Raw genomic sequence first — 111,732 nt, 5'->3', positions numbered from 1 at the left:
CTTAGTTATTTATGAGGACTTCTTGTTAAATTGTTGTTAAAGTAAAGTCATTATTCAAATTGTAATTACATGGGATGATGGAAAATGTGTTGAAATTCACTCATCTTATTATGCACTTTCATGCTATGTGCCATGCTTACTTGACTTGAGGAAACACCATTTAGGCATCCTCTATTGAGTGGTGGTGTTCACCCCTCTTATCTTAAACATTTTGAGGGTTTTAAGAGTGGCGGAGTGGATGAGATGCCTTCACACGCTTATACATAGTTATAAAGTTTATGATTTGAAGTCTATTTATCCATGTTCAATTTAATTGAATTTATCTTGATGTATAATGATGTAATTCAATCTCATTATGATATATGAATGTTATCTTATCAATGTGAGCTTGTTTGTGGATATTCTGAAACAGATTTTAACAATTTTAGAAGTCACAAGTGAAGCCATAGGGTTACTGTAATACCCCTAATTTTAAAAAGGATATTCCTAGTATTTAATTTATTATTTAAGTGCATTTTATTTGATTATGTGTCATTATTTTTTTTTATTAGGTGCTTAATTGTTTTCTTTTGTGGTGATTTAATTTATTTAAATGATATTTATTTTTAGTTATTTAATTGGAATTACTTGTTAGTGTTTTAATTATTTAATTGGCATTAATGGTTTAAGTGTAATTGATTTAATTATTCTATATGTGTCTTATTTTATGTGTGTCTTATTTGGTTTAATTGGGTTTACTAATTATTATTTTATTCAATTAGATTATTTGCTAAGTATTTAATGGTGAATAGGGTAATTAGGTAAATACATCTAACTAGGGTTTTAATTACAGTATAAATTAGGGTTTTATATTATAGCCGTCGTAGGTTTCTACGTTAATTGGATGGGCCAGTTAGGATTGTGAGTTGGACTTAAATGAACCTAGGGTTTAGGAAAATTTTATAAGTATAAGGTAGACGTCTGTGTAGGGTTTTTTTAAACAAAGCACACGTTTTGTGGAAGTGGAGAAGGAAAAACGCAGTTTTTCACATTCTGCCAAGGTTTGATCAAAGCTCCGATCCCACTTCTTCCGTGGTCTGATCGAGCTGAATTTTGGAAGAGAGGTTCGCGACTCAGTGATGCACAATCTGAACGGTGGAGATCAGAGTTTGACCTCGGGAACAGTGATTCGTACTCGTGAACAGTAACTGGGTCGCACAAGTTTTTTTTTCCATTCTGCCCAGATTTCATCAAACATCCGATCCTGCTTCGTCCGTGGTCTGATCGAGCTGAAATTTGGAGGATAGGTTCATGACTCAGTGTCACACAATCTGTACGGTGGAGATCAGATTTTGAGTTCGGGAATAGTGTTTCGTACCCGTGAACTGTAACCGGGTTTTGGAACTCGCCGGGATTTTTTAAGAAGACGACGTTGAAACTTTGAACAAAAGTTTCTGAGGCAAGATTCTATCCTTACTCTTTCCTTTAGGCTTCATACTCTTTGCACTCTTAAATGATTCCAGGATTAATGAAGATTAAACCAAACTAAAATGATATCTGTTTTGCTATGAAACTGGTAGTTACAGTAGTGTTGTATGCTTGTTCAACCTAGACTAAGCATGTTTGTGGATGCATTGTGATTCTGTGGTTCACGTTTTTCCTTACCACTGCTAGTATAAATTATTGGAAGGATGGGTCTAGATGATAGCTATCTTAACTTCTGTAATAGCAACTGTTGGAACTTAAATACTAAGAGGATTTGAGTTTAACACTAGATCGGTTTTGTGGAACACTATAATTTAAGCATGTCTACATGCATACTGTGAATATTGTTTTGATGCTTACATTATCACAATTAGTATCAACTGTGGAGGTTAGGATTTTGTGATACATACCCTACATATCTGTATGTCATTTGTAAGGTGTTAAATGGAAATTTTAATTAATTCTGTCTTTATATCAGACTAAAGGGAACAACTTAAATTGGGCATGTATATGTTGTTGTTGTGACCTTGTTTATCAATGCTTATTTTATCACTACTAACATTGAATGTTGGATGTTGGAATTTAGTTGATATATACTTGATTTATTGGTATTATTGACTACTGGAGGATTGGAAAGTAGGCACCGGTATGGGACGGTGACATACTAAGGATGGGTTTGGTTTTTAAAACAATATCATTACCCACCTACTTGGAATAAGGATGGGATTAACTAAAAGTTAAGTCCCGTGGATTTGTATTGTCATGGCAACTACTTGTTGAGCGGCAATACCAGGGATTTTGGATGGATTTTATATATGTACTGTTATGGTGCCTCGGTATGAGCTTGAGCCTCAGGACCGATGGCTAGGGAGCGTATATGCATCGGGATGTATAACTGGCTACGATGGTTGGAGGTGTATCCTGTTTAGGTATAGGTACATATGCCCACTTCGTGTGCGTTTTAGCATGTTACCTCTATTCAGGTTGAGACCGGCCTGTAGTCCAGTGAGAGTCCTTTAGTGTGACTATATATATATTTACGGACTATTAGCTATTGTTGAATTGTTTAGGATGTACATGCATATCGGGCCTCTGTTTGGATTGTAGTAGTATAGAACTTGCGCGTGGGCCTGACCCACTTCTATTTTTCAGGTACACGACAGTTCCAGGCTTAGACGTGTTCGTGCTGAGCAGAGGTCTCTATTCACTCTTCCGACGAAGTAGGGCTCTCTCTATAGTTTTATTTCTGGACGTTTATTGCAGTTGTTCTATCTTCCGTTTGGATGTTTAATAGGGGTCCACTAGAGATGGATTCCCAAGTTGTAAACTGATGAAGTTTTGGAGTTTGGGTTTGATGGATTTTAATAATTATAATATTTTGCGGATTCTATTTTTAGTTCCTTCCAGCTTTAATTTCATTTCTTAATTTATTTTGTATTCCGTGTTCATTATAAAATATTAATTGTTTGATATTCTCTCGGGTTTGGGCCTGGGCCTGATGAACCCATGTCTCAAATCCGAGGGGTATCACAGTTACTAAATTGTTTAGGCACTTAAACAGTGAGAAACTCGTATTTTTGGGCTATTTCGGTCAACCTGTATCATTTGGAATTGAAATTAATAGCCTCGGACAATCCAGAGCCACAACTGGATGACCGAAGTGTCATTTCAGTCGACCGGAATAGTAAGCAGTGTCCGCCGAAATGTAAATAGTGACAGCTTTGAGACCCTTACTTAAAACGATCATAACTCACTCATTTTAGCTCCAAATGGGGTCAAATTTGAGCCTAACTTTAAGGATTTTAAGCCAGCTTTCCAATGAAATTAATTTCACTCAAAAATTCCAATCGTAGAGAGAGTTATGATCTTTTTAATATGGACTGCTCCAAAATTCTTTGAAAATGAAGGAGGCAACTGTGTGAAATCCCCATATCCAGGACCTTGTGTCATGGGTTTAAATGACCCTTATGACTTATGTTAACCTATTTGGACTCATTTAGAGTTATATTATTTACTACCATACCTTAGTTGACCGTTTTACCCTTACTTGTTCTCGGGTCCGGGTAAGGATCTGGCTAGCGATTCGAACCCACAGGTTCAGGTAATTACACTGGCTCAGCCCATTTGCCACCCTAGTCTGTACATAGTCCATTTTTTTTTATTTATCATTGATCCCACTTTGGTTCGGATGGATGTCACACCAATATTATATCTCATAGACGTGATAATATGAAAAATCTCAAAACTTAAGGAACAACATTTGTATATTTAATACAACATCGTTGTTGGTAACAATAACATTAGGTAGAAAATATGTCATAATTGCATCATAAACTACTCCATAGTTTATTGCTTAGATTTTATTTTACATGCCACAGACTGGACTGAGTTACTAATGCCACCAACAAAGAAAAAATTACTCTAAATAAATAAATCTTCAGTACTTAATTTTTAGTTTTATCAAACGATACCCGAGCCTTTTTCTCTTACTATGTAGGATTGATCGTACGAATTTTATTTTATTATAAAGACTAGACTGAGTTACAAATGCCACCAACGAAGAAAAAATTATTCTAAATAAATAAATCTTCAATACTTAATTTTTAGTTTTATTAAACAATACCCGAGCCTTTTTCTCTTACTATGTAGTATTGATCATATGAATTTTATTTTATTATTTTGTTATATAGAAAGTAACAGACTCTAAGCACGTAGACTTTTGTCTTTCTCTTCCTTCATCATTATCATCGGTGTAAACCATCTTACTCTGTGCATTTTGCAAAAAATACCATATATTATTATATAAAAAACTAAGTTTTACTCATTTTAGGTACAATAGTATGAATGTAATAACTACTTTCTTCACAAATTAGGATAGTGGGTATTTGTTTTTGCGCTTTTTGTTATTTTTTTTATTTTTTGATAAGTAAATAATTCAATTAAAAAAAAAAGTTCAAAAGGGAACGCGTCCCTAACAAAACCACAAACACCTAGAACCCCTAAGGTCCCAGAAAGCCAAAAACTCAACAATCTCCTCAACAGAAAAGCATAATCCACCCGAGCTCCAAAAACAAAGAGAGCTATAATAATAGAAGATTTCAAAAACTAATGGAAGATTCCTCTCCTTCAAATAATCTTCTATTCCGCTCCCTCCAAAAGCACCACTAAAGACACAGAGGCACCTTCTTCCAGAACTCTCGAGCCTGTGCTCCCACCTAACCCCATCTCTAGGTGTCCATCAAGCCTCTAGTAAATCTAGGCATAACGTAACAAACTCTAAATACTTTATATTATTTTTGCTTTTTTAACTTTATATTATTTTTTTTAGGACAATACTTGCATCCAACCCAAGTTGGATGAAGTTTGTCTAACCTAGTACGTGGCCCAATCATATGGCGACACGTGTCCACAAAATAGTATGAAATTAAATTGGGCATTGCCCATCAATTTTTGGGTATAACCCACTTTTTTTTCTCTTATCTCTCCAAAATCTGCACTGGTCCGATGGCTATCAACAGCTTATCTTCTTCAACTTCAGCCAAACTCTTCTCCACTCTTTCAAAAGCCCTTCAGTCTCTCTCTCTCCCAATCACAACAAAACCTTCGATATATCATCTCTGATAAACGCCAATCAAACTGAAATCGTGAAAGACAAAACCCTAGCTCCAGTTTCCCCTGATTCGGATCCACAACAACTTCCTCAATCTCCACCGTTTCGGCTTCCTTTTCCGCTGCCGCCACCACCATCGGTGCAAAGATTTGGGGTTGTGGATGAGAATGGGACGAAGGTGGATGAGTTCGAGATGGGCGAATTTGATCAGGATGTGGTGGAAAATTGGGGGAATAGGTATGAGATGGAGGTTATGGAAAGTGATGGGGGGTCTAGGGTTAGGGTTAAGAAGTTTGGGATGTGTCAAAGCACTCTTCTCGGTTTGCAGCGGTGGAACATTTGGGGAACGGAGGAGAGAGAGTGTGTAATCGGTGATGGAGACGGGTTGGGTAGGCGGTGGGAGAAGGGCTGCAAATCAAAGAGAGAAAGGGAAGGGCTGCAGATCAGAGGAGAAAGAAGAAGGCGCAGGATAAGGAAAATAAAAAATAAAAAATAAAAAAGTAAAAAGTAAAAAGACGGGTTACACCCAAAAATTGATGGGCAATGCCCAATATAATTTAATATTAATTGTGGACACGTGTCTCCATATGATTGGGCCATATACCCAGGTTGGACAAACTTCATCCAACCTGGGTTGGATGCAAGTATTGTCCTTTTTTTTATGGGTATAAGCTACAGAATTGCATTAAAATCTCGTTTAAAAGAATTTATAAAATTGTCCTGAAAGTGTCGTAATTGTGTCCAACTGAGGAGAAAATGGTAAAAACCTGAGGAGACACTGAAATAGTGTTATACACGTGTCCAACCATACCTTTGCCTATCACGTTTCCATTTAGAGGAGCGTTATGCTTTCTAGGTAATGAATAAGATTACAACTTCTAAATTTCTGCTAGTGCTATAAATAAATAAAAATGATAATAATAAATAAAGCTCTAATGCTAGGTTTGGTATATAGGAATGTAATGCTTATTCCAACCATTCCTTTGTTTGGTATGCAATTTAAAGTGGGAATGACCATTCCGTTAGAATGAAAATCCATTTCACAACTAAACCTATAGAATGACCATTCCATTCCCAAGTAATTTTTTTTAAAAAAAATCAACTTCCCAAAAAACCCTCATATTCTAAGTCCAAAAATTGCCATTACCTTCCACCACAACCACCTTCGCCTTTCACCACCGCAACCACTACCACTACCACCGCCTTTCACCACCACCACCGCTACCTCCACCGTTTGCCGCAACCACCACTGCTGCCACCACCACCACCGCCACCATTGCCTTTCACCACCTTCCACTACTGCCGCCACCATCGCCTTTCACCACTGCCACTACCTTCAACCACCATCACCGCCACCACCACTGCCTTTCACCACCACTGCCATTGTCTTTCACCACCACCACTGCCTTTCACCACCACTGCCACTGTCTTTCACCACCACCGCCACCACCACCGCCACTGCCTTCCACCACCTCACCACTGCCCTATACCACCACCATCACCTTCCACCACCACCTTCCACTTCTGCCACCACCTTCTACCGCCACCGCCACCGCCTTCTGCCACCGCCTTCCACTACCACCATCGTTACCCACCTTCCACCACCACCACCACCTTCCACCACCATCGCTGCCGCCACTTTCCACCATTTCCACCACCACCGCTTTCCAACACCACACCTACATCACTACCGCTTTTCACCATCCACCACCGCCACTGCCACCATTTATTTTTAAAAAATTATTAGAGAATGTCATTTGGTAGTTTAATTTATTTGTTACTAAGAGGGATATTTTGAAGAATTCCATTAGAAATTTATTCCATTCTAAATTTTAAATTGGTTCAACCAAACAATAGAATGATTATTATTACTCCATTCCTACACATTTCATATATACAACCAAACAATAGAATGAGAATGGTCATTCCATTCTATTCATATTCTCATTCCATTCCCACTTGCATTTCATTCCATTCCTGCACACCAAATGTAACATAAGAGTAGAATACTCGAAAGATCGACCAATATGACTTGTGATGTTTCTGATTTTTAGCATTTTTTAATTTTCCATAAATTTCATTGCTGTGAGGGCATTTTTGTCTTTTCACATTTTTCGTACAGGATTTTAGTTGAGTCCATTTGCGTTTCATACATTTTGAATTATGTGAGCTATGTATCATTTGTATGATGGTGTGTTACATGTATTCATGTGGTGTAAATTAAAGCAAAGAGAAAAAAAAAAAAAAAAAAAAAAAAAAAAAAAAAAAAAAAGAAAGAAAAGAAAAGAAAAGAAAAAAGAAAAAGAAGAAAGTGGTGGCGGGACCCACCACTATCCCATTCATTTTCTAGAGACCACATTTTTGGTCTCTTATCTCTCTCTCTCGTAAGTTTCCTTCTCTCTCTCTCTCTTGTTCATTGCTTTTTCTTCTCTATTTTGTGTCAAGCTTTGATCTTTGATTCCTCTCTCTCTACTTGGAAGTTTTATGTGCCATTTGAAGCAAAACGGAGAGCACGACGAGCTCTACGCGTGAGTACCAACAATTTCAGCTTTGGGCCTCCATAGGGATTTCGAAATTTGGAACCCATTTTGAGGGTTTTGCACAAGCTTGAGGTAGGGGTCCTTAATCCATGAAATCTTGTGCTTTAGTGAGTTAATTCTTCATAAATGGTTATGAACATGCTTAATTTGTATAGAATCAAGCCAATTGCTTAGTTGATGTGTATATTTGCTAATTGAGTAATTGTGATATTAAATGATCTATGTGAAGAACATATCTATGTGTTGATTCTTTGTATGCCTATCATGCTAGATTTTATTGTATAAAAGTATGTTGAGGTTCATTACAAATTTTTATGAATTGTGCTTTGCTAATTAAATTTTGCGTGATTATAGAATGATGGGCGTAGATATGATATTGCTATATTCATGCATTGACATTGGGCATGAAAATGGGAAGAATTGTTTTGATACGAAAAAGGGGAATTTTGGGGAAAGTGTTTTGATGAAAAGTGTTTTGTGAAAAACCCGGTCGCCGCGGGAGTACCAAAGGGCTGGAGTGTTAATATAGCCTAGAGGGAACTAGGGAGATTACCCTAGCGTGGTTAAGCTAGCTGAGCCCCATAATGACGCCGCGGGGGTACTAAGGGTCAGGGACATTAGCCAATCCTTCTCTCGTGTCGCTGCGGGGTCACCAAAGGGCGAGTTATATTAACAGTTTGAAAGTGACAGTTTGAAAATGAAAATGGGGAGTGATATCTGCATGTATTGCATTCCATTGCACTACATTGTTTACACTTGAGATTGATTAGTATGTTGCAATATCCCGATATGGTATGATCCCCATTCGCATTGCTCTATTCTTTGTATAGATTCACGGGGACACAAGAGGCGTGTCTTAAGTGCCATCTACTGAGCAAATTGCTCACTCCTTCTTATTCAACATTTTTTCAGGACACGGAGAGGAATACAATCCACCCCAACCTTAGTTTGGAGTAGAAAAATGTCTCTTTGCTATTTTTGTATTTGGGCCTAATTTTGTAAAGATGTTGACTTAAAATGTATCACTTTTGCGACATGTAAAATATTTGAATTTATCATTTATATGGCCAGTGGGGTAATGTAATTAAGTTCTTACCAACACCGAATCCTTTAGTGTACTTTGATAACGTGTGGCAAATTACGTTATAACGTGGTCGTTGTCATTGTAATTAGATGTTAAAATGTATTTAGATCTGTACGTGAGTGTAGTGGCGTGGGTGGTTGGTTACCCACGTTGATGTATCTTGATTTTCTTTGGACAGTGAGTGAAGATGACCCAAACCAGTCGACGTGTAGCTTTCCACATGTCGACCGGTATCCTGACAGTAAGCGTTTTATGGTGCACATTCCAAACCAGTCGACGTGTAGCTTCCCACACGTCGACCGGTATCTTGGCAATGGGTTTTCACTGTTCATAACCCAAACCAGTTGACGTGTGAATTTCTACACGTCAATCGGTTCCTGTTCCACATATAATGTTTTTTATTTAGCTTTCCTAATTACTCTCTCGCACCAAATTAATGTTGCGAATAATTATTTTATGACCCAATAAAATGCATTAATTATATTTTAACCATCGAAAAGACTATTTTGTCCCGGACCTTATTTCATTTACTATGTGATACAAGTAAATGACTATTATACCCTTTGAGTCTCAAACTATTTGAATTGTAGCAAATTACTATCTTGCCCTTTTTGGACCTTGATAATTGAATTTAACGTGAAAGGACCGTATTACCCTTGAACGATTCTGGATCGGGTAAGAACCCGTTTAATGATCCGGATCCATGAGGATTTGGGTCGTTACATGACTTTTTTTTCTATGTGAATTTGTTGAATTCCTCCATCAAGGACTTGTTAGACAAATAAAATAGGACTTCTTTAAACAATATATAGCTTTAAATAAAAATCTAATAAAATTAGAAATTTGACACATAAATCCTGACTCTCATGGGACGTTTTAGGCCCACTGAGAATTTTACTTTGAAAGTTGTTGTTTGTGCTTTATCATATCATACATGTGATGAATTCCATTAGGTTTTGGCCGCTCCCAAAAACTCTTCCTTTCAAAGGTAGTGGCTAAAAAAAAAAGTAGACTGTATCACAATAATAGATAAGGAAAAAAAGAAAAAATAAAAAGTGCTTCTTGAATGGTCGTGTTTGTGTCGCTTACGGAATTTGGATGCAGTGCATCTTGACTAGTCCAAGACATGGCAACATCTCTTCGGCTATTAGTTTAGAAAATTCTTGTGTTAATAATGTTTGTATTGACTCTTGAATGGTCGTGTTTGTGATTCATAACATGACAACATGTTCAGGCAATACATATTTTACATCAAAACCTGGTAGCCAAGTCTTAGAGAGCTTTGACCTTCGACTTGGTATACCTCCTTGTGTTGAAAAAGTTTGTCTTGATATATTCTTGAATATTCAGTGTTTGTAATTAGGCTTGAACTTTCACGTTTATAGTACTTTGTTAAAACTAAATGATAATTTTTTTTTTTTGTTTTCATGAGTCAGAAAATTATTTGAGGGGCAGCCTTTGAACATCAGATTAAAAAAAAAAAAAGAACTTCAAACGTCTATAATAAACAAGAGTACTTTAACATCTATTTATATTTTAAACAAGAATTGGTTGTGCCAGTTTTTTTTAGAAGTTTTGAAATTTTATTATTCATGTTATGTTTGAAGTACCATAAGTTTTGAATGGTCGTGTTTGTGATTCATAACATAGCCCAATTTACTGAGACAGGAAATGTTCACGGTTGATCTCACTTTGATTCCTAATTTCCTATGGATGTCACACCAATATTATCTCTCATAAACATGATAACATGACAAATCTAAAAACTTAAGATACAACACCGTTATTTGTATATTTGCAACAACACTATTATTAGTAACAAAAAAAAGTAAAAAATATGTCACATTTGTACCATAAACATACTTTATTTTACATGACAAATACTGGACTAAGTTACAAATGCCACCAACAAAGAAAAAGTTACTCCATATAAATAAATAAATAAATTGAACAAACAAAAGCATGATCATTTATTCAAATAACACCGTTTTCATTTTCATGAATAGAGTTCACTGCTACTGATGACCATCTCCAAGTCCATCCACAAAAGCCTTGAGATTCATATCCAATGATCCACCATCCTTCATAGCTTCCCGTGCCTTTTCCTTCCATTTCTTCGCGTTTCCTCTCATTTCTCTTCCCCTCTCTCCTCCTCCCATCACCATTTCTATACACCTCCTAATCTCCTCCCTCTCCAATATTCCTTCTTCATTCGGCACAACTCTCACCCCCATCTTCCAAACATCTTCGATAAGCTTTGCGATCGTCATTTGATCCGTAAAGTGTGGAAACCCCACCATTGGAACTCCGGAAACCAAACTCTCCAACGAAGAATTCCAACCACAGTGAGTGAAAAAACATCCCAATGATGGGTGTGATAGAACCTCCGATTGAGAACACCATGGCACTATCAATCCTTCTTGTCTCAATTCTTCTAAGCAACTCAATTTATCTTCTTCTCTCTCGCCATTTCCTTTTTCCCTCACCACCCACATAAATGGTCTATGGCTTTCCAACAAACCGCGTGCAATCTCCTCCATTTGTTGCTTCGAAAACATGACTATGCTTCCAAATGCTACGTAAACAACAGATGATTTGGGCTTCGAATTCAACCACTCAACATAACCATGTGATTGTTGAAAGAGGTCTCCTCTAAAGGAAGCATCAGAGGGGATTATTAAAGGTCCTATTGGGATCAAATTGTGCTTTTCCGTAGCTCTTAAGGCCTCCAGCTCTATTGCATTGAATGTGTTCACCAGTATTTTTGGGTTGGTTTCGGCACTAAGCAAGTCTAGCTGCTCTTTAAATTCTGGAACTGCCCAACTGAATTTGTCGGAGTGTGGAGGGACCAGAAAGGAGGGAAGATCCCGGCTAGCAAGCAATGGCAAACCCGGTAACTGAATAGTGCTTGAAGGGTCATTGCCATTTTTTCTAATGGCATCACCATAGCCATTGAAGTAATAGTAGTAGATATCGAAAACCGTGGCTGGTTGAACCCATAGAACTGCGGATGGGATGTGATGGGCAAGAGCAACTTCAGCAGCCCACGGTTGATTCATATTGTAGACTAAACAAGTTATTGGGTAGCCTTCTTCCTCACTAGCCTTGATGAGTTCTGCCATGGCTTTGGAACCGCGAATTCTGAGCTCAGACCGGAAATGGTCGTGGTTATCGTCCAAACTAATCCCATCATCATAGCCATCGGAGAAGGCAGATAAGGATAAGCCTTTTGGGATTGTGCTGTTGGTTTTGGTAATGCGACGGTGAGCGGAGAGACTTGTGATAATGGTGACCTTAACACCCATTCGTATGAGGTTCTTGGCAAATTGGATTGACGGATTGATGGCACCTTGTGACGGAAAAGTTAGAAGGAGAATGTGGCAATCCACCATAGTGAAGGAAAGAGATATAATGGGATTATTACTCAAACGAAAAAGGTTGTGTTTGTGTTTCTTGGCGAATTAGGAAAAGCTGTATGGAAATGGTGGGATGGGCAATGCAAAAATAAAAATTGAGTTTCTGAGTAATAAGTGAAGAGAAAGCTGGCTGTGTTTGGAAATGGTGTGGGATGTGGTGGTTTATATATATATGTAAGAATAGGATCTGGACCTGCGAGAAGAAAAAAATATATATAAGTGCTTCTTGAATATTCGTCTCTGTGATGCAAAACATGGCAACATTTTGAGGTAATGCATCAAACTTGGTCGCCAAGTCCTAGGTAGCTTTGACCCTGACTTGGCATATTTACCTTGTTTGATAAGATTATGGCTAGGCTTGTATCTTTTGCTAAGTAAGTCCCAAAATACATGTTTTATTTAGGGAATTTAACTTTTTATGATAGCATTTTTTAATTGTATTGATAAGAGTGAAATTTTAAATATGTTCTTATAAGATAAAATAGTGTTCCTAATTGGTGCACTTTTTTAGTTAAAAGGATAGTTTAAAAGTGTTATAAAAAATAATACACAAATTTTAGAATATGACATGTCTTTTGGGATATTCCAAAATAAGAAATAAAAAATAGACAAGTATTTTGGGACGCATGAAGTAGCAAAGTAAACCCAATATTAAGAGTCTCAAAAGGCGAATCAATCATAAACTTTATTGTCATAAGTTCAATTCTTACTAGGCACAAAATGATCTTTGATGTCATTAGTTCAACTTTTACTAGGCACAAAATTACCTGAATTTAGTAAATAAGTGTAATTTGTGAATGATTGCACATATTAGTTTTACCTTACTTCCAGTGGCCGAAAGAATTTCTAGTTTCTAAACATAATAATAATAATTTAAAAAAAAAAAAAAAAACACACACAGATAAAGTGCTATGAGAGATTTTTTTTTTTACACAATTATTATATGGTTTCAGTAGACGGGTCAATCAATACTCTCACATCAACAAATATATCATGGTCCAAGTTTTATTCAATTTTTTATTAACATATCAAGTTATAGTTGATCGGGAATTCGGGACCCATGTAATACTTCCTCCAAGTATTAGAATTTTAAATAAGTTTTGTGGTCCAAAAATCACCACTCTCTTTATCCTCTTTTAAGTTTTTTATACCAACTTCTCTTTCTTTTGGTGCACTACTGTTAACCCTCGACTTGGTATACCTTGTTTGGTATAATTACTACTACTTTTTATGTAAGATCGTTTTATTAGATTTTAGTTATTTTTATTTTTATTTTTATTATTGCTACGTCATATCTTGTGTAGAACATGTAGTCTGAAGTGACTTTGGTATATGAATGCAGTACGTTGACAAGTCCCACCATGTCAACATTTTCAGTTATTAGTTTGTGTGTGGATGCATGACATGACAACATTTCGAGGTAAACTTCAAAACTTGGTAGCCGCCAACTCCTAGAGAACTTTGACCCTCAACTTGGTAGCCGCCAAATCTTAATTTTGTTGTGGATGCCAAATCAAATCAAAGAACCATACAAAGACCTATATTCATAAAAATTTCCAATTTTGTTAACACAGTTAATTCAAACAATCCTTAGGTAGTAATGAGATCGTGGTGACAAGACCAGCATATTGGCGGAACAAGTGAACAACCATAGTTGTTATGGCCGAAGTCTATGGAGGTTTGGGCTCTCAAGTAACATGGTTGATGCAGTCCATGTGCTTTCCATCTTTCTTTTTGAAAGCATTGATACATGTCCCGAATAAATTTTGACTTGTATATCTGGAATCTATGTGACGGTTGACACGGTGCTTAATTAATAAAAAAAATACACATCATTGTCTAAAACTCTAAAACCCTAATTATTTCACATTAGAGAGCCATTCTCCATTGTCTTCGTTTCCGGGTTATGAAATCAATTTCTTGTTTGCTGCAACAGCTCCAACGATTACATTTAGTTTTTCACATTCTTAGATGACTCGGACAACCGTACTACTTTCATAACTTTCATATAAGAGAAAAAATATCATGTATCTTTACTTTTAGTACAGGTTTTTATGATATAGTTGTATACGTAGGGGATACAATATATATATATGTAGACATTAAAATTTTAGTGGGCTTTAATTTTGACAAATGGACCCATTAAATATAGGCCTAATGTTTAATTAAGTTATTTAATTGGACCAGACTTGGTCCACTTAAATTATTTAATTAGCCCAGCTCAGATGATTAAATGGAAAGATAATTATTCCTAATAAAATATATTTGGAATAATTATTTTTAAGGATAATTATCATAATATAACCGGCCCGGCCCAGTTATGATATTTTCCTTATCAGAAAGGACACGTGTCATCATCCTATGGATCCAAGAAACTTATAAATAAAGGCCTGGAGGAAGGGAGAAGGAGGACAGAAATCCAGAGTCCAGAAATCCAAAAATTCAGAAATTCAAGGGACACAAATTCAGAGTCTAGAAATCCAGAGACTCAGAAATCCAGAAGGTCCTGAGGGCAAACCTGAAAGTGAAGAACATCAAGTACATCCAAAGTCGTGACGTTCTTCACCAAATTCAACAAATCCTATCTGAAGATGAAGAACAACAAGCACATCCAAAGACGTGCCGTTCTTCCTCAAATTCAACAAAAGACAGAAATTCAGGCACAAATTCAGAATTCAGAAGTCCAGAAATCCAGAGACTCAGAAGACACAAATTCAGAATCCAAACCCAAAAGCGAAGAACATCAAGCACATCCAACGACATATCGTTCTTCATCAAATTCCACGGTAATCAACAACAAGCACATCCAATGACGTGCTGTTCTTCATCAAATTCCACGGTAATTCAAGAATAAGCTCGTGCAGCCCTTGGATCCAACCAACTAAAGGAGATCGAATTAGAGGACTGTCTTATTTGTAAAGAATATTATTACAGAGGATTGTACTCAAATTTTTTAAATTAATAAGTTACAATTTGCTCCATATTTTGTTTTATTTACATACTTACAAAATTTGTGTGTACAAATTTCTGGCACGCTCGGTAAGACATCCTCTGCCTCTCATCTCTTTCTCCTACATCAAATTCTCAACAAATTCATCGTCAGATTCTATGACTTCCAATAAGATTTAGACAAATAGCAAAAATACCACTAAAGACTTCGCGGTCATTACAGACAACATCAATACCATCACAAAAGGTGGCAAGAAAGTTGCAACTTCGTCAAGTGGTACAAACACCTCTGCAATGATGTGGAGCATGGTCAAATCATCCATTCCTGCCAAAAGACAACACGATGCGATGGGAGTCAATTCTGCCAAATCTGTCAAAGTAACAACTCAAACTCATACCATCTTCACCTCGCTGGGGGCAAGAAGGAAGGTTTCTACAACCTCAAAGGTTGCTCCAATCACAAGTTCAAGTTCCACCTCACTAGGGGAAAGGAGAAAGGTTCCTACAACCTTAAAGGTTGCTCCAGTCACAAGTTCAAGTTCCACCCCGTTGGGGGCAAGGAAGAAGGTTCCTACAACCTCAAAGGTTACTCCAGTCACAAGTTCGAGTACAAGGATGGTCCACCCAAGGTCAAAGATTTTTTCTAACTCCATCACTGTGCCAATCATGATGACGAGTACTACCTCGTACGAAGAGCAATTGAGGACTATGGCCCATGCAATTGAAAGATTACAACACTCTCTCAAAGAGCAAGATCTGAAAATTGCCTTACTGACAGAAAAGTTAAAATTATGTGACGACAATACTGAGTCAAGCAAAGGCCGAATTCCTCATCTAATTCCATGCCAGAGGACACTCCAATTGATGATCAAAATGACGTGTCTGCCAATCCAATAATTAATATTGCCTCCTCTGTTACCTTACTTTCTGTCCAACAACTTCAAGTCATGATAGTGAATCGCATAAGAGAACAATACAGTAGCGTTTCTCAAAGTGCTCGCATGTACTCAAAGTCTTACACAGAAAAAATTGGCATCTTAAAAATGCCGGTTGGGTATCAACCTCCAAAACTTCAACAGTTTAACGGAAAAGGCAATCCCAAGTAACCTGTTACACACTTTGTAGAGACTTGCGGTAATGCTGATACCGACGAAGATCTCCTTGTTAAGCAATTTGTTCGTTCCTTCAAAGGGAATGCATTTGATTGGTACACAAACCTCAAAGTTGGAGGTATTGACAGTTGGGAGCAGATGGAACGAGAATTTCTCAACCGTTTCTATAGCACTCGTCATACTGTAAGTATGGTAGAGCTTACAAACACAAAATAGATGAAGGGTGAACCCATGGTTAACTACATCAACCGTTGGCGAGCACTAAGTCTTGACTGCAAGGATCGTTTATCTGAAATTTTTGCAGTTAAAGCATGTATGCAAGGCATGCGCTGGGAGCTTCTTTACATCCTACAAGAGATTAAGTCTCGCACATTTGAAGAGCTTGTTACTCGAACCCACGACATGAAGCTTAGCATGGAAAATTATGGTGCTAGGAAAGATGTTCTAGATATACCCGACAATCTTCAAGAAGATGAAGAAAGTGAATCAGAAGAAGAAGACAAAATACTTCTTAACTCGGACGACGAAATAGCTTCATCTTTCATTATAAACATCATCTCGAAAGACTTGCATCAAGAAACAATGACTTCAACCGAAAGTGCAAAATCATAGGGGGCATTAAGTCAAGGAAACCAAGAAGAAAATCCTCAAAGTGATGACGAGATAGTCCATACCCTTCAGCATAAGTTTGGATTGCCGTCTGATTCTTACAAAGTTGGAGAATAATAAAAATTGATGATGCTTCCAGATACGAGCCTAAACTGTCAATGATGCACCCAGATACGAGCCTAAACTGTCGACGATGCTCCAAAATACGAGCCTAAACTGTCAAGGATGCTCCCAGATACGAGCCTAAACTGTCGATGATGCTCCCAGATACGAGTCTAAACTATCGATGATACTCCCCGACACGAGAATAAACTGTCAACTGGAAAAAAAATGACACTCCTTGACACGAGTTTAAACTGTCTACCTAAAAAAAAATCAAGAACTCCTTGATACGAGTTTAAACTGTCTCCTAAAAAATAAAAAAAATTAAAAATTAAAAAATTAAAAAAAAAATGACACTCCTTGACACGAGTTTAAACTGTCTACCTAAAAAAAATTAAGAACTCCTTAATACGAGTTTAAACTGTCTCTCAAACAACAAAAAAGATGACACTCCTTGACATGAGTTTAAACTGTTTACCTGAAGAAAAAAAAATCAAGAATTCCTTGATACGAGGTTAAACTGTCTCCCAAAAAAAAAAAAAAAAAAAAATGACACTCCTTGACACGAGTTTAAACTATCTACTTGAAAAAAAATATCAAGAACTCCTTGATACGAGGTTAAACTGTCTCCAAAAAAAAAAAAAATGACACTCCTTGACCCGAGTTTAAACTGTCTACCTGAAAGAAAAAATATCAAGAACTCCTTGATACGAGGTTAAACTGTCTCCCAAAAAAAAACAACACTCCTTGGCATGAGTATAAATTGTCCGCCTGAAGAAAAAAAAAATCAAGAACTCTTAGACATGAGTATAAACTGTTTACCAAAAAAAAAAAAAAAAATTGTGAACTCACTTGATCCCTGTTTAGGGTATGTAGGCATCTTGGAAGTTTGTTCCAAGTTAAGTCAACCTAAAAAAAAAGGGCAAAGTGTGCTCATCGCGTGATATCAAAAATGATTCGTCACACCCTGTCAACTTGGCACGCCACCAAAGTGTAGCTGTAAAAAGAATTTTGGTCTGTCGTCGTAGTTGTAGCTACAAAAGAAATTTTGATTCGGCAAAGTGTAGTTGCGAAGAAATAACTTGGTTCGTCGTCAGACTGTAGCTACCTAAAAAAATTCTACTCACTGCCGAGGTATTGCTGAGAGAGAAATTTTGCTTGCTGCCAAGGCGTCACTGAAGAATTTGTTTCATCACCAAGGTGTTGTTGTAAAACTCACCACTGAAGTGTCGTTGAAAAAAAAAAAAAAAAAAAAAAATTCTGCTCGCCGCCGAGGTGTTGCTGAAAGAAAATTTTGGCTTTCCGTCAAGGTATTGCTAAAAAAATATTTGCTCGCTATCAAGGTGTTACTGAAAGAGAAATTTGGCTTTCCGTTGAGGTGTCATTGAAGAAATAATTCACGGTGTCACCAAGATATTGCTGAAGTAAAAATAAATCACCACACGGAGGCATAGGCATGCAAGCTTTGTCTGTCACATCCTTACAGCATCTGCAACAGATCTCTATCTTCAAGACAAATATGCACAGCACACTTGCGTAACTCGGTAACTCCATGTCAAGCGGCTAATGGTTGAGTCAGATCTTTTGGTGGAGCTTCAGCTTGAAATCATCATCAAATCTAGCGATGGCTAACAATGCTGGTGGCATGACCTGTCGGAGTATGGTTTTGCTCTATCAATAGCTGCTGGATGATCCATGGCTGATGAAAATACTCTGGCAGCGGGTGTTGACAACGTTGTCTAAGCTAGTGGTAAAACCTCTCTCCATCTACATCTATCGTTGCTCTCTGGGCTGATTCATGGCTGCTAACGACACTGCCTGTGCTGGTGGCATGACCTCTCGGAGTCTGGTCTCGCTCTATCAATGGCTGCTGGATGATCCATGGCTGATGAAGATGTTCTGGCGGTGGGTGTTGACAACGTTGTCTGAGCTAGTGGTAAAACCTCTTTCCATCTACAGCACAGACAATCTGGCGGCGGGTGTTGACGAAATCATCTACATCTGTCGTTGCTCTCTGGGCTGATTCATGGCTGCTATGACACTGTCTGTGCTGGTGGCATGACCTGTCAGAGTCTGTTCTCCTCCAAAACGGTGATAGTATGGGGCTTGAAACTCTTGAAATACACCACGATTTTTGTTCCAAATGAACAATGGGTCCTTACAGACTAGTTGCGTTCCAAAGGAACAAAGGGTCCTTGCGAACTAGTTGCGTTCCAAATGAACAAAGGGTCCTTGCAAAGTAGATGAGTTCCAAAAGAATAAAGGGTCCTTACGGATTAGTTGCGTTCCAAAGAAACAAAAGGGTCCTTACGGACTAGATGCGTTCCCAAAGGAATAAAGGGTCCTTACGAACTAGATGCGTTCACAAAGGGTCCTTATGGACTAGTGGCGTTCCAAAGGAACAAAGGGTCCTTACGGACTAGTTACATTCCAAAGAAACAAAAGGTCCTTGCGGACTAGGCGTTAAAAAAAAAAAAAAAAAAAATGCTTACAGTTTATATTCCAAAAAGTTTGGAGGACCAAAAAAAAAATAATAAAAAATAAAATAAAATAAAAAATTTCCTCAAGAAGCGTGAGAAGGAAAAAAAAAAAAAAATTCCTCTACGAAGCGTGGAAGAGAGAGGAAAAAAAAAAAAAAAGGAAGAAAAAATTCGTGAAAAAGAGGGGAAAAAAAAGTGAAAAGGAGAAAAATTGCGTGAAAAAAAAAATAAATAAAGAAAAAAAAGAAGAAGAAGAAAAAATTGTGTGAAAAAAAAAGGAGAGAAAAAGGAAAGAAAAAAAAAGAGAGAAGGAAATTTTTTTTGCGTGAAAAAAAAAAAAAAGAGAAAAAGGAAGGAAAAAAAAAAAGAGAAGGAAAAATTGTGTGAAAAAAAAAAAACAAAAAAGGAAAGAAAAAAATCGTGAAAAAAAAAAAGAAAAAAAAAAAGGAAAGGAAAAAAAATGTATTCTCTTCCAACAAGCGTGGAGAGAAAAAGAGAGAAAGAGAGAAAAAAAAAAAAGAAAAAAAAATCTCTTCCAACAAGCGTGGAGAGGAGGAAAAAAAAAAAAAAAAAACTCAACTTTCCAACAAGCGTGGAGAGAGAGGGAGGGAGAAAAAGAAAATAATAAAATAATAAATTTAGTTCTCCAGCAAGTGTGGAGAAGGGAAAAAAAAAAAAAAAAAAAAAAAAAAATTGGTGTTCTCTAGCGAGCGTGGAGAAAAAGAAAAATATATATATATATATATATTTTTTAGTGTTCTCCATCAAGCGTGAAAAAAAAAAAGATGCCGCAATCCAACACAATCTTCATAGGCTATAATCTTACAAGTCCTTCAGAGCCGATTGAAATTGATGTCAAACCCTATGACTTGGGTGGTATATATAGGTAAAGGATTTATATAAATTGGAAAGTAAAAAATTTAATAAAAATAAAAAATAAAAAAAAAAGGAAAGTTGGATACTTCAAGTCCCACTTGAAAAAGGAGACAAGTCCTATTAAGCGTGGGACTCGAAGTGAGGGCAATTTGTAGACATTAAAATTTTAGTGGGCTTTAATTTTGACAAATGGATCCATTAAATATGGGCCTAATGTTTAATTAAGTTATTTATTTTGGACCAAGCTTGATCCACTTAAATTATTTAATTAGTTCAGCCCAGATGATTAAATGGAAAGATAATTATTCCTAATAAAATATATTTGGAATAATTATTTTTAAGGATAATTATCAAAATATAACCGGCCCGGCCCAATTATGATATTTTCCTTATCAGAAAGGACAAGTTTCATCATCCTATGGATCCAAGAAGCCTATAAATAGAGGCCTAGAGGAAGGGAGAAGGGGGACAGAAATCCAGAGTTCAGAAATCCAGAAATTTAAGGGACACAAATTCAGAGTCTAGAAATCCAGAGACTCAGAAATCCAGAAGGTCCTGAGGGCAAACCTAAAAGCGAAGAATACCAAGCACATCCAAAGTCGTGCCGTTCTTCACTAAATTCAACAAATCCTCTCTGAAGACGAAGAACAATAAGCACATCCAAAGATGTGCCGTTCTTCCTCAAATTCAACAAAGTCCAGAAATTCAGACACAAAGTCAGAATTCAGAAGTCCAGAAATTTAGACACAAATTCAGAATTCAGAAGTCTTGAAATCCAGAGACTCAGAAGACACAAATTCAGAATCCAAACCCAAAAGCGAATAACATCAAGCACATCCAACAACGTGTCGTTCTTCATCAAATTCCACGGTGATCAACAACAAGTACATCCAACGACGTGCCATTCTTCATCAAATTCAACGGTGATTCAAGAATAAGCTCGTGCAGCCCTTGGATCCAACCAACTAAAGGAGATCGAATCAGAGGACTGTCTTATTTGTAAAGAATATTATTACAGAGGATTGTACTCAAATTTTTCAAATGAATAAATTCCTATTTGCTCCATATTTTGTTTTATTTGCATACTTACAAAATTTGTGTGTACAATATAACTCTAGAATTAAGCACACATACAATCCCCATAAACCCTAGATGTAGACACACACATATATATATAATCTCCAGAATATAGCCTGAGATTACACTGATGTACCGAGACCGTCATTGTTAAGGCATTTCTCGACCGCCATGGTTTAGTTGTTTTCCCATGGTTGGGGCTACTTCTCCGATCCATTATCATGTTCCTTGTAGACGCACACATTCTTTATAGAAGAAAAATTATATATTGAAAAAGAAAAAAAATATTGACAAAAAAGCTTTTAATTTTAATTAAGTTGGCAGTCACATCATTGGCCACCTCATTCAAGTTAATTTCATATTTTCATGATATATTATTGGTGATGTTTAGCATTTCTCTTTGGTTCTAATCAAACAAAAATATCTCTTTCTCTTGCATTTTTAATTAGGCAAAACATAATCTAATTTAATGATAGTAGATTTATTAATTAATTGCTAATGTTGGCCTAAAATTTTTTTCCACCAGGTTGCTGAGGAAATATAGAAAGCCAAATAAAATTAGGTTTATAGTTTTGTTTGTTTATTATTGTTATTATTATTATTATTATTATTATTATTATTATTATTATTATTTTCAGTGGTAGCACGTTTTGATACTTCAAAGGTTTATTTTGTGGAAATTATTATATATAAATATATATAGAGACAGAGAAAAATGTTAAAAGGGGACGTTCAAAGTGAACCCGCGTCCTCATATATTGGATCTAATCGATGAGGACGGAAGATCATGAAAATACCCTTTCATATGAGTCAAAGAAACACAAAGCTAATGTGGCTTTAGGTCATACGAAAAGAACTTTGGCTAAACAATAGCAAAAGAACAGAAAGTGATGTACGTTGGTAATTTATAAAATAAGTTGTCTTCATGCATCAAAGAGATGAGAAGAATGGTAGATGGAGATAGTTTGGTATGAATTTAAAATGACTCGGACAAGATTAGTGGTTGATTACGTAACATACAGAATGAAGAACTTTTTCTCTATGGTAAAGTGTTTACTCTATAAATCAATGAAAATATTCCTCCACATTTGAAATCTCTCTAAACATACAAAATATGAAAACATATCACATTATTTGCAAATGTAACAACATAGCAAAAAGAAAATCAAAAGTGAAAGAAAATGAAGATTCAATCAAGAATAAAGTTCATCCTACTAAACAACTCGTTAATTTCCGATCTCATTCACAAAAGCTTTAAAATTCATGTCCGAGGACCCACCTTCCTTCACAGCTTCCTTTGCTAGTTCCTTACATTTCTTGGCATTTCATCCCCTCATTTTTTTCCCTTCCTCTCCATCCCCCATTACCATTTCTATGCACCTCTTAAACTCCTCCCTCTCAACTATTCCTTCTTTATTTACTGTCACCATCACTGCCGTCTTTCAAACATCTATGATCAGCTTTGCATTAGTCCCCTAATCCGTCCACTGCAGAAAAGCCACCATTGGAACCTCAGAAACCAAACTCTCCAACGTAGAATTCCACCCGCAATGCATCACAAAACATCCTAATGATGGGTGTGACAGAACCTCCACTTGAGAACACCATGGCACTATCATCCCTTGCATTTCCAGTTCCTCCATCAAATTTGCGTCATTTTTTATATTCTTACCATTTTGATTAGTTTTTCTTCCCACCCACAAGAACGGCCTTTGGCTTTCCAACAACCCATGTGCCATCTCTTCCGTTTGTTTCTTTGAAAACACAGAAATGCTTCCGAATGACAAATAAACAATAGAGGACTGTGGCTTTGAGTTCAACCATTCTATATACTCTGCCGAGGACTTCTGAAACATATCACCTCTAAATGAAGTATCAGATGGATCTTTTCTGTCCAAAAATGCTGATGGGATTAATGGCCTAATTGGAATGACGTTGAGTTTTTTGATGGCTGATAGAGTATCGGATTCCAATGCCTCGAATGTATTTAATGGTACTTGTGGATTTGCTTGGGAATCAAGTCTGTTACCGTGCTTTTTGAATGCTATGATTCCAAAATTGAAGTAGTCTGTAGGGAGGAAGGAAGGTCGCGGTAAGTGAGTAATGGAAGTCCTGGGAGTTCAATGGGACAAAAGGGGTCACAACTATTTTTAGTAATAACATTGTGGGAGTCATTTATTAAAGGATGACATGGCATATTGACAAGTTAAAACGACGCTAACCAAATCTACCGTGGCAATTTGAAAAGTCAAAAGTCTCAAGGGACCAATCTTCGAGCACCCTAAGCCCTGGGCCCATCAAGCCTCGAGGAATCAATCTTCGAGCACCCTAAGTCCTAGTTTCGCTCCAGGCCCACCAAGCCTCGAAAGACCAACCTTCGAGTACCTTAAGCCCTGGCTTCGCTCCAAGCCTACCAAGCCTCGAAGGATCAAACTTCGAGCACCCTAAGCCTTGGCATCGCTCTAGGCCCACCAAGCCTCGAAAGATCAAACTTCGAGCACCCTAAGCCCGGCTTCGCTCTAGGCCCACCAAGCCTCAAAAGACCAACCTTCGAGAACCCTAAGCCCTGGCTTCGCTCCAGGCCCACAAAGCCTCGAAGGATCAAACTTCGAGCACCCTAAGCTCTGGCATTGCTCCAGGCCCATTAAGCCTCGAGGACCTAATTCTCGAGCACCCTAAACCCTGGCATCACTCCAGACCCATCAAGCCTCGAAGGATCAAACTTCGAGCACCCTGCATCGCTCCAGGCCCACCAAGTCTCGAAAGATCAAACTTCGAGCACCCTAAGCCCTGGCATCGCTCCAGGCTCACCAAGTCTCGAAAGATCAAACTTCGAGCATCCTAAGCCCTGGCATCGCTCCAAGCTCACCAAGTCTCGAAAGATCAAACTTCAAGCACCCTAAACCCTGGCATCGCTGCAGGCCCATCAAGCCTCGATAATCCAATCCTCGAGCACCATAAGCCCTGGCATTGCGCCAGGCAATATCACTTTGAAGGACTGGAGCTTATAAGATTGCGTATAGCACGAAACGGAGGTAGGGCCTTCACAGCTATAGGAGATCTATGTTTAGGAAACTTAGAAGGATCTTGGATTGGCGGATGAGAAATCAAGAGGTACATTCGCTCTCAGTAAGGCCCAATTAACAAGATGATGGGATTATACATGTTATGATGGCAAACCTTAAAATCACATTCAATGTTGTGTCAGGCTTGACCAACCGATGGCCAAGCAATATTTAATGCCCTTGATTTAGGGAGAAGTGATATGACAATATAGGATAAGGCTCAAGGAAAGGATTAGACCCCTCAGACTCCTAAATCTCCAAGATTACCTATGTAATCCAGATTGGGAGTAATGTATGCAAAGAGCCATGCACAGAGGGACCCATTGGGTAATAACCAATGGAATCCGGGCCTATAAATAGTACTATCTTATGAAGGAATAAACAACCCAAAAAAGAATAAGCTGTCATTATATTGTATAATCACCCTACCACCATCTTAATCTTGATAGTTGGTCTTCTTCTCCTCCTCCTACACTAAGCATTTCCTCTGTTTTCCTTCGTATTTGTATTTCTGATATCACCATTATATTATTATATTACTTGCTCAAAAACGAACCCCTACAAACATCAGTATACCCTTTGAAATAATAGTAGTAAATGTTCAAAACAGTTGCTGGTTGGATCCAAAGAAATGTGGAAGGGATGTGATGGTCATATGCCATTTTTGCTACCCATGGTATAAAATTGGTGTAGACCACACGTGAAAGGGATATTGGAACAGAAAAAGTAGGAAAGATATAATGTTTCCATTATAAACTTATAATTTTATTGTTTATACACAATCCGACATGCCAAATTCTAGACTGAGTTACAAATGCCACCAACAAATATATAGTAAATCCAAATAAATATATAAAAAGAATGAACCAATCAAAAGCATGATCTTTTATTCAAATACACCATTTTCATTTTCATTTTCATGAAAAAAGTCCACAGTTACTAATGACCATCTCCAAGTCCATCCACAAAAGCCTTAAGATTCATATCCAATGATCCACCATCTGTCATAGCTTCCCGTGCCATTTCCTTCCATTTTTTAGCATTTCCTCTCATTTCTCCCCCCCTCTCCCATCACCATTTCTTTATACCTCCTAATCTCCTCCCTTTCCAATATTCTTTCTTCATTTGGCACTACTCTCTCCCCCATCTTCCAAACATCTTGGAGAAGCTTTGCAATCGTCATTTGATCCGTAAACTGTGGAAAGCCCACCATTGGAACTCCGGAAACCAAACTTTCCATCGAAGAATTACATCCACAGTGAATGAAAAAGCATCCCAATGATGGGTGCGATAGAACCTCCAATTGAGAACACCATGGCACTATCAATCCTTCTTGTCTCAATTCTTCTAAGAAACTCAATTTATCTTCTTCTCTCACGCCATTTCCTTTTTCCCTCATCACCTACATAAATGGACTACGGCTTTCCAACAATCCGCGTGCAATGTCCTCCATTTGTTACTTCGACAACACAATTGTGCTTCTAAATGCTACGTAAACAATGGATGATTCTGGCTTCGAATTTAACCACTCAACATAACCATGTGATTGTTAAAAGAGGTATCCTCTAAAGGAAGCATCAAAATGTATTATTAAAGGTCCTATTGGGATCAAATTGTGTTTTTCCATAGCTCTTAAGGCATCTAGCTCTATTGCTTCAAATGTGTTCACTAGTATTTTTGGGTTGGTTTCGGCATTAAGCACTTCAAGCTGCTCTTTAAATTCTGGAATTGCCCAACTGTATTTGTCGGAATGTGGAGGGACCAGAAAGGAGGGAAGATCACAGTTAGCGAGCAATGGCAAACCTGGTAACTGAATAAAACTTAAAGGGTCATTGCCATTTTTTCTAATGGCATCACCGTAGCCATTGAAGTAATAGTGGTAGATATCAAAAACCATGACTGGTTTAATCCACAGAAGTGCGGATGGGATGTGATGGGCAAGAGCAACTTCAGCAGCCCACGGTTGATTCATATTGTAAGCCAAACAAAATATTGGGTAGCCTTCTTCGTCACCGGCCTTGATGAGTTCTGCCTTGTCTTTGGAACCGCGAATTCTAAGCTCAGACCAGAAATGGTCGTGGTTGTCTCCTTCTTTGAGCCCATCATCATAACCATCGGAGAAGGCAGATAAGGATAAGCCTTTTGGGATTATGCTGTTGGATTTGGTGATGCGACGGTGGGCAGAGAGACTTATGATAATGGTGACCTTAACACCCATTTGTACGAGGTTCTTGGCAAATTGGATTGACGGATTGATGTCACCTTGCGACAGAAAACTTAGAAGGAGAATGTGGCAAGCCACCATGGTAAAAGAAAGAGATATAATGGGATAAAGATGATTACTCAAACGCAAAAGGTTGTGTTTGTGTTTCAAAATGAATTAGGAAAAGCTTTGTATCTGAAAATACTGTGGGATGTGGTGGTTTATATGTCTGTAAGACCTGCGAGAAGAAAAGAAAAAATAAAGTAGTGCTTGAATAGTCGTGTTTGTGATGCATAACATGGCAACATTTTGAGATAAGACCATCTCCAATGCTAAAAGTCATTTTCACATGTCAAATCTATATTTTGACAGGTGTTACATTGTCAAAATACTACATTTTATCAATTCTGCTCCAATGGTGCATTTCATGCAAAATGCTATTTTTTTTACACAACCATCATTATTTTTCAACTACCATTCCCACCATTTATATTTACATCAGTAATATTAATATTAGGCACATTCTAAGTCAAGTTGTAGACATTAGAAGGAAACTAAAATTAAACCTAATTAAAAAGAAGCAAAAATCTAAAATATCTGGTAAAAAAAAAAAAAGAAATAAGCCCATGACCTATATAATTAACTATATAATTTATATATATATATATATATATATATATATATATATATATATATATATATATATATAACTATATAATTTATAGGCCCATGACCTAGGAAAAAATATAGTATATATTTAGGCAAATCATTTCAGCCTCCCTAATCGCCTCCATTTCTATTCTCGTTCTCATTGAACTTGCCCCCTCTCTCGGCCATATCATTTCAGATTGTTCAAAAAATCAAAACCCATATCTTTCAGTTTCCATCGCCCGCTGTTCCAGTTTGGGTTCGCCTTTCGCGCTTCAGTCGCTGTCTCTCAACTCTCAAGCTTGCCCCCCTCTCTCTCTGCAACTACTAACTTGTATGTATGGGTTCTGTTTTAATTTTTTTCCTGTAATTCTATTTTTATGATCAAGGTCTGTAATTCTATTTTTTTTTTTCTGTAATCATGGTCTGTAATTCTTGTTTTGTAAACTAAATCCTATTTGGTGAAATTTTTTATGATCTTTTTAAAATATATAGCTATTTCAGAGAGAGAGAGGGGGGGTTTCAGATCTCTCTCTCTGCTCTCTCTCTCTAGAGAGAGAGAGAGATCTGAAACCCCCCCTCTCTCTCTCTGAAATAGCTAGTGCTATTTCTTGAATTACAATTGGTATCAATTTTGACAAAGTTAAAATTTGGCGGACAATATATAGAGAGAGAGAGATCTGAAACCCCCCCTCTCTCTCTCTGAAATAGCTAGTGCTATTTCTTGAATTACAATTGGTATCAATTTTGACAAAGTTAAAATTTGGCTGACAATATAGCTTTGCATTAATAGCTCCTTTTCAAGCCTACTTGTTATATTTTAAAAATAGTATGCAATATAGTATTGCATTGGAGATACTCTAATACATCAACTTGGTCCCCAAGTCCAAGAGAGCTTTGACCCTGGACTTAGTATTTACCTTGTTTGATAAGATAATGGCTCAGCTTGTATCTTTTGCTAAGTAATGGCAAGTAAACTTTCACGGGTGGTTTAGTATTAAGAAGTCTCGAAAGGCGAGTCACAAACTCTTACGTCGTGAGTTTAATTCTTACTAGGTACAAAAACACTGAGTTTAAATGATACATATAATTTGAAAATAACTGCACATATTCGAGTTTTACATTGGTTTGATCCCGTGGTTAAAAGGATTTTCATTTCTAAAAATAATAATAATAATAATAATAATAAATACAAAGTTATCGTGGTATGAGAATTTCTTATTTTGGACTCAATTATTTTATGGTCTCAGTACCATTAATCCCGGGCGGATCAAGACTAAACGCCATCAGAAAATGCATGGTGAAACTTTGTTTGGAATGATTACGTTCTACTTATCTTGTATAGAACTTGTAGTCTGAAGTGACTTTGGTTGATGAATGCAGTACTGCGTGTTGACGAGTCCTCTACCATGGCAACATTTTCAGTTATTACTATGTGTGTGGTGCATAACATGACAGCATTTCGAGGTAAACATCAAAACTTGGTAGCCGCCAAATCCTAAAGCTTGGACCCTCAACTTGGTGGACCTACGTTTGGTTAGATTATAGACATCAATAGACGTGTATTAATAATTATATACTTATTAAAAACATAATATATATATATATATATATAATTATTATATGATTACGATTCCGGTTTCAATTCCAATTTTAAAAATAGTTGAGAATGATTTCAGTTCCTAATAATTTTACCGGTTCTTTGTACACCCTTACAAATCATAGTCTAATTTAATGATAGTAGATTGATTAATTGCTAATGTTTTCAATGCCTACAATTGTTTCCACTTTTGTTTATATGTTTCTGAGAAACTATATATATAGAAAGCAGCAGAAAATTGGGTTTATAGTCTTGTTTTTTATTTATTATTATTATTTTTTAATATTTTTTCAGTGGCCAGCATGTTTTGGAAACTCTAAAGGTTTATTTTGTGGAAATTATTATATATAAATAAATATATAAATATATAGAAAAATGTTAAGAGGAGAAATTCAAAGTGAACTCACGTGTTCGTCTACTGAATTCAGTGAATGAGGATATCCTCTTATATAAGCTCATCCACTCATTCATACATATATATATATATATATATGAAAAGCTAACGTGATTTTAGGTCAGAGGAAAAGGACTTTGGCTAAACATTAGCAAAAAGACAGAAAGTGATGATGGTAATTTATAAAATAAGTTGTCTTCATACGTCAAAGACATGAGAGGAATGGTAGAAGGTTTGTTATTATTATTATTATTATTATTATTATTATTTCAGTGCATGGCCAGCACATTCTCGATACTTAATTCAGGTTTATTTTGTGGAAATTATTAAACATAAATATATATATATAGGGAGAGAAAAATGTTAAGAGGGGACGTTCAAAGTGAACCCGCATCTTCATTATTTATTGGATCTAATGAATGAGGACGAAAAATTATGAGAATACCCTTTCATATAAGTGCGCGCGCACGCGCGTGTGTATATATATAAAACAAAGAAACACAAAGCTAATGTGACTTTAGGTGATACGAAAAGGACTTTGGCTAAACATTAGCAAAAGAACAGAAAGTGATGTTGTCATACATCAAAGAGATGAGAGGAATGGTAGATGGAGATAGTTTGGTATGAATTTAAAATGACTCAGACAGGACTTGTGGTTGATTACATAACATACATTGAATAAAGAACTTTTTCTCTATGGCAAAGTGTTTACTCTATAAATCACTGAAAATTTTCCTTGCTTAATTGTTAGGATATGACCTCTTTGTAAACTTACTGTCATTAATTTTAGTTTTCTGCAGTTTATGCTCATCATCTAACAGAAGAATTGTGCACATCATCAACTGGTCTACATAACAAGGTTCTCTTTACCTCCACATTTGAAATCTCTCTATACATACAAAATATGAAAAATGAAGCCAATTCGTATTACAAACACACCCTGATGATTTAATTGATTTTAAAAAGCATACCAAATACATCACCTTTTATAGGCACGTATCACATTATTTCTGTAAATGTAACAACATAGCAAAACGAAAATCAAAAGTGAAAGAAAATGAAGATTCAATCAAGAACAAAGTTCATCCTACTAATTAACAACTTGTTAATTTCCGATCTCACCGACAAAAGCTTTAAGATTTATGTCCGAGGACCCACCTTCCTTCACAGCTTCCTTTGCCAGTTCCTTCCATTTCTTGGCATTTCCCCTCATTTCTTTCCCTTCCTCTCCATCCCCCATCACCATTTCTATGCACCTCTTAAACTCCTCCCTCTCAACTATTCCTTCTTCATTTACTGTCACCCTCACTGCCGTCTTCCAAACATCTGTGATCAGCTTTGCGTTAGTCCCCTGATCTGTCCACTGCGGAAAAGCCACCACTGGAACCCCAGAAACCAAACTCTCCAGCGTAGAATTCCACCCGCAATGCGTCACAAAACATCCCAATGATGGGTGTGACAGAACCTCCACTTGAGAACACCATGGCACTATCATCCCTTGCTTTTCTAATTCCTCCATGAAACTTACTTCGTTTTCTATATTCTTACCATTTTGATCAGTTTCTCTTATCACCCACAAGAACGGCCTTTGGCTTTCCAACAACCCATGCGCCATCTCTTCCATTTGTTTCTTCGAGAGCACTGAAAGGCTTCCGAATGATGCATAAACAACAGAGGACTCTGGCTTCGAGTTCAACCATTCTACATATTCGGTCGAGTTCTGAAACATATCACCTCCAAATGAAGTATCAGATGGATCTTTTCCATCCAAAAAAGCTGATGGGATTAATGGCCCAATTGGAATCATGTTGAGCTTCTTGATAGCTCGTAGAGCATCGGATTCCAATGCGTCGAATGTATTTACTAATACTTGTGGATTTTTTTGGGCATCAAGCATGTCTAGGTGCTTTTCACATGCTATGATCCAAAAATTGTAGTAGTCTGTAGGGAGTAGAAAGGAAGGAAGGTCACGGCGAGTGAGCAATGGAAGTCCCGGGAGTTCAATGGGACAAAAGGGGTCACAGCTATTTTTAGTAATAACATCACCGTAGCCATTGAAATAATAGTAGTAAATGTCTAAAACAGTTGCTGGTTGGATCCAAAGAAGTGTGGAAGGGATGTGATGGTCATGTGCCACTTCTGCTACCCATGGCATAAAAGTGGTGTACACCACGCGTGAGACGGCGTGGCCTCCGTCTGCGCTCGCATTGATTAGATTCGCGACGGCTTGACAACTGTGAATTCGAAATGCAGACGAGAAGCTCTCTATTTCATGAATATCTTCAAAGCCGTTGTCGTAGCCATCAGAGAAGGGGGCGAGGGTTAAAGCTTGTGGGATTGTGGTGGTTTTGTTCATGCGGCGGATGGCGGAGAGGCTAGTGGTAAAGGTAACTTTGACACCCATTGCCACTAGGTTCTTGGCGAATTGGAGGCACGGATTGATGAGGCCTTGTCCTGGGACAGTTACCAGAAGAATGTGACTGTTGTCCATACCGGTGGTGGTGGTGGTGGTGGTGGTGTATTAGTCAATGCAAATTGCAGGATTTGAAGTGCGGTATGTGGTTGTGGTTTGAAGTCTTGGGGTTTGTCCGTGCATTTTCTTAAACTTGCCAAGTTTTGTCTACACGTCATTCCATGCAAAATCAACCAATTTTTCAATTGAGCCGGCTTCAGTTTTGGAGTTTTGTCCTTTTGTTGATGCCACACATAAAACTGTTTTGTCACTATAGTCTTGTTTTATCCCTGACTCATATTCTTATTGTGGTCATTTTTCAAACTATTGAGACATTTGTTCGGAATTTTTTATTAATAAATTTAATTATTCGATCCAAATATTATAACTTTAATAAATAAACTTAGATGTGAATATCATAAATCTTTCAATTATATGAATAACAAGATTATAGCTCGTAAATTTTTGTCTTTCAATAATTTATCTAATGCCATGAATTAATACTTTGGAGGACTGCATTGATATTATAATATCTTTAAGCTTGGCACCAACACATATTCAAAGCAGTACCTAGCTGAACACAGATCTCCTCTCATTAGCAAACATGACTTTCCTATGTAAATTTATTGAGTTAGACAAAAAAAAAAAATAATAAATAAATAAATCTAATGTTATTTAATATGTGCATATAAAATTCTTAACATTTGAAAGTATGTGCAAATTACTTCCCAATAGTGTTAATTTTGATTAAATATATATATATAAGCCCCAAAATATTCTTAATATATCCTTAAAAACTGAAATTACTGGTTTTTTTAATTTTTGTCTTAAAGATATTTTAGGTATTTCAATCTTCCAATTAACAAAATGTCTTTATTTGCTCAATTTGACAAATGTAATAATTTGTTGAACAGCAAGAGAATATTTGCACATTTAAGAATTTTTTTTGCACTTTACCTAATAAAATATAACTTTAAAGTAAAAATCTAATTAAGATAGGAAAACGGAGTTTTTATTTTTCTTTCTTTTTGTGAAAAAAAAAAACGACCCTCCCGGAATGTTTTAGCTCCACTGAAGATTTTACATTGAAACTTTCTGCAATTGATAAAAAAAATTTGTTATTAGTCGTTAACAAAATTTAATTTTTAGGATCTCTCCCTACGATGAACAGTCCTCTGCATAAATAATTGTCCCAAGTATGTCATTGGCAAACGCCTTTGTAGCCAAATGGTAGGTTTTTTCAGAGTTCGGTTTCGAGCCTTCGCACTCTCCTCCCTACTAGGGATGACAAAAATCTCTACCTCAGCGGATCCCGTCCTGCCTCGCCCCACCCTGTTTGGAATAATTTTGGAGAACCGATTATGCAAATGGAGACGAAAATAGGGGGATGCTTTGAAGAACCCAGTGGGTTTTGGGGTGTTTTTGGGGAAGCCCCACCCCGCCCCACCCCGCCCCGAATATACCACAAATTTACTAAATTACTATAGTATATTATTAAAATAAGTTAAGCATATGCAAAAAAATTGTTTCATGTCTTAACTTTTGTGGCAATATAGATAGGAAGAAACCCTAGGCCTCATTTCGTTTCATGTCTTAAGCTTTGTGGAAAAACAAGAGCTACAAGTAGGGATGGCAAAAATTCCCACCCCAATGGGGCCTCGCCTCGTTTGTAAATGGGGAAGTGGGTGGTGGTGAATTTTGGGACGGTTATGAGGGTGAAAAAATTATATAGGAATGGAGATGGGGAATGAGATCCCTGTCCCAAATTACCTCATTGTCGTTGCTACTTCCCATTGACCGTTGACATTATGCCAGGTAAACGAAAAAAAAACAAAAAAAGGAAACTGCTACAATCCCAAAAAACATCCCACTGTAACTAAGTTTGGTTGTTATGCCATGTAAACAAAAAACAAAAAAAGGAAACTGCTACAATCCCAAAATAACATCCCACTGTAACAAAGTTTGATTGTTCATGCTAGCTAAGAGATAACACAAATCTGAAACCGAACGACAATCCCATGTATTTTAGGAATTTTTAAACTGAAATTGGTGACAACAATATAAAGAAGGTAACAGATTTATATTAACAATAATTTATTCTATAAAGCAGCTTAATTTATTTTATAATTATTTAGACCGAAATTAACCCGTATTAGTCCAATGTTTTGCTGATGATAAAGTAGTAGCAGTAAAAATAAATAAATAAATAAATAAAAAAGGTGAATGGGAATTGCTAGATTTAATTATACCAAGTTTATCAAATCATGGAGCATATAGTTTGAAGAAAGAAATGATCAAAGGAAACACTTTTACATTTCGCAAAATCTAATGATCAGTTTGTAGCTTCTGCATTTTTTTTTTCTGTAAAAATTTTTAAAAGATTTTAATAACATTTCAGTGGTTTATATAAAACACGAATTGATTATTTTAAAATAAAAGAGTGAACTGGGATGCATATAAATATTATAAGATAATTTATGGTGAAAGTCTAACAAATCTAACATAAGTTTTTGTTGCTTCAAATGATAGGAAGGTAAAATTCGCAAGTCCGTACACAAAGCAAATAATAATGAGTGTGCCTTGTGGGAGGCTATGGCAATGTAACTCTAAAATTTATCCACTAATCATTGGATTATCAAGTCACATGATAACTTGTTGATTTCGAAACTGACTTATAAAAATATTAGGTTATCAAGTCATGCAATACATAGTTTTCGAAACCGATATTTAAAATGAGATAATTGTGAGACACAATTCTCGAAATTGACATTTAAAATAGAACAATTGTGGGTCACACTTTCTGAAACCCATATTTAAAATAGGACCGAAACCGATTTTTAAAATCGGACGAGGGAGGGAGTAATAAGTGTAATCTTCATTTTCTTCAATAAATTTTTATTTTTTTTTAATAATACTAATAATTTTCTATTCCCGCCAAAGCTTATTATTGGCGCCACGAATTCCCTTCTACATTCCTTCCCGCGAAACTCTCTCTCCGATGCACACACGCACTCTCCACCCCCACCAAAGCCCTAATCTCAGAGATCCAAAGCAGAAGAAAGCCATGGAAGCAACTATTCTCTCAAAGAAGCGGAAGCATTTTTGGCCGTCTCGGATAGTCCTTGTAGCAAACTCAGAGCGTTGAACCAACAAGAAGCCTCCCAACATGTCTTGCATCTCGATCAAAGATCTCCGCGCCAGGAGGGTCCTCTCCGGCCTCGAATATCGATGACTGTTGCTCAAAGTTTTTCGAAAATTGAATTCACTGGAAAGTTCGATTACATAAACCTGTCTGATAGTACTGGAGAAGTGGAGAAATTCGATCTAGGGTTTTCTTGTATGGATCAGAATTGAATCAATCACAATCCTAATTTGCAACCAATGGTGAATGGTGAAAATAGGAAGCCGGTGGATATTGAAGAAATTGACGAATTCGAAGAGGGATTTACTTGCAAATCCTCAAGAAATTGATGATTTTGAAGAGGGTTTAATTGCAAATCTGAGGATCTAAATGTGCTAGACCTTAAATTGCCTAGAACAGAGATGGGAATCGCATCGTGTGATGAGAAACAGAGAAGTGATGAAGAAGGCATTGAATTATGTGCTCAGATGGGATCAGAGGTGAATGAAAATGGGGAGTAAGAGCAGAAAAGGGCAAGACTTCAAATTGAAGTGTTGCCAGAAACAAGCGAAAGATCGACAGGAGAAATGACTCCATTCCTAAGATTAAGCTGGTAATGAAATCCCAATCTCTCAATTTGTTAATTCTTGTTATTTCTATGAAGAGCAAAACACTGACATGTTTATTAGGTCTTCGCATGTGTATATGCATCTTGTATGATAAGGCAGACAACGGTCTCCAAGTCCATAATTTTATTAGGTCTTTGCATGTGTCATATTTCCATTATAAACTACTCCATAATTTTACAAATGCTAGACTGAGTTAGCAATGTCACCAACAAAGAAAAAGTAAATCGAAATAAATTAGTAAAAAGAATGAACCAATCAAAAGCATGATCATTTATTCCATTTACACCATTTTCAATTTCATGAATAATGTTCACTTCTACTGACGACAATCTCCAAGTCCATCCGCAAAAGCCTTAAGATTCATATCCAATGATCCATCATCCTTCGTAGCTTCCCATGCCAATTCCTTCCATTTCTTTGTGTTTCCTCTCATTTCTCTTTCCCTCTCTCTTCCTCCCATCACCATTTTCTGTCCACAATTCCTTCTTCATTTGCCACTACTCTTACCCCCATCTTCCAAACATATTCGATAAGCTTTGCAATTGCCATCTGATCTGTAATTTGTGGAAATCCCACCATTGGAACACCAGAAGCCAAACTCTCCAGTGAAGAATTCCACCCACAGTGAGTGAAAAAACATCCCAATGATGGGTGTGATAGAACTTCCACTTGAGAACACCATGGCACTATTAATCCTTCTTGTCCCAATTCTTCTAAGAAACTCAATTTATCTTCTTCTCCCTCACCATTTTCTTTTGCATCACCCACATAAATGGCCTATGGCTTTCCAACAACCCGCGTGCAATCTCCTCCATTTGTTGCTTTGACAACACAAATACGCTTCCAAATGATACGTAAACAACAGATGATTTGGGCTTTTGAGTTTAACCACTCAACATAACCATGTGATTGTTGAAAAAGGTCTCCTCTAAAGGAATCATTCGAGGGGATTATTAAAGGTCCTATTGGGATCAAATTGTGCTTTTTCATAGCTCTTAAGCCCTCCAGCTCTACTGCATCGAATGTGTTCACCAATATTTTTGGGTTGGTTTCGGCAATAAACATGTCTAATTGATCTTTAAATGCCAAAATTGCCCAACTGTATTTATCAGAGTGTGGAGGGACTAGAAAGGAGGGAAGATCACGGCTAGCGAGCAATGGCAAGCCCGGTAACTGAATATAGAGCTCGAAGGGTCATTGCCATTTTTTCTATTGGTATCACCATAGCCATTGAGGTAATAGTAGTAGATGTTGAAAACTGTTACTGGTTGAATCCATAGAAGTGCGCATGTGCGGATGGGATGTGATTGGCATGAGCAACTTCAGAAGCCCGTGGTTGAAGCATATTGTAGGCCAAACAAGTTATTGGGTAGCCTTCTTCATCATATTGGCCAAACAAGCATATTGTAGGCCACCATTCCTTCTTCATTTACATGTGTGAGGATTTGAGCTAGACCTTTGAGAAGAAAAGAAAAAAAAAATGTATCTTGAATAGTCATTTTTATTATCCATAACATGGCTTCATTTTGAGGTAATACATCAAAACTTGATCGCCAAGTCCTAAAGAACTTTGACCTTCTCGACTTATACAACTCGAGATGTTAGAGGGCATCTGTTTCAAGATCCTCGCCTCTTTTTTCCAGTGGATAATGAAAGACAGCGAGATCTTTAGAAAGATAAAGCAACTTTTTCTTTTGATGCACTTAGTCTTTACCCTTCTTTGGCCCTCGACTTGGTATACCCTGTTTGGTAAGATTATGACTTATCTAGTATAAAACTTGTGGTCTGAAGTGACTTTGGAATTTGGATGCAGTGCATATTGACCAAGTCCAAGACATGGCAACATTTTCAGTTATTAATTTAGCAAATTCTTGTGCTGATAAAGTGTCTTGAATAGTCGTGTTTGCCATGCATAACATGACAAACATTTTAAGGTAACACATCAAAACTTGGTTGGCAAGTCTTAGAAAGGTTTGATCCTCGACTTGGTATACCTTGTTTGGTAAGATTATGACTTAAATTGTATAAAACTTGTGGTCTGGAGTGACTTTGGAATTTGGATGCAGTTTTATTACTATTGGCATTAAACTATTTATTTCTTTGACAATACTCAAATCACCTTCAGTTACTTCTTGAGAGGCACTAAGGTTTTGCGTGAGAATCCTTTTGCTAATATTCTGATAAGTCTATATTATTGTAATATTGTGTGGACGTATTCCTGTTGTTGAGTAAATCATGTTAGAACTTGTTGTTGAGTGAATTAGGTTAGAACTTTCATGTGTTTTGGGGTTAATAGTACAATCATTACTTTTCATGGTGAGGCTCCGGGGCCGAAGCCTTTTCCACTAGGCCAACCCCTTGGCGTTATCTTGATTGCAAAATTTTGAACCATAATTAATAAAGAAATGAATTTTTTATTTTGAAATTATTATATATATACATTTATATATATATATATATTTATATATTAGATGGTGAGAATATCCGAGAGGTGAAGGCTTAGATGAGGCCAGTGAAAACTATAGTTCTTGGTAGAACTAATTGATCTTCATAAGAGTGAGTGTGTGTGTGTGTGTGGTAGAGAGAGAAGGGGATGACAAATGGGGGAATGAGCGAGAAAACCAAAGAAGGGAGTTAGAGAAAGTCGATTAGGGCCCAAAATCCAGTGGGGACAGATATATGTACTGGGGTTTTGTCAAATTTTAAGGGGAATTTTTTTAGCATTTTAATAAAATTTTGTGTATGTTATATAATTAAAAATAAATAAAAAATCAGTGGGGACGGAAGACTCCACTCAGCACGTGCTTGGTTGGAACCACAAAATTATACAAATTTACGTAAATCAATCATTTCTCAGAGAATGAGTAAATTATGTTTTATACGCATATTTATTTATCTTTTAAAAAATAAGAAAACAATTAGCTTTAGTTATCAACAATGGTAATAAGATTACTTGTAGTAACAAATCATTGAATTTATTCTTTTCTGTGAGTTCATTCCATTATTGTCAAATGAGCTATGTCCAAATCTATTTTGCATATTTCAGTAATTCTCAGTCATTTTTCAAATACAGTGAGTATCAGCAATAACTATGATGTTTTGTTGAATTTTTGGTTTTATTTCAAATAACTTATATTCTTAAGTTTCATAACATAATTATGAAAAAAAAAAAAAAAAGTTTCATAGACAAAAAATAGTGGACAATATATGTCAATTCTATGTAGTTTGAGGATATTTCAATTCTATCTGTGTCTATATAAAGACACATGTAACTCATGAATGAGAATCTTCACATCTTCTATATATATAGAGAGAGTATACATCTCTTTCTCAACTGTAAGCAATAAACCTTTCTCCATGCCAAGCATGCTAGCAATCATATCCAACAGTCTCAGAGCAAGAAATCATTTATGATATATATATATATATATATATATATATATATAATATTTTGCTCTGAAATTTGTTATATTGAGTTTTAGAAATTGGATATGGAAATATTGTGTTTTGGAAATGTTTATGGATTGATGATAGTTCCAGAGGACCTTGAAGTTGAAAAGGACAACAGTTTCGAACTTTGATTTCAAGTGCATAGAGGCCATGAAAGTGAGTATCTTTTTTCCTCTTTTTTTCCTTCAATTCTAATGAAATAAAATATCTCTTTCTCTTGCTTTTTTATAGGCAAATCATAGTCTAATTTGATGGTAGTCGATTAATTAATTGCTAATGTTGCCGATGCTTACAATTTTTACCCACTTGTGTTTGTCTGGTAGCTGAGAAAACATCCAAGGCGGCAGAAAATTGGGTTTATAGTCTTTTTTTTCTTTTTTTTTTTCTTCTTTTTCTTATGTTCTTTCAGTGGCCACTGGCCAGCGAGAAGTTATTCATTGCAACCGTTGCAACGATGACGCAGTGCAACGGACGGCTACAAACACTTCACCAAAGCAAAGTGGACCTACAATACAACCAAAAAGCTGATATCTATGCTTTGGTGGAGTGTTTATAGTCGTCCGTTGCAACGGTTGCAATGAATAATTTCTCCTGGCTAGCTTGTCTTGGGGACTCCAAAGGTTTAATTTGTGGAAATTATTACATATAAAGATATATAGAGAGAGGAAAATGTTAGGAGTGCAAGAGCTCATTGTGAGAACACCCTCATCGTATGAGCCCATCCACTCACACACACACACACACACACACACACACACACATGACACATATATATATCACACAGAAACACAAAATTAATGTGGCTTTAGGTCATACGAAAACGACTTTGGCTAAACATTAACAAAGCTGAAAGTGACGTTGGTAATGTATAAAATAAGCTATCTTCATATGTCAAAAATATGAGAAGAATGGTAGATGGGATAGACAGTTTGTTATGAATTTTAAAATGATTTGGACAGGATTTGTGGTTGAGTAGATAAGATATGCTGAATTGGGAACTTTTTGTCTATGAAAAAGTGTTTACTGTCAGTCACTGAAAATTTTTCTTGCTTAATTGTTAGGATGACCTCTTTGTAAACTTTCTATCATTACTTTTAATTTTCTGTTTATGCTTATCTAATCTCTTGTGCAGATCATCTAATAGAAGAATTGTCCATATCATTATCTGGTCTACACAAAAGGTTCTCTTTACCTCCACATTTGAAATCTCTCTAAATTTATACATGCAAAATATGAAAAATGAAGCCAATTCATATTACAAACACAACCTATTGTTTTAATTGATTTTTAAACTGCATACCAGATTCATGACCTTTTAGACATGTATCACATGAATTGTCAATGTGACAACAAAACGAAAAGTAACTCAAAAGTAAACAAAGATGAAGATTTAATCAAGAACAAAGATCATCATACTAAACAGCTTGTTAATTTCCTAGCTCACTCACAAGAGCTTTAAGATTCATGTCCGAGGTTCCACCTTCCTTGACAGCTTCCCTTGCCAGTTCCTTCCATTTCTTGGCATTTCCCCTCATTTCTTTCCCTTCCTCTCCACCCCCCATCACCATTTCTATGCACCTCTTAAACTCTTCCCTCTCAACTATTCCTTCTTCATTTAATATCACCCTCACTGCCGTCTTCCAGACATCTGTGATCAGCTTTGCATTAGACCCCTGATCCGTCCACTGCGGAAATGCCACCATTGGAACCCCAGAAACCAAACTCTCCAGCGTAGAATTCCACCCGCAATGCGTCACAAAACATCCCAATGATGGGTGTGACAGGACCTCCACTTGAGAACACCATGGCACTATCATCCCTTGTTTTTCCAATTCCTCCATGCAACTTACTTCGTTTTCTATATTCTTACCATTTTGATCAGTTTTTCTTACAATCCACAAGAACGGCCTTTGGCTTTCCAACAACCCATGTGCCATCTCTTCCATTTGTTTCTTTGATAACACTGAAAAGCTTCCGAATGATAAATAAATGACAGAGGACTCTGGCTTTGAGTTCAACCATTCTACATACTCTGTTGACTTCTCAAACAAATCACCTCCAAATGAAGTATCAGATGGATCTTTTCCATCCAAAAATGCTGATGGGATTAAAGGCCCAATTGGAATCATGTTGAGCTTCTTGATGGCACGTAGGGCATCAGATTCCAATGTGTGGAATGTATTTACTAGTACTTGTGGATTTGTTTGGGCATCAAGTATCTCTATGTGCTTTTTGAATGTTGGGATTGCAAAATTGTAGGAGTCTGTAGGGAGTAGAAAGGAAGGAAGGTCACGGCGAGTGAGCAATGGAAGTCCTGGTAATTCAATGGGACAAAAGGGGTCACAGCTATTTCTGGTAATAACATCACCATACCCATTGAAGTAATAGTAGTAAATGTCCATAACAGTTGCTGGTTGGACCCAAAGAAGTGTGGATGGGATGTGAAAGTCATGTGCCACTTCTGCTACCCATGGGATAAATGTGGTGTAGACCACACGTGTGAAGGCGTGGCCTTCATCTGCTCTAGCATTGATGAGATTCACAACAGCTCGACAACTGTGAATACGGAATGCAGATGTGAAGTTCTCAATTGAATCATCTTCCAAGCCGTTGTCGTAGCCATCAGAGAAGGGGACGAGGGTTAAGGCTTGTGGGATTGCGGTGGTTTTGTTCATGCGCCGGATGGCAGAGAGGCTAGTGGCAAAGGTAACTTTGACACCCATTGCCACTAGGTTCTTGGCGAATTGGAGGGAAGGATTGATGAGGCCTTGTCCCGGGACAGTTACTAGAAGAATGTGGCCGCTGTCCATTCCGGTGGTGGTGGTGATGCAGGGGTTTTAATCAATGCAAACTGCAAAATGCTGTGTTTTTGAGTTGGCACGTCTTAGAAGTGACTTTATTTGCATATCTTGAGTTGCATGGCGATAGGGGTTTTATATAAGAATTTGAGATGGAATTTGGAGTTGTCTTTGCATTTTCAAGTGAATGGACATATACTTGCTAGGTTTTGTCTACAAGGCATGCACATATAAACCAACAAATTTTTAATGTTGGCCGGCTTGTGTTTTAGAGTTTTTTCTTTGCTGATGCTGATACGTAATCTGTTCTGTTTCCATATTGTTGGCTGAACGGTCAATAAAGTATAGACACAATGATAGGACAATTTTTTTTTTTTTAAATAAAGTAAGATACGAGCATGATAATTATATACTCATATATTTTACTAAACCCAATAAAACCTTTTTTTCTTAGTAATTGAGATCGAATTTATGAATCCTATTTTTGTTCCATTCAAAACCATAACTCTCTTAACGAGTGTTATTGAATCATTCATTACTAATTCTAACCGCCTTAACTTTGATATTTTTCTTCTAGTGTCTATACTTTGCGAGTAACAAGATTATCACTAGTAGATTTTATCTTTTAGTAATTTTACTAATGCCATGAATTAATTATTTTGCAGGGGCTTAAAGCAGAACAACACATCTCTCTTTTTTGTGAGCTGATGAAAACTATATAGATGTATAATCACAAGCAATATCCAACTCAAGGGTACACATATCTACTTTCTCATGAGGCTACATGACTCTCCTAGGTAAATTTATTGGGTTTCTACCTCCAAGTACTTGTTAGACAAAAAATATAAGATTTTTAAAAATAAAATATAACTCTAAAATAAAATTCTACTAAAGATAGGAAAATGATACATAATTCGCGACTCTCTAATATTTTTGTTCCACTAAAGCATTTAACATTGAAACTTTCTGCAACAATAAGAAATTTGTCATTACTCACCATTTGAGGCAAATATATTTCATTAACAAATTTCTTATCTTATGATTAGAAAGCAAGAAAGATGCACATTTCCATTATAAATTAATAAAAAGTGTCTATGCCCAGAAAGAATTTTTGCAAAATCAAGTCAATAAACCATAAAATAAAAAGGATAAAGAAGATAAGAGAGAGGAACTAGACTAGGACAAGAAAATCAATGGAATTGAATGATAATAGGTAACTTATGGTTAAAAATGACATCTCATTTTAGAAAGTTGTATACTAAAAGTTTCTTTTTTTTTTTTTAATAAGAATATAATATGATAGTGGAGTGAGAAAGTAAAACAAACAATATAAATAAAAGAATGAATTTGTAAAAATAAAAATTAACAAAATTGCAAAATTCAAGTGCTCGCAACTCTTGCCTCTCATTCAATTTAGAGATTCGTTCTCAGTATCTTCATTTTCTAATTACGTGGGTCTGTGTGAATGTTGGGGTTTGGGGTTTAGGATTTAGGGTTTTAGTTTAGGGTTTAGGGTTGACGATCCCAGAAACAAACACGCCTCCAAATGTTCTCTCTACGTCTACCCAATCCTTATTATATATATATATTATATAAATGAATATTATTATATTTTTGTCTAACATTTAAATAAATTATAACATATCTTTAAAATTTGGAATTAGGGTCAATCCCAATTAGGGAGACAATGTTTAGTTTATCTCATGGTAAAGATTGAATTGTGTTGGCATATATTGGATTGTGTTAGGATCCTGACCCAAAAAACTAAATAAGTGAGATAGTTGAAAATTTAATAAAATTTATTTCATATTAGTTGAGAACAGAACATATGCTAACTATTTGGTTAAGAATTTGTTTGAGAGTGTTTGCAGACAAAATAACACACACACACGCGCGCTAAAAAAATGACAATATTAATAATCCTAATTCATTTCTATTTATTGAATAAAAATTTCCCATTCCAGCCAAAATATTTCTCTCTTCATTATTTTCCCCGCCAAAGATTATTGGCGCCACGCCGCCACACATTCCCTTCTACAATCCTTCCTGCTAAAACACACACTCTCTCTCTATCAAAGAGACACACACCCACCCCCACTAAAACCCTAGTCTAAGAGCTCCAAAGCAGAAGAAAGCCAGGGAAGCAACCTTCACCATCCAATCCCTTCGTAGGCATATTCACTCGCAGCAAATCTCAGATATATCTATATCCGATGACACAAAGCTGTCTGATAGGACTGGAGAAGTGGAGAAATTTGATCTAGGGTTTTATTGTATGTATCAGAATTGGAACAATCAGAACCCTAATTTGCGACCAATGATGAATCATGAAGATAGGAAGCCGATGGAGATTGAAGAGAGACGGATTGGAAGAGGGGTTTACTTGCAAATCTAAGGAATTGCATCATGTAATGCAAAACAGGGAAGTGATGAATAAGGCATTGAATTATGTGTTCAGATGGCACCAGATGTGAATGAAAATGGGGAGTTAAGAGGAGAAAATGGGGAGATTTCATATCGAAGCGTTGCCAGAAACAAGCAAACGATTGATAGGAGAAATGACTCAATTTCTAAGAGTAAGTTGGTAATGAAACTCCACTCTCTCGAATTGTGAAATTTTCTTATTTCCATGAAGAACTTAATACAAATCGAAGTGATATGTACATTGCATCTTAGTGCTTAACTTTATTAGATCTTCGCATGTGTATATGCATTTTGTATCATAAGGCAGAAGACGGTCTCTATTATGTTTGACCATTTATGCTAGAAGAAAATACAAATCTGAATTGACTGTTATTAGTCTTTGTTAGTGTTGTAGAGAAATCAAATGAGGGAGTGGTCAAGTGGTATGGCAATAGGTTTTGGTCCCTTTCAAAAGAGCAGGTTAGAGTTATTGCTGGTCAGTGGAATAAAATCACAAACCAAAGATAATAGATGTTGGTATTTAATTTCTATAAAGTTGATAATATATATATATATATATATATATATATTAATAATAGTAGAAAATAGTAGATCAGGAAAGAAAGGAATATTAGGAACAAGAATAGTAGGAAAGATGTTGTATGACCATTATAAAGTTATAAACTAATAATTTCATTGCTCATCTTTATTTGACATGCGGCACATGCCAAATGCTAGATGCCACCAACAAAGAAAAAGTAAATCCAAATAAATAAATAAAAAGAGTGAAACAATCAAAAGCATGATCATTTCTTTCAGATACACCCTGCCATTTTCATTTTCACGAATAATGTTCACTTCTACCAACTAACAATGACCTCCAAGTCCGTCCACAAAAGCCTTCAGATTCATATCCAAGGATCCACCATTCTTCATAGCGTCCCGTGCCAATTCCCTCCATTTCTTTGCATTTCCTCTCATTTCTCTTCCCCTCTCTCCTCCTCCCACCACCACTTCTATACACCTCCTAACCTCTTTCCTGTCCACTATTCCTTCTTCATTTGCCACCACTCTCACCCCCATCTTCCAAACATCTTCAATAAGCTTTGAATTCGTCATTTGATCAGAAAACTGTGGAAACCCCACCATTGGAACTCCGAAAACCAAACTCTCCAACGAAGAATTCCACCCACAATGAGTCAAAAAACATCCCGATGATGGGTGTGATAGAACCTCCGCTTGAGAACACCATGGCACTATAAGTCCTTCTTGTTCCAATTCTTCTAAGCAACTCAATTTATCTTCTTCTCTCTCACCATTTTCTTTTTCTCTTATCACCCACATAAATGGCCTATGACTTTCCAACAAACCGCATGCAATCTCCTGCATTTGTTCCTTTGACAACGTGGCCATGCTTCCAAATGATACATAAACAACTGATGATTCGGGCTTTGAATTTAACCACTCAACATAACCATTTGATTGTTGAAAGAGGTCTCCTCTAAAGGAAGCATTAGAGGGGACTATCAATGGTCCTATTGGGATCAAATTGAGCTTCTCAATTGCTCTCAAGGCCTCTGGTTCTATTGCATCGAATGTGTTCACGAGTATTTTTGGGTTGGTTTCTGAACTAAGCATGTCTAGCAGCTCTTTATACAATGGGAGTCCCCAAATGTATTTGTCTTTGTGTGGAGGGACTAGAAAGGAAGGAAGGTCATGGCTAGCAAGCAATGGCAAACCTGGTAACTGAATAGAGCTTGAAGGGTCGTTGCCAATTTTTATAATGGCATCACCATAGCCGTTGAGGTAATGGTAGTGGATGTTGAAAACTGTGGCTGGTTGAATCCATAGAAGTGCAGATGGGATGTGATGGGCATTAGCAACTTCAGCAGCCCATGGTTGAACCATAGTGTAGACCAAACACGTTATTGGGGAGCCTTCTTCATCACTGGCCTTGATGAGTTCTACCATGGCTTTGGAACCGCGAATTCTGAGCTCAGACCGGAAATGTTCGTGGTTGTCCCCATCTTTGAACCCATCATCATAGCCATCGGAGAAGGCAGATAAGGATAAACCTTTTGGTATTGAGTTGTTGGATTTGGTCATGTGACGGTGAGCAGAGAGACTTGTGATAATGGTGACCTTAACACCCATTCGCGTTAGGTTCTTGGCGAATTGGATTGACGGATTGATGTGGCCTTGCGCCGGAAAAGTTAGAAGGAGAATGTGGCAATCCACCATAGTGAAGGAGAGAGAGATTTGATTAGATTACTCAATGCAAAAGGTTGTGAAAGACAGCAAGATCTTTAGAAAGATAAAGCGATTTTTTCTTTTGATGCACCTACTCTTTACCCTGCTTTGGCCATCAACTTGGTATACCTTGTTTGATAAGGTTATGACTTATTTTGCATAAAACTTGTGGTCTGAAGTCACTTTGGAATTTGGATGCAGTGCATATTGACTAGTCTGAGACATGGCACATTTTCTATTAAAACTTGGTTGCCAAGTCCTAGAGAACTTTGACCCTCAACCTGGTATACCCTGTTTGGTAAGATTATGACTTGGCTTGTTCAAGACTTGTGGTCTGAAGTGGCTTTGGAATTTGGATGTTGTTTTTGTTAGTATTGGCATTAAACTATTTAATTTATGACAGTAGTCAAATCACCTTCGGTTACTTGAGAGTAATCTCTAAAAAAATTAAGAAAAACAAATTAGATTTAGTTATCAACTATGGTAATAAGATTACTCGTAGTAACAAATCATTGAATTTCGTCTTTTCTGCGAGTTCATTCCATTATTGTCAAATCATCTAATTCCAAATCTATTTTGCATTTTTTGGTAATTCTGAGTCATTTTTTACGTACTTCGAGTTTCAGCAATGACTATAACATTTTGTTGAATTTTCAGTTTTATTAAAATAACTTATGTTCTTAAGTTTAATAACATAATTATGAAAGAAAAAAAAGTTTCACTAGCAAAAAATAGTGGACGACATATTTTGCTCTGAAATTTGGTATATTGAGTTTTAGAGATTGGTTATGGAATCTGATACGCAGAAGAAGAAATATTGTGTTTTGCAGATGTTTATGAAGTGATGATGGTTCCAAAGTGGCTTGAGGTTGAAAAGGACAACAGTTTCGAGCTTCGATTCCAGGTACGGAGAAGCCATGAAAGTGAGTAACTTTTTTTTTTTATCTTTTTTTCTTTGGTTCTAATAAAACAAAACATCTCTCTCTTGCCTTTTTATAGTGAAATCATATTCTAATTCGATGATAGTCGATTGATTTATTTTTAATGTTGCCAAATGCTTAAAAATATTTCCCACGTATTTGTCTTGTTGCTGAGGAAATATAGAAGGCGGCAGAAAATTGGGTTTATCATATTGTTTTTGTTTCCTCCTTTTTCTTATGTTTTCTCAGTGGCAAGCATGTCCCGAGGACTTCAAAGGTTTAATTTGTGGAAATTATTTTATATAAATATATATATATATAGGAAAATGTTTGGAGGGCTTGCTCAAAGTGAGCTCGCTTTATCATCCTTTGGATCCAGTGAATATGGGCACTAGCTCATTATGAGAACACCCTCATCATATGAGCTCATATATATATATATATATATATATATATATATATATATAAAAGAAACACAAAGTTAATGTGGCTTTAGGTCATATGAAAAGGACTTTGGCTAAACATTAGCAAAGTAGCAGAAAGTGATGTTGGTAATGTATAAAATAAGCTGTCTTCATATAGCAAAAAGATGAAAAGAATGGTAGATGGCATAGACAGTTTGGTATGAATTTTAAAATGATTCAGACAGGATTTGTGGTTGAGTAGATAACATACGGGGAACTTTTTCTCTATGGCAAAGTGTTTACTATAAATCACTGAATTTCCCTTGCTTTATTGTTAAGATGACCTCTTTGTAAACTTTCTATCATTAACTTTAATCTTCTGTTTATGCTTATCCAATCTCTTGTGCATCATCTGGTCTAACCAACATGGTTCTCTTTACCTCCTCGTTTGAAATCTCTCTATATTTATACATACAAAATATGAATAATGAAGCCAAATTCATATTACAAACACACCCTGGTGTTTTAATTTATTTAAAAGAAGCATACCATATACGTGACCTTTTAGACACGTATGACATGAACTGCATCTATGAAAGCAAAGCAAAAAGTAAATCAAAAGTGAACCAAATTGAAGATTTAATCAAGAACAAAGTTCATCCTACTAAAGAACTTGTTAATTTCCGAGCTCACTCACAAAAGCTTTAAGATTCATGTCCGAGGACCCACCTTCCTTGACAGCTTCCCTTGCCAGTTCCCTCCATTTCTTGGCATTTCCCCTCATTTCTTTCCCTTCCTCCCCCCCCCCCCCCCCCCCCCCTCCCCATTTCTATGCACCTCTTAAACTCCTCCCCCTCAACAATTCCTTCTTCATTTAATGTCACCCTCACTGCCGTCTTCCAAACATCTGTGAGCAGCTTTGCGTTGGTCCCCTGATCCGTCCAATGCAGAAGTGCCATTATTGGAACCCCAGAAACCAAACTCTCCAACGTAGAATTCCACCCGCAATGCATCAAAAAACATCCCAATGATGGGTGTGACAAAACGTCCACTTCAGAACACCATGGCACTATCATCCCTTGCTTTTTCCAATTCCTCCATGCAACTTGCTTCGTTTTCTATATTCTTACCATCTCTTATCAGTTTTTCATACCACCCACAAGAACTGCCTGTGTCTTTCCATCAACCCATGTTCCATCTCTTCCATTTGTTTCTTTGAGAACATCGAAATACTTCTGAAAATGACAGAGGACTCTGGCTTTGAGTTCAACCACTCTATATAGTTCGTCGACTTCTGAAACAGATCACCTCCAAATGAAGTATCAGATGGATCTTTTCCATCCAAAAATGCTGATGGGATTAAAGGCCCAATTGGAATCATGTTGAGCTTCTTGATAGCGTCAGATTCCAATGCGTGGAATGTTTTTACTAGTACTTGTGAATTTCTTTTGGGCATCAAGTATCTCCAAGAACTTTTCGAGTGAGCAATGGAAGTCACAGCTATTTTTTGTAATATCACCACCATACCCTTTGAAGTAATAGTAGTAAATGTCCATAACAGTTGCTGCTTGGACCAAAAAGTGGATGCGATGTGAAGGTCATGTGCCACGTAGACCACACGTGTAAAGGTGCCCTGCGCTCGCATTGATGTGAATACGGAGCGCAGACACAGCCATCAGAGAAGGGGGCGATGGTTTAGCCTTGTGGGGTTGGGTTTGGTTTTGTTCAACATTGTGGATGCTTTCTAATAACAAGATTATATCTTGTAATTTTTTTTTCTTTTATTAGCTTTACTAATGCTATGAATTAATTATTTTGCAGGACTACATTTCAAGGGCTTAAAGCAGAATAACACTCTCTCTTTTGTGATATATATATATACACAAGCAATATTGGAACACCCAGCTTTCCTATGTAAATTTATAGACTTTCATTGTGACTAAGTTTGACCATTCATGTTAAACGATGACAAATCTGAAATTGAACAACAATCCCATGTATTCAAAGGATAATTTTAACTGAAATTGATGAAAATTTAATAACAATATGAAGAAGGTGAATTTTTTCTACAGAACAATTTAATTAATTTTATAATTATTTAGAGTGAAATTGACCGCTATTAGTCTTTCTTACTGTCGAATAGGAATCAAAATGGGCGAGTGGTTAAGTGGTAGGGCAATAGACTTGTCACTATGTAAAGATGAAATGGCACAATGATAAAAGCATGTTGGTATTTGATTTCCAGAGAGATAAATAAAACAAGATAAAATAAATATTAATAGAGAGTAACAAATCAAAAAAGAAAGAAATAATATGAACAAGAAAAGTAGGAGAGATGTCACATTAATATTATAAAGTAATAGTTTTATTGCTTATGATTATAGAAATTGTATTAGATGTGTTAGTGATAAATTTAATAAGTGCTTTCTTTACATGAATTTGATTTTTTTTTTTTTAGAAAGCAATGAGGTATCACTTGGTTATAATTAGGGATGGCAAAAATTTTATATCCGGCGGGTTATCGTCTCATCCCGTCCTGTTTATGGCGGGTTTGGGACCCATTTATGTAAATGGGGAGGGGATGGAGATTATATCTGAAACCCCAGGGATGGGATGGGGGAGGGTAACCTCGCCCCGTTTATAATGCATTTTTACAAAATTGTTTTTACATGTTATAAAATATTACTGAATTACATGATTATATATATATAATATATTCACTTCTAAAAGTGAAATCCTAGATCTATTCCCTCGCAGCATAAAGAAAAAATATAATCGTTGTGCATCAAATATCTGATAATGTTTTAAATTGTTATAATTGTATTGAAACTTTATTAAATTATTAGGTTAAAAAATATTATGATTGTGTTAATTTTGTTGAAGGTGAATTGAAATTTAAAAAATGTTATGTGGGGCGGGGATGGGGGCTAATGTGGTGTGGCGGGGTGGGACGGCGATGGTGGAGGGGTTGAAAATTAAATGGGTATAGGGGCAAAGATGGGAGTAAAAAATTTGACCGAAAATGAGAAGGAGGAATGAGATTTCCGTCCCACCACCATTACCTCCCTTCGTTATAACTTAATGGTGAAGGCTTTCAGTATAAGAAATCTAAAAGGAATGGCCTAATAGTGAAGGCTTTCAATCCACATCGTGGAGTTCAAAAAATTCTGTTAGGGTATATTTGGCAAAAGTTTAATATACAAACATATGTTATGACTTGTCAATACTATAAGATAATATTTGACTTGAGTTTAATGTATCAAACATATCTTATTAATATTTTGCTTGTCAATCAAAAGATTTAGAAGCCAAAAAAAAAAACACACACAAAGAGATCAACATACAATTAAATAAAATAAATTAAGAGATAAAAGTGTGACATTTAGAGAGAAACTCAAATAACCTATGGTAAAAAATGGCAGCTCAAATTAGAAAGGTAAAAAATAGGGACGGGTGTTTAATTCGTGAATTTGTGAATTCAATTTAATTCGATTCGCACAAATTTATAATATTATATACACTATTTTTATTTTTTATTATTATTTCTAACCTTAAAGTCTTAAACACCTACTTTTACTCGTCATTTCAATTAACTATCTTTTATTTATTTATTTAAGTGGTGGGAGTGCTTTCAGCCTTATTGCTGCTTGCTCCGGATCAAACATGTATATCGTAAACCGTTAAACAGCCTCATTATGGCTTGTTGTCTATCAACTATTATTGGCTGTTCATGGAGTCATTGTTATTGTTTGTTATATTAATTAGATTGTTAAAATTTATCTATTAAGTCATGGTTGTGAACCTTTCTTAACGTTTCCTTAAGAGTCCGATTTTAAATTTTTAGTTTAAAAAAATTTAATTCGTAAAGTAGACCTGATCCAATCCCATTGGTGCCCGTCGCAAAGACTTGAGGAACTCAAAAAAAAAAAAAAAATCCCATAATTCTGAGGGACTCAAATTTATCAATGATGTCTAAGTGGTAGGGAAGCAAGAAAGTTAAACAAATAATATAAGATATAAATAAAAAAGAATTTTTTTAATAGTGATGTAATAACAAAATAGTGGAGTGAGAATGTGATGTTTCCTAATTTTTATTTATTTATTTAGTTATTTATTTATTTTATTGTATTGTCTTGTTGCTGTAATATATATAATGATGTGGGGATAGGATAGTCTTTTGGCATTGGAATGGCATAGAGGTGATTTAGGATAGTTTGGGAAGGCATTTAAGTCCAATTGCATGGTCACACATTTGACCACTTCTACACTTAGACACATGCACCACACTTGGCAGCTCTTTCTCATGCAAAGGACACCTATACACTAGATGGCAGCATTCCACTAACTCTTACGGACTCCTCCTGGGCAGCTAATCTCAATTTCTTCTTCTCTCTTTTTTCTCTCTTCTTCTCTTATTCTTTCCTCCATAAGAGCTTATTTTTGAAGCTTAATTTTGATAGCTTTCTAGAAAGATTTTAGGATTGCCATAAGAACATAAAATGTTCCTTGGAGAGAGGATTTTCCATTGATGTAAAAAAATCCACACCATTCCTTCATAGCTGAATTTTAAAATTACCTTGGAAGTGGGCCGTTGGTTGGTGCTTCAAAGAGGAAGTTACTCCTCTTTCTTTCTCCTTTCCATTGATGGTTCTAGTTAATCAATTAGAGGCTATTTTGTGGGTCTTAGCTTGAATTGAGGTAGGAGTTGTTCTAACTCTCACAACCTTTGTTTCTAGAGAATTAATCTCTCTAAATTGAACCTCCTTTCAAGCACGTTAAGTGTGATTCACAAATTGAAATTTCTAGCTCTTGTCATGGTGTGTAGTATGCACTATAAATTGAATTTTTGTTTCTCTAATGTTTGATATATCATATGTGTTGAAACTGAAAAATTAAAAGTGAAAAGCAGTACTCATAATTGTTGTAATGTACTTACTACAAAAACTGAAAATTTCATGCCTAGTGTACCTCAAATTTTGGGATTGTTTTACATGTTTAATAGTATATATATGCAAGTGCATGAATGTTTTTGAATTGCTATATGTATACTATGTTCACTTGTCTTGTGCGTGGTTGAGTTACTAGACCCCAAATGATGCTAAGGGGTTACCTTAGGTCAGGAATAGTGACCAATCCTCCTCTCGTGGCGCTGGGAAGTTACCTCGGGCCGGGTTACATTAACGGTTTGACGATTAAGGCGTTGGATGGAATTGTGGAACTGGGGAGTAGCATTGACATTTCATTCGCATTGCATTTCATTTCATTCATAGAATTGCATTGTAGAATAATTGTATCTCCCGGCAAACATGATCCCTCTTACTTATAGCTAGTCTTTGTGTGGATTCGCGGAAGTATTAAAGAGTGCGTTTTAGGCAACTTCTACTGAGCCATTGCGCTCACTTCATCATTATTATATTTTTTTTGGGTCATGGAAAGGAGGTTGTTGAAGACATCCCTCCGCAAGCTTAAATGGATTTGAACTATCACATATGACTTTTCTTTTGTATTACTATATATGTTATATCTATGTGGAATCTTGTATAGTTTGATCATGTAAGAGCAGTAGTACTTGTTTTAAAGGCCTGTAATTAATGTACTTTAAGGACTTATGTTTTGGGATGTATATATTCGAGGAAAATTATGAATGTTCATTTATAGCTTTTCAGTTTCATTTTCCATTCTATTGTGTGTACATTGAAATGTACACTTGGGACAAGTTTGGGGTGTTACAGAGAAAGTAGAACAATTAATACTTTTGCGGTAAAAAAAAAAAAAAAGAAAAAGAAAAAGAAAGTAAAACAAATACTAATATAAAAGCAAAATAAAAAATAATAATAAAAAAAAAAGCCCCACACCCTGGCTTCTCATTCATTTTCTAGTTATTCCAATAAAATTTTCCTTTCCCGCCGAAATATTTATAACTCCAGAACTTTTCCCGCCAAAACCCATTGGCGCCACGCATTCCCTTATACAAACCTTCCCGCGAAATCTCTCTCTCTATCAGACACACACCCCGCCGCTATCCCACTCAACCCCCCAGCGAAACCCTAGTTTCAGAGCTCCAAAGCAGAAGAAAGCCATGGAAGCAACTCTTCGCCCGAAGAAGCGGAAGCAACCTTCGCCCTCCGATCCCTTTGTAGGCATATTCACTCGCAGCAAATCTCAGATATACCTCCATTGCAATCGATCCGGCCAAGCTCGATCCGACTGCATCCTGAGACCGAACCATTTTACCGACTCCGAGAAGCCTCGTAGAAAACTCAGATCGTTCAACCAACAAGAAACCTCCCAAATCGATGACGACATGTCTCACATCGCGATCAAAGATCTGCGCTCCAGGAGGGTCTTCTCTCCGGCCTCGCTGATCGATGACTGTTGCGAGAAGCCATTCGAAAAACAAGTCGTTGGAAAGTTCGATTATACAAATCCTAATGACACAAAGCTGTCTGATAGCATGGGAGAAGTGGAGAAATTTGATCTAGCGTTTTCTGGTATGGATCAAAATTTGAACGATCAGAACCCTAATTTACATTCAACGGTGAATCGTGAAGATGGGAAGGTGATGGAGATTGGAGGAATAGACGAACTCGAAAAGGGGTTTACTTGCAAATCTGAGGATTTAGATGTGGCAAGCATTAAATTGCCTAGAACAGAGAGAGGAATTGAATCGTGTAATGTGAAACAGAGAATTGATGAAGAAGGCACTGAATTATGTGCTCAAACAGCATCGGCGGTGAATGAAAATGGGGGAGTTAGAGGAGAAAATGGTGAGATTTCAAATGGAAGTGTTGCCAGAAACAAGCGAAAGATCAATAGGAGAAATGACGCCATTTCTAAGAGTAAGCTGGTAATGAAATATCAATCTCTCAAATTGTGATTTTTAATTATTTCGATGAAGAACAATACACTGATATGTATTTCGCATTTTAGTGCTTTTTATAATTAAGGGTTGTATATGCATTTTTTAATGAGAAGACAGAAAATGGTCTATACTTATGTTAGTTAGCCTTTCAATTCTGTGATAGGTGTCACCTTCTGGGGAGATGGTATTCAAAACTCCAAGTTCATTCAGCTATAAAAGATTGCTACCGGTTCTTATGGATATTGCAAAAGAGAATTCTTGTAAGTCCTTTTGAATTTTTTATCTACCTCTTAATATTTTTTAACAAATTCTGAAATTGAATATTATTGTGCTACTAAATTGATGATGAGAGTAACTGAAAGCTAGTTGTTACTATAATGTATGTTTTTTTTTTCCTCTTAGGTGGTTCAAAAAATGTGAAATCTCTTTCAAGTAATTCAAAAGATAAGTACCCTAATTTGTCTTCAAAAGTGGATGATTGCATTTCCGGTAAGGAGGAGGATCTTGGTCGATATTGTGATGATGGAAAGACAGAAGACAGTGGCAAAATTAAGAAATTTTGTAGGGAATCGCCTTGTAAAGTTCGGGATTCAAATGTTACAAGTCCTAATATAATTCAAACTAAAGGGAATGTTATATTGCATAAGGTGGAGCAAAGAAGTTGGGAGGATGGTGAGAATTCAAATGGAGTTGAATTGATAGAAGAACGAATTGAGATGACGCCGCCAGATGCTGATATCTTCTGTAAACCTGAGGTGAATGATAACTTGGAAGACACAGAGGAAAATTATTTGCAAACAGAGGATGGTAATTTAGCGAAGCCAGCGAATGAGAGAGTCAGCATAAACGGTTTCTGTGTTGATCAGAGTTTGCATGCAGATGTTTATAGGAGGAACTACTCTACTTTGAAGAGTCAATTGGTGAGTAGATCAATCATTGAATCTTTTACATGAAGCATACTGTGGTTCATGAGATCAATTTATTTTCCATTAATTTTGGAAATGTTCCCTTTACGTTCTATGAGAAGACTGAAAATTATCTAGTACTAAAGTAAGTTGGCCATGTATTTCTGTTATAGGTTCTTAATCCTTGTTCAAGACTGAAGGTATTCAAAACTCCAGCCTCATTCAGCTACAGAAGATTGCTTCCATTTCTGATGGATGTCACAAAAGAAGATTCTTGTAATTCTTTTGATATACCTTATATATGTTCTAGTTCCTTAATTTATTGTATTTAAGGACTGTTGATTACTCCCTGGATGGGCACCCAAAATGTTCAGGAGCTAACCTTTACTAATTCCTTTCTTGTAGGTACCTCGAAAGGTAGTCAATGCCCAAAAGTTGACATTGTTGAGGAAAAGCCACACCTATGTCAAGAAACCCCCATAGATGCATGTAAAACAGACAGTTTTTCCATGGGGAATCAAACCTGTGATAAGGGGCCAAACCTGTCACCTACCATATTGGCTCCCACTGTAGGTTCATCTAATAATGAGCTAAACTTATTACTTGCTAAAAGGACTACTGAGATGCAGAATCCTGATTTTCAGAAGGAACGGATATTGCAAGTTGAACAGGTTAAATCAGATGCGCCCGAGAAATTGGAGCCTAACCATGATAAAGTGAGTTCAATTCATGAAACAACATCAACATCTATGTCGTTATGCTCTCCTTTCAGTCCTGTAACTTTGCCACGTGATGGTGTAGCAGAAGTCTCTCATTGTTTATCAATTATTACTAAAGAAAATGGCAAAGTATCACAGGTGGATTTTTCTAAAGATGCAATGCCAATTGAAGCAGTCAGATTGGATCAAAATTCTTCCCGAGCATTTGTTCCTTCTGGAGGTCTGGTCAATTGTCCTCCAAGGGGGATTCTTAAGAGGAATCCACGAGGATGCAGAGGGCTCTGCAACTGTCTGAACTGTGCTTCATTTCGTCTCCATGCTGACAGAGCATTTGAGTTCTCCAGAAATCAGATGCAAGATACTGAAGAGGTAGTTTTGGAGTTGATCAAGGAATTATCATACCTTCGGAATATTTTGGAGAAATCTGATGTTGATGGCAATGATCATGTTGTACACGTCAATCAGGTGAGTAATGAATGAACTGAATATGCATTTTTTTAGTATTTATTACTCTAGCTGTTTCATTGTATGATGTAATTGTTACTATTGCCTGTTCACCCTCTGCAAACTGAATTTGATATTTATGTACTTCTATTGCTTTATGTTCTGCAATTTAGGCATTTACTTTATCTCATGGCATGCTAATGACAACTTTTGATATGTATTGTGAAATAAGAACTAGAAATGTTAGTTAAGGAGAGGGCAATATTATGGTTTTCTCGTGATGATATTCTTATTTGTTTCTGTTCTTTCAATCCTTGAGTTACTTGTCAAAATCTACAGCCATCTTGTTCCAATTATTCTATATTTTCAATAGTGATTGGAATATGCCCTTCAAGCTTGTATAACTTCTGTATATCTCAGATGATATACATATTTGCATTAGTTATATTATGCAGCTTAATTTTTCAAACAGGCACTACAAACATACTGTAATCTAAATTCTACAATTGTAAAACTTTTTGAAGAAAATGTACTGTATTATAGTGGCAGATGAATTACTGAATGTAGAAGAACTAAAAGATGTCTTGATGGCAAGACAAGTTAGTTGAATGCTCTAGTTGTCACTAAATTTGGCTAATAGGCGCACATCCCTGTGGTGAGCCTAGGCCTTCAAGTTCATAATAAGATGAGTACTAAGATTCAAAGTTGGTAGGGACGGACCTAATGAATTGCCCCCCACTGAATTTTTTTTTATTTATAGTATTAATACTAGTGAATCTTTTTCTGAATTATATATGAAATTTTCATATCGCCCCCATGAAATTACAAAAAAAGTTCTGTTATTGCCCCCAACACAAATTCCTGGGTCTGTCCCTCAAAGTTGGCTTGCAGAGAGTGGGCCAATGTTGATATTTTTTTGTTCTGCATACATCATTTATGGTAATCCTAGCCATACATTAGTTTGTCATCTGTTTTATATCTATTTTCGAAAGTTTAGTTGGTTATTTGTTTGTTGCTCCATCAAATTGAGCAATTGATTGCAATTCTGGGTATGAGTGGACAAATTACCATCAGGATCATCAAAATATATTCTTAATTTATGACGGTGAAATTCTGGACTTTTCAGAAGGCTAGACCCTAGAGGCCAAGGGTTTGTCAGAAAGGAACAATTTCTTTCTATTAGGATGGGAATGAATGTCAGCGGTATCAAAACTCGTTTGAGAACTGCAATTGGATTATTGGAAGATGATAAGCATTGCATTATTTATAGTTTCCATCTTTTTTTTTTTTTTTTTTTTTTTGGCAAAGAACAATGAAATAATGTGTTAAATTAAAACTAATATTAGCCTTCTGGAAGGGCAAAAGTTCCTCTTATCTTTTTAGGGCAAAAAATCTCTTTTCTAATTGATCGGATTTGCACAAAAGTTCATCCCATGTTCAAGACAAAAATAAATATATTGATAAAAGAAGCATAGTAAGAGTAATTTATCTATTTATTTTATTTCAATTCATTTTTTTATTTGTTATTTTGAACTTCAGTCAAAGGAAGCTTGCATTAAAGCTTTGAAAGCAGAACAATTGGCAAAAGGTCGGCTTAGCGAAATGAACAGTGATCTGACTATACACTGCAGAAGCATGGTAAGTTATATTATATCCTCTATGCCATAGCAAGTTTTGTTAGCATAGATTTGTTCTTTCCATTTTAAGTTTTTCCGAGGCATTTAATATTATAATCCTACAAAAAGCATACACTACAATGTTCATATTATCTCCCAACAGTGTTTGCAGCGGCCAAAGGTCAGGTTTGCCGATTCTACTGAAGAAATAGTCATTCCAAAAGTAGATTTTCAAACCAGATAGTCTCAAAGGTAGTTATTGATGATTATAGTAAATATGTATATGTTCATGTCCACACCATGTTCTGACTGGTTCAAGATAAAAATTTGTTTTGGTTGCAGGATTGAAATCTGCTTCGAAATGAGACTCACCACACATGTAGCAGCACATGTGAATTATGAAGCTGCATTTCAAGCTATTTATATCCTACTCATGCTATTTATATCCTACTCATGAGAACAGGTGTAGCGGGAAATAACAAGATTTTAGACAGCTTTCCAATGTTGTTGAAGGATATGATAGTCCAAAACTAGGAGGGAAAATAATTTTTACAATGCTGCCATATTTACCAATTTTTATAGAATTGTTTATTTGTGTGCATATTTATGTTTTCATGGTGTGATTATATGTGGAATTCCTGCATCTGTTGAATTTGCTCTACTTTTTAATATGAATTCATAATTAAAGACGTGGAATATATTCATAATATTGAGCAATTTGAAAGAGAATTTTTGAAATAGTTTACAGGAGGTATGATCATTGATAAATTTGAGTAATTGTAACTAAAAGACTAATGAGTCAAACGAAAAGAAAATAAAATCATCATAATTACATGACCAGACGTTACGGTACATCACCATACTAAACCAATTGTCTTTATTGCTTTCATTATTGTTCTTCAGGGTGAGAGCTGTTGTGAATACTTGTTTCTTCAAAAGCCTTTTTTCTCTTTAATTCAATTATCCGAATTTCACCATCGGCATCATCATCAAAATCTTGATCATCATGAATTCTTTTTTGGACATAATTTGGTGATACTCCCAATATTTTTTTTAGGAGTGCTATCGCTCGCTCCTCATGCTCTTCCAACTTCTTTTCCTCTTCCCTTTCCTTTTTTTTCTCTTGGGGAAACTTCTGGACGACGCTCTGCGTATAGACCAGGAATTTGGATGGTTATGGGTAACAATTTCGACAATGAAACTACGTCAATGAAACAGAGGTGCAATCAATCAAATATAAAGAATGATACGAACCTTATTTGTAATCCTTGCGAGCTCTGATAATTGTCTACCAAGAAAAGTTCCAAAATTTAACTAACAAGAAATTACCATATATAGAAAATACCCAAACCTAATTATAACGGGAATTTGAGACTGCCGACCTACTAAGTAAGGAATAATTAGTATTCAATGCAAGAAAGTTGAAAAAGTACAACAAATTATTTGTTATATTTTGATGGTTAGTTATAGCAAATTTATAAAGAGAATGAATTTTTTACAATGAATTAGTTTCTCTTCCTCTCAAGTTTTTCAGATCTTGATTCATAATTTTTAGTAGACATATTTAATAGTAATACAAATAAAGATGGAGCAAGATGCTTGAAAGATATTGTTGAATGCCTCCAACAAATTATTCAATCCTTTTTCTTCATATTTTGTAGTTTTCTTTTAGCTTAAAAACAAAATACTTCTCCCAAAATATTATACTATGCCAAAATTATCAATGAACCTAGCGATTTTATATAATTTGACGCCTAAAATAAAAAGTATAAAATTAATCTTTTAATAATTAATATATTAATATCATAAAACAGTTAATAATTTTTCTTTAAAAATAACCTTTCTTGCTTTTAGATCACTAGGTGGGAAAGGAAATGAAAAAAGAAGTCACCCATCAGTTATGCTAAAGATGGATAATAAAAAAAGTCAAAATTCACCGAATCATGGTTATATTGGTAAAACCGTACAAATCCACGTGACTAGTGTATGTACCAATGTACATGATAAGCAAAACTTATCATAGCATGCAATTCTTCGCAATGAGAAATTATATGTGAAGAGTAAGATCACGAGCCTGCCTCACCAATTAATTAGATAAAATTACTACTAATTAAATTTAATCAAGGTATGGATAAAAATCTCAACGGAAGATAATCCATCACTACAAATCCATATAAATAAATAGTCTACTTTTCTTATATAATTTTTAAATAAAACACTTCACCAGTCCAATTTGAACTTAAAAAGATTGAAAAATAAAGAGAGAGATACAATGCTAGAGAGAAAAAAAAAATACTAAATGTTAGAGATATATAAAAATAAATAAAAAAAATTGTTGTTAGAGATATATATAAAAAATAAAAATAAAAAAAATTATTTTTTTAAAAAAATATAAGCTAATGTGCACATAAGACTCTATGAGATTAGTAATATATATATCCCTTTACCAGGTAGTTTAATCCACTACATACATACACACACACATATATATATATATATGGTATACAGTCCCATTCACTTACTCCCTAGTGTGCAGGGAGTAATATACGCGATTTCTATCTTAATTGTTAGATTTCATCCAATGACTGAAATTAAAAACTACTATATTATGTGTTTCTGGTTTTTTAAGACTTCAAAAACCACTCAATTTCAGTGTTCTAAATAAAATAAAATACCTTAATTGAGCTATTTAGATTGTATATATATGCAGGTTCAAAAAATATTAGTATCCTATTTTAGTGGGTATTAAGTCTTTTAATATGAGAGTGGGTTCATGGGAGTACACTCTACCCAAACTTAATTAAAATTATTATTATTTTATATATATATATACATATTTGTAATTTCTTATATTTAGTTTGTGGGACTTTTACTCACTGTGATAAGAGGTCCATCGCCATTGCTTACACGAGTGCAAAGTAGAAAACGCATGCTCAGTGAATGTAATTTTTCTTAGTGTTTACCATGTGTCAATTCAAAAATAAAACAATTAGATCTGATCAGACTAAAAAGAAAATCAAATGAAAACATTTGAAAAATTCCCAATTTGAAAACAAAAATAAAAAATATATATATGGAAAGAAGATATGAAAATCCCATTAAATACAATATGAAAATGAAGAAAATACTGTGCAAAAATTTGAGGTAAAGTAAGAATTTTATGCAAACAATTACTTTATATAAGGTTTATAAAGTAATAAACCTTACCACTTTCAACTTGTATAACCGAAGAATCACCAATCCTTTCGAAGTGAACGAAATAATAGAACTATCTGTTTATATTCAACAACTCCAGGACAAATGATCGCATATCGAACGATACGGCAAATCACGTGAATGAAACAAGCTATATATATATATATATATATATATATATATATATAAAAGGGTATAATTGTCTGCTATTAAAAGTTTTTTATTTGGACACTTTCGAAATTTCACGTGATACATGAGCATTACAAACAAATTTAAAAAATGTAGAACATGAATACATTAAAATATATAGGGTTAAGTGCAAAAAACACCCCTCAAATATGCATATAGTGCATATCACACCCCTCTGGTGCAAAAAACACCCCGCAAGTTTCAATTTGGTGCAATCAAGTCCCTCTGGCACATTTAAAACCAAACTTGACTAAAGTGCCCTTAGTTAACAATTTTATAAAATATATAAAAAAAAAAAACAAAATTTTGTGCAAAAGACCAAAAAGGACCCGGACTCGTTTTGTTCACCCAGAAACGGCATTGGTATATATTGGGTCAACCACCCCTCTTTTAAGGAGATTTGGTGATCATCTTTTGGATCTTTCTATTCATCTAGTTTGGACTGGGTTTGGAGGTTGGATTGGATTCTCTCTCTCTCTATTCATCCAGTTTTTTTGGGAAGGTAACAGTGACTTGTTTTGCTCACCCAGAAACCCCATGCGTCGCGGCCCCGGCGGGCAAGGAGAAGCTCGGCTGTGAGCGACGGCGAGTTCGGCTTTGATGATGGAGGCGGCAGCGAGCTCGGCTTTGATGGAGCGAGGGCAGAGAGGACGGACGGTGGTGAGAAGATGGGCTCAGCTGTGGAGAGCTCGGCCGTGGATGACTCGGCGGCGAGCTTGGCCGGTGGAATCGACGGCCGGCGAGCAAGGGAGGGCTCGGCGTCAAAATTTACCCGGGCATGACCAAGATTGTGGTCAGAGGCGGTGGCAATGGGGTTGAATTGTTATTGGATGAGCTGGTGGTGGATGCGTGGAGGTATTGACGTTGGCGAGGCCAGAGTTGGCCAGCGCTGTCAGTACTAACGGCGAGCTCGTCGTGACGGTGCCCAAGGATGGAAGGGAAATTGGAGACGGAGGAGAGCGCTGTCAGTGCTAACTTCCTTTTTTGTTGCCTGAAATGTGGGGTTTTTTTAATTTATTTTTTATTTTTTATTTTTATATATATTTTGCATTTTTTTGTTTTTGAACTGTGTTTTTATGGACAACTCCATGATTGTTCTTGAAACCTCAACTGGGAATGGTTTATCATTGCTAGTCGACTTCAGCTGGGTAGGCTCTGAAACAACATAAACTGAACATGTCAGAGGTTGTACCAAAGATTTGCGAAATGGGTATGGCTTTGAAAGGTTGAATTGGGTTGTGATGGTGGGTTTAGAGAGAGAAAGTGATGGTCTGGAGAAGTGGGCAGTGGGGAGGACTGAAGGTAGAAGATGGGTTGTGAGAGATTGGGTTTGTGGTGGAGAAGAAGAAGACGGTGGTGGGAGGAGCTGGCGGTGAGGGAAGAAAAAGTTGGTGGTGGGGTATTTTTGGAAGATTAAAAGGGCAAAATGGGTATTATATCAATAATTTATGTCAAATTTCTGACATAGGGATAATTTTGCACAATTTCAAAACATTAGGGGTGTTTATTACACACTTTTTCAATTAGACGTAAAAGCGCTACTAAAAATATACTTGAGGGGTGTTTACTGCACTTACTCCAAATATATATATATATATATATATATATATATATGTAATATAATAAAAATAATTATAATTTTTACTCATTTTATTCACACAAATCATGAATAAAATAACTAATTTAATTTAAAGATTAGGGTAGATATTTGTTATTTTTTTGTTTTCTTAAATTATTATTCTTCTAATTAATTCATAATATATTTTAAATCGTATTGAATCTCATCCTTTTAAAAAAAATATATATATATAGTTATAAGACTATTATGTTGTGTTTTGAATGTCCTTTTTATGTGTCTCAACTGTTTTAGTCGTGTCTAAGTAAAAATAAAATATAATTTTAGAATATTTATAGTTGTGGTTTGAAGTGTATGTGCATTTTAGATCTTCACAAATAAAAAGGGTAAAATGACATGTATAATTATTCTACATCTTAATTTATTATGTAATATCACTGAGTAGATGATAGGACGACTCTTCTTAAATAATAACAATTGAAGCTAATCTCTCAAAAAAAAATATAAATAAATACCAATTGGATTTCAAATTCTTTCCCTACTCGATCTTTGAAACTTAGAATTTTACCTATCAGGCATTTGGGAGTCCCTCTCATCTCTCTAAAGGGCTAAAAGGCTAAAATAAGATGATGGTCAAGTTTTGGTGCCAAAAAAAAAATTTGGTGAACAAGATTTCTTTAAGAATAAATCACTGAACCTCCATTTTGATACAATGAAAAATTAAGTACTAAAATTTTTATGTACTAAATTTAAAGCACTGAATGTATTAATTTAAAAACTTGTTTGGTAAGTGTTAATTTTAAGCGCTGAATTAATTAAGATTATTAAGATTGTTTAATAAGAACACTTTATTTTCTTTTTTATTTTATTATAATTTATGATAAATATTGATCATATGCTAATTTCTTTCACTCATGAATGTCCGGTCTATTTTCCAAGTGTTATGATTTAGGATTTTCTTTCTTTTTTCCTCCTCCTCCTCCTCCTCCTCCTCCTTTTTTTTTTTTTTTTTTTAAGTGTATTATGAATATCCACGCACTGCTTGATGAATGCTATAATACCCCGTATTTTATTAAAGAGTTTAGTTTATTTAAATTCATTTATGTGTGGATTTCTTTACCTATTATTGTGCATGCTACATTGTTATATTAAGTTCATTTAATGGTGCATGTAAATTAATTGTATATGTTAAAATAGTAAATTTATTCATTTAATTGTGCATGTATTATTATTAATAATTTTATTTGTTGATTATGTTTAATTAAGCATTATTAGTTAATTAAAGTATTATATTTATGTTATAAAGTATTATGATGATATAATGTATTCTTATGTAATAATAATAATAATTATAATAGTTATTAATAATAATAATAATATAATAATATTAATTATAATTGTTTATTAATAATAATAATAATAATAATAGTTATAAATCATAAGTCATGATGAAATTAGAGATTAGGATAGGATTTCATTAATATTTATAGGTAAGACTTGAAGCCATATGGTTGGGAATGTGGTGAGTTTAATATAAATTTAGATATTTGTAATATTTATATTATTTTAATTTGTATAAATATTAGTTAGTTTGCTGAGAAGGTAAGTTAGAAACCAATTTAAAATAGTAGAGAGTTGTGGTTAGAGGAAAGAAAAAGAAGAAAGGTGAGAGAGAAAGAAAGGAGTTTGGACCGGTGTAGGAGAAATTTACCCGACTACGCGCAACCGGCGGATTTATTTTAAATCCAAAAAAGGCAAGTTATTATCTACTTTTCCCCTTTGAATTAATAAATTAATTGTTTAGTTTATTTGTATGCATAGAGCCAAGGTTAGTAGATTAATAAATTATAAATTTTATCTTATTAAATTAATGAAATTTTAATTATATAGGATGGTATATATTTATTTAATATCCTATGAAATTAATAATGGCCGAAAATAATTAAATAAAGCTTTAGGGATTTTTCTAGAATTTTCTAGATTTTTCCGGGGCTTTTCTGCAATTTCCGGCGACCTTCCGGCGAGTTTTCCGGTCGCCGGCAATGGGGGAGATGACCGGAGTGATCCGGTGTGATGCGGCGCACCATAGGAGGGTATGCGCGCGCATCTGGACCATCAAACAGCAGCGATTGATCCGGTGCACCGCGGTCCATGTTACCGCAGTACACCCGGATCCGTGAGCGTTGGATGGAGGGAAGGTAGGTGGATTGATCCGGTGTGGCGCGCATGTAGGAAAGCTGATGCAGCCAACCAACCGGAGGACGCCACGTCAGCAGGAAGCCATCAACGCGCGCGTGGGAGCGCGTGCGCGCGCGTGGCTGATGCCAGACGCACGTGGGAGAGTGGGGAAGGTTGGGCTGCGCGTGGGGAAGCTTAGGGCGGCGCGTGGGGGCGCGTGAGGGGCCTTGTCAGCTGTTGAAAATTACCAGAATACCCCTAGGGCTTGTTTTGTAAATTCCAGAACCTTAAACTTGGATTTTTAGGTACTGCGTTGGTATTTACGGGTTTAACGGGCCACGAAATTATTATTTTAATACCCGTTAAGTATTATTATGGCCGATTAATATTTCTAAACCTTAATTGGCCCGTTTACCGTACGGATATGAATGTGATTCATTTGAACAACATTACTATAGGTGGTGTTATTATTTTATTAAATGGTATTCATTAGTACTGTTAATAATGTCACGGTTATCGTCATATAAGTTATCCATTAGATGTTATGGGATATTTATACTGTTAATCATATATCAACCATGATTATTATGCTGTGTGCATTTCAGGGAATAAATGAACTGTTTATTATGTCGCATTTATATTATATGGATGTGTTGCCATATAGAACCATGTGAGCTGGCTAATAAGTTTAGACTCATTTATACCTTATGCATTCGTTGCTATAGACAGATGTGTGGCTGTCGGGGTATGTGGTTTAATATTATTGGCATGTGTTGCCTAATTGACATGCTCAGTATGTTTAGTAATATTATTGGCATGTGTTGCCTAATTTATATGCTCAGTATATTCATCAGTACTTTGAGAGGTGTTATCACTGTGTAGTTCGTTATAGTCTGTGTTGTCAGTCTCGTGCACCATGTATAATAGCTTATTTCCCGGGTTGGGAAAGGCGACACTTAACCACCTAGTGTGAGTCTAAGTGATCACCGTCTATTCTGGTCGAGGTCATGTTATACATTGGATGGTTCCCTTAGGATGTATACAGATATAGTACTCATCCGGATATAAATGATTAATTTATTTGATTCTCTGATTTGGGTCATAGTAGAGAGGACTTGCTCGTGGGGTTGACCCACCATTGTTGTTATTTCAGGATACGGTCAGTACCCGTTCCAAGGTTGAGGTTAGCAGTGAGGGACCACCATCCGAACTCATCTACTCTTACGATCCAGTTCAGGGTAGAAGTTTTATGTATTACTTCAGTTTCAGTTTTTATTTACTTTTGACGTTGAACTCTCAGGGTTATATTTAGGGATCCTTGACATAGGATTTCCAAGTTGTAATGAAGTACTGTATTAAATAAAGGATGGATGGATGTTATATTATTTAGTGTTCCTTTCCTGTCTAAATTCTTTTATTATCATCATTTTGTATTCCATGCTTGTATATTGCCAATTGTTTTTGATATTCCTCGTTTTTCGTGTATAAGCCTAATCAACTTATGCGTGAAAAATGTGGGGGTGTTACAAATGCCTCAGCCAAAAATGGAACTATTTTTCGATATGTTTTGTGCGTCTTGTGTTTCCATAAATACGGATTTGTAAATTATTTAATATTGGTTGTCCTTTCTATTGTTTCTCATCACTATCATATTGCTGAATCTTTTAATACCTGTTAAATCAGTCCTAAATATTTAGATTGCTCACTCTTTCATGAGTAGTAATTCAGTTTTTAGAAGTTTCTTTTTTTTTGCTCCTGTAAATTACTTTGAAGACGGCTTAAATGGTCCAATTAGTCATTGCACTTGTGTAATTGTAGTCACAATTTAACTTACAGAATGTTTGCAGTAGTTGAATATTGCACTCGATTAATTGGATGCATAGGTTGAGGGCAAAATGGGCAAATGAATGCATTTCGATTAGGGTCGTATTTTATAATTACGATCCTACCATATGTCTTTTTTATTCCGTTAAAAATCAATTTTACGGTACATATGTGTATAACCTCCTCTTTATATTATGCGGTAATGATTTTTTTTGTATTACGATATTTAACGAAACGATGTTGTCCATAAATCAAATTATTTCATAGATTAGATTTCACTTGACTGTCTGCATCTCCATTTCGTATGCTCGGAGACTAATCGGAGCAGAAGTTTTGTATACATATATCTATTTAGATTTCATCACAATAGATTACTGTATTTCTTGAATATTTTACTCTATATTATTACATAATAAAATACATCCTGCAATAGTAATATGAATGGACTGTATTTTCAATTTAATTGATGCTAAAGTTATAGTATTATACTTCTAACAACAGTGATTGTGTTTGTAGGCTAATAGGCTTTGTACAGCACGTTTTTGAAAGAGCTAAGGTGTCCCACATTGGTTAAAGAAGCTAATTAATTGCGCTAATATATGTTTTGTTCGCGATCTACCATTGATCCTTTGGGACGTACGCTAAAATCGGAGCTTAACAGAGAAGATTAGCATAGCCCCGCGCAAGGATGACACGCACAAATCGAGAAAGTGGTCCAATTTTTTTATTGCCCATTTTGCCCTCAACCTATGCAACCGCTTTTACCAAAGCACATCATAATTCTTCGGTTTCCCACAGTACCCCTCCTTTCTTCCACGTGTCTTTTCATTCGCTTTGAGTGTCACCAGAAGCTTACCGTGGACCTCCCTCTAAAACTCCAACTTTTACTCTTTCATGTCTGCGTTCTCCAACCAATTTGTATAGAGTCTCTCACAATTTCACCCTCTTTCTCTCTCTATAAATACCACTATATCGACATATATATATATATATTATACAGGAGAGTAGATGGAGAGAGTGAGGAGAATGAAGTCTGACTCCGACATGATCGCCCTCATCCAACACCCCCATTAACTCCGGCGTCACCTTCCTCGACACCTACGACGTCCACCGTCGTTTCATCAACGAATTCCTCATCGCCAACGTACATTTAACACTTTTCACATTCATACGCTCAACTTACTGCAATTAACCCTAATTTTTCACCTAATTGATGAAATTAATTTGTGTTCGGTTGCAGCTTTTCCGATGACAAGATTCAAATTATCGGTGATTCGGTGCATGCCCGTCCGGACCACCAGCGAGGCTAGCTTGAAGCGGCTCGGCACTAGCATCCCTATCGAAGATCACGGTACAAAACACTTGGCTTTCTCTTTTGTATTATTAATGCAATTTATGATAAAGATTGATCATTTTTCATTTCTTTCACTGATACATATATGGGAATATGCAAATGAAAGTTAGCAAATTGTCTGTTTTCTGAATGTATTATTAGTGTCCACGCACTGCTTGATGAATGTCTCAGCCAAAAATTGCAAAGTTCATCAAAACACAACAAATAGGAAGGAAAAGTGCTACAAATTATTTTGAAACAAACAGAGTAAAGTTTGGCGGACTTTTTTACACTATTAAAAAGCACATCACACTTCGTAGAAGCATCAAAATATACAGCTTGCAAAGTCACAAAGCTGATTTGTTGACATTTGTCTCTGCTGTATTCTGTAGTTTTTCTGCAATATGTATTCATACATTTATATACAAATATGTGCATATACATGAATAACCACATATGACAAATATGTACATATATATTCTATTTATTCTATTCTTGTTCACAAGCCAGGCACTTGTGGAAAATACACCTTTTCTGAAAACCATGAAATATAGAACCCAACAAGTTTTAAAACACTACAAAATCATTACAGCATACATTGGTCTAGAGGAGGCAGAGTCATGCCCTTATTCACCTTTCCATGAAGACAATGGGGGTTTGTTCATTCGCCTTTCCACGAGGACATTGGGGGAGTGTTTGATTCCTTCCAAGTGATTGAAATGCCCCCAAATCTATCACCTTTAACAGCATCAACTGAAGCAATGGCTTCGAGTTCAGCCATTTCTTCCTTCGCTAGCTTCACGGATAGAGCACCAATGTTTTGGTTAAAGTTTTCAATCTTAGTGGTGCCGGATATGGGGCACACATCATTTCCTTGGTGATGGACCCAGGCCACTGTATATTTGAAATGAAAATTGTACCCATTATATATTTATGGTCCCATTTACCATTATAACATATGGAGAAAAATGTAAGGATAAAATTTAAATTTAAGTAAATTTTAAGCATAACATCAGGAAGCAATATTGAAGGATTTAAAATAAAATAAGGTAGAAGACGAATATGGTAGGAATACATAAATATATACTACGTATATATATAATATTATATAAAAATAATAATAATTTTCATTCATTTTATTCACACAAATCATGAATGAAATAACTAATTTGGAGATTAGGGTAGATATTTGTTTTTTTTTTGTTCTCTTAAATTATTATTATTCTTCTAATTAATCCATAATATATTTTTAAAATTGTATTGAAGCCCATTCTTCTAAAAAAAATTAAGTTACAAAACCACCTTGCTATGTCTTGAAACTGTCCAAAACATATTTTTTCGTATCCATGCCGTGTCTCAGCTGTCTTGGCCACGTACAAGGAAAAAATATATATTTAAAATGTCAAGACACTTCTAATATTTCCAAGTCTTCACAAAGAAAAAGTTAAATAGATAATTTCACAATTACACTTCATTTATGACACCTACAATTATTTTATATGTTAATTTATTATGTGTATCACTGGAGTCGTTAGCTTAGATGATATGTCTCTTCTTAAATAATAACTATTGGAGTTAAGCAAATTATAAGTGGAGTAATAATTTACAAGGGAGCTAGAGCCAAACAAGAAATTGGCACAAGCTAACCAAGCCGAAAGACAAACAAAGAGAAACCCATTACAACCAGCCCAAAACTAGGCAGCCCAGCCCATTTAACAAGACAGTATCAAATAGCCATTGCTAACACATGTCTATTTTCTAAGTGTGTTGTGAATGTCCATGTACTGTTTGATGAATGATGTCTCAGCCAAAAATGCAACTGTTTTCAATATGTTCATGAAAAGACAAGAAATAGGAAGGAAAAATACTAGATCATTTTGAAACAAACAGAGTTTAAGTTTAGCCGTTGTTGAGCTACGTGCTAGTTATCTGTCTTAATGTTCTCAATCTCTTATGTTTCCATAAATACGAATTTGTAAATTATTTACTATTGGCTTTTCCTTCTATTGTTTCTTATCAGTCCTAAGTCACATAAAATGGGAGCGGAAGCGACAATTTAAGTCAAACAAAGTGAGACTAGAAGCGAGAGCGCGTGTGAAACATGAGAGTGGGAGCGTGCTGGAAGCGTGAGACCGACACCCATTGAGAAGAATTCTTTGACTTAGGTTATCACTATCATATTGCGTTGATTTTTTTAATACCTTATAAATCAGTTCTATATATTTAGATTACTCTTTCATGAATAATTCATTTCTTAGAAGGTTTTTTATTTTACATCTGTAAATTACTTAGAAGGCGTCTTAAATGGTCTAATTTAGTCATTGTACTTGTGTAATTATAGTCACAGTTTTGTGCGATCACACTAAAAATATGCTGTTTTTGTATGGTATGACCATATGATCATCTTGTGTCCATGACTCTACCCGTGGTCGCAAGTGAAAAACCCCATAGATTCATGTAAAACAGAATGTTTTTCCGTGGAGAATCAAACCTGTGATAAGGGGCCAAATCTGTCACCTGCCATATTGGCTCCCACCGTTGGTTCATCTAGTAATGAGCTAAACTTATTACTTGCTAAAAGGACTACTGAGATGCAGAGTCCTGATTTTCAGAAGGAACGGATATTAGTTGAACAGGTTAAATCAGATGCACTCGAGAAATTGGAGCCTAACCATGATAAAATGAGTTCGATTCATGAAACAACATCAACATCTATGTCGTTATGCTCTCCTTTCAATCCTGTAACTTTGCCATGAGATGGTGTATCAGAAGCCTCTCATTGTTTATCAATTATTACTAAAGAAAATGACAAAGTATCACAGGCAGATTTTTCTAAGGATGCAATGCCAATTGAAGCAGTCAGATTGGATCAAAATTCTTCCCAAGCATTTGTTCCTTCCAGAGTTCTGGTCAATTGTCCTCCAAAGGGGATTCTTAAGAGGAATCCACGTGGATGCAGAGGACTCTGCAACTGTCTGAACTGTGCTTCGATTCGTCTGCATGCTGACAGAGCATTTGAGTTCTCCTGAAATCAGATGCAAGATACTGAAGAGGTAGTTTTGCAGTTGATTGAGGAATTATCACACCTTCAGAATATTTTTGAAGAAATCTGATATTGATGGCAATGATCATATTGTACACATCAATCAGGTTAGTAATGAATGAACTGAATATACATTTTTTAGTATTTATTGCTCTACCTGTTTCATTTGTATGATGTAATTATTACTATTGCCTGTTCACCCTCTGCAAACTCAATTTGATATTTATGTACATCTGTTGCTTTTTGTTCTGCAATTTAGGAATTTACACTATCTTATGACATGCTACTGACAACTTTTGATATGTATTGTGAAATAAGAACTAGAAATGTTAGTTAAGGAGAGGGCGATTTTATGGTTTTCTGATGATAATATTCTCATGTGTTTCTGTTCTTTCAATCCTTGAGATACTTGTCAGAATCTACAGCCATCTTGTTCCAATTATTCTGTATTTTCAATAGTGATTGGAATATGCCCTTCAAGCTTGCATAACTTCTATTTATCTCAGATGATGTACATATTTGCATTAGTTATATTATGCAGCTTAATTTTTCAAACAGGCACTACAAACATACTGTAATCTGAATTCTACAATTGTAAAACTTTCTGAAGAAAGTGTGCTGTATTATAGTGGCAGATGAATTACTGAATGTAAAAGAACTAAAAGATGTCTTGATGGCAAGACAAGTTAGTTGAATGCTATGGTTGTCACTAAATTTGGCTAACAGGCGCACATCACTGTGGTGAGCCTAGGCCTTCAAGTTCATAATAAGATGAGTATTAAGATTCAAAGTTGGTAGGGACGGACCTAATGAATTGCCCCCACTGAATTTTTTTTATTTATAGTATTAATACTAGTGAATTTTCTTTTTCTGAATTATATATGAAATTTTCATTTTGCCCCCATGAAATTACAAAAAAAAAAAAAAAAAAAAAAAAAAAAAAAAAAATCTGTTATTGCTCCCAACACAAATTCCTGGGTCTGTCCCTCAAAGTTGGCTTGCAGAGAGTGGGCCAATGTTGATATTTTTTTTGTTCTGCATACATCATTTATGGTAGTCCTGACCACACATTTGTTTGTCATCTATTTTATATCTATTTTCGAAAGTTTAGTTGGTTATTTGTTTGTTGCTCCATCAAATTGAGCAATTGATTGCAGTTCTGGGTATGAAGTGGACCAATTTCCATCAGGGGTCATCAAAATATATTCTTAATTTATGATGGTGAAATTCTGGAATTTTCAGAAGGCTAGTCCCTGGAGGCCAAGGATCTATCAGAAAGGAACAATTTCTTTCTATTAGGACGGGAATGAATGTCAGCGGTAACAAACTCATTTGAGAACTGCAATTGGATTATTGGAATTACATTCTTTATAGTTTCCATCGTATCTTTCTAGGGCAAAAATTCTCTTTTCTAATTGATCTGATTTGCAGAAAAATCCATCCCATGTTCAAGACAAAAATAAATATATTGATAAAGAACCACAGTAAAAGTAATTTATCTATTTATTTTATTTCATTTCTATTTTTTTTTTTTTTTGGTTATTTTGAACTTCAATCAAACGAAGCTTGCATTAAATCTTTCAAAGCAGAACAATTGGCAAAAGGTCGGCTCAGCGAAATAAACAGTGATCTGACTATACACTGCAGAAGTATGGTAAGTTATATTACATACACTATGCTATAGCAAGTTTTGTTAGCATAGATTTGTTCTTTTCATTTTAAGTTTTTCCAGAGGCATTTAATATTATAATCCTGCAAAAAGCATACACTACAATGTTCATATGATCTCCTAACAGTGTTTGCAGCGGCCAAAGGTCAGGTTTGCCGACTCTACTGAAGAAATAATCACGTTCCAAAAGTGGATTTTCAAACCAGATAGTCTGAAAGAATGATAAGAAGCTAGCAGGCAAAGGTAGTTATTGATGATTATAGCAAATATGTAAATGTTCATGTTCTGTGTGGATGTAGATCTTAGATAAAAATCTATTTTGGCTGCAGGGTGAGTTGCAGTATTGAAATCTGCCTCGAAAATGGACTTACCACACATGTAGCAGCACATATGAATTATGAAGCTGCATTTCAAGCTATTTATATCATTTCAAGCTATTTATATCCTACTGAGAATAGGTGTAGCCGAAAATAACAAGATTTTAGAGAGCTATTCAATGTTGTTGAAGGATATGATAGTCCAAAACTAGGAGAGAAAATAATTTTTACAATGCCAGCCATATTTACCAATTTTTATGGAATTGTTTATTTGTGTGAATATTTATGTTTTCATGGTGATTATTTATGGAATTCCTCCATCTGTTGAATCTGCTCTACTTTTTTAACATGTATTTTTTTTTTTTTTTTCCTACTTGGTACTCACACACACATGCCTCCACCGAGATTTGGATTCCTTACCTCCCTTTGGAAAGTAGAGCCTGGTACCATTACGCCACTGATTTGTTAGTAAAGACATTGAATATATAGTATTGAGCATTTGAAAGAGAAAATTTTAGTGAGACTGATTTGAAATAGTTTGTAGGAGGTATGATCATTGATAAATTTGTGTAGTTGTAGCTAAAAGATTGATGACTCAAACAAAAAGAAGATAAAATCATCATAATTACGTGACCAGACACTGCAATTACATAACCAAATGTTGCAATGCAGCACCAAACTAAACTAATCTAATCGTCTTCATTGCTTTCATTCTTTTCTTGCCCTTAAAGAGTAAACTTTTCTAGGAAACCTAACTGATGAAGATCGAGTTCGTCTTCGTCCTAATTTTTCTTCGGGGTGAGAGTTGTTGTGAATACCTGTTTCTTCAGAAACTTTTTTCCTCTTTAAATCAATGATCCAAATTTCACCATGGGCATCATCATCAAGATCTTGACCATCATGGATTCTTTTTTAGGCATAATTTGGTAATGCTGCAAATATTATTTTTAGGAGAGCTATCGTTTGCTCCTCCTGCTCTTCCAACTTCTTTTCCTCTTCCCTTTCCTTTTCTCTTTCCTTCTCATAATGATCTGAAAGCTAAGGGTTCGGGTCCAAGTTCTGCGCCTGACTGTATTACGGTGGCTGAAGTTCTAGGGTTTCTCGCCAACACAATCTCAACAGAGCATTTGCTGCATTTGAAGGAGAACCTATATGTTTTGATATTGTCGTCAAGCACAACTTCATTGTGGGAATTCAACTTGGTGCCTCTGTTGATGTAGTTGCCGCAGGTCCTGCAATGAACGCTAGCTAATGGGCATCATCATCGTCATCGGTGAAGAATCTAATTCCATGAAACTAATTCAAATTTATTCTCTCTCATAACATCATTCTGCTGCGACAATGAAACTAAGTCTCAATCAAATATAAAGAATGATGTGAGCTCTGATACTTGTCTAACAATAAATCCTTATCTGTTGGGAAGGAATTAGGATTCAAAATCCTTGCGAGCTCTGATAATTGTCTAACGAGAAATCCTTTTGTTCCAAAACTTAACTAACAAGAAATCACCATATATATAAAATACCCAAACCTAATTATAATAGGAATTTAACACTGATCTACTAAATAAGGGATAATTAAAAGACTAAACTACCCATTTACAAATATTTCTGACACAACCGAATGTCTTTCTCCACTATTGCATTTTGTTCAAATACTTGATTAATAATGCTATGGTTGTCACAAAAAATTGGCATGCAGTGAGTGGGGCAATGTTTATTTTTTATTTTTTTATTTTTTATTTTTTTTAAAAAAAATTTGCATACTTGATCTATGGTATTCCTAACGGAACATCATGTTTAAGACAGATGGAAAAGTTCATCTTGTATCTTATCTGCACAAAAAGTTCATCTTATGTTTAACATAAGTTCAGGTGGAGTGTTATTTTTACTTACTACTAATTCTAAGTTTATAGTAGGATTTTCTTAGGCTGATTGTAGAGACTACCATAAGGAACCAAGAAAATGTGGTGATTTTTTGAGAATATAGGGTTGACAAAGAGGCTACCTCAAATGCAGTTTTTGCTAATAAACAAAAACACCAAAGTGGAATATCTCTTATACACAAATTATTACATGGTCACGGATAAAAAATTACCAATCAACACACAAGCAAGTGTGTAAGTTTTATGTCAGCTTTATTTCACTTTTTTGTTTACATGTCAATTGATGATTGACCGGGACCATTACCATGTAATAACTGGATGGGTACTTATGCATATTTGATGAAATGTTCAAGGTGAAAATTTGGATAGCAGTATTAAATCTTTTGACCACATTTACTCTTAAAATACTTGAGATGAGATTTTTTTTTTTTTAAACGCACACACGAACACTCAACCTCCTTGAAGAGATGAGTAATGCCCATTGGTTGAATGTGTTATGTGTAATAAATAAATAAATAAATAAGTGTCATGGTTTTAAGATTAAATAAACATTTGACAATATCCATGTCCAAGAAGCCTTAGGCCCAACAATTAGGCAAGTAGATATGAAGACAATGGATTTATTTGTAGATTGTAGATATGAAAGACAAAGGAGAGAATTAAAACAGAGTCTAGATTGTGAATGTAACAAGACATTTGATTATTTTGACAAGGAAATTAACACCACCAAGCTCACAAGTTGAGTAAACAGATTTGGTACATTACTCAAAAAAACTAACAAGATGAAAATAATTTAATTTATTTTATTTGACATCAACTACCAGGCCAACCGAAGCTTGAATGCAAAGAGAAAAATAAAGAATCTTCACCCATTCACTATATTATACAAACACCACTTGAAATTGTGTCTTCTAGAGAAACCTTGGTCGCTTACACTCTGGAGGAACACCTTGAGGGAAGCGTTTTAAATCACTGCAGTAATTGTAGATCATGAAATTCTTCTGAACCCATCTCAATCTTCTCCGGCCGTAGTCATCGAGTTCTTGCGTCTGCCACCCTCCATTTGAGAGTGCTGAACTAGAAGAGGTGCCATGAGTGCAAGATCCAGCACAGGTTTGGGCGTTGAAGTTCCGGTAGTACGCTGTGAAAGGTGCTTTCGACCAGTCAGTTTTCACTAACCCGCCTCTCGTGGCCCAATCATCAGCATTCCACAAGCTAGAGTAAATCCTCATAGGTTGGTTCTTGGGGAAGGGAACACCAATTGATTCAGCATTCTTGAATAGTCTTATGGGAGTGTTGTCAACCAAGAAACTGAACACAGAAAGCAAGTTGCAATATATTAGTTATTGTTTAAGACATGACTAGAGGGGAGTCCCCAGGTACACTCTCCGAGTGAGATTAATCTCCTCTGGTGAGACTAATCCCTTCTGATACGTAAAAAGCCTCAATGTCACGTACCAAAGGGAATCGAACTCGAGCATTTAATGTAAATATATATTGATACTAGCATTCCCCCATTCAAATTTTGGTTTATTTAGGTTATAGTAAGAATAGAAAGTGATGTGCGTGTGTGTGTGTATATATATATTGTCTTACATGATGTGTTGGGGTTTCCAGATGACGGAGTAGGTGTGGAAGTTTCTTGTGGGGTCAAACCAGAGATAGAATTGTTGCTCCCTGCCCCCTTTCCCTTGAGTGAACACATTGGTGTGGAGGATATAAGGATCTCCACTAAGGTTGCCCAAGAACTCAAAGTCAATCTCATCATGAGTAGGTCCTTGAGAGGACAACTGCAACACAAACAATACCAATTGTTTTATAAGAAAAAATAATTCTATTATTTTTAATGTCAATGATATATTGAAAGAAGTTTCAACCAAGAATCAATTCAAGTCAATTTCAAAATAAACTCTATTTAAATGTTAACGGTCCATGTTAAGGGACTTTTAAATATGATTTCATGGTAAACTTTTATGCTAAGATAAAAAGTAAGTCTACTTTATGGTGAACGAGTCATAAATAGAAAGTAACAGAACTAGTATGTGAAAGTTGGCACAAACCCTGTACTTATTCGTGTACGTTAGTCTAATATATACGCAAATGGTCATTGCTTAGTACTCCAACGATAAAAAAAAATTTAAATGTACCGACACGCGTGATATGTTAGGCGCAAATCAATGATACGTATATATTATGTAATTTTTTTTTTTTTTGGTTGGCACCGCATACATATTACTCCGTATGTAACTTAGTAACTCTTTGTCACATCAAAAATAGGTCATGTATTAGATTTACTTAGGGACAAATTTTTCTGAGTAGAAATTAATTATATCTCGTTACATAAATAAAAAAGTATATTTATATATTTTAGTAAGTCATAATACGTGTCATTATTTAGTTGATAAGTAATTCCGTGTATTCATTATTCTCGACGAGTTAAAGTTTTATTCCTTATTCCCTTATAAAAATGCAAAAGCTTCCGCACTTCATGCATGAATATAGTAGTATAAATTTTTTTTTTCATAATGTCACTTTCACTTTTTTTTTTCACCCATAAAAAGATGTCTAGAGTAGGCCACGAGGAATAATGCTAGTGCATAATAAAGACTTAATATTTCCCAATAAAGTTGATATTCAAACACATATTCTTAGTTGATCAAATACAATAATTTGAATTAATAAGTAAAGGCTAAAGATGAGAGAGTTGGAAATAAACATACGTAGTAGGCAGTAACAGTGCCAGCAGAGTTTCCAGCAACAAGCTTGAGCTGCATATCAATCCTCCCAAACAGATACTCTCTCTTGGACTTGAATCCAGAGCCAGAGGTCTGGTCTAGAGAGAGAGACAGAAGCTGCCCTCCATTGAAAATTTTGGCGCGATGGTCACCCCATGTCAAGTCAAAATCTTGATAGAAGTTACCAGCACCAGAGACAACCATCAAAGAGCTCACTGCCAGAGCAACAAACAAAACCATTGAAAATGCCATTTTAGAGAGAGAGAGAGAGAAAGAGAGATTGCTTGAGGTGAGTGGGTTATGGGTTTTAGAGAGGTATATGAGTATATATATATATATAGAGGGACAGAGGTGGGGGAGATGGGTGGTATTAAAGAAAGAGGAAAATGCTTGTGAAGGAGAGAGAGAGAGAGAGAGTGTGTGTGTGTGTGTGTGTGTGAGAGAGAGAGAGAGAGAGAGTTGTGAGTGAGAGGCAAGGTAAAGGCTGGTGACAGCTGATCAATAGATGAAAGCTGTAAAGTTTTGTTTGGGCACTGGATGGTTTGGAATTTTTGGTTTTTTGTTTGCAATGATGATTGTGTGTCCTAAAGGATTGAAGGGTATGGCCTTCCTTGGGGGAGGGTATGATTGATTGGGCCATATCAGTGAATGACAGCCAGCTCATTTACGGACAAAATATATTTAAGTGGGTTTGGTTCATGGGATCAACGGATATGGATGGTGTTGCTTTCAAGATGTGCCATCTGGCAACATTCATAGTCCAGGTCATCACCACTCCTTCACTTGCTCACTTTTTTTAGCTTCATAATTTAGTACTATATATGTTCTTCATTTTTTATTATTATTATTTTTTTAATATTTGAAGGTAAGTTAGATACTTATTATTTTCTCTTTTGCACTCAAATATTTGAATTTTCACACGAAAGTAAGGTTATATACATTTAACATTCTTAGTATTCTAGAATGACAGAAATTTTGGGTATTGATGTAACTCTTATACATTCTTCAAAGAGTAAAACTTTCAAGAAAGCTAGAATAAAAAAAAAGTATATCCAGACAATCTTTAATGAGTCATGATATGTTTTAATTAATCATTGAATTGATATAATTTTTTTAATCTTTTAATAAATTTCTAAATCTAATAATTAACAAGGATTAACCATACCAATGAGAGAGTCTCTTGATAGTATTACCTTATCGATGTTTTAAAAATATTCTGGAAACTAGTTTTTTATAGACTTTATTGAGTGAGTGTTGTTTATCATTTTTGGTTTCTTTTTTCAAAGCTTAATTTTTAAAATTGATATAAAATATGCCTTTGAAATGAATTGTCAGAGTTCACATTCTCATAAAAAGTGTATGAGTTTCTTATCAATAAAAAAAAATAAAAAATTCATAAGATTACCAATGACCAACTAGTCCTGTGATTTTTTTTTTTTTTTTGACAATAGTCCAAAGTATAACCTCTCTTCCTTCTGTATGAATAATATGTATGTGAATAATATGTATGTGAGTACACTTACTTAAACCAAAATAAATAAATAAATCACACAATTGATATTAACTCTCTTTTCTTTTTTTCTTTTGGAAAAGTACTAATATTTTCTAGTTTGAATATCTTTGAAATTCAAGATACTTCTTCTATCTGATTTTTATTTATTTTATTTTGATTTGTCTTATGCTCCATAATTTATGGTTAAATTTTTGTACTAATAAGAAGTGACTAAGGCAATGGAAGTAGGAAAAGGAGGGGCCCACAAAGGCATATTAAGTGGGTGAGAATGGGCCGAGCTACCAACCCAAAGTTGGGAGCGCGGTGCCATAACTTTTTATTTAAGTGGGCCTACTACTCGATTCATGAATGTGTGTTTTAAAGATTCCCTTTATCAATTGGGCTCACTTAGGACGCGTGACATCAATCATTACATACTATAACACCTCCAATAATGCCATCGTCCTACACACACAAATACACACATATGTGTGTTTTTATGTCTACTACCATAAAAAATCTGTATTAGCACTTCAAAACAAAACTGCCATACACTGCACGTAATAGTAAAAGACTATAAGGTCAGGGCCTAGTATGAGTAGTTTGTTTGGAAGGCAATAAAACATCTATTTCGGTGCCATCCTGTATCCCTCTTTATGTCCTTTTATTTTATTTTTATCTTCAGAGAGTATTCAGGGCTTTGCCCCTACTTAGTGCCAGAACACCGTGCGAAGCAAATTACGAGAAAAACTTTTTTTTGCCCCCGTTGCACTGTTTCTCATCGCACGGATACGTATATTACACTAATAATTCGAATGCGCCCGTTACACAATGCAACGGGCATAAAAACGGATAAAAAAAAGTTCACGGTATGTGTGTGTTTCTATGCAATGTCATAATGCTCTGAACAGTATAATAAAAGGTGAGGGTCACAGGGTGTACTACAAGTTTGTGTTTGTAGCGGCAAGAAAAACATCTCTTTCGGTGCCATTCTTTGCCCTGTGTCATTTCATATTTTGTTTGTTTCTATTCAATTCCCTGGTTTGTTTCTATTCAATTCCCTGGTGTAGAGGGTTTTCATCTACTATTATTGGACTTAAGAATTTTTTTCCCCCAATTCCTGACCAAATAACGTACTCACTTCAGAAAAAAGTCACAATCCGGATCCGGATAAGCTACAAGGTGGTGTAGAGAAACTACGTCTATCACTGCACAATATATCTTCCAATCCGTGATAGAAATTTTGAATATCGGAGTATATCCAGCTGGCACTCTTCTATTATAAGAATGTTTCGCAAGTTTGAAATGTAAAAGAGATACCACACACTATAGTCAAAAAAAGATTATATATTGAGACTCCAAAACTGACAATCTTTTTACTACTTACAATCGAATTTTTCTAGAGTACAAAACTACGAATGATTGGGCAATTCAAGCTAAAACCAATTTTAAAACATTAACTCAAATAAAAAAGCTAAATAAATTATTCACATTCAATTTGTTATTCAATTTGTGTAGTGCATAGATAAATTTAGTTTGTGATCAGAACTAATTGCTGAACCAATGCATGTAACATGAAAAAACACAACACACGAAATGAAAAAACACGAAAAATGAAAACATGAAAAACCAAATAAACAAATGAGACCATATGAAACATCCAAAAAGCGGGAAAAAATAACAAGTAACAAGAAATAAAATTCATGTACCAAACCTTAAATTCGAAGAGATTGAATTGAATACAAGTAACATGCAAAACATGATTGGATGCCCTAAATGCCAGGTAACAAATACCTCTGTCCCATCTTCAACAAAACCTGTCCTGAGCTATTCATGAAGGTCACATGAAATCATGTCTTGCCATTATGCTCTATTCAGGTACACAAACACAAGTTATGCAGGTACATTTCAGGTTTTTAAATTTTCGCTTCGGTGCGAAATGAAGACAAAAACCGAACAGAAAAACAAAAACAAAATGTTGCAAATCCGATTTTTGGCTACCCAAGGTTCATGGTCATAATACAACTAAGCTCTTCGATGACTATTTCTTCCAAACAATAAACACATACAAAATGCAGTTCAAAATCACACAGTTGTGTTCCTACAAATTTTCTCCTCCACTTCCTGAGCAAAATTATAAATTGATAAGGTTCTGTTTGTTGGAAGCAAAACATTTCTTATCCAAGTATATAATTACATATTAAACTACAATGACTATGTACTGTAATTGTAAAAATATATTTAGTTTTCATGCTAAAACAAAAGAACAAGAAAAAATATCAAGCCTTCCTTTTAGGAATCTTTCCTATATAATGGCAGTAGAAATGACATCAATTGATAAACAGTTCAGAAAACAACTCTTCAATGTCATATCTTTGACAATAATCAGAAAAACAGGTTAACAAACAAACAAACAAAAAATGGGTATGAGTGCAAAAAAAATCTCTTTTGGTGCCATTCTGAAGCTTCCTTTATGTCCTTTCATGTTTGTTTCTTTTTCTTCAATTCCCTGCTATATAAGGTGTTTATCTACCATTATTGAAGGTTTGAAAAAAAATTTCCCCCATTCTTTCTTCGACTCCTGACAAATAACATACTACACTTTACCCCTACGAAAACTTGCACCGTCAACCTTTCATCTTGGAAGTTAGAAAACCACACACTCTTAAGGAAGATTTTTTATAACACCACCGATCTACTTTTGTATTGCTGACTTTGAGTTTTAACTCCCAAACCCTAAGTCAAAGTTTCGAGACGGATAGAAAGAAGAAAAAAATACTATATCTAAGTCCAAGTCTACCACACAAAAAATAACTAAATCTTTCTAATTCTTAAACAAATATGATTTTTCTTCTTGAATTGAAACTAATTCTTAAACGTTAACTCAAATAGAAACTAAGAAACACAAAACGAAAGAGATTATTCACACTCAATTTGTGTAGTGCATTGATAAATTAGTTTGTGATAAGAAATCATTCCTTGGCAAAACAAGGTTAGACAAAAATATAAATATATTAAAAGACTTTCGGGAAGTTTATGTTTCACTATCTAATGCTTCAATGTAGGATTTGTCGGAGAACAGTATATACAAACACAAAATGGACTCATCAGATACTCAAACTTGTCACAAGTTTGTATCAAGTCCAGTATTCATTACAATCAACACATATTTCTGCAATGCATAAATACACATATACATTACAATATGAAAAGAATTGAGAAGACTTATTACACGTATTCTCGTTCTACAATAATTATTGCTTTACAAGAATCCAACAAAAAAAGAAAAGGCTTCCACCGAAAATACAAGAATTCAACACAAAAAGAAAAGGCTTCTACCAAAAATACAAGATTACAAAAAAGGTAAAAATATTTCGAATATTGTAACACGTTAACACATTAAAATCTTAATTTGAGCTAATTTTTCTTACACATTCTACTTGTTTTTTTTACTGTAGTCATATTATTAACACTTGAGTTTACTTTGGTGAATGTACTTGGTAGATTGGGAACAGAGTCATTCATTGCTATTTGTGTTCCTTTGGTATGTGCAAGTCATGGTACAAAGCTACTCTAAATCCTCTTTGCTGGCATCACATTGAATTTCCGGAATTCTCAGGCTCTTTCTCAGCAAGATTTTTGCCTCGAAATTGTTGGCGGATGTTTCATTGTCTTCGTTACCTTTTCTTTATAATACCCTTAGGGGCAGGTCCAAGCAATCGCGGGCCCTTTTAGGGCATCCATTTTAGCCTTTTAGGGGATACATAGTGCCCCTAAATGTATTATATATCTTATATATAGAAAATGAGAAACAAATGAGCAAGGGTACTCACCTAAGAAGAAGAAAAGAAAAAAGAAAAAAAAAATTATGAAATAAATATATAGAAGTGGGCGTTTAAAATTGTAATATCAAATGGTAGTCGACAATTTTTCTTAGGTCCAAATATGGTCACACCTTTGGTTTTTACCTGATCTTACCGATTAAATTTTTCATTTTAGGCTTTGTTTCCTTGTATAAATCATTGTTCTGAGGAAAATCTTTAAAATTTGCTTTAGAGTTTTTCTTTTCCGGGTATCTGCTTTCTTGATTTCGGATTTTACAAGAAGAATGTGGAAATTTGCATTGCAACGACAATAGCGGAAGCTAGAAAACTTGTTTCCATTAGTAACCCTAATTTCACTATTCATCAAAGTAATATAACGAATTAAAATTAAAAAACGGAAAAGAACAAAAACCATCCATTAATATATGGAATATCTACTGTGCTGGGAAAACACACCACAATGTGTGTTGGGAAAAACGCACCTACAACAGTATTTACCTACAATGGCAAAATCCTAGGGCCGTCGCCCACATCGGTCTGTCTTGCCGGGGTTCGGATCGCTGAGGATGATCGAGAACAATAGGAAGCTTTGCTTTCTTTCCTGTGCCAGATTGTTCATCCTGTTTCTTTTTTTCCTGAATAAACCTCCCTGACGAAGTCGAAGCTAATCGATTGAAATGGGGAGGACAACGACCTACCTTTTCGGTCTTTCCTTCCGGTGCACGCATTTACCCCTGTGACAAACGCCATGATACTTTTCCCATTGCGCTGGCCTTTAGCCAAAATAGCGGTTCAACAGTGCCAATTCGGCAGCCCATAGGCCGACTTTAAGTAAGTGCATCTGGGAGAAATATCATGGCGTTCCACAAGGGCAAGAAGCACAAAGGGCACAGGTGCAAGAATTTCATAGTTGTTGTCGGCGAGAAAGAGGGTTTGGTGTAGGGGTGCACACGGTTCGATTCGGTTCCGTTCCATACCTATACGGTTCGGTTCCGGTTCGGTACTGTTTGCTTCACAGGCTTGGTGGGTGTAGATCGGAGATGGTGTGTGGGTGTAGGATGTAGATCGGAGAAGCCGTGTGACCGTGTCGCATTTTTTTGTCGCTGATTGACGAGAAGATGAGAGGATGAGATGGTGTGTGGGTCATTGGGTGTAGATCGGATCATCGGAGAAGCCGAGTGACTCGAGTGAGGAATGAAGATGAGGAAGCTTTGAGCCTTTGAGATGGGGGCGGCGATGACGAAGCCTTTGAGATGGGGGCGGCGATGACGAAGCCTTTGAGCCTTTGAGATGGGGGGCGGCGATGAGAATGAGTGAAATTGTGATTCCGATGAAATTGGAAATGAGGTTTAGGTTTGTTTTGTGGTCTAGTGTGGACCACGTGGCTGCCTTTGCCTCACCTGTATAACTGTATTAGTCACTTTAGTCTTCACTCTTCAGTTACTTTAGAAGTTTATTAGTTATATGACAAAAGTAATTGATAATATATTTTTATAAAGATATATATATACGGTTCTGTTCTTACCGATTCTCACGGACTGGAATCGAAACCGTATGTCCACGATTCCTAAATTTGGAATCGGGATCGGAACCGGAACCGAAACCGTGAGAACGGGAAAAAACGGTTCCGATTCTCACGGTTCCAATTCCAATTCCACGGTTTCAATTCTTTTGTGCATCCCTAGTTTGGTGAGAAAGATCGAAGACGGGTTAATAGGGGTTTGAGAATTAGGGTTAGGTTTTACTCATTAAATATGTGGCGAGGAGGAGTTCTTGGGTTGGTCAGTTTGAAATTCTGCGGGCTGGGCTGGGTCGGGCAAGCCCAAGTTGCACCTCCATATCTTTATCTTTGTTTTGATGGGTTGCATTCTTAATCTTGATGAACCAGAAAAAAAAATATAAAAGAATAAAAAAAAAGTCTTTTTTAAAATATTATTTAAATTAATTTTATCAATTAATTGATAATTATTATTTAAAAGTTTTTTTTTTTTTTTTAATATCAACCTTCATTGATGCTTCGTTGCTTCCCTATAATTTTTTTTCTATCAATGGGTAGTGGCCTAACAGTATCAGCTTCTTATTTCTCAAAGAAATGATAGGGACAAGTGTAAGTACCAAATAGAAGAAAAAAAATATATTATTTTTTCTTAAATTTGGATTGAGAATGTCGACTGACTTCAGCCTCGTGCTCACTTGATTAAAAGTAAAATATGAAAATCATTTACTTTTTCTTTTATTGATTGAAAAATAAAGGAAAAGGCCAAAACAAAAAAACGAGATATATTAAAATTAAGATCTAAGTTAGTCTAACCAGTTTTCCTGCTATTCTAATTACCATTACACAAATTATAAAAGAAAAAATATAAGTTACATACATGCATAACCTATAAGAGATTGAATCAGATCGTTACTGATAGTAGTTAAAGATTGTGTTTAAAATTATAGAAATGTATTCAATCAACCATCTTCCACTAAACATATTAAGTTAAACTCTCGTATTAAGAATATTTTCCAATTTTAAATCCAATGACCAAAACTCAAAATATAGCTCAAAATATGCCAGTAATCAAAACAAAAGCTCATTAAACAATGTCCTATCACACCAGGTTATGAGGATGTATCAATTCACAGATCACAAAGGAATCCAAATTCATTTCCAGAATCTAAATCTTATACTAAATGCATTAAACTTTTCACAACACACCAACCATCCATCATTTGACTTGTCATTGGAATTATTATTATTTATTTTTTTCCGTAAATGTCATTGGAATTATTTAATTTGTTTAAAATAGAAGAAAAGCAAAATTAAAAGAGATATGTACTTTTATATTCATGTAACCAAACATAAATATTAAATAATGAAAAATTAACAGATACCATCCTTATATTCCTCCCAAATTCATGGACCTTAAGTCGTAGCTGATCACACAATTCAAACACACTTGTAGATCATTCTATTTACATTCATTTATATCTATTTTTTATTTTATTTTATTTTATTTTTCTAAGTTTGTTGAATTTTCTCCTACGCGTTATTCTTAGTATAGTAGTCCTAAATTTCTGTCGGTTGCTGGCCATTTTCAGCACATATATATCTATATATATATATATATATATAATTATATCAATTGAAAACTCTCCTTTGAGTCGGTGGAAATTCCAAATTCTCTGTATAGTAAATAAGAATCAATACTTTTCTTTTTATATAGGTAGAAAATTGCTAGGATGACTTGTGAAGTTGACAAAAATGATTTAAATAAATAAAGGTTAAAAATTCATGCCTAATAAGCTATGCCAAATACATTCTAAATGAGCAAAAAAAAAAAAAAAATCATTCTAAATGATAAGTTCTAAATGTCTTATCAGTTTGGTCATGGCGATAATAATAATCTACCATTTTTTTCCCAAATCAAATTTGATTTGACCCTACATAGTCAAATCATTCATGTGCTCCAACTTATTAAAGTCGTTAATTAGTGATTAGATAGATTAGAATACCTAAATCAAATCTCTTCAGGTTAAACCTTTAAATCATTCATTCTCTTGTCACATTATTACAAGTTGCATTTCTCCTTCATTATTTTTAATTTAATAATTAATTTGGGTTTCTCACTGTTTGTGGTTTTATTTATTTATTTATGTTCTCAATTTGATCTCGTGATTCAATAGTATCTAAAACATATAGTATTTAACTATTTTCTTCATAATTTTGTTTATAAATAAATAGGTTTACAAATTTATGAAATTACAAAAAAGAGTTAGCAAGTTCTTGATTACAAGTTGTTTGAACTCAAACTAATTTACATAGTAAACAAGTTTATAACTGATATTTAAATCCGGTATTTTTATTTAAAGAACACATAAGTTGATTTTTTAAAATCTTTATTGAGTGGGTGTCATGTATCATTTTTGGCAAAAAAAAAAATCTCTTACAGTGCCATTCTGTAGCCCTTTCCATGTCCTTTCATCTTCTTTTCATCTTTTTCTTTAATTCCCTTCTGCATATGGTGTTATCTACAGTGTTTATCAGGAGTATTCAGGGCTTTGCCCCGGCCAAGTGCCAGAACACCGTGCAAAGTACGAGAAAAACTTTTTTGTATCCGTTGCACTGATACGTGTATTACACGAATGATTTAAATGCACTCATTACACGGTGCAACGAGCACCTTCTTTGATCAAAAAAAGTTCACGGTATGTCATCATGGTCAGAACATTATAAGTAAAGGTCGGTCACAGGGTGTACCATAAGTTGTTTGTGTTTGTAGTGCAAGAAAAACATCTCTTTGGGTGCCATTCTATAGCCCTTTTTGTCATTTCATATTTTGTTTGTTTCTATTCAATTCCTTGGTTCAGAAAGGGTTTTCATTTACTATTATTGGATTAAGATTTTTTTTTTTCCCCCCAATTCCTGACAAATAACATACTTACTTTAGAAGAAAGTCACAATCCAGATAAGCTACAAGGTGGTGTAGATAAACGACAACTATTACTTGTACACAACTTGAACATCGGAGTATACCCGGCTGGCATCATGCCGGTGCCAGCCTCGGTCATCTCTTCTATTGCAACAATGATTTTGCATCATCTTGAAAGTTTGAAAGTTAAAAGTGATACCACACACTCTTAGTCAACAAAAGATTATATATTGAGACTTCAAAACTGACTAAATCTTTCTACTACTACAATCGAATTTTTCTAGAGTACGAAACTATGAATGATTTCGCGATTCGAACTAAAACCAATTTTAAAACATTAATTCAAATAAAAAAGCTAAATAGATTGTTCACACTCAATTTGTGTAGTGCATAGATAAATTAGTTTGTGATCATAAATAATTGTTGAACCAATGGATATAACGTGAAAAAACACAAAACACAAAATGAAAAACCATGAAACATGAAAAAACAAATAAACAAATGAGACCATATGAAACATCCAAAAAGAGGGGAAAAAATAACAAGTAACAAGAAATAAAATTCATGTAGCAAACCTCAAATTCGAAGAGATTGAATTGAATACAAGTAACATGCAAAACATGATTGGATAACCTAAATGTCAGGTAACAAATACCTTTGTTCCATCTTCAACAAAACCTGTCCTGAGCTATTCATGAAGCTCACATGAAATCATGTCTTGCCATTATGCTCTATTCAGGTACACAAACAGGTACATTTCACGTTTTCAAATTTTCGCTTCGATGCGAAATGAAGACAAAAACAGAACAGGAAAACAAAAACAAAATGTTGCAAATCCGATTTTTGGCTACCCAAGGTTCGTGGTCATAATACAACTAAGCTCTTCGGTGAATATTTCTTCCAAACAATAAACACATACAAAAAAATCACACAATTGTGTTCCAACAAATTTTCTCCTCCACTTCCTGAGCAAAATTATAAATTGATAAAGTTCTGTTTGTTGGAAGCAAAATATTTCTTATCCAAGGTAAGGATATAATTACATATTAAACTACAATGACTATGTAATGTAATTCTAAAAATACATATATTTTTCTTGCTAAAACAAAACAAGAAGAAAAAACATCAAGCCTTCCTTTTAGGAATATTTCCTCTATAATGGTAGTAGAAATGACATAAATTGATAAACAGTTCAGATAAACAGTTCAGAAAACAACTCTTCAACGTTATATCTTTGACAATAATCATCAAGTAGGTTACACAAACAAAAAAAAAAAAAAATTTGGGTATGAGTGCAAAAAATATCTCTTTCGGTTCCATTCTGAAGCTTCCTTTATGTCCATTCATGTTTTGTTTCTTTTTCTTCAATTCCCTGCTATATAAAGTGTTTATCTACCATTATTGGAGGTTTTTTTAAAAAAAAAAATCCCCTTCTTTCTTCGACTCTTGACAAATAACGTACTACACTTTACTCCTACGAAAACTTGCACCATCAACCTTTCACCTTGGAAGTTAGAACACCACACACTCTTAAGTAAGAAACACAAAAATAACTAAATCTTTCTAATTCTTAAACAAATATGATTTTTCTTCTTGAATTGAAACTAATTCTTAAACGTTAACTCAAATAGAAACTAAGAAACACAAAATGAAAGAGATTATTCACTCTCAATTTGTGTAGTGCATTGACGATAAGAAATCATTCCTTGGTAAAACAAGGTTAAACAAAAATATAATATATTGAGAGACTTTCAGGAAGTTTAATGTTTCACTATCTAATGCTTCAATGTAGATCCCTATAGAGCCCAAACCTCCATTTCTCCTACCCGCTGTCCCCCTTGCTTGGCCCTTCCTTGAAGGGGTTGTTGTGTAACAAGTGCATAATGGCCACTGGAACGTCCATGGATTTTATCATCAACTTGATGAATTAATTTTAAGATATAAGGCTTTCCTAATAGAACAGGTTGTTCAAAAGGATCCCCATTCTTCCATCAAATATTCTATTTTTTCCTAGATACTCGGGTTCAAATACCGATGGATTCGCTGTTTGATTCTTCTGATAAAAAACGAGCAGTTCTAGTAAGATTTGTAATATGAATATCTTTACCCTTGACAAAAATATAAGGTGTCATTCCGACTCCATCATCTCTTCCAAATTGATGTTCCAATATCTTCTTTCATTTTTCCTCACACTTCCTCCTTTTTTTTTTTTCTGAAAATGGACTCATCAAATACTCAAACTTGTCACAAGTTTGTATTTATTACAATCAACACATATTTCAACAATGTATAAATACACATATACATTACAATATGAAAACAATTGAGAAGACTTATTACATGTATTCTCGTTCTTCAATAATGATTGCTTTACAAGAAAGCACAAAAAGAAAAGGCTTCTACCGAAAATACAAGATTACAAAAAAGTAAAAATATTTCAAATGTGGTAACATGTTAACATATTAAAATCTTAATTCGAGCTAATTTTTCTTACACATTAAAATCTTAAACTTGTTTTGACAATTATTTTTTTATTCTATTTTTTTTTACTGTAGTCGTATTATTAACACTTGTTTACTTTACTTTCTGTTCGTATAAATGGAAAGGCTAAACATAGATTGAATTTCCGGAATTCTCAGGCTCTTTCTCAGCAAGATTTTTGAGTCCAAGCCATCACGGGCCCTTTTAGGGCCTCCATTTTAGCCTTTTAGGGGATGCATCGTGCCCTAAGGCTCAGTTTGGTAAAGTGGGTTTGAAGGGAAAGGAAAGGGAAGGTGATGGAGGGTTATAAAAAAATTGTATTTGGGTAAAGTGAGTGGAGGGAAAGGGAAGGAGAGGGAAGGGTTAACTTGTGCCTTGAATAGTGAATTTCTTAACCTCCCAAAATTGGAAGGAAATGAAGGGAAAGGGAAGGAGAGGCTTGGTGTGTGATTTCAGATGCCAATTTTGCCCTTAGTTGATGTAGCAGTTGCAGAGAAAGGGAGGCAAGCTTGAACCGCGAAGCTTGACGGCGAACAGCGAACCCGAATTAGAACAGCAGGCGATGGAAACTGATATGGGTTTTGATTTTTTGAACAATCTGATATGGGTGTTGATCAATATGGGTTTTGATTTTTTGAACAATCTGAAATTGGGTTTTGATTTTTGGAACAATCTGAAATGATGCCGATATGGGTTTTGAAGTTTTGATTCTTATAGTAGTTTGTAGTTGCAGAGAAAAAGAGAGAGAGAGAGAGAAGTTCGACGTTGAGAACGAGAACACAGAGATCTTGTAAAGAGCGATCGACCAAAGGAAGCCCAAATCAACGATTAACCAAATGAAGCCCAATATGTCTGTTTGTAGTTGCAGAGAGAGAGAGAGGGGGTCAGTTTGTAGTTGCAAAGAGAGAGAGAGAGAAGGTCGGCGTTGAGCAGAGAGATGGAGTTGAGAACGAATATATATATATATATATATATATATATATATATATTTTAAAATAAAAAGGGCATAATAGTAAATTTATTAAAATAATTCTCCTTCCTATCCTCCCATTTCTTTCCCCAAACATAATTATTATCCTCCCTTTCTTTTCCTTCCTTAATCAACTAAACACAATACCAAATTAAAATTATCATTCCCTTCCCTTCCCTTTCCTTTCCTTTATAACTAATATTATCCTTCTCCTTCAAACCCACCCTACCAAACATAGCCTAAATGTATTATATATGAAAAATGAGAAACAAATGTGCAAAGGTACTTACCGAAGAAGAAGAAAAAAAAAAAAAAAATGAAATAATCAGGAAAATTGCAACAGAGAACTCCCTTAGTAACAAAAACGGCTCCGTTAATAATTTCATATATATCCACTAATAGAAACCTACAACCTAATGTGTTGGAAACACACCTACCTAAAAATCTGTGTTACACTAATAGAAAAAACACAGATTCACCCATCAAAATGTGTTAATATTAGAGAAGAAACACAGATTCACCTAAGGAAGCTTTACACACCTAAAGTATTACTTATCAAAATCTGTGTTACACTATAGAAAAAACACAGATTCAACATCAAAATGTGTTATATTAGAGAAGAAACACAGATTCACCTCGGGAAGCTTTCAATCCGATGAGGGTCTCCTCCCTGGAGGCCGGGTACTTTCTGGAACTTGAGGACCGTATTTCTCCCACATGTGCCGGCCGAACTCAACGAGAAAAGTCGAGACGGCCTTCTGCAACTACACGACAACATTTTTCCCAAATTGGTTGCACACAGGCCTAGCTTGATCAAAGGGTCCTAGGGCCTCCTTTCATCCGCCCTCATCAGATAAGGGTCAAGTCATTCTGGAGGCTGTGCCCGTAACTCCATGATATTTCTCCCAGATGTGCTAATCTGCCCTATGGGCCGACCTTAATCAACCGTTGCTTCATTGGTGAGGGTCAGTTTGTTGCAATGGAAAAGGGAGGAAAGGAAAGGGAAGGCTAGGGTTGATGTATTAGCTCTGATGCCAAAGTTACTCTTACACAAAATCAAGATTACACTGGATTTTAGGATTTAGTTTGCAAAATAAAAATTACAAACCTTGATTAGTTGATTTAGGAAAAAAAAATTAAAACAAAACCCATACATACAAGTTACAAGTTGCAGCGAGAAAGGGGGGCAAGCTTGGAGAGTTTAGAGACAGCGGCTGAAGCTTGCGAACGGCGAACCTGAACTGGAACAGCGGGCGATGGAAACCGAAATATATAGGTTTTGATTTTTTGAACAATCTGAAATGATATGCTAATATGGGTTTTGATTTTGTAGATTTTGTAGTTTCCAGTTGCAGAGAAAGAGAGACAGAGAGGGCAAGTGTAGAGTTAAGAACAAGAATACAGATGGAGGCGGAGGCTGAAAAGAGTATAATAATAAATTTATATAGATAGTTTTCTTTCTTTTCTTTTCTCTTTTTTTTTCAAACATGATTATTACTCTTTTTTTTCTTTTCCTTCATTAATCAACCAAACACGATGGTGGGTTGGTTGAGAGAGGGGTGGGTTGGTAGGAGAGGCGGCGGGTTGGTAGGGGTTTGGGAATTAGGGTTAGGATATAATATTTAAATATGTGGTGAGGAGGAGTTCTTGGGTTGGTCGGTTTGAAATTTATGCTGGCTGTGCTAGACCGGGCAGGCCCAAGTTACACCTCCACATCTTATTTAAATAGAAAAAAAGAATTTATTTTTTAAAATATTATTTAAATTAATTTTATAATTAATTGATAATTATTATTTATTTTTTTTTTTTAATATCAATTTTTATCAATGCTTCATTGCTTCCATATAATTATTATTATTTTTTTCTACCAACGGGTCAGTCGCCTAACGGTATCAGCCTCTTACTTCTCAAAAGAAAGTGATGGATTCAAGTTTCAGAAGAGATAAGTGTGTGGAAGTACTAATTAGGAAAAAAAAAAAAAAATTATTATTTTTTCTTAAATTTGGATTGAGAATGTTGAGTGACTTCAGCCTCTTATACTCCCTTGATTAAAAGTAAAATATGAAAATCATTTACTGTTCCATTTATTGATTGAAAAATAAAGGAAAAGGCAAAAATAATAATAATAAATCTAAATATATTAAAATTAAGGTCTAAGTTAGTCTAACTAGTTTTCCTGCTATTCTAATTACCATTACACAAATTATAACACAAAAAATATAAGTTACATATACATGCGTCAACTTATAAGAGATTGAATCAAATCGTTAAATGTATCCAATCAACCATCTTCGACTAAGCATATTAGATTAAACTCCCGTATTAAAAACATTTTCCAATTTTAAATCCAATGACGAAAACTCAAAATATAGCTCAAAATATGCAAGTAATCAAAACAAAAGCTAATTAAACAATGTCCTATCACACCAGGTTATGAGGATGTATCAATTCACAAATCACAAAGGAATCCAAGTTCATTTTCAGAATCTAAATCTTATACTAAATGCATTAAACTTTTCACAACACACCAACCATCATTTGACTTGTCATTGGAATTATTATTATTTATTTTTTTCCCTAAATGTCATTGGAATTATTTAATTTGTTTAAAACAGAAGAAGAGCAAAATTAAAAGAGATATGTACTTATATTCATGTAACCAAATATAAATATTAAATAATGAAAAATTAACAGATACCATCCATAAATTCCTCCCAAATTCATGGACCTGAAGTCATAATTGATCACACAATTCAAACACACTTGTAGATCATTCTATTTACATTCATTTATATCTATTTTTTTATTTTTTTTTATTTTTCTAAGTTTGTTGAATTTTCTCTTACCATTATTCTTAGTATAGTAGTCCTAAATTTCTTCAGCACATACATATCTATATATATATATATATAATTATATCAATTGAAAACTCTCCTTTGACTTGGTGGAAATTCCAAATTCTCTATATAGAAAATAAGAATCAAGACTTTTCTTTTTATATAGGTAGAAAATTGCTTGGACGACTTGTGAAGTTGACAAAAATGATTTAAATAAATAAAGGTTAAAAATTCATGCCTAATAAGCTATGCCAAATACATTCTAAATGTCTGATCAGTTTGGTCATGGCGATAATAATAATCTACCATTTTTTTTCCAAATCAAATTTGACTTGACCCTACATAGTCAAATCATTCATGTGCTCTGCCAAACACACCTTATTAAAGTCGTTAATTAGTGATTAGATAGATGTCACATTGTTACAAGTTGCATTTCTCCTTCATTATTTTTAATTTAATAATTAATTTGGGTTTCTCACTGTTTGTAATTTTATTCATTTATTTATGTCCCCAATTTGATCGGGTGATTCAATAGTATCTAAAACATATAGTATTTAACTATTTTTTTCATAATTTTTTTTATCAATAAATAGGTTTACAAATTTATAAAATTACAAAAAAGAGTTAACAAGTTCTTGATTACAAGTTATTTGAACTCAAACTAATTTACGCAGTAGTAAACAAGCTTATAATTGATATTTAAATCCGGTATTATTATTTAAAGAACACATAAGTTAATTTTTTTTTTTTTAACATGTTGACACTCTTACAAGAGAGAGTAATTAGAAATAATTTTAAAAAATTAAATTGATGATGATATTACATTAAAAAAAATTAGGTTATTTGAATTTTAGATAATTACATCCAAAACCTTAGGGCCGGTTTGGTTTGTAATTCTGAAAATAGTTTTCCAAAATTTAGAAAATAGTTTTCAAATAATTGTTTGGTTTGTAACTCTGAAAACAGTTGTCAATAACTCAGAGAATATAAAACAGTTTTTAGATAATAATAATAAAAGACAGTTCTCTTTAAATAGACCTTTTATAACTAAGTTTTCAAAAAATTGTACTGAACAGATTTTTTTGTACAGTTTTCTATTTTTAGTTTTCTGTTCAGAAAATTGTTCTTAGAGTTACAAACCAAGCAAGGCCAAAAACTGTACACAAAATTCTGCTGGGTTCAATTTTCTGAAAACTGTTTTATGATAACTAAGTTATAAAAAAGCCTGTTTTCATATAACTGTTTTTTATAGTTCTCTGAAAACAGTTTTCTATTCACTGAATTTTTAAGAACTGTTTTTAAAGTTACAAACCAAGCTTTCTGAATTATTGAGAACTGTTTTTATAATTACAAACCAAACAAGCCTGAACTATTTTATGAGAGCTATAAAAAAACAGTTCCATGAAAAACATGTCTAAAACTGAACAAAGCTGGAATATTTTTTTATACTTTTTTATCGAAAACTGTTTTCAAAATTACAAGTCAAACATACCCTTATTTTCCTACCAAATCTTAATGAGAAAAACCTAAATCTAATTACTTCATTAATCTAATTACTTATTTTGGAATTTTTTTTATATTATTTTCGACTTTTATTTGTCCACATATACAATTGTTAAATATCAATTATTTGTAGCATATGCAAATCCGATTTTCAAGCCTTTCTTTTCAGAATCTTTCCTCTAATTGCAGTAGAAATGACATCAATTGATAAACAGTTTAGAAAACAACCCTTCAATGTCATATCTTTGACAATAATCAGCAAACAGGTTAACAAACAAAAAAAAAAAATGGGTACGAGTGCAAAAAAATATCTCTTTCGGTGCCATTCTGAAGCTTCCTTTGTGTCCTTTCATGTTTTGTTTCTTTTTCTTCAAATACCCTGCTGTGCAAGGTGTGTATCTACCACTCACCATTTAAGAAGTTACCATAGAAACGATGGAGCCACTATTTCTTTATTCATTTATATTTACTATTTTTTTTATACAATTTATTATTTCTAGGTATTGGATGTTTTTTTTTTCCCTTCTTTCTTCAACTCCTGACAAATAACATACTACTCTAACTTTATTCCTATGAAAACTTACTCTAACTTTATTCCTATGAAAACTTGCACCGTCAACCTTTCACCTTCAAAGTTAGAAAACCACACACACTTGAGTAAGGAAAATTTTTTCTAACACCACCGATCTAGTTTTGTATTGATGACTTTGAGTTTTAACTTTCAAAACCTAAGTCAAAGTTTCGAAACTGATAAAAAATAAATAAATAAATAAAGATTATGACACCCTAAAAAATAACTAATTCTTTCTACTTCAATCCACGTGAGTGCATCGAACTTTTCTAAAATACGAATATGATTTTTCTTTTCGAATTCGAACTAATTCATAAACGTTAACTCAAATACAAACTAAGAAACACAAAACAAAAGAGATTATTTACACTCAATAAATCATTGCTTGGCAAAACAAGGTTAGACAAAAATATAAATATATTAAGAGACTTTCGGGAAGTTTAATGTTTTACCATCTAATGCTTCAATGTAGGATTTGCTGGAGAACGGTATATACAAACACAAAATGGACCAAAAGAATGTCCATCACTCATCAGATACTCAGACTTGTCACAAGTATGTATCAAGTCCAGTATTCATTACAATCAACACATATTTCAGCAATACATAGCACTGTATACACCAAATTAATAAACAAATGAGACCATCTGAAACATCCAAAAAGAAGAAGAAATAAACACAATACAAATAACATGAAATAAAATTCATGTAGCAGACCTCAAATTCAAAAAGATTGAGTTGAAAACACATAACATGCAAAACATGATTGGATGTCCATAGGATACTCACTACTTTAAATCGACTTATATTATTAGACAACACCATTCAAGACAGTTCAACAAACTTCTCCCTACTATGTGGCAAACTATTTTTAACGGCTAAATGCCAGGTATTAAAAACCTTTGTCCAATCTTCAACAAAATCTAACGGGCATAGCCCAATGCAAGAGGCTTCTATCACTATAAGGTTTGGAAAGAGTCAGATGCACACAGCCTTACGTTTATGCAAACAGACTATTTCCAATTTCAAACCCATGACCTCCAGATCACAATGGAGCAACCTAACCATTGCGCCAACGCCCAACCTCATCTTCAACAAAACCTGTCCTGGCCATTCATGAAGCTCACATGAAATCATCATGTCTTGCCATTATGCTCTATATAGGTACACAAACACAAGTTATGCCAATGCTCATGCACGTTTCAATTTTTATAATTTTCTATTGGATCTGAAAAGAAGATAAACAGAACTGGACAACAAAATAAAATGTTACAAATCCGATTTTTGGCCACCCAGGATTCGAGAGCCTAATACAACTAATGGGCTCTTTGATTATTATTTACTTTCCAAACAATTAACACGTGATAAGAACACAACTCTTTCCTCCACTTTCTGAGCAACCAAAATTTGATAAGGTTCCGTTGGTTGGAAGTAAAACATTTCTTATCCAAGGATGTAATTATATATTAAACTATACTGCGTACTGGAATTGTAATGATGCATGTACTTTTCACACTAAAACAGTTCAGAAAACAACTCTTCAATGTCATATCTTTGACAAGAATCGCCATATAGGCTAACACAAAAAAAAAAAAAAAAAAAGAAGTTATGATGGTGACTGGAACCATCAAAGCCCTATATATGAAAATAAAGTAGAATGCACAATAAAAAATTGAAGAATAGCTGTTGTTCTGTAGTTGAGACTAGATGACTGAGTTCATAAGAGGAGAGGAGTTCACATGGTTACTATTAGTTTCTTTTTTAGCCTATAGTTTTCATTCAACTGAATTCAGATCCCAATAGCAAAACTACATCATGAAACCATAATTCTCACCCTAAAAAGGCAAAATCAAATGAGTTCAACCAGATCCAGAAAAGGAAATATTATCTACAAACAACTCTTGCATCATGAAAGGGAAAAAGAAAAGCACATTTCATATGTTCATATCGCTTGAGATAGTAGCTACCCCAGTTGCAAGCTGTACATCTCATCCTTCTGGCAAGCACTTCACGTCATCCAACCCTACTTCTGGAAATCATTTTATATGCAAGATATAAAGCCAATGATTAAAAAGGTGAGGAGGAGGGGTTGGAAGGGGTAAAAACCAGATAGGCTGTGACATCAAACTAGTATAGAGCGTCAAAGATGTTACCACCAAACGATTTGAGTTGCCTATTGCTGAGTGGTATCCGTTGAAACATCAAAACCAGGAGGGACAAAAACAACATCGTGCCACTTTGATGTAGTATTATCCTGAAATGTTATTATTTATATCATTTGTATCATATATCTCAGGATAAAGAGTAATCAATTGATGAAAATACAGGAAAGAAAATTGATTCAGAATAGGACAGACAGTTATACAAGTACAAATCTCTCAAATTAGGATTAAATGGCATTACATTTAAATTTCTCACCTTCATTCCTTGTATTATATCCTCAAGAACAGCAACCTATGCAATAGAAGCAAAATTGGATGTCATGGAATAGAAGAATCCCCAACAAAGGAACATCAGCTACCTGCTGCTTCTTTTTTTTCTTTTTCCATTTTTTTTTTCCCCGTGATACAACATCAAAAGCCATACCTGTATATCTCCCTCTCTAAAGACAGGATTCAATTGTTTCTGCTGGCGGGAAGCTCTTAAAAGCGAATTTTCAAGGTCCTCCTACAAAGATCACTGGGATGAGAAGGAAGGAATATAATCCTGATATAAAGTATTATGATTAGAATACCGCAAGTCTAGATAGCTTCTTTTTTCCCCTTTAGGTAAAATTTTAACAAACCTTCCTGAAAAAAACTGGACGATATCTCTTGTTTTGGCTCCTCAATATCAAGCTCCTTGACTACAATACAAGAGATTTAAGATCGGTTCAGACCATTAGCCTAGAGCCATTAGGGAAATGCAATAAGATAAAGATACTATTATATCCTGAAACCAATTATTAAAAACAATAACTGGACACATTTTACAAGAATATATTACCATATTGTTTTATTCATACCATGAACAGGCTTCTTGACTCAACAGTATGTTTTATTGTTTCTCTCTAGACTGTGTTGAAGTGCACTTGTCTTATACTCTAATTTATACCCTTTATATTGTTCTTGACTTCTTTCCACATATTATATAAGCTGCATGCTACAATCACATGGGCCATGTGAAACCAAAAGCCTTTCAAATTCAAATCAGATTGCTCTGGTCTCAGACTTTCGGTTTTTCCCTTCTATTTGTTATTCTCTCTCTAGGCAGATGACCACAAACAATTTCAGTTTGTCATGCAGCAGTACGCCGGTCAATACAATGTTTTTTCGGTTAAGTGTGATATTGAGTCTCATTATCAGATTGGAAGTCAAAAGTCATTTCGCTTTGACCGTTGGATGATACGAAAAATTATGATCACCATTAAGTGATTAAACCCATCACCACCATCAGACCCGTCTCTACATACTACTGTCTGTCATGCACGCCTTCACCATACATCAACAATCACTCACATCGCCATTCACTACCATTGTTATTGTCACCATGGCACCGATATCATTGCTCACATTAGTTGAAAGCTTTGTCGATTTTTTTATTTTCTACAGTAAATCATAACCAGGTCCTAAAGCATACTTTTTAAAATTTGGGTATCTCGTAGCAATTAATTGTTCGAATACCCTCATTTCTACTATCTACATTTTCATGCGTTCTATCTCAGACCTACTGATCATAAAACCTTGTTGTTTCAAAAATTAGTTTTAACTTATTAATTGTTCCAACTCCACTCGTTAATCCTTAATACCAACTACTTAGAGTTGGCTACATGAATTCACCTTCTCTAGCCTGCTTATGTGAAGCCATAATCTCGATCAAGTAACCATGCTTTTTTTTTTACAACCTCAATCGCGCTCTTTTTCCCCTTTCTTTTGTCCTTGGGGGCACCTACAACCTAGATCAAATCGCTCCTCTGTGCCGGATTATCTGATCCATGTGGCACACCGCTAGAGCATCTTTGGTGATGTTCCCTCTAGTTAATGGATGCCGCTACTAACAACCTACAAAAGCGTTCATTTTTATTAAGTCCTTTCCAGTTTTGCTACTCATTCATTTTAACATTCTCATTTTGCCACCCTTGTTTTCAGGTTGAGAAAACAAAAGAAATGAAAGTTCGGAGTGGTTGTGATTTGAACTGTAAACACTGCTTAGAAGAAGAAAAAGAAGATAATATCGAAGAATTTTAATGAAGCAGCAGGATTAGGGTTTAATAGAAAATAGATTAAAAGATTATTTCAAAACGAGAACTAGAACTTGTCAACATTGTTGTGATTATTTGAAAAGTGGTTTCATTTAAAGACAGCAGAAACGGTTTCACTTTAAAAAATTAGAAGAGCAAAGGTTGAAGAATAATAAAAGAAGAGAGCTAAGAATAATGAGCAGAAGATATGAGAAAGAAACAAGGAAATCGGAACCTTTCAAACCCTGATATTAAGTAACTTCTCAACTCAATATTAAGTAACTCCAAAAAAGATTATGGCAATCCTTTGTATGGACATTAAACCCTAATAATGAATCTTATCTCTCAAATCAAACCAATCATTAACTAACCAAATAGTTCAGTGCTTTAGAAGCACGACAGTAACTCACTTCAGTGATGTACACTATTTTATATAATTTAAATATAAAAATATGATAAATGAAGGTTAAAAAATATAACCCAAGATAAACAACTAAATGATCTTAAAAGTACGATGAACACTTTTTTTCAAGAACCGAAATAATTTCATCAAGCCCCTAATATATTTGGTTTTACAACCGAAAAAGAACCTAATTACATAAACCCAGCCCTTTCCCCTTCCTATAAGCCATTTCCTTCTCTTTAATTATTTGCAAAGAAAATTCAATTATGGAGAAAAACAACAGATTAACGGTGGCGAATAAGTCTTGAGATTCACCTCAAGGAAAGCCCAAGGTGAATGCCGATAGGTTTAAGCATCCGAAGGCTTTGGCAAAATGGTGCAAGGTTAGACACCTTACGTTTTGAGACTTCTATCATGATTAGGCACACAACTCATTTTATTAATAAAGCTGACTTTCTCCGGATATTAAAAACATTATTTTTTAGTCTTATGTTACTTTGCAAAACCAACCATTGATTCATTGCTTATTTGAATGTAGGACCACTAAAATCATTACATTTCTCATATTTCCAGATAAAAGCTTTTTTTTCATTTTTTCCTTTAGATGGATCCCAATTCCCAGGACAAGAAGCGTTATGTTTCTCAAAATCCATTTGGTATCTTTATGATTATTCTTCTCTATGGCATTGTCTTCTAGTGTTTCTATTCACTTTCTTAAAGGATGTTCATCAGTAATCCTATTTTCTTTTACACAAAATTTAGTATCCTCTCTATCAAGAAAAAAAGTATTCTTTCATTTTGAACAGTAAGACATTAACCCCTAAAATTTACCCCTTTTCTTTCATTTGCCATTGTTACACCACATCAGTATGCTACAACCTTTACTGAATTTTAAAAATTATCTTAAAACAATGTATTATGCATATAGTCTAATATAACGAGTATTGGATACATTCATGCAATTTCACAAGATAACACAAGTAACAAAGGCACAAATGAACTGCTAAGATAAGAGAACCTGGAAAACTGGGACTCCAAAGAAGCTCTCATCAGAAAGACCAGCCTTTTGCCTTTCCTACAGAAGAAAAAAAAAATGACAAAAATCATTATAACACGATATAAATCTGGTGTAAAAAGTAACAGATGGGGATTTAGTAATATGTTGTCTGCAAATTGAACAGACATATTTTTTGGCTAGAGAATAATCCTTAAACAGACAATCACTTATCCAAAAATAATAATCCTAGACAGATAATTACATAATCCGAAAATAGTATCATTGTGAAATTATGACAACTGCATCATATCATGTTATCTTTTTGTTATTTAAACAAAGTGCTAAACAGTGAAGAATATTTAATACACCTGTTTATGTTGCCATTACTCACCCTAAGAGCATTCTTGATTTGGGACGTCTCTGGTATCAACCTAAAAGCCACCCCATCAAGTTTAAGCTGGAAAACCTGTAACACCAATCACCTATTAGATTCCACAATCCTTTTTTCAACTACTACTTACTAAACAATCAAATAAATTAATAAAGAACCAATCTTCCCATGTAACCCAGACTATATTAGTATATTTCCATTCACATCATCTCAAAAATTATAATAATAATAAATAAATAAAAATAAATAAATTCCATGGATCAACTAATTTGGGTATAATTCAAATTGTATATAAATATATAAACCTTGTTCAGAGCTACAGCAACCACTTTTGAGCCTTGGCGCATTCCGGGGTCCATGGATTTCATCTGTTCAAGAAGTGCCTCAGCATCCTCTTCCTTGAAACAGAACAACCCGAGAGATTTCCCAGTGTTTACTCCCGAAATTAATACGAATTCCTGCGAAGAATTGCTGAGAGCGTACACGGGCACGCCGGCCAACCGCTCTTCAATAGCCTCCGTTGACAAGGCACCTCCACAGGCAGGTCCAGCCCCATTTCTTTCAGCAATACGACCCCATACTGGGTTTCTGCCAGAAGAACCAGACCCGAAGCTGACCCGGAAGCTCGAAAACCCTGATTCGATTGCTTGTTTTGCGTGGTGTTGGAGATTTGAGAGGGTGGATTCGAGATGGGTTTTGAGAGAATAGGGATTGGATTTGGGGCTGAAGAGAGGGATGTTGAAGAGTGTGTGGTGGTGGTGGTGGTGGTTTTGGAGAGAACTATAGCAGTGGTTTTGGAAGTCTGTTATGGCTTGTTGAAGGTTGAATTGGGGGAATTTGGGTTGTGGTGAAGATGATTCACGCTGTTTGGACTTCAGGAAATTCATAATTTTCTCGGGAAAATAGGGGTTTAGGGGGGTTTGGAGAGTGATGAGAGAGAGTGTGACTTTGTTGGGGGTATCTTTGAAAAGATGAGATAAAAAAAGAGGGAAAGAATAAAAGGGAAATGCTAGGTTTTCAGGTAAAAGGCCCAACAGGCCGGCACGTATTGACAGGCCAAATTTTGGGCCTGCATTTAAAGGCACCACTAATTTTCTCCTGTTAGCCCAAATAGTTCAGCCCGCTAGCACAAAAGTGACCAAACAAGAAAAGTGTTGATGAGGCCTAAATGAACCAAACAAGTATAAACTATAAAGTTCATTTATCTGTTTAATAAACAACTCCGGATCAACAAAGGTTGTAGTTTAATAGTATTTTTCTATTTTTTAATGTAAAAAATTAAGAGTACAAGTTCCGTTATGAATAAATTGGATGTGAATGTGTGTTTCTTGTCTAGGTAAAAATATATATATATTGAAGAGCAATATGTTATAAACTCAACTTAAATGAGTGTGTAAACATGTGTTGAATGATTTTGGGACTCATATGGGGTTATGATCGAAAATCCGCATGATTATGGTAACAAAATGGAAAAAGGTCGCAATTTTCCATTTTATCCTTATAAATTACTGTACAATTTTGTGCTTATACTTTATTATTTTATATTCAATAAGATCAGGTATATATTAAGCAAGTCTTAATTTATTCCATGAATTCTTTTGATATTCTTAATTTCTTATAATAATATTAAGTTTCAAGTTCCAATTGAGAAATTGAATCTTGTTTTATCCACGTAAAAGAAATAGAATTATTATCATGATTGAAAATTTGTTTCATTAGATTCGTAATATATTTACAAAAGTACTCTACTAAATTCATCTCATATCACTTTGTCCCCGTCCAGTTTAATAAATAGATTTTGAACAAGAATAAGATAGCCATACTAAAAATAAAAAAAAAATAAATAAATATAACTTTCCAGCCCTATCATTCATGGACTTGGATAAACAGTAAAATATTGACCGCCAAAATAATACAAAGAGAGGTTTTTTCGTTAAAGAATAATACAAAAAGAGTTGATTTTTTTTTTAACAAGGTTGATTTGTTGTATATACATGATTTCACGTCAATTTTTTTATTAATAAAAAAACCTTCACATCAATTTTTTGATAAATAAAAAAAACATTAACACCGTGCAGGAATTGGTTTCACACTTGAGTGTGTGCGTAACGTATCCAATTGAGAATCACGTGACGAGCATACAAGACGACAAAAGTCTTCAAATGGACCCCACCTTGACCATTAGCAATTACTATGACAGTTGCTGATGTTTTGTCCGATTTAAAGGTAGGTGTGTTTTTCAGAAATAATCCAATGCATCATGAAGCACCGTAAAAGGAAAGTCGGTGGATAAATTTGAGGGACTATATGTAATTCGAGTTTGTTTTGATTCACATCCAGCTGGGACCGTTTGATTCTTAATTTTGTCCCCACATCAATTTAAAGTGTAGGATAAGGTTTCATCATGACGGGATATGATACTGCGTTCTCATCGAGAAATACGGAGTATATGAATTTTTTTTTTTTTTTTTAATGGGTTGGATAATTATATATACAATCTCGACTATTATGATACATTTAAAAATATATATATCATAATTTGACACACAAATAAATATATGGGCGAGTTACAAAAAATTCTCCTCGATTTTCACCTATTTGCAGAAAATCTCCTTTATAAATATCTTTAATAATTAACCCCCATTAACTATTATAAGGGAGTCATTTTAACTAATTTTTAGAGTAATTGTGTGATAAAATTTTCTGACGAAATTATCTTAAAATCAAAACAATTCACCACTCACTTTTTTTTTTATTTTTTTAACCGCATAAAACACTAAAACAATGTCTCTTATTATAAAACGAGGCCTTTGATTTTTTCTTTCCAAATTGTTCTTGCATTTGGAATATATATAGTAATATGGTAGTTATTTATCAAATATCAATTTAAATTGATTTTGGTGAAAAAAAAATAAAAAATAATTTGTACCATTATTTTTATAAAATTTAAAAGTAGAAATTTATAAGATTCTCAAAAATTATGGATATAGCATACCCAAAAAAAATCCAGTGGCGTCCACCATTATATCAAAACAAAACCCACCTCCACCAGCAAAAACATATTTCACACTTGTTTTTTATTTTTTATTTTTTTATAGTCAAAGGATATTTCACTTAAATAATAAAAATATTTGTTTAGACTATCTTTAATTATTTATTTATTCTGTAGAAAAAGCATTATGACATAAAATTTGATTTATTTCAACATCATAAATATTAATCCCAATACTTTTTAATTAAATTGTGATATGCTACACACACACATCTATATATATAAATGAAAAAAGCCACTTCCTCCTAATTATGAGATAATTTTGCCACATAGTTTGATAAATTTCTACTTTTAAATTTTATACAAAATTATGGTACTGATATTTTTGGAACTCTCGTATATATCTTTTTCTTTATCTTATTTTATAAAAAATCATGGTACAAGTTTTTTTTTTTTTTTTTTTTTCTTTCACCAAAATCAATTTAAGTTGACAATTGATAAATAACTACCATATTACTATATATATTCCAAATTCAAGAACATTTAAAAAAAAAAAAAATCAAAGGCCTTGTTTCAAAATCAGAGGCCTTGTTTTAGTGTTTTATGCCGTTAAAAAAAATAATAAAAAAAAGTGAGTGGTGGATACTTTAGTAATACTAATATATTGTTTTGATTTTAAGGGTAATTTCATTCGAAAATTTTATCACACAATCGTTCAAACAGATGTTTCGTATTAAGGGTAATTTTGTCCGAAATTTTTTCTCACACAATCACTCTAACAGATGTTAGTTAAAATGACTCCCTCATGATAGTTGAGGGGGATTAATTGCTAAAGATATTTATAAGGGGGATTTTTTGCAAACGGACGAAAGCTAAGAGGGGTTTTTTGCAATTTGCCCTAAATATATTAATTTTATTTATCTATCATATTGGGATTGTTTAATTTTTAAAATTATAATAATAAGACTATTGAGAGACTTTAATAGTAATTAACTATTAATTACGGCATTGATTTTTTTTTCCCTTAAATATGAAAAAAAAAAAGACAAATAAATTATAAGTAGTGATATTTGCAACAATGAGTTGCAATAAATTATCAAATTCAATGTTATTTTTATGCACAATACAAGGAAGTAGAGGGCTCATTCCCTTATTTATTGTATAGACGGTCCAATTAAAATAAGTATGTCCGACAATGCACTATAACAAATCGGTGCAAGAATTATTTTTTATAAATTTTTTAATAATTTTTTTAATTAAGTGATCAATAAAGAGAACTGAAAGAACTCTTATGATGGCTTTGTAAAATCATTGCAATTTGCCCATTACGCATCTAAGAGCAAAATTAAACCTTTTGAACAAAATTACTCTCAAGTTTAACAAAAATTTGCACCTTTTAAATACAAAACTTTGCACGTTATTGGCGAGAACATGGGTAATAAGCAAATTTCATACTAACTTGAGAGACATTCGTGCAATTAATTCAAAAGGATCAAGAGATTGTCGAAGAAACCAAGACTTGTTTGGTTTGTAACTATAGAAATAGTTTTCTGTTCTCGGAAAATTGAAAAAATAAAAAATAAAATAAAACTGTACAAAAAATTCTGTTTAGCTTAGTTTTCTGAATATTGTTTTATGAAAAAATCAGTTATTCTGAAAATTGTTCTCTATTTTCTGAGTTTATGATAACTATTTTTAGAATTACAAACCAAACATGTCCTCAAATTTTTTTTTTTCCTCCATAAATTCTTAATATGTTACTACGATGGATGTGTTGTATTACAAAACTCTTTGGTATTTTAGGGTAATAAGCGAATTTCTCTAATATTCAAGGGGTTTAATGAAATTAGCCTAAACATAATTCAAAAGGAAATATGTTACTATGAGTTTCAAAATTTAAGAAGAACAAAGCTATTTCGTGATAAACTTACTATTTTAGACACATGCATTTCAATTATAATTATAATAATAACTACTAACTTAATTAGCAAAGAAAAACAATAAAGGGTGATAAATGGTGATAAGAGTCCTTGTTAAACTTTATTTTTTGAGATGAGTACAAAAATTGATTGATTTTTGTAACATTACTTGAACAGTTTACTGTGTAATGACCAGCAATTTGTTAATAGGGTTTTTCTAGGCAATTATTAATTTCATAAAAATCACCTGCAATTTGTTCAAATGTCATGGTGAAATTTGCTGTTGAACTTGTTACTTTTAATTTTTTATGAATTTAAAAAAATCCAATTTCATATAAAAATTCAGGTAATTCAATTAATTTTCATTGATTCAACCAGTTATATAAATAATCCAATAATAATTTGTGGTTTCTATTAAACATTTAATTTGGCCAAAATTCCAAATTTAGGAATATCAGATGATGATGATATTTTCAAAACCTAATTCCAAAAACGGAGAAATAAGTGTGAGCCTTCTCTTCTCCACATTAGTAGTTATAGGAAAAACGACTTTTTAACCAACGAGACTGAGCTAGTGAGGAAAGAACAATCACTCGAGTCTCTTTTATCATTTTTGGAGTGCTTTTCGGTCTCATAAACATAGCACTAAATTAACAGGGGAAGTAATTGAATATATACGGGCTTAAAGTATTTTCAATGGTTGTCTATATATTTAATTTTTTTTATATATATAAATATAATGTGTGATAGTAGATTTAGATAAAAGAATTTGGACTAATTATTTTCAAATTTATCCATTATTTTATATCTCTTGTATACAAATATGTTTGTCAATAACAACTAGGGATGGCAACGGGGCGGGTTTGGAGCGGGTTTCCCTAAATCCCGCCTCGCCCCTTTTAATTTTTGTCAAGTCCATGCCCGCCCCGAGACCCGCGACGGGTTAGATTTTTATATCCAACTCCGCCCCGTTAGGAAATACTGTGCCCCCGTGCCCGTACCACTAACAAATTTTTTTTCTCACTTTTTGGAACTTAAACTCCTGTTATTTAAATGTGCAAAGCCTAGGAATGACACAACATAAATAAAATTATGTATCCTAATAAAAATAAAAAAAATAACATGCACATAACATAATTCAGAGAATATAATAAACAAAAATAAAAGTTTAATACAACCAAATCACAAGAAGTTCTAAGCTCCAACTTCCACCATAACCAAAACAAAAGCAAATTTAATACTAAGTTTACATCCCAAATTAGGATTGTAAGAGATGCATAATTGGGTAAGCCGCTAAAATAACTTATTAATATATATATATATATATATATATATATATATATTAAATATAGTTATATGCGGGGCGGGGTGGGGCGGGGCCCCTAAGATATGTATATTGAACCCTTACTCGCCTCGTGACCCTCGACGGGTACAAAATTTGTATCCATGTCCGCCCCAACGGTATAACAAGTGTTCCAATATCTGTTATTAACGGGGCGGGACGAGGCGGGGCCCCGGCGGAGCGGTAAAAATTGACATCCCTAATAACAACCAACCACATATCATACCCAAAACCCACATAGTTTTTACAACCTACTTGGGGTTATGAAATAAGAAAATAGGGTGGAGAGACAAAAAAAAAATTGTTGATGAGGCTGTGTGAAAGGGTGGTACAAAATACATAATAATTAGTTTATTCTTGAAGTTAATTTTTCAATTTGGTGGAGTTAGGTAAAATAATTACACATGCATTAAAAACTATTATTAGGTCCAAAATAACCTCCAAACTCTTATTTCCAAAATTTCAAAATATTCTTCCTAAATTAAATAAATCTTTCATTCATGAAATTTAGATAGACAAAAAAAAAAAAAAAAAAAAAAAATTAGTTGACTTTCAACTTAGCATTTTTGCATATGGTATATATATATTACCAATATAAATAAAATAAAAAATAACACACACATATATTTTGTGCAAAAAACTTTAACGTATCTCCTAATTTATATCAGTTCAAACCTGCAAATGTCAATTTAGAAATATACAAATAATTTAGTAGAAATTCAATATATATAAGAAAATGATAGGGTCACCGAATGATTTATCCGAATAAGTCTAGAATCTAAACGTCCGAATAAGTCTAGAATCTAAACGTGATAAATATAGTCAATCACATTAAATTCGGTGTTAATTCGGTGATTCCTTTTCAGTTCCCCTATATAATTTTAGAGTAATAATAGCCAACGTGAAAAAGAAAATGCGAAAACTCTCCGAATTTGATTTGGCTAAGCTGTGTCAGAGTTAAAAGTTAAAAAAATAAAGAGTTTTACATGGTATAACTGAAAGAGAAAAAAAAGGAAAGAAGAGAAAAAAAGAAAATAATCACAAACAAGAAACTAAAAACCTTATTCCAGTGTTCCATAAATATAAATAAAAATTAAAGAAAATATCTTGTTTTCCTAAATTTTTTAAGTAAATAAATTATTTTTAAAAAGTATTTGATTTAAGAGAATAATTTTTAGTATTTTAAAATAAGTGTTCGGGAGGCATTTTGAATTTAAATAATAGTTATTGATGCACATATAATTATTTTACTTAATTTAAAAAATAAACTTTTAAAATAGATCATTTTGTTATTTAAGGTTCCTAATTTCATATAAGTCTCATAATTTTACACATTAATGAACTAACAATGTATCTTTATATAAAAAAAATTATATTTTTCGACATCCGTTACACAAAAGGATCACTGGAGATGCTCTTATTAATTTCGAATCATGAAGCACCCCACTGATCATGGTAAGTATTAAAGTTCATTTTAAAAAATAATTATCCCAAAAATAGTGGGTTTTGTTTGTAAGATAGGTGAGTGACCGGACAACAACCAAAACATTTGAACTTACGCTTATTGAATGAGAATTTTTTTATTTACTCTAGCCATAGGCCAGCCAAACGACATTTACACAACAAACACTATATGCGCGCGTGCACACACACGAGGAACCACAAAAACTAACAAAATAACAAATTTTAGACAAATTCAACACTAAACTACGTCACGACAATAGCCATGATAACAACCTATTGAATGACAAATCAATAGACAAATTTATTTGTTTAATCGTGTTTTTTGATAGACAAAGTTTATCTTTTTTAGACAAAACGACACTTTGAAATGTTATTGGGACTGCTATGGCGAAGACCAATAAACAGTGAAGACGCTGAAAATTTTATTGTGATCCTATTGGTCCGTAACACAATGGAATCACCACCATCACCCGATTGATTAACCACAGTAATACAATCGGCGCACATTAGTCATCGGTATGAAAATTTGTTAAATTCAATCTAATTTGACAATTTATAGTTTTAATTCCAGTCAATTTGGGTAGTCAAAGTCATCATTACACATTGGGACTTTTCAACAAAATAATATCATTAATATATATTGGAGAATTTATGATTTTCACATTAATGTATATTCTCCCAAGTTATAAGCCGTGGACAATTTCTATTTATTTAAAATATTTATTAAGGAGTGTTGCATATTTATTTATTTATATCAATTCATTTTTTATCTGGATTCAATGCGGGACAAACTCCCTCTTATAACATTTTACCCTACGTAGCACTCTCGTTGTAGCTCATGCCACCTTGCCTATCCTAGACAAAGATCCTGACATTCTCCAGACCTCACGCTTGGCGTGATACCGATTTAAGGATTCTGTCTGACTCTGATACCAACTATAACGAGTGGGTACAAATTTTTGAATAAATGTGCAAGCGTTCACTCATTACACAAATTTTCTTACAGAGTACAATTTTCCACCACTATATTAATTCCTTATTTCATAGTTTCAATATTTAATTATTGTTAATTCAATTGCATCCAAAGGAAAATAAAAATTGTAATGTGTTAAATGATTGGAATTGATTCAGGTTTTTCAATTATAAGGCATAAGGAGTTGATTCAGGTTTTTCGAGAACATTGTGAAAGCCATTTGACAATATAATAATAATAATAATTGTGTTTGTTAGGCTCGATTTATATGTCTAAATACTCGCAAGATTTATAAGAAAGTTGGAAAATTGAAGGTTTCTAAGTGCATGCATTACTGTGAATGCCTTCGGAGTCCACATGATAGGTTACTTCATGTTATTTTTAGGAGCCCGTTTGGGAGCCTTTACACTTCCCTCCCTACTAATTATTAACCTTCTTACCATTAAAAAAAATGCATGTATTATTATTATTACTTAAAAAAAAAAAAAATCTATAAATGGCTTTCATATGAATATCATATTCCCCCAAAACAATATTTCGTTTTCATTTGTACTTCATAAGTTAAATTTTATTTAGAACAAATAAAAAATCATTAATACTTTGTTCTGAACTAAATACTTTGGGAATTAGGATTTTGGGAAAAAAAATTAGATTGAATTTGAAATGATTTTTTTCTTCTTCTTTGTGTATGGAATAATTTAGAATTTAATCATAAAAGAATTATTTCTCTTATTATTTTATTTTTTGCAGTGAATTGTTAAATATACTCTTTTAATTCGTTAATTATATA

General features: G+C 34.6%; 8 protein-coding genes, 2 long non-coding RNA genes, 1 other non-coding gene and 3 pseudogenes across 15 annotated transcripts; 4 read left to right on the top strand and 10 right to left on the bottom strand.

Moving 5' to 3' along the window:
• Window positions 1-10,527: 10,527 nt before the first annotated feature.
• LOC132274777 (UDP-glycosyltransferase 75C1-like) lies at window positions 10,528-12,287 on the bottom strand. Its single transcript, XM_059776115.1, has one exon. The coding sequence runs from the start codon at window positions 12,088-12,090 to the stop codon at window positions 10,714-10,716; it is 1,377 nt and encodes a 458-aa protein (XP_059632098.1). The 5' UTR covers window positions 12,091-12,287; the 3' UTR covers window positions 10,528-10,713.
• A 10,258-nt stretch (window positions 12,288-22,545) lies between these two features.
• LOC132273022 (UDP-glycosyltransferase 75C1-like) lies at window positions 22,546-23,964 on the bottom strand (annotated as a pseudogene).
• Window positions 23,965-25,933: 1,969 nt separating this feature from the next.
• LOC132273021 (UDP-glycosyltransferase 75C1-like) lies at window positions 25,934-26,602 on the bottom strand. The gene has a single exon (XM_059774061.1). It carries the CDS (start codon window positions 26,600-26,602, stop codon window positions 25,934-25,936), a length of 669 nt encoding a protein of 222 aa, XP_059630044.1.
• A 3,548-nt stretch (window positions 26,603-30,150) lies between these two features.
• On the bottom strand, window positions 30,151-31,863 carry LOC132274776 (UDP-glycosyltransferase 75C1-like). The gene has a single exon (XM_059776114.1). The coding sequence runs from the start codon at window positions 31,718-31,720 to the stop codon at window positions 30,335-30,337; it is 1,386 nt and encodes a 461-aa protein (XP_059632097.1). The 5' UTR covers window positions 31,721-31,863; the 3' UTR covers window positions 30,151-30,334.
• Window positions 31,864-35,721: 3,858 nt separating this feature from the next.
• On the bottom strand, window positions 35,722-36,860 carry LOC132273020 (UDP-glycosyltransferase 75C1-like; annotated as a pseudogene).
• A 1,747-nt stretch (window positions 36,861-38,607) lies between these two features.
• LOC132274775 (uncharacterized) lies at window positions 38,608-47,707 on the top strand. The gene is made up of 4 exons (XR_009470504.1): window positions 38,608-39,037; window positions 40,014-40,062; window positions 42,345-42,476; window positions 47,163-47,707. It is a non-coding gene; the product is annotated as an uncharacterized LOC132274775 (long non-coding RNA).
• LOC132274773 (phloretin 4'-O-glucosyltransferase-like) lies at window positions 40,186-41,691 on the bottom strand. Its single transcript, XM_059776111.1, has one exon. It carries the CDS (start codon window positions 41,689-41,691, stop codon window positions 40,309-40,311), a length of 1,383 nt encoding a protein of 460 aa, XP_059632094.1. The 3' UTR covers window positions 40,186-40,308.
• LOC132274774 (UDP-glycosyltransferase 75C1-like) lies at window positions 44,727-46,528 on the bottom strand. The gene has a single exon (XM_059776113.1). The coding sequence runs from the start codon at window positions 46,321-46,323 to the stop codon at window positions 44,950-44,952; it is 1,374 nt and encodes a 457-aa protein (XP_059632096.1). The 5' UTR covers window positions 46,324-46,528; the 3' UTR covers window positions 44,727-44,949.
• A 558-nt stretch (window positions 47,708-48,265) lies between the features above and the next one.
• Window positions 48,266-49,301, bottom strand: LOC132273019 (crocetin glucosyltransferase, chloroplastic-like; annotated as a pseudogene).
• A 3,509-nt stretch (window positions 49,302-52,810) lies between these two features.
• LOC132274772 (uncharacterized) lies at window positions 52,811-58,801 on the top strand. Of its 2 annotated transcripts, XM_059776110.1 has the most exons (9): window positions 52,811-54,503; window positions 54,682-54,778; window positions 54,921-55,438; window positions 55,597-55,699; window positions 55,829-56,139; window positions 56,281-56,607; window positions 58,126-58,224; window positions 58,366-58,454; window positions 58,545-58,801. In XM_059776110.1, exons 1-8 carry the CDS (start codon window positions 53,736-53,738, stop codon window positions 58,444-58,446), a joined length of 2,304 nt encoding a protein of 767 aa, XP_059632093.1. In that variant the 5' UTR covers window positions 52,811-53,735; the 3' UTR covers window positions 58,447-58,454; window positions 58,545-58,801. The 2 variants fall into 2 exon arrangements, with proteins under 2 accessions (XP_059632093.1, XP_059632092.1); XM_059776109.1 differs by having other exon boundaries at window positions 55,829-56,607.
• An 8,986-nt stretch (window positions 58,802-67,787) lies between these two features.
• Window positions 67,788-67,888, top strand: LOC132275532 (U6 spliceosomal RNA). Its single transcript, XR_009470669.1, has one exon. It is a non-coding gene; the product is annotated as a U6 spliceosomal RNA (small nuclear RNA).
• Window positions 67,889-68,025: 137 nt separating this feature from the next.
• Window positions 68,026-73,957, top strand: LOC132274770 (uncharacterized). 3 transcript variants are annotated; one of them, XR_009470503.1, is made up of 6 exons: window positions 68,026-68,308; window positions 68,405-68,515; window positions 70,518-73,030; window positions 73,130-73,194; window positions 73,337-73,452; window positions 73,539-73,957. It is a non-coding gene; the product is annotated as an uncharacterized LOC132274770 (long non-coding RNA). The 3 variants fall into 3 exon arrangements; XR_009470501.1 differs by having other exon boundaries at window positions 70,518-73,194; XR_009470502.1 differs by having other exon boundaries at window positions 68,029-68,308; window positions 71,320-73,194.
• A 2,130-nt stretch (window positions 73,958-76,087) lies between these two features.
• Window positions 76,088-78,591, bottom strand: LOC132274769 (xyloglucan endotransglucosylase protein 1-like). Its single transcript, XM_059776108.1, has 3 exons — window positions 78,132-78,591; window positions 77,008-77,201; window positions 76,088-76,722 (listed from the first exon to the last, which is right to left on the bottom strand). Exons 1-3 carry the CDS (start codon window positions 78,396-78,398, stop codon window positions 76,323-76,325), a joined length of 861 nt encoding a protein of 286 aa, XP_059632091.1. The 5' UTR covers window positions 78,399-78,591; the 3' UTR covers window positions 76,088-76,322.
• A 19,318-nt stretch (window positions 78,592-97,909) lies between these two features.
• Window positions 97,910-103,219, bottom strand: LOC132274768 (protein TIC 22-like, chloroplastic). 2 transcript variants are annotated; one of them, XM_059776106.1, is made up of 8 exons: window positions 102,558-103,219; window positions 102,253-102,327; window positions 101,883-101,939; window positions 99,028-99,087; window positions 98,829-98,909; window positions 98,646-98,696; window positions 98,396-98,496; window positions 97,910-98,271 (listed from the first exon to the last, which is right to left on the bottom strand). In XM_059776106.1, exons 1-7 carry the CDS (start codon window positions 103,137-103,139, stop codon window positions 98,416-98,418), a joined length of 987 nt encoding a protein of 328 aa, XP_059632089.1. In that variant the 5' UTR covers window positions 103,140-103,219; the 3' UTR covers window positions 97,910-98,271; window positions 98,396-98,415. The 2 variants fall into 2 exon arrangements, with proteins under 2 accessions (XP_059632089.1, XP_059632090.1); XM_059776107.1 differs by having other exon boundaries at window positions 98,661-98,696.
• Window positions 103,220-111,732: the final 8,513 nt, after the last annotated feature.

This window comes from Cornus florida, unplaced genomic scaffold (genome assembly GCF_030987335.1).
Source record: "Cornus florida cultivar Cherokee Brave unplaced genomic scaffold, ASM3098733v1 CherokeeBrave_3.0.0_Hap2_Chr09, whole genome shotgun sequence".
NCBI lineage: Eukaryota > Viridiplantae > Streptophyta > Magnoliopsida > Cornales > Cornaceae > Cornus > Cornus florida.
The sequence above is the reverse complement of the archived record's forward strand: the minus strand, read 5'-3'. Positions and strand labels throughout refer to the sequence as shown.

Excerpts from the sequence above, each read along its gene's own strand:
- LOC132274769 (XM_059776108.1), bottom strand. The coding sequence starts at position 78,398 with ATGGCATTTTCAATGGTTTTGTTTGTTGCTCTGGCAGTGAGCTCTTTG. Across the intron at positions 77,202-78,131 it reads GCACTGTTACTGCCTACTAC|TTGTCCTCTCAAGGACCTAC; the intron begins GTATGTTTATTT and ends TTTGTGTTGCAG. Across the intron at positions 76,723-77,007 it reads TGGAAACCCCAACACATCAT|TTTCTTGGTTGACAACACTC; the intron begins GTAAGACAATAT and ends TTCTGTGTTCAG.
- LOC132274773 (XM_059776111.1), bottom strand. The coding sequence starts at position 41,691 with ATGGACAGCGGCCACATTCTTCTAGTAACTGTCCCGGGACAAGGCCTC.
- LOC132274774 (XM_059776113.1), bottom strand. The coding sequence starts at position 46,323 with ATGGTGGATTGCCACATTCTCCTTCTAACTTTTCCGGCGCAAGGCCAC.
- LOC132274772 (XM_059776109.1), top strand. The coding sequence starts at position 53,736 with ATGGAAGCAACTCTTCGCCCGAAGAAGCGGAAGCAACCTTCGCCCTCC. Across the intron at positions 55,439-55,596 it reads CTACTTTGAAGAGTCAATTG|GTTCTTAATCCTTGTTCAAG; the intron begins GTGAGTAGATCA and ends TTTCTGTTATAG. Across the intron at positions 58,225-58,365 it reads CTATACACTGCAGAAGCATG|TGTTTGCAGCGGCCAAAGGT; the intron begins GTAAGTTATATT and ends ATCTCCCAACAG.
- LOC132274777 (XM_059776115.1), bottom strand. The coding sequence starts at position 12,090 with ATGGTGGATTGCCACATTCTCCTTCTAACTTTTCCGTCACAAGGTGCC.
- LOC132273021 (XM_059774061.1), bottom strand. The coding sequence starts at position 26,602 with ATGGGTGTTAAGGTCACCATTATCATAAGTCTCTCTGCCCACCGTCGC.
- LOC132274776 (XM_059776114.1), bottom strand. The coding sequence starts at position 31,720 with ATGGACAACAGTCACATTCTTCTGGTAACTGTCCCAGGACAAGGCCTC.
- LOC132274768 (XM_059776106.1), bottom strand. The coding sequence starts at position 103,139 with ATGAATTTCCTGAAGTCCAAACAGCGTGAATCATCTTCACCACAACCC. Across the intron at positions 98,697-98,828 it reads TTAGAGAGGGAGATATACAG|GTTGCTGTTCTTGAGGATAT; the intron begins GTATGGCTTTTG and ends TCTATTGCATAG. Across the intron at positions 98,497-98,645 it reads TGAAGGTGAGAAATTTAAAT|GATAATACTACATCAAAGTG; the intron begins GTAATGCCATTT and ends ATAACATTTCAG.